The sequence below is a fragment of the Podarcis liolepis genome (genome assembly GCF_965112155.1).
Source record: "Podarcis liolepis genome assembly, chromosome: 7".
In the NCBI taxonomy this organism is placed as follows: domain Eukaryota; kingdom Metazoa; phylum Chordata; class Lepidosauria; order Squamata; family Lacertidae; genus Podarcis; species Podarcis liolepis.
The window spans coordinates 37,191,960-37,336,138 of NC_139561.1; the positions used below are offsets into that span (position 1 = coordinate 37,191,960).

The 144,179-nt window shown below is 42.2% G+C and overlaps 1 protein-coding gene and 1 long non-coding RNA gene across 2 annotated transcripts; both read left to right on the forward strand.

The window, feature by feature from the left end:
* The first annotated feature begins 19,135 nt into the window (after window positions 1-19,135).
* TOX3 (TOX high mobility group box family member 3) lies at window positions 19,136-119,074 on the forward strand. Its single transcript, XM_083513673.1, has 7 exons — window positions 19,136-20,423; window positions 89,329-89,394; window positions 96,067-96,324; window positions 110,957-111,226; window positions 113,625-113,852; window positions 115,110-115,190; window positions 117,115-119,074. The coding sequence occupies exons 1-7, from the start codon at window positions 20,322-20,324 to the stop codon at window positions 117,874-117,876; spliced, it is 1,767 nt and encodes a 588-aa protein (XP_083369799.1). The 5' UTR covers window positions 19,136-20,321; the 3' UTR covers window positions 117,877-119,074.
* Window positions 119,075-128,013: 8,939 nt separating this feature from the next.
* Window positions 128,014-129,294, forward strand: LOC310711807. Its single transcript, XR_014528638.1, has 2 exons — window positions 128,014-128,480; window positions 128,983-129,294. It is a non-coding gene; the product is annotated as an uncharacterized lncRNA (long non-coding RNA).
* The last annotated feature ends 14,885 nt before the right edge of the window (window positions 129,295-144,179 follow it).

The following is a 144,179-nucleotide window of genomic DNA, read 5'->3' on the forward strand; positions in this document are numbered from 1 at the left end:
TTATATGGTACTGTGTTAAATGTATAGTGCACATGATGCCAAAGTTATATTAGAATAGCACAACAATTTAGGTAAAGGTAAAGGTACCCCTGCCCATACGGGCCAGTCGTGACCGACTCTGGGGTTGCGTGCTCATCTTGCTTAACAGGCCGGGAGCCAGCGCTGTCCGAAGATACTTCCGGGTCACGTGGCCAGCGTAATGAAGCTGCTCTGGCGAGCCAGCACCAGCGCAGCGCATGGAAACGCCGTTTACCTTCCTGCTATAAAGTGGTCCCTATTTATCTACTTGCACTTAGGGGTGCTTTCAAACTGCTAGGTGGGCAGGAGCTGGGACCGAAGGACGGGAGGTCACCCCGCCATGGGGATTCGAACCGCCGACCATACGATTGGCAAGTCCTAGGCACTGAGGTTTTACCCACAGCGCCACCCGCGTCCCGTGCACAACAATTTACTTCAACGTAAATAAGTTTGTTGTTGTTGTTTAGTCGTGTCCGACTCTTCATGACCCCATGGACCAGAGCATGCCAGGCACTCCTGTCTTCCACTGCCTCCTGCAGTTTGGTCAAACTCATGCTGGTAGCTTCGAGAACACTGTCCAACCATCTTGTCCTCTGCTGTCCCCTTCTCTTTGTGCCCTCAATTTTCCCCAACATCAGGGTCTTTTCCAGGGAGTCTTTTCTTCTCATGAGGTGGCCAAAGTACTGGAGCCTCAGGGCTGATTTCCTTAAGAATGGATAGGTTTGATCTTCTTGCTGTCCATGGGACTCTCAAGAATCTCCTCCAGCACCATAATTCAAAAGCATCAATTCTTCGACGATCAGCCTTTTTTATGGTCCAGCTCTCACTTCCATACGTCACTCCTGGGAAAACCATGGCTTTAACTATACGGACCTTTGTTGGCAAGATGATGTCTCTGCTTTTTAAGATGCTGTCTAGGTTTGTCATTGCTTTTCTCCCAAGAAGCAGGCATCTTTTAATTTTAATTTTTATAACTTTAAACCCTTTCAAATAAAAATTAAAGAGTTTTCTGGATTTGCTGGACTCCCTAGAGCCTATGGGCCCTTATGGCTACCACTTATTAACCACAGAAATATAGGAATCTGCCTTATGCTATGAGTTCATCTTGCTCAGTTTGGTCAACACTGCCTGGCGGTGGCACCCAGGTTTTCAGACAGGAGACATTCCTAGCCCTACCAGGTCATGCCAAGGCTTCTTTATGCAAAGCAGCTGCCTTACCGCTGAGCTATGTCCCATCCCCTGTGAGCCATACAGACTCTCAGGTGTGTTATCTCCACCTCCAGACTCCCCGCATAAGGTGAACCTCACCATGCTCTGTGGATGGCTGCATGTGACAGATACATCACATATGTTACTGTACAATTGATCTGACCTTGTCCCTTTGCATTTGTGTTGTCACAGCTCCACGAGAAGGGATACAATGAAATGAATGACGACAGCAAAAGCATCTGGAAACGCTAAGTGCCACACAGCAATCAACGTATCACTTATGGCAATTATGCTGGGATGGTCTACGGCAAGGTCAGGTGGTATAATTCGCAGATGCTGATGTCTCAGAGTGGTGATGGGAACGGCCGCCTCATCCCCTTAGGCTGCCATGGAGATATCTGTGCAGATGTCTGCCCTAGAAATGGCACACACTCATGCGAGGGGAAGTTGTCAAAGCCCAGGGGGGTACCAGCCATTTACAGAACAGAGAGAGGGCATATGTCCTGTGGTGGTGCCATCTCTTTGAGCAATGTTGTAAGTGACACCACAGAGAGAGTGGAATGTGAAGGCAGTTTGCGAGGCAGACAACTGTTCGATCAGCTGTTCTTGACAGCCTAACCTAGCCCAGCCTTGCCATCTCAGCTGTGAAGACCGGGGCTGATTTAACCATTCTTTGTCTTGTTACGTGATTTTCAATTACAACAATGGGTATTATAAGCTTGTTCTCGCACTACTAAGCCAACCAACCCTGCTTCACACCCAACAGCAGTTCTCACACCCATCAGACATCTGCTCCCAACACCACTCTCCATTGAACTGAACTAGCTAGCCTCTGTCTTGCTCCCAACATTTTAACTCCCACAGCCAGTGTGGTGTAGTGGTTAATATCGGTAAATTTGTAATCTGGTGAACCGGGTTCGCATCCCCGCCCCTCCACATGCAGCTGCTGGGTGACCTTGGGCCTCAGTCTCACAGTCTCTCAGCCTCACTCACCTCACAGAGTGTTTTGTTGTGGGGGAGGAAGGGAAAGGAGATGTTAGCTGCTTTGAGACTCCTTAGGGTAGTGATAAAGCCAGATATCAAATCCAAACTCTTCTTCTTCTTTCAAATGCTCATCTAATCACCACTCACTGCCAACATTTCAGGCTCCCCACCTCTTCATGTTACCTGAATTATTCTAATATAAATACCTACACATTTACCTTTATTACACACACCCCCCCCCCCGAGCCTCACTGGGTGACTTTGGGCCAGGGACTCTCTCTTATCTTTCTCTTCCATACAGTGGGGTGGTTGTTGTGAAGATTTTTGTGAAGAAATGGCATCATTCAGTACTTTGCAACAGCCAAAGGGACACACACACACACACACACACACGACTGAAGAAATAAGTATAGCAAACAATTAGGTTTGAATGCCTTTTTAAATTTTAGACAATTTATTTGATTGCTATGTGCGTGTTTGTTAAAAGAACTTAATGGGGCAACACAACAACACCAGAAACAGCCCATTAGGGATTGATCCATCTTCACCACGTATTATTATTTTTAAAGATAAGTTTATCACAAGCAGCAATTGGACAGCTCCCTCTGAAGGCAGCAGTAGCAAATTCTGACTGCAGTTTAACTGTTGGGGGTAGCACTCCCCTCTGCATCACCACACAGAATCCTGGGGGTTGTAGTTCTCAGTATTTCCTGGTCTCATAGATAGATAGATAGATAGATAGATAGATAGACAGACAGACAAACAGACAGACAGACAGACAGACAGACAGACAGACAGTTTCTGCATCATGCTTGTATTGTTCCAGTTACACAGGACCTAATATCTGATCACTATTACCTCTACCTAGATATTGCTATTGCTAGATCTTGCTTGTGGGTTAATCAGGCAGTTAGTTAAGTGGAACATATTGCATTTGTATATCAGGTTCTCTCTCTCTCTCTTTCTCAAACACACACACACACACTTATGCACTTTTACAACACTTCCCCCTAATGTATATAAATTTATACATGCTACTTGTCTAGAGAACTGCAATGCAACATTAGGATAAGGGCAAATTTCAGAGGCTGGCTACATTTTGGTTTGTGTATTGTTTCAGAAAGTGTGAATTAGGGCAATTTAATCTATAATTGTGAACTGAATCAAATTTCTCCCCAATTCCTACTCTAGGCTCACTGTAAGGAGCTGTTTTAGATCCTGATCATTCTTCGTTCTCTAGCTGAACTGTTTAATATGAACCAGGAGTTGAGCTAACTCAGATCCAAAACCCGCTAGTAACCAAAAATATCATATTCCTTATGGCAGGAACATGATCTCTGAAAGCTCACTGAAATGCTAACAGAAGGAAGACCTCCTACCACAGAATGAATATTTACCAACAATAATAATCACCACCAACTTTATGTCTGGTGGCTTGCCTCACTTCTGATTAGCAGGTGGGCAGAGGGCACCATACTCCTGCCGTTTCTGGGGTCTGACCCAATTGGTCGGGCTTCGTTGGAATGATGTAGCGTTAGCCCTGCACACAGAGTGAAATGCTGCAATAGCAGTAATTGAGCAGTAAGTGTGAAGGAAGAGAGGGAGAATGCAAAAGGCATATAAAAGAGGTGATTGACTGGGGGCCACTAATACAAAGGGCTGCAGTTACATTCCCAGATAACGCTGCTCTCAGCAACAGATTGTTAAACCAGAAAGAAACTTGCTTGGGAGCAAGAGTTTACTGCTAGGTGTGAAGCAGTGGCACACTTCTCCCCACATATGAGCAACCAATCTGCACTTTTGGAGATATATATATATATATATATGGGATGGTAATAATAGTGATGGTGGTGGTCCTCTTTCAGAGAATCTGTTATTTCCTATTTTTCCTTTCTGTCTTTTAAACCATGAAATCATTTTTTCAAACACAGAATCACTTTGTTTCATATACATAGAATGTTATGTACTAAATATAAACTATTGGCTTTCTGGCATGCTCATAAATATTTTTTATTTTGTCAGGCATTTGGCGTTGACTGGCTCTTTCCTTGGCTCTGGTTCATGATGTATTTTTTAATAATTATTTGATTTTCATTGCAATTAATGGTAACTTAATCTCGAAGCTGCTTTGAAGGTTAGCAGGCAGAAAAGCGGCTTAGGAATTTTAAAATAAAAGGGGGTTGTGTCTGGCAAAGTCATATTAAGAGCAGACCCATTGAAAATAATGGGCTTCCATTAGTTGTTTCCACTGGTTTCAATGGATCTATTTTAGGTATGATTTAGTCAGCTATGAAAATCCATAGGCTACTTTTCTGTCCACTGGCCTTCAGAGCAATGTAGAGATTTAGAAACTGTTCAGTACTAATACAAGATACAAAGAAAAACTTGGAAGCAGAGAACAATGGAAAGGAAACAAAGGGCCAACTCTCACTTAGCCATAAGGAGAGCAAGCCCACTGGAATTAATGGCCACGACTAATGCAAAGACTAATGAGTATAATGTGTCTACTATTAGTATGACTTTAAGCACATTTAAAGCATGTGGCTCCCCCCAAAGAATCCTGGGAGCTGTAGTTCATTAAGGGCGCTGGAACTGTAGCTCTGTGAAGGGACAACTACAGGCCCCAGTATTCTTTGGGAGATCCCCTGTGTTTTAAATATATAGTGTGGATTTGACCTTATAGCACAATCCATGCTGAGAAGGAAGGATGAGGGGGAGATTTGATTCAGTACAGACTTAAAGGTGAACCTGCCAGATCCAACATTCTCCGAAACAATGCACAAACTGAAATGCAGCCATCCTTCAAAATCCACACACCTTTGAATTTTGCAATGCTGTTCTCCAGCCAAGTAACATGGACAGAAATGCATATACTAGGGGGAAAATGCATATACTAGGGGAAGCACACATAGAAGCATATAGAAGCATATATATGTGCATTATATTAGGGGGGAGTGCGTACAAAAATGTATTAGTCAAAATATGTTTATTTTGAGAAATTTGCACTAATATGCTGACAAGTTTTCATGAGGATTAAAAAGAATGGCAGTGGTTGCAGAAATGTGGAGAAATGAATTTAAGATTAGGACAGGCATAGGCAAACTCTGCTTTCCAAGTATTTTGGGACTACAACTCCCATCATCCCTAGCTAACAGGACCAGTGGTCAGGGATTATGGGAGTTGTAGTCCCAAAACATCTGGAGGGCTGAGTTTGCCTATGCCTGGATTAGGAGAATTAGAAATGAACAGATTTCTTTCATCCCTACTCCCTAAGTCTTATTGTTTTCAGTAGAGGCTTACTCTCAGGTAAGCATTGCCGGGTTAGTTGGATACCATACAAGGTATTTTAGGATAGAATTTTATGCACAAACACTTCCGCTTTTTTTATAAGTTAACTTCAGATCCATTTTACTGTTTTGCTGCCTTTGTTTTCATTTTAAATGAAAGGTAAGTACGGGGGGTGGGGGTGGGAAGAGATGAAGCTTGAGAGATGCTCCCATCATATGCTTGCTTCCTTACACAGAGGTCAATACCCAAGTTTAATTGCTGTAGTTGCCCAAATATGAGATGAGTTCCACTGTATATGCCAGTCTATTTAGATAGTACCTTAAACCATTTTCACATGTGTGGCTTAAATTGCCTTTGAGCCTCTCTGGTGCTATTTATGTTCATACCTGATGACTGCTAATGCAGAAAAGAAAAAATGGAGATGAGATATCCGTAATACGACTGGGGGATTTTGGGCAGTGCAGGTTTAGTACAGCAATTATATTGTGAGAAGTAATGGCACTACTCTGCTTTGGTCAGACCTGAAGCACTTTGTCTAGTTCTTGGCACTGTACCTGAAGCCCAGAATCTGTCCTTGTCCTTCTCACCTGGATGGACGGCAGAAAGGTCAAGGTCAGTGAGTTACTGTATGTGTATAAAGCCCTTAACGGCTTGAGACCACTTTACCTGCAGGATTGCCTTACCCTTAATATGCCCACTCAGCCACTTCACCATTACATGTGCCACGTGATGCTCATTTCATGCTTGTAAGAAACCAATCTTTTAGCAGCGCAGCATTCACACTTTGGAACTCCCTATGTCTTGACACCAGGTAGGGCCTTTCCCTGTACGTTTTTCAGAGCCTCCTAAAAATATCTTAGTTTAGGCAAGCCTGTTCTGAAATGAAGAATTCTGTATTTTAATCTCTTTTTGCTTCCTGTTGATTTTAATGATCTTTTGAATGCTTTTAAAATGCCTGTTGTTTTTACCTGTCTTTTATTTGTAATGTTAATGTTTTACTTTTTTCACAATCTGCTTAGAGGTTTTATTGCAATCAAGAAGCATGTAAATGTTGTGAAATAATGAATAAGGCCCTGAACTTATTCATTATTACATTTATATCTCACCATTTATCCAAAGAACTCAAGGTGGTGTTTTACCCTCGCAACAACCCTGTAAGGTAGGTTAGGCTAAGAGACAGTGACTGGTTTCATGGCTGAGCAGGGATTTGAACCCTGGTCTCCCAGGTCCTAATCCATCACTTGAACCACTATGCCACCCCAGCTCGACACTGCAACCCTCAAAACCTCTATATCTGACCCATAGGACTTTCCCCACCCCACACTCCTCCCCAGCCATGCCCATTCTCCCCAGGCCATGACCCTAAGTGGCCCTGATCTGCACTTACCTTGAGTGTTTTTGCCTAGCTGGAAGGTGCTGTCAAACTCTGATCATGCCTGGATGAAGGATAGAGAGGAGTTTGTGAGCATGTGCGGAAACTAGCGTACTGTAACGGTAAAGGGACCCCTGACCATAAGGTCCAGTCATGACTGATTCTGGGGTTGGGGCGCTCATCTCGCTTTATTGGCTGAGGGACCCAGCGTACAGCTTCGGGGTCATGTGGCCAGCATGACTAAGCCGCTTCTGGCGAACCAGATTAGCGCAAGGAAACACCATTTACCTTCCACTGGAGCGGTACCTATTTATCTACTTGCACTTTGACGTGCTTTCGAACTGCTAGGTTGGCAGGAGCAGGGACCGAGCAATGAGAGCTCACCCCATCCCGGGGGTTCGAACCACGACCTTCTGATCGGCAAGTCCTAGGCTCTGTGATTTAACCCCCAGCGCCACCCGCGTCCCCCAGCGTACTGTACAAAGGTAAACTTTACATGTGTTGTTCCACCCACTTCTGCCTCTGGCCTTGCCCATCACCTCACCCATGTGGCCCCTGGAAGGTTGCTGCCTTTGCAGCAGGGCTCATTTTACGTTCTTAAGTGCAAAACTTGGTACCATCTTTGGTCCATCTTTTTCTCTCTCGCTCTCCTGCAGCTGACTGCAGGGACTTTGGTTTAGTGAACAACTGCCCCCCTCCTCTGCACCCAACCTGGTCCACGCCTGTCTCCCAAGTATGACCACCCACAACCTGGTTCAAAAGTGAAACTGATTCGAGGACTTCCGGGTTGACGCGATCTGGAAATGGCGGATTCCCTCCGAGCTCCGGAGGGAATCGGCTCTACCGAGGACGGGTCTTTGCCGCGCCGGCGACGCGGGGACCCTTAAAAACCGCAGGCGCGGATGCCTGCGGACTGAAGACTCGGCGGGTGCCTTAAGCGCCCCCCCGATTCGCAAAGAGCCTTTTTAAAGGCTGCGGAGGGGATACGGGGGTGGCGTGGCACTGAGAGTCGATCGCTACCTCGGTGGAGCGAAGCCGCGAGCCATAACCAGAGAGCGCCGACTTCCTTCCTTGAAAATCTGGATTGAAAGAACTACCCGTGAGTAAGACGGATTGGGACTTTAAAAATTTTTACCTTGAATTAGAGACGACCGGGGGGTGTGCTAAAAGGAAGTCCGCACCCCCCCCCCCTTGCAGAAGAACTAAGCAACGACATAAGAGCTAAGCTGGAGAGCCTGCCCTCGGTGGGGTGAGTTAAAAAGGACATTAACTTTCAAGATTTTGCTAAGGGAAATTTTATGCTGGAGAGTGGAGTTTCAGAAGCCTTCTTTTTGTTTTAAACTACCCCCCCTCCCGGGCTCGGGAACGTCCTGCCTTTGTGCCTGTGTAAGAGCCACGGAGTTTGACAGCTGTCAAAGCTGTCAAACGGGCAATTTAAAGCGGAAAAATCGTTGTTTAAGATCCCTCTGGACTAAGACAAGCTACAATTGAATTAAAATTGGAAACAAAGTGATAATAAGAAGCTAAAGGGTTGTTGAGTAAAAGACTAATAAGTAACCAGATTCCCCCTAGGGGGAATTCTGTGAAATTACAATGGATACAATGGCTGTGGATGGAAAGTTACTAGCTGAAATCGAAAGGATGTTTCAGTTGGTGGGAACCTTACAAGAGCAGAGCTTGGCCATGAATAAACAACTTGTGACTATGACCTTGGGAACAGGCAACTCTGCTGTTTGTGTTGAGGACCTGAAGGAGAAAGAATCCACAGCTGAAGGGGAAACAATATTTTCAGAGGTGGAAGAGACTAAACAAGAAAAAGAGAAAGTAACTTTGGGAAGCAACATCCAAAAGTTGACATCTGTGGAATACAAGCAAGGAGACTTTGGGAACACATCTACCACAAGTCTGCGAAAGATGCCGAAGAAGATGGAAGAGGCCCTGGGACAATATGGATTACAGGAATTCAAAACAAAGAGATATGATTGGGGCCTCCGATTGGATTTTGGTTTCGAGGATACAGGCTTTGTGGAAATTTTCCAGCAATTGATTACAAATCTCCTTGTGGGAAGAGAATATACTTGGATGCCGAAAGAGCTTTTTCCAGACTCGACGACTGACATAAAGGGTCACCAACAAGACCGGCGGAGAGGGATTGAAAGAGATTTGAAAGCCTCGGACGTGAGGAACCCAGGCTGAAAATCTCGACTTTGGACTTTCATTGGGAAGGGACAAAAACCGGGGATGGGAGGGAGGGAAGAGGAGATTTTCAGAAACTCTCAAGACTTTTAGGTTTGGTTAATATGACTTCTAATTAAGATAAAATGAAAAATCGATGGAAGAGAACTTAAGTCCAACTTAGGAATATCAATTTTAATCACAAAAGAGGCAATAAGAAGAACAAGATGGTTAAGAGGAGAAATATTAACTTGCTGATATAATTTTGGGAATTGGGATGCACGAGGGGGGGTGGGGGGAAGTCAGGGAACAAGGCTATGAAACGAGGATTGGCTGAATTTATACATGTCTTGTTATGTGTTAATTTTTTGTGTGTGTTTTGTTTTTATAAAAGCGGAAAACCCAATAAAAATTATAAAAATAAAAAAAAACAAAAGTGAAACTGATTCACTAGATACCAACAGAAAACAGAAGCAAAACAAACAAAAAATTGTGCCTATTGACAAATGGAAGATGCTGTAGAAATGCCATTTGCTGTGCTTTGCCCTTCTCAAAAATTAAAACCTGCTTCTTTTATTTCCCACCCGCACCCTGGCTCTGAACAGAAATCAAGCAATTCCAAGGAACTTGCTCTGAGAATCTTAAACAGCCTACTTGAGAAAGATGGTGTTTTGTTGTCATCCCCCTTCAGTTTAGAAAGATTAGAAAGTGATAGCTGTGTCAAGTCCTCTTAAAAATAATATGCTTTCATCCTATGTCTTAATGTAACACTATCTTACATAGCAGATGTTTGGGGAATGCTTTCTCCACTTATGCAACGACCGAGGCATACCAATGCTGGGAATGCAGTTTACCTTTTGGAACTGACAAGTGTCAGGCAGAGAAGAAGAAGAAGAAAAAGAAAAAGAAAACAATGAAAAAGTGGGGGGAGGACTCAGCGAGCAGGTCTGTAATCGACATCACAGAGATATGTTGGAAACAGGTTGAAAATGCACCTCCTAAAGGGAGAAGGGTAAGGAAGAGAGGGGAGAATAAGACAAGACACGAAAAGCAAATGTATATAAATAGTAAGCATGGAGTTGAATGATGATCTTTAGCGCAGGCAGATCCCAGGAGCGGTGGGAAAGCCTGCAATTTCTTATGGGATGCAGTGATAAAGAAATTACATACTTATTTGAGAGGAACATAAATAAAGATTAATAGGTTAATGAGTTATTTTCCTTTCATTACTACACCATTGTACTTTATTATAATTGCTTTGCACTCATTTAATTAAATTTGAACTGAGGCCAACACAAGATAATTTGTTTTCCCTGTACTAAACAATGAGTATGCAGATTGAAAGTACCGGAGCCATAATCAGCCCTCTGTTTCGCAACACTTTTCTACTCGGAGTAGACATTATAATTGATAATTTGATTGTTGCGGCACTCTGCACAATATATTTTAAAGCAACATTAACATAATGGAAATTATGTCGTGTGCCTAATCTGTGCTGTTCATTGTGCAACTGTATGAATGAATCCCCTGTTGGAATGAATGAGGGCTGGAACCAACACAGGTGCACCTACCTGTATCAGGGTACAGGTACAGTTATTTAAAATGTTTCGACCCCACCGTTCCAATGCTTGACTGGCTTCCTGCAAAGATAATGTGGGGCAATAAATAAGTAACCTGTACGAAACAGGAAAAGGAACCTCACCACATTCAACACAGCAGGAGCAAGGTTTCATTAAAACTCAAACACCCATTTAACTAGGCTCTTTTTGCACTCTCTGTGGAAGGCTGGACGGAACAATCCATAGCCTAAGTGCTTGGAACTGCAGTAATATAAAACCCTTGCTGCTAGAAGTGGCTCGCCAGGTAAGGCAGAGCCACTACCCAACCTTCTCAGCAGGAGGGCCTCTGCTACCATGGAGGCTGGTCTTTAAGGGCAAATAGGGCACAGCCCCACCAGCCTCAGACCTCGCTACTATACAAAGCCTCGCTGAAAGAAAGCCGTCCATTGGCACATGAATGTGGAGCAGGCACCAATGGAAGCTTGTTGGCAAATAATGGGTTGCCATTGCCATTTTGTTTTCATAGCAGACTGTGTTTAAGGCTCGCCAACTAATAGACAGGGTCCCAGTCTAAGAAAAAATAAAATAATATGGGATCCTTGCAGCTTTAGCTAGATGCTTTTTAGTGGAATGGTATAAGCAGGTTCAAATCAATTAATGGCCTTGGCTGAGACACCACCTCTCACTCCTCTTTCTGTGAAATGCACAGTTAAGCTATGGAACTCGCTCCCACAGGAAGCAGTGATGGCCACCAACTTGGATGGCTGTAAAAGAGGATTGGACAAATTCATAGAGGAGAAAGTTGTCAGATGGCTGTTGTTCTGCCTCCACTGTCAGAGACAGTAATAATTTTGAATACTAGTTGCTGGAGGCCACTGGTAGGGAACAGAGAGTTCCCTTGTGTCCTGCTAGTGTTTCCCACAGGCATCAGGTTGGCTGTGAGATGAGGATGCTGGACTTGGTGGGCCTTTGAGCTGACCAGCAGGACTCTTCTTATGTTCTACCTCACAGAGTTGTTGTAAGGATAACATGGGAAGGGTAAGAGCTATGTATGCAAACCTTGAGATGTGATGAGATGAAGAAAAGATGAGATGTAACAACAACAACAACAACAACAACAGGACAAATAAGGTTTTGAAATAGGGGGTTCTATTAAATATAAATCCATATATTTCATGTGCTGTATGTGCTGGACAACTAATCTACTGACCAAGCATTCATGCATTCATTCATTCATTCATTCATTCATCAATCAACAAATTATAACCTGCTTTCCCCCTCCACAAAGGAGTTGACCAAAGCAGCTTGCAAGTATAAAAACAAGCAGTGATCCCCACATTAAAACACACACTTAAAATGCAAATTTTCTGATGCCCTAGAGAAATATCTAATTTAGCATGCTTATTTTGTTTTTGTTCAGTTAACAAACTTTGAAATAGCCAAGTTTGCCTAAATACTGTATTTGCAATTGACAACATTAATTGTTACTAATTCATTTATGAAACATGGGGGTGGGGGGAGGGGATTATGTGGAAAAATACAGCTCTGGAAAGTTGTCGAGCTGCTGAGTCCATCCTGGCTCCTCAGCCTGTGAACCTGCATTCCAGGTCTGGGTTAAGGTGTGGCGCCCATGAATCGAAATGGTCCTGATGCTAGCTGGGAAAATGGGGGTGTTTCCTACCAGCAAGCAAATCTGAGGCAGCTGTGAATACCATATTAGATTGTGTAGCTCAGTAGCAGAGCATGTCCCTTATAGCTCAGTGGCGAATCACTTGACTTTCATGCAGAAGGTCCCAGGTTTGATTCCTAGTATCTCCAAGCAGAACTTGGAAAGAATCGTATCTGAAGCCCTGAATAACTGCTGTCAATAATGAGCCAGGTGAACCAATGACTTGTCTCAGTGTAAGGCAACATACTATGTTCCTATGCTGGGGGAAATTCAGAGACCTCTGTTGGCTTCAGCACTCCCAATTGTATCTGCATCACACTGGTACTGACTTAGGTGCCTAAAAGACAATGTGTTCTGCACCAACCCTGCTGTTAGTATAAAATGGGGATGGCGGAATCCAGATATTCTTTTCTTTACCCAGGTGATGAATGTTTAGGGCATTTTTGGTAGACTGCAGATGTCCTACTTAATATCTAGTATTAATAGCTTTTTAGCATTCAATATGGATTCTGATATGATAGCTGTACTTAACCCCCTCTGCAAAGAACAATCATATGGCTGCATTGGCAATAGCCTCTATTTAAGAATAGACAGGAGGCATATTCGAAACACTGTAGGCCTGTAATCTCGACTTCAGCAATGGAGAAGCTACAGTAAACATTAATCACAGAGAAAATTGAGCAACAGCAGGAAAGTCCTGCTTAGAGCTAAATCAAAGAAAAATAAAACAGGTCCTTCAAAGCTAAACAACCAGTGGTGGTTAAAGCAAAGAGATGAGGGGAGGCTGGGGATGGCTGAGGATACAGGGTAAAACCATTAGTGTTGCTCTTAATGAGATAATAAACCAAACACTCCTGAGCACAGAAGCACCAAATAGGAAGGTTTCAGCACAACATGACTTTATTCTGTCAGTGCACACAAGACCGTCATGAGGTTTTGGTTACCTTATTATGGAGAAGATCTAGTACAAACAGGAAAGGTGCAATGAAAGGTCCAGCTAGCGGTGGCTGGGGCAAAAAGATCTTGCTTATTTATGAAGGTTACAGAAACCAGGTCTGTGTTCTTTAGAAAAGGGGAAATTAAGAGGGCGCGTCTCGGGGTTGGAGAGAACACGGAAGGGAATTGAGAAGATAAATGTTACAAGGCTGGTTGAGCTACTCTGCAATAAAGAACAAAGGATCATGACCTAAAGGGGACCTGGGAAATATATAGAAGAGGAGGAAATATGGAGCAATGCCATGGAAGGTAACGCAATGGAGTCCGGAAAACTTAAGCGCTTCACTTGAGAAATGGAACATTCACACATTCTGAAAATAATCGGAAACAAAACATTCACATGCGTAATTATAGATTAAACTGTTATGCTGCTTTTTAAAAAATAGATTAGATTGTTATCTTCCATATATTAAAATATACAGTATGACCCAATAAAATGCACATTCAGATACATACCAAGAAGTGTGACTGCAATAAATTAATAAAGAGAACTGCATGTATGTACAGGGGTTACCTTCGTTTCCTAGGTCTCAAAATCACCTCCATCACAGCTCACTTGACTTTGCTTAGACATGCCTTTTTCATGCAAATTCTCCAATCTTGCTCGTCAAACATTTAATATTTTGAATATACTCCTCCAATATCCATCATAAAGAGGCAGAGCTACTCAATAATGCTCTGCGGCTGGAGTATTGTGAGGTCGCCACAAAGGAATGGGTTGGTTTTCCCCCTCTTTCATTCAGGTCGTAAGGTCAAGCTTTGCTGGATTAATTTTGCAGAGCCCCTTTGTTATAAATAACAAACAAGGTCATTTATTTTCATTTCCTTGTTTCTAATTGCATAGATCTCCTTTGGAGTATGAACTCGCTAAACAGGTGGCTGAAATGCTGGGAAGCAGGAGAGGGAAGACTTGAAACGGTTCCAGAAAAGAAGCCCCGTCCCACTCTAGTCAAGCAGCAGTGATGAGTTTGAGGTTTAACTCCTAAGCAGGCTATGCACCTGCTTACAAAGCAAGGAGTATTCACACTCAAGGCAAACACAGATCCATGTAAATGGGCAGCAGAAAGGACGATGCTCCCCCCCCCCCCCCACTGTTGAATGCTTTGCTGGTGTTTTGTAAAATTTAGCATTGTTACATCTTAAAGGGAGGGTAAGGCATTAGTGAGGGCAACCAATATCTTCTTTGTTTGGAGTATTATTTTACAGCCAATTCCTAAATGAGCTTTCTCAGAAGTAGGACAATAACTTACCTCTGTAGCATTAAGTAAGAAAAAACTTCTTTCTTTTCTTTTCTTTTTTTAAAAGGGAGAAGTACATTGGAATTCTAAGGCTGGAGCAAGACACTGTGGCAGGGGTGTAGAATCTAAGGCTGGATGTACGTGTCAATTTCATTTTTATCCAATTCCTCATTTTCCCAATTTTAAATTCAATTTCTTCACATTTCTGCAGCAAATTTGAAAAGAAATCTTCATGAAATTTCACCCACAATTTAGTGCAAATTTCTTCCGATGTACACATTTTTATCCAATTTTTACTAATATGACATTTTTACAAGCAATTTTCCATGATAAAATGCATTTTTGCACACCATCTTCACTAATTTATGCATTTGTATGCAAACTATCCACTAATATATGCCTGTTGGTACATATTGATTGACGGGAGATCTTCACCACAAAATTCAGAGAAGTGCAGATTTAAAAGGATGTTGTGTTTCAGTTTGCATATTGGTTCAAGGAGTACAAATTATGCTGTTTCTCATTAAAACTGAATTGTCCCCCCTCTTCTCTGGAAATCGTAGCTATACAAAAGTGGCATCACCACATTTTGAATTTCCCCACTGCTGTGCCACTATACCGACTGTGGCGATGATGCCATGTCATGCTTTTTCTTTTTAACAAGATGTTACTTGGGCAAAAGAAGGATAAAATGCTGGGCTCCTGTTTTTGCATCAACTCTGCATCTGCCAAAACATTTAGTTCTAGCCACAGGATGCTAACTTCATTCCAGAACTAGGGGTGAATGGAACATTTGTTTGCTTTGATTTTGGGAGTGAAAGTAGTGCTTACCGGGGGTTGAAATGTTTACCAAACCCAGCTAGTCCTTAAGTCAGTTCCCACTCTGGTGCTTTTATTTTTTCATTTTTAGGATTATCAAAACAGATAGTCTTGGAATAATTATCCAGCCAATTGGGGAAATCATGCAGTCAGTGTGATAATGGCATTATGCAATGTAGCTGATCAGCTTAGGTCACAAAGTATTCCCATATCCCTACATAAGTTTTTATTGGGGTCGAGATTTAATTTTGGAGATGCTCAGTTTCTGCTGTTAATGGTATTGTATTCTTGCATCGCTATTGTTAGGCCTTATGAATTATGTGGGGATTGCTTAATTTTATTGTACAGTATACTTACTGAGATGTTTTCATTTACTGTTTATGATTACAGTACTCACATTTTGTTATACTTTTGTAATTATGTAAATATTTTCATGTTGTAAGCTGCCTTGAACATTGTTTTAACCATGGAAAGGCAGCATAATGGCAGCAATGTCACAAAGTGAATTTAGAGTGAGGACTTTTCAGTTCAGTGCTGCCCTCCTTTTGAATAAGTGAATAAATTTGTTCTCTTTTGCAGCTCTCCCTTCTTGAAAAAAAAGAGGGGATTTTTACCATCAAGTTTTACCATAAAAGTTTTCATAAAAACTGTTTGCATTTTCAGCTGAACCCTATCACACACTTTATTCTATACTTACACAAACGCATCAGAAGAGCCTGCAGGATCAGGCCAGTGGTCCATCTAGTCCAGCATCCTGTTCTCACAGTGACCAACCAGAGTTTCCAGATACTGGTACCTCTTCTTACAAGGTACAATCAAATGCACATGAAATTCATTGCCTGCATTCACACAAAGGTTACCAGATGTCCCCGTTTCCCGGAGACAGTCCCTGGATTTGCAAATCAGTCCCCATACAAAATCCATTGAAGTTAAAAAGTGTCCCTGGATTCATTGAAAAAAATCTGGTAACCTTAATTTACACATTACTAAATACATATTTATCCGAATGGCTAAGATAACAAGGGCAACATTTTATCAGATGTTTAGGCGAACAGGAGTGCTGTTGAGATCAGGTAATTTTTTGCAATAATTTCCCAGGCCATACTTATTTATTTACTAACTTGATCAAAATGTTAAAGTGTGAAAAGAAAACTTCTGTGTGAATAACTTTTATACTCCCTGCCAAAGAACAGAGAAACAAAAATCCACTGCAGAAATGACCCAGTATTGACTTTTATTGTCAGGAACACATATCTTCCTCATGTGCCATATTTCTAGCATTTTTACTCCGTATCAGTAATCTCATCGAAAGTCAAGCCTTCCTCATTTACGTCAGTCACTCTTTCCCAAGTCCCCAAACTCTCCTGTTGGGATTGGGAGCTACCATCCCCCCCTCCATGGGGGTAGGAGTGTTAAGCCAAAGGATGAATGGACACTGCAGCATCAATACCACTGACGTGTGTAATACTATGAAAAGTATCTAATGCTGCCTGGCCTCAGCACTGCTGACACTATGACAAATGTTTCTTCCCTTCAATTACAGGGCCAGTTTCGGGCTTCAGTTCTATGCACACTTAACCTGGAAGTTAACTACCACTGAACTCATATGATTATACTTTAGTTATGGATAGTTGTGATTTAGGACATGTAAATTCTGCTTCCTGGAAAGAACACACAACAGAGTCTAGCAGAAGTATGCTGTTAGGTTTTTACTAGTAAGAATGATATGTGTTCTACAAGGTTACTGAACATCATTTTTTTCAGTGGGCTTTATTTTTTTTAACTTCGTTTCCTCTCTGGAAATTCTGTTATCTTCTAGGAAAACCAGAGCACTTGAAATGTTTGAAATATCAAATATTTGTCTGGTCTATGAGGAAGTGCCCTCATTACCTCCATTGTTCTATAGTTGGCCACCAAAAAAGAAATGCTGTTATTAAGCTCCTGTGTGGTGTTAAATGTGTGTGGAAGGGTGGACCTGGATGTATGAAAATGGTCCATTTAAAATGGAAATACACTGATGTGCTTCCAGAAGCTGCACTAGATATGGCTCTGCCAAACTTTTCTTCTTGAAATGAATGTAAGGTTGAGGAGGGATCTGATCAACTTATGAACGATTACACAAGCAAATGTATGGTTTGGGACCATAGCGTGGCAGTCCCAGGTTCAATTCTTGGTGTCTCCAGGTAAGGCTGGGAAAGTTGGAAACCCCGAAGAGCTGCTGCCAGTCTGGGTAGTTACCAGTTTTCAGAAACCACAGGTGGGCAGAGTGCTGTGTGCTCATGTCTAGCTTTCCACAAGTATCTGTGATAGCAGGATACTGGATTAGGTGAGCCTCTGGGCTGTTCCAGCAAGCTCATCTTATGTTCTTATGTAGACAATGATGAGCAAGATGGACCAATGATCTGACTCTGTACAGTCTTATGTTCAGTCCCTGGCATCTCCAGGTTGGGCTTGGAATAGCATAAACCCTGCTGTTCCAGGGTTGAGCTAGATGACCCAAAGGCCTCTCTCAGTATAAAGCACCATCCTGCATGGAAGATTCATGTTATTTTCTACTCTCAGCTGTTTATAAGCCACAGATGGAAGAACCTCAGGCCTAGGGCCCAAATGTCCCCTGTTGCCTTCAGTACTCTCCCTGGGGCATCCCTCTCAATGACACTGGCTTTGAGAATTCATTGAGAATGCTTCTTGTTCTGTGCATGTTGATGCACACCCAGCACTTGTTGGCTGCAGCACCCATGGAGACTTCCATGTATGGAAGAACATCACAGAGAGAAGTTAAGAGTCAGATTAGGACCTGGGAGACCAGGGTTCAAACCCCCCACTGGGGCATGAAGCTCACTGAGTGGCCTTGGGTCAGTCACCATCTTCAAGCTTAACCCTACCTCACAGGGTTGTTGTGGCAATTAAATGAGGAGGGGGGGAGGACCTTGTGTACCACCTTGAACTCCTTGGAGAAAAAGGCAGGATATAAATGCAATAAATAAAGTTTTAAAATGCACATTACTTGTTTCAACACGCAGTGTATTCGTATACAACAGTGGGGAGCAGGATTGTGTGTATATCATCTGAATACAGTGGTGCCCCGCAAGACGAATGCCTCGCAAGACGGAAAACTCGCTAGACGAAGAGAATCACAGAACGGATTATTTTCGTCTTGCGAGGCACCACTGTACATTTGTTATGGTGTTTGAAAGAGCCCCATATATCCAGCTGTCTATCACATTTTCTCCATGCTGGGTTTCTGTGGGGTGGGGAAGCACTCCAGGTGCACAGAGTACATGTATAAAACGAACCTGCGGAGGTTAGATGCTCAGCAATCCTGCTCCCACCTACCACCTTCCTTTATCCTTAGAACGGACAAATTTGTTAAAACAACAGAAGACCGCGGGTGAAAATTCGAAGGAGGAGCGTTAGATTGGAGGCAACACTAAGTAAAACCCCGCTTTAGGGTGCTCTAGCCAGCTCAGACTGGTTCCCACGTTCAAGGGGTTACAAAGGCTTCCCTTCAGATGCCCGCCTGCGAGCCAGCCTACCCCCTTCCTCTCTATCAATAGAAAGTCTGCTGCATACATACACGTGTATTACACTCTCTTCATTTCCCCTCGCCTGGCGGCCCGGCAAGCTCAGAGGAGCGAACCCCAACCGCACTGCCGAAAGTTCTGGCTGCGGTGCGTAATAGACCCATGGTCCCCATTCACACGTGCACTTGTCTCTCACCCACCCCCCCCCCCGCGGCTCCCCTACTCTGCGCACGTGCGCTTCGGTTTCCTCTCTCCCCCTCAACCTTCGGCCAAGGAGCGCGCGCGGGAGGGCGGGGCGGGAGAGAAGCGAGCGGGCCCTGGCTCCTTTGGACGCGCGCGCGAGGTAACCCTCCTCGGCGGTGTGCAGCTGAAGGGAGCGAGAAAAAAAAAAGGGGGGGGCAGTACTGCCAGAGAGACCCCACCACCAAGTCCCCCCTTCGGCCTCATTCAAGTTGGGCGGTGCCAAGAGCAGCCGCCACCGTCGCCCCTCTTTTGGAGCACTTTTGGGGCGTGTGTGTGCTTGGAGACAGCGAAGCTGCCTGCCCCGCGACCCTCCCTCTCCGCAGCTATCCGGGGCTCCTTTTCTTTGGCGCCTTCTTTCTCCCCTCACGAGTTCCTCTGCCCTTTCTCTCTGTACACACACACACACACACACACACACACACACACACAGTCACTTCCAGAAGAGGGGAAGGGAAAAGAAAGAGACACATACAGAGAAAGAGAGAGAGAGAGACCCTTGCGCCGGCTGCCTCGGCGGCGGAGCGCGCGCCCGCCCGCGCGCCCGGTCGCCGTTCCCCCCTCTCCTGAGGCAGGCGGGAGGAGGGGGCCCGAGAGAGAAGCCGAGAGAGTGAGAGAGAGCCGCTGCTTCTGCTTCTTTCTCTCCTCAGAGCCGGGCGCGTGGCTTCTTTGTGTGGTGCAGCTGGTTCTGGAGACAGAGAGAGAGAGAGAGAGAGGCAAAACCCGGGGGCTTGCCATTGGAGGGGGTGGGGACAGAGAGAGAGAGGACTGAGAGAAAGCTTTCGCCCCACTTCTCCAGAGGCGCGAGAGGCTCCCCCTTCTTGCTCCCCCCTCACCTTCGCCTCACCTGTGCCTCTCCTTCCCCGCCTTCGGCTCACCTGCCGCTCTGCCCCCTCCCCTCCCCCGTCTCTATCATCCCATCCCTTGTTTGTTTTTGTCCCCCCCCTTCTCTTTCTCCCTCCTCTTCCCTCCCTCCTTGTCCTCCAGGAAGCTTCGCCTCTTTCCACTTCTCGCAGATTCCCAAACAACTTGAGCAACGTTCTTCCCTCCAAACCCGGGCACTTTTTAATTTTTATTTTATTTGGAAGGTGGATCTATTGAGAGCCTCTCAGAACTTCACCCCTTTTTGGACCACACGGACCTCCTCTCTTTAACTCTTCTTCCATCCAACACCCCCTTCCTTCCCCACCCCCCTGCCCCAAACAACCCCCCCCCCCCAATCCCTTCAACATGGATGTAAGATTTTATCCTGCTGCATCTGGAAGCTCCCTTCCTGGAGACCCTTCCAATCTGGACTTTGCCCAGTGTTTGGGTTACTACAACTACAACAAGGTGACTACTTCTTTAATTCCTCCCCATTTTTCTTGTTTTATACCTTTGTTTCTGGTGTGCCTCTCTAGTTTTCCTCATAATATTGTGCCTGGTGGTGCTCTGTTTTGCGGTAGTATATTTTTGTTTTTGTTCTGGGGGGTAGGTGGAACGAGGGGGAAAAGGCACTGCAACTGCTGAAACTTTCTTTCCCTGATGTTAAATAGGGCAGCAATTTTTTAATCAAAACTTTCTCAAGTGTTCTCTCCAACGCTACCGCCTCGCTGCTCCTTTCCATGGCCTGTACAAAAAGCCATCTCTGGCTCCTGTTGTTGTTGCTGTTGTTGTTGTTACTACTCCCCCTCCCCAACTTTGGAAGGATAATCCCTTATCATTTTCTCACAATTCTTTTGAAATAAAGCACAGTTTCCCTTGTAAACACACACATACAAATGTAGGGCTTGTGGAATAGCTACTATTTCATTGGCCGTGGGGAAATTGCTGATGAAGGGAAAGAGTGTGCATGGTGTATCCGGGCAAAAATGGGCTTGTGCAGTTTGCAAAGATGCTGCTTTCTGCTTTACTTGGAATCCCTGGAACAATGGGCAGTTTTTGCTGAGGCTCTAAGAAGTACTTTGGGAATTGCAGCCAGTGAGCAGCTGCCACTATTGTCTGTCTGTCTTTCTTTCTTTCTTTCTTTCTTTCTTTCTTTCTTTCTTTCTTTCTTTCTTTCTTTTAGTTTGTTGTATTGTATTTATTTTTAAACATATCTGTTTTTTTAAGGTCAGATCTGTTTCTTTTCTTACAGTCCTTGGTATTTAGAGTATGATAAAATGCTGATCAGAGACTGTGCATTGCTGCCCACTCCCCCCCCAACTCATTTGGGTCCCACTTTTTTCACATTCCGCCACAGTTAAGACATTAACTAAGGCATTAGTTCTGACAAAGCATGCTTGTGTGGAGTTTTATTGAAATCCGTGGGATCCACATCCCAGAAAAAAAATGTGTTTAGGATCTGGGTGACAAAGGTCATTCCAAGTGGGAATTAGTTCAGTGGATGCATGATTCCTTGCCTGCTAACATTACAAAGCAAGCGAATTGTTTCATTTGACTTGTTTGTCTGCCGGAGAAGCTGTTGGTACTACTTAGCTCCATGGCTTATTTACATCTTTCTTGTGGCAGTTTATAGATGAGAAGGCAGATGTAGCAGCAGCAGCAGTGAGCAGAAGAGAAGGGCACTCCCTACCCTAAATGCATTTTACAAATAATAATAAAAAATGTTTCAACCACAGCTAGTCTGTTTTTGCCAACAACCGGGAAGGAACAGGGAAATGCAAACTTAAAGAGAGACATGGTGACTCATGCTATTCTGAAAGGGACTTCACTGTTTGCATTAGGCTGTGTCAATAGCTCACGGAGTTATTAGCACGGGGCCTTCATACATGTATATAAAGATCCCTTTCACAGCTAGCTGTCTCTCTCCACCACCACCACGCTGCATTTGCCCAGACTCTGGGGCCCCTTGTGAGATACTGCCTGTTGAGATACTGTGCAAATGGTTAACTGAATGAAGAATGTAATGATGATTACCTAGGTAATGCATGAGAAAAAGGAATTGGTCGGGGGTGGGAAGCCAGAATTTTCAAAACAATATCTGCGGTTATCAAAAGTTTCTTACTAGGGGATTGCTTGAAAAAAGGATGTCACCAAAGCAAGCTCTTCTTTTAAGAAGGCTCTGTTTTCGAATGTGCTTGGTCAGGCATGATGGTCATGTTGGATGGAAGCTGAACTGGTGTTTGCCTTGTCCCATGTAGCCATAGCATACCAATTCCTTTTCACCAAGGTTATGTTAAGCTGCTCCTGGAGAATGCATGCCTGAGCGTGCTCTTGGGAGATACACCACTGGGAATATGAGCACGCTGCTGCCTTGATAGTATGAAAAAAGAAAAAGAGAGAGAGAGGAGGGACTCAACACAAATTAGGGACTAGAGCATCACCTTTGATTTTTAAGAGTTTTCAGTGCTCTGAATAACTCTGCACAGTTGCTTGTTAGGGCAGCCAAATGTATAAAGTCGCCATCATTTAGAGAATGGCTAAATGTTTGCTGCACTTTGTATTAATTCATGAACATTTTTGAGCTAAACTATATACCAGCCATATTTTTTTGTTTGTTTATCCTTGGTGATAATGAAAAGACACTGTGTACATTCTTCTTCGTTTGCTATGTGCCTCTACAGAGTGTGCCTCTACAACATGTAAATAGCTCCAAAATTAGAAATTTGCAGAAGCAGACCAATTGTAGGTACCTTTTGAATAATGTTCCATTGTATCTTCAGCATCACGAGGAAGGAAAGTGTGAAACTGCTGTTGGATACCATTTCTTAGAACACCAATCTCCTCAAAACAAAACAAAACCAAAAAAACACTAAACTGGTAGGAAGCTATTAACTCTGTTGCACTTTTCCTATTGCTTTAATTAAGGTGGAGGATGGATATGACTTGGGCTGTGATCCTGAACACACTTTGAAATAAAGATCATTGAAATCAATAAACTTTGTAACAAAATGTGTTTAGGATCAGGATGTTAAGACGAAAATTTTATTGCACCTTTAAAAAGTAAGTCTGCTAACCTAGGGGTTCACTCTAGGGTAAACAGTTTGAAACCAGTGGTTGCAAATCTCATTCTGATTCATATAGTTTTAAACCACAGATGGTTGGGTGGTTGATGACTTGTTCAGATGAACCTTGCTTCTTTCTTTTGCTGAGCTCATCCAAGCTGCTCCTGGTTGCTTTGTCATCGAAAATGCCTTTGCATTAGTGTATTTTTACATACCTAGCTATAAGCTGACATTCGTAAGATGTGTATCCACCATTTGTAACAATGTTGCAGCAATGTTAGTAGTTGCATTAAAAATAAAAATCAGTATCTAAGGCAATAATACTGTGGTCCATAAGAACCAACTCCTAGGGGCCAATGTCTCTTTGGCCCACCCAATAAAATATTTGAGGGGGATGCCCCCCAAACTTGATGGGCATTGCCATTCAAATGGTGTATGTGTGCCACATCATGTGATCAATTGTGCAGGACAGGGGTTACCTGCCCCCCTCAATATTTTGTTCAAGTTGGCACTCCTGCTGTAGTCATTGCAAAGCTTAAGAACAGGCCAGCAGTATTGACTGGCAACGTAGTAGGGAGGACATTCTTCTACATATGGTTGAATACAATGGGCAATAACACAAAATACATCATTTGTGTGTGTCTAGAATAGCTCATGGGTTAGAGCAGGCTTCCTCAACATCAGCCCTCGGGATATTTTGAGACTACAGTTCCCATCATCCCTGACCACTGGTCCTGCTAGCTAGGGATCATGGGAGTTGTAGACCAAAAACATTTGGAGGGTGAGGCTGAGGAAGCCTGGGTTAGAGTAACTTCAGGAAAATCTGAATTTAATAGGATTTATTTAGAGTGAATGGTCTGAGGCTAGGCAATTGTGCAAGGCTTCATTGTATGTGTCCATAGTTTAGAAGTTTATGCTATTTGGGTTGCATATGGACTATTAGGGATTGAATGGCTTTGTCCTTGCCTCATCCTTGCTACATTTCTAGTGTACCATATTAAGACATTATAACGTGTAAATTCAGTCCTGTTTGATGGTAGGGTGAAGTTGATGGGGTTGTTCCAGAGTTACTGGTTTGAGAAGTTTGCATTTGCAGGTCCATCTGCAAACCAGTCAAATCTCATTAGGATTGGTGCTTCACCTGGTTTATAGCCAAATAAATACTGTTGTACCAATCTAGTAGGACAGATTTTTCTCTTCTCTCTCCCATGGACATATATATAGCAGGGAGCAGGGGGGAGCACAGGAACCTGCCTTACACAAGCCCGGACCTTTGTTTGTTCAAACCAGTATATTACACTTCTAACTAGCAATGGCTCTTCTGGGTCTGAGGCAGATGTTTTTTTCCACATTACCTGCTACTTGATCCTTCTAACTCAGAAGTGTGAAACCTGTGGCCCTCTAGATATGGCTGGACTACAATTCCCATCACCCCTGAGCATGCTGGCTGTGGCTGATGGGAACTGGAGTCCAATAACATCTGGACATCTGGTTACAAGTTTCCCAACCACATTTCTAGCTAGAGATGCCAGGGGCTCAACTTCTGACTTTGGCTTGCAAAACATGTGCCCTACCACCGAGGTGCATGCATACTACCTCTGAAGTATGTCCTCTTCCCTGGCACACACACTCTGTTGAGCTTTTGAGAATGTTTCCACCTGCAATATATTATTGTGCCACATGTTGTTAAAACTTCTCTGTTAAAGCTTGCTTTGGAACAATCATATTGAAGGGTGGCATATGAATCTATAAAACACATGAATGATGGTGGGTAGGGGGAGAGAAGCAGGTGGCACTGGGTTCTAAGTGTATTTCTCCCACCCTACAACTGATGATCAGTTAAGGGATAGTAGCAGACAGGCTGACACCCTATTCACTTGATCAACAATGCCACCATGAGTATGTTGGTGTCCTTTTGGGGACATTATGTCTTTGCTACCCCCCTCTCATACACTCTCAAACAACTGGGTTGATCTGGAAAAAGACTGTATGTGGCATAAGCTAAATTGCTGCATGCTGTGGGTTGTGGCACACTGCTTTCATAAATAGACAATTTTGGGGGGGAGGGAGAGGGAGAGCGATAATACAGATGATGTTTCACAAGACAAGGCACAGCAAATGAGTTTCTGCAGCTGCAGTTATCTAAAACATTCAATGCAAACACCACAGTTGGGTAAATAGATGGTACAGATAAAAGAAGGAGCAGATGGCCAATGGATGCTTGTATAGCTTGCAGTGCGAGGCTTGGCTATATCGCTACACTGTGGTGACCCTTTACCTGCTTACGCTCTGTAACCAGGAAGAACCATTTAATTTCCCCCACTTTCCTATCTATGCAACCTGCCTAAACTTTCACCCTGTGTAAGATGGAGAGCAACAGTTGCTATCCGTGTGGCATTGTTTCCTGGGGGTTGGGCTGCAGTACGACCTGTAGCTTTGTATATTCTGTATGATTGTACTCTTCCTACAGTAACAACTAGGATAGAACTGAAAGTGGGGCGTGATTTCCATGAATCCTTTTGGCTGGTGGGCGGGGTGGGGTGGAGAGGGGAAACAATAAGACTAAAATGTAGCATTTTCGCATTTCATCTGAAAAACATCAACATCTTTGTAATGATAGACTCTTGAGACTATTAGGCTAATTTTTCCACAGAAGATCTATGCAGTGCATTTACCTTGAATAGTGTGCACTCAATTTTAATATAGACTAGACTAGTTTGTCATCTCTCAGAATTTTTAGTCCTGCCAAAAGTGAGGTAAAGGGAGATAATATGAGTGTTTTGAGGTCAAACGTTGAACGTTACTGCATCTTTATCTGGGGCAGCTTTGAATAGTGTGTGATGAATTTCACTGAACTTTCTTCACTGAACTTTCCAGGAGACTTTTGTTAAGTTCTTCCTTATTTTTCCAGTAAAACGAACTGTGTATCATTTTATACCGCTTTTGGAAAGATAGCTTTAAATTGGTGTTTTATCAAACTGTGTTCTGGAGAACTTGGTGGCTTCCCTGGATGCTCATCAGAGGTTCTTCAATGAAACAATCAGTAATGGTGGATAGGTTTTCCTAGAAGTTAAGCTGCCCATCACTACTTAGGCTCTCTCTGTGATACACATTTAAATCAGTATCATGCCACTTTAAACAGGCATGGCTTCCCACAAAGGATCCTGAGAACCGTAGTTTGTTAAGGGCACTGAAAGTTGTTAGGAGACCCCTATTCTGCTCCCAGAGCTACACAATATAGAGTGGTTAATAATCTATCCCTTTGCCCAGAGAACTCTAGGAGTTGTAGCTCTGGGCTGGTATTTTTGCTTTGTTCAGTACTTATGTGTGCGTTGTTTTTTGCTTTTCTTGATAAATAAGTCTGCTGTCAAAATAGCTAAGGAGGTAAGCACAAGCTCCCTGTATTCTAACATGAAGAGAGGTGGCAACAATTCTGGCTTAAGCTAATATACCCCAGGGAAAATGTCACAAATACTTAACGATGCAAACAAGCCATGCGGGACCATGACATACTGCTGCGCACTTGGTAACTAGGTGTTGGTTACCACGCAGGAGGAGCATCAGCTGCTGGTGGTTGATTTTGTGAAATCGACAGGAAGCTACCTAAACACACTGAGAGGAATGCCAGTGCCTGCGACTGTAACTGTATGGACCTCTAAAGGTTCGTCTTTAATAGAGGAATTAGCTATCAGATCACACACACTGCCCTGGGCAAACATCTTGTTTCAGATGTGTACAAATGGCAACTCGATAGGAGTCTAGTGGCTCCTGTGTAACAGAACATCATATTGCAGGGTCAAGCTTTGTGGCTTTCACACCCATATCCTCAGCTGGCCATGTTTAATGTGATAGTGTTTGGTTATGCTATATAGCCTAAGGCAGGCTTCCTCAAACTCGGCCTTCCATATGTTTTTTGAGACTACATTTCCCATCATCCCTGACCACTGGTTCTGCTAGCTAAGGATCATGGGAGTTGTAGGCCAAACACATCTGGAGGGCCGAGGTTGAGGAAGCCTGGACTATGGTAGTGAAACCACCAAGAGTTTGAGCCAACACTATTGCAAAGTATTAGACCGAGTGCACAGTATAGCCAGCAAGTCATTCATATTTCCAAATGGTTTGGGGCTGATTCTTCTTGACTTGTTCTGACATGGTGCTGACTTGGTGCAGGAGCATAGGAAGTATTGTGATTTTAGATTTTTTAGTGTACGCAGCTTCCTTTTTATTTTGACAATATGTTAGAGATTGGTTCATTCTGATGATGTTACAATTTCTATTTTCTGCGGTGTGCTTTTTACTGATTTAAGCTTGGACATTTTGTGAACTGCATCAAATATGTTTGCCCAGAGAAGTCTATATACCAACCAAATAACTGTCATTTCCTGTCTTCTTTTTAAAGACTAACTAGATGTTCTACATAAAAAGGGACATTTTTCAGATTGCTTGTTGGCAGCTGTACTTTCTTTGTGTGGTGTTCAACATTTTGATCTACTGGATAGTGTTTGCTCTTGTGAAGCTGATATGAATTGGCTTTCAGGTTTGTTACCTGGTCTTATGAGTGCTCTGATGAGTAGTCATTGCATCGTGTTATTTCCAGACTCAAATTACATTCATTAGTAGCTAGCACAATGTTTCTCCAACTTCCAGAAGTTGGGTCCTTTGATAAAAACCTATGCTTTGGTCTCCGTGAAGTTGAAACAAACTATCTGTCCCCAGGTGACATGCATTCATTTTGCTTCTGAATATGAGAATTTGTAAACTGAGACATTACTGAAAACACTGGCACCCAAAGTGGAATGAAGTAGGATGTCTCTAAGCCACTGCCCTCTTAAAAACCTTGCAAAGGGAAGCCTTAAAACAAAGCAGTGACTCTTTTTCCCATGTCAGATTGCCAGTCACCCCCACAAATCTCATACACATCAGTTAGAGTCCAGTGCCATGAGATGGTTATTTTAACTTGTGCTCATAACTGCTGGGGGAATTATAAAGCTGTATCTAATGTCTGCTGGCGCAAGGAGTTTTGCACTAGCAGATGTTCAAGTTTTCATGTTGTGCAACATAATCCAATACAACAGTTGCTCTAGCAGAAACTCATTATTCAACAGATTGCACAATCTATTGTACAGCAAAAGTTACTAGCAACGTTCAACTTGTGCAAAACATTTTGCCAGCCAAACAGGTAGGACACTATAGGACTTTAACTTAGTGCTACATTACACACAAGCCTAAGACTCTGTGTGCATGAAGATGATATTCCTCCCTAGATTTTTGCACTCCCTTTCCAAGTGCACCTCCAAAGGGAATGTTATCAAGACATTATGAAGCTGAGCTGTTATTAATCACCAGTGAACTCAGTTTGTTCTGCTAGACTGATGCAGCTAATTTATTGAGATAGTATACACTGATTTGTCCAGTGCAACTCAGAATTCTTTCTTCCTGGCCAAGTGTCAGTGAGAGAGCCTTCTGCAGCTATTCGTCTATTCTGTTCTTCTAGTAAATAATTGACAAGCATCATGTCAACCATTAATAAAAACACAAATTTCTACTAGTCTGAGACTCTATACTGATTATCACTTCCATGGAAGGGGTTACCACCATTTTGAATATGGCTTTATTGAATTGTATTATTTTGATGAATTTGTTGCTGCTGTTTGCTTTATTTATATGCTATTGCATTTGATAGTGTAATGATTGCAATAGTTGGTGGTTGTTTTTTATTTAAAAAATGCTATTGTGATTAGTGTGAGCTACTTTGTTGGGAAAACAGAATACAAATATCAAATTAAATCAAAATATTTCATTATCAGTAGCACTTAACCTGTCCGTCTGTGTTGGATTTTATAACTGCTGGATTGGTTACATTTATTCATGGTTTTATTGAGTTGTCGTTTGTATACTTTAATTGTATCTTTTTTACTGTGCAGAGCAGGGGTAGATGCCTCTGAAAGAACAAAAAGTAAAGGAGAGAGTAGGGCATAATGTAGATACTTGGGGACCTAGTACCTCTGCATGAAAATGATCAAGGGTATAGTGGCAAGAGGCAGTGGTGTCATTGGAAGTGCATCATCGTCCCTAAAAAGGAGCCTCTTAGCAGGACTACAAACTTAGATGAAATAACTGGTGACTAGCATACATTCCAAAAGAATAGAAGGAAGTGGATGGTGATGATGATTATTATTACTAATTTAATGTATTGTCTGCCTTTCATCCAAAGCCCCTAGGGTGGTTTAAAACAATTTAAAATACAACATTAAAAATGATTTAAAACAAATTGCAATCACAAGGATGAGGTAGGTCCTAAAAGTATATATCTTAAAAGGCTGGATTAAAGAGGTGTATCTTCAGAATTCAATGAAAACCATACATTGAAAGTAACCAATACACCTCTGTGGGGAGGGAATTTCTTAACTTTGGCACTGCCACAGAGAGTGCACCCTCCTGGGCCAGCCCCCAAGCTTCTGCAGGCAGTGAAACTACCAAGAGAGGCCTTTTTGTTGATCTCAGCCCCAAGAGGGTCTGAAGGAAAGAAGGTCTTTCATATATTTTGGGTGGTATTCAACACTAGTCCTACTCAGAGTAAACCCACTGAAATTAATGAACCTAAGTTAGTGAACTTTGTTAACTTCAGTGAATAGGACCAGTGTTGAATGTGACCTTTTGGGCTTGAATCATTTAGGGCCTCAAACTAACATGAGCACCTTGAATTGGGCCCATAAGTGAACAGGTAGCCAACAGTGTTCGAAACTCCCATTGTTCTAGGCACATTTTGTGACAGGGAATTTCATTAGTGCAAGCAGTTTTTGAGCAGTAATGTGCCTAGGATTTCAGATTAAAACTGCAGAGTAGAAGGAAAGGAGGACCTTTTTCTGCCTCCCCACTTCTGAAGGCTGGAGAAGAGACCCTCTTAAGAATATTAGGGGTGCGGGTGGGGGAAGGACTAGACCATGTGAAAAATAAACATAATATTTTAGTTGCAGGTCATTCATTTTCAGCTTTGTATTCTTGTTATTAAAAAACATGCCTAAACATTCTGTTGTTGCGTCTATAACCTAGGTTTAAGGTGCCATTTAGCTCCTAGCTTTCATATCTCAATTTCTAACACTGGTAGCCAATGCAGATGATGATTCCAAGTAAGGCATGGAAGAAGAACTGGAGGAAAACATCATGAACAAACTAAACATATGAGTGAATCATTGCCTAACAATGGTTCAGAGACAACAAAGATGCTACATTGCTTGCTACACATACGCAGAAGCCATGAAAGACTTTCTGAAGAGGGTTCAATATCTTGCTTAAAACATTTGTGTGCCACTTCAAGGTGGCTGTGATCAGCCTGACCAGGAGCCAGTGAGGTTGTACCTCAGCTGGTTTTGGTGGGAGCCGCATTGGGATGTCCGTAAGAGGCCCTACTGACAGGACAGGTATGGATGGTGGGATCTCTGCCATTTGCATCTTTCCTGGATCGAATACCAGCTGCAGTCACTTAGCCCTAATTGAGGATTGGGTCAAGAGGCTTTTTGTGCTTTCTGTGGAATGCTGAACACAAAAGTGGTCCATGGTTGTGTCATTGGACAACAAATGGTATTTCTTCTCTGATATCATAGTGGAGCTTGCCCAGGACAACTGTCATGGCCCCCTCTGGTTGCCATCTCTGGTCCTGTACAGAAAGGGGTAGCCTTGGGCTAGGAAGCTCATTATGGAGTAGGATTTGTTAGAACTTGGAAAAATTAAAACCTATGAGCAACATTGGTTAAAGTACTCAAGTATTACCTTCATGAGAATTGTGATGTTTAAATGTCACCATGTTGGCACAAATTGACTGAATAGTTTTAGACCATTTTTAGGACATGTGTTGGCAGGTGATGCCTGCTACTTATGGCATCTGATGTACTGGGATATTTCGCAATTCTGGTCACCAAGGCTAGAAAAGCAACTACGGATCTCTCTATCAAATTGCGACCTTGTCAAAACTGGTTGTCTGCATAACTGCAGGTTGCAAAGAAACACTTGCTGTTGAGCTGTAGGTAGTAGGCCACTATACCCTTTTCCCCTGCCATGGAAATGTTACAAAATATGGCTTTCCAGTGGCTAGTAATCCTCACCCCAGACATAATGTTGGAGTTTGTTTAGACCAGGGATGGGGAACCTGTGGCCTTCCAGATGTTGTTGGACTGCAAGCCTCATCATGTCTGGTCATTGGTCATGCTGCTTGGGCTGGTGTGAATTGGAGTCAAACAATACCTACAGAACCACATGATCCTCATTTCTGGATTAGATGTATGGTAGGGGTATGAAGTCATTCTGCATACTTTGCTAAGATGGTATTCCTGGCAGCAACTCTTTGGTGAGTGTACTGTATGGACTGGCTGATGGTGCAACTTGATTCTAATACTTGCATGCAGTTTAAGCTTACCTTTAATTTGCAGAATGATGTAGTGAGCTTGTGCAAGGAACATTTTCCCCTCTAACTGTTAAGTACCATTTTGGGGGGGTTGATGGGGAATTACCACACGAAAAAGTTGCAAAAATAAAAATAAATTGCACTACATTGAAATATACCAGCTGTTCGACATTCTGCCTCTATCTTGAGCCCTTTTATGGTTTTGCTGATGGGAAACTAATTTTGGGCATTGGCTTTAGTTCAGTAGCTTTTTAAATAAACAACCCTTCTCCCCCTCTTAGTTATTGAGTCAATTACATGCCTTTTGCTGAAAATATTTAGCAGCCACCAAAGTTCTGAACAGTCTGTTAAACATCCTCAGCTTGCATGCTGCTAGCATGTGCACTTTAAAAATATTAAGTAGTGTGTTTTTATCTTATTGCTGCACTAAACTCCCCCACCTTGTTGGGTGCCTGTATGCTATGCCTTGGAAAAGGAAGTTTTCTGGCTGAATACACACCAGACATTTTAAACATAGTCTCCTCCAAAGAATCCTGGGAGATGTAGTTTGCTAAGGGTGTTAGGAATTATAGCTACATCTCCCACAATTCTTTGGGGGAAGCCATGTGCTTTAACTAAGGGACGCGGGTGGCACTGTGGGTTAAACCACAGAGCCTAGGGCAGGGGTGGGCAACCTAAGGCCCGGGGGCCGGATGCGGCCCAATCACCTTCTCAATCTGGCCAGCAGACGGTCAGTGGTTTTTACATGAGTAGAATGTGTGCTTTTATTTAAAATGCATCTCTGGGTTATTTGTGGGGCATAGGAATCTGTTCACCCCCCCCCATATAGTCTGGCCCACCACATGGTCTGAGGGACAGTGGACCGGCCCATGGTTGAAAAAGGTTGCTGACCCCTGGCCTAGGGCTTGCCGATCAGAAGGTCGGCAGTTCGAATCCCCGTGACAGGGTGAGCTCCCATTGTTCGGTCCCTGCTCCTGCCAGCCTAGCAGTTTGAAAGCACGAAGTGCAAGTAGATAAATACAGTGGTACCTCTGGTTAAGAACTTAATTCATTCTGGAGGTCCGTTCTTAACCTGAAACTGTTCTGAACCTGAGGTACCAATTTAGCTAATGGTTCCTCCCGCTGCCGCCACACCATGCCGCCACCGTGTGATTTCTGTTCTCATCCTGAAGCAACGTTCTTAACCTGAGGTACTATTTCTGGGTTAGCGGAGTCTGAAACCTGAAGCGTCTGTAATCTGAAGCATCTGTACCTGAGGTACCACTGTGGCGGGAAGGTAAACGGCGTTTCCGTGTGCTGCTCTGGTTCGCAAGAAGCGGCTTAGTCATGCTGGCCATGTGATCTGGAAGCTGTACGCTGGCTCCCTCGGCCAGTAAAGCGAGATGAGCGCCGCAACTCTAGAGTTGTCCGTGACTGGACTTAATGGTCAGGGGTCCCTTTACCTTTACTATGTGCTTTAACTGTATGGTGTGTACACAGCCTGTTTGGAGACAATGTGTGTGTTTTTCCATTTTCTGTTGAAAACATTCATCTGTTTGAAGAAAAAATAGTGCCCACATTTGACAGAAGCAGAGATACCTCCCCTCAAGGTTTTTAGTTCTTCCAGGTTCTGCTCTTTCCACTCATTTACCAGCTCTTCCTTTTCTTTGTGTTGCTTTTGCTTTTTGTGGCCGGGGGGGGGGGCGCTTTCTAACGTTTGCTCCTTTTCTTCTTCTTACTTGAGAACTGCTCATCTTATTCTAGCACCTCCAGGCAGGCAGTTCTGCCTACAGCTTGTATGATTGTGTGTGTATCCTATGCATTTGGCCAGAGGGGCTTTTAATTCTGATTTGTTGCCAGCACTGTGGTTGCAGCAGGATAGCTGATTTCATGTATTTGGTTATTTTGACTGATCACCCACCAGAACTACCTGAAAGCAGCTTTGCATTATTATGGATGCCACATGCAAACCTATTTAAATTGCTCTGGGTGGCAAGCATCATGGCTACAATCCTAATTCCACCTACTTGCAAGTAAGCCCCATTGAATTAAATAGACATAGTTAGAATTGCAATGCTAGTTACTTGCATGCTGATGTGGATGGTGTGGCTGGAATGATCTTAACACCAGTTGGAAACTTTCGTTTTAGCTTTTTTAATATAAAAAAATTAAAATTATATGCTGCCTTTTGGAGCATAGCCCACCAGGGGTCGTTCATGGTGTCATAAAAACACAGTCTAAAAATAATCAGAACTGACAGAGGCAGCAATGTTAACAGTTATTAAAAAGGCCAGTTGAGACAGAGACTAATATAGCAGCTAACAGAGCTATATTCTGTAAAATAGCTCTCTGTAACGTAGGAGGCTGCCTTAAACAGAATCAGACTATTGGGCCATCTTTCTCATTATTGTCTACATTGCCTGGCAGCAGCTCTTCAGGATTTCAGATAGGGCACATTCTCAGCCCTACCTGGAAATGCCAGGTATCGAAACTGGAACCTTCTGCCTTCAAAGCAGATGCTCTTCTACTGAGCTATGGTCCTTCCTCAAAAGAACTTGTTTAATAAAAGGCAGTTAAAAAGAAGAGATTAAGAAAAACCAGTGAGGCTATGCATCCCCAAAGAGGATGAGGAGTTCCAGAAAAGGTCCTGCCTTTCATGTCCACCAGCCAAATTGACTTTACAGGTGGGGCTTACATGAGCAGGATTGACAGGTATATTTGACATTGCACTGAATCACCTCAGTTCTTTTGTGCATGGCTGGATGCAAACAGGATGTCATAGAGAAGAATTTAAAGTGGACTTCATATTGAAGTTGCATAAGGAAGAATGATAGTGAATTTTGGAATGGGGAGAGCTCCAGAAATTGCCCGGTTGGAAGCAATGAGCCATGGGGCAGGGTGTTAGCCCTCATTACTGAAGATTGTGGTTCACTGTCTCACTACTTAGTGAGTAGGACTTAAATGAATCTGTGACAATCTCATATAAAGGACTTGGTCAAGGTAACTGTAAATCAGGAACACTGATTACCCATAATAAAAGCAACCCTGACAAAGGAGAATGTCTCTTAAAGCTTGCATTGCTGCAGTTAATCCTACATAAATTTTGATAGGTCATACATTAAATTGATAATGAGCTGTCCCCCATGAGCTCACAGTTATATCATATATTGAAGACAGAAAAAAACAAAGGGCCATTGACTGTCCACTTGTGGTTGTCCACAGGATACTTGCCTACCTATATGAACTGCTTAGAGGTTATGGGTGATTAAACAGTATTTAAATGCTTGAATAAATACCTCTGAAATGAGATCATGAACATATAACATGTTTAGTTTGCCTGGAGCAATCGTGTAGGTTACCTCAGCAGCCAGGGAGAACTCTTCTATTTTATCAGATAGAAAGTGAACACTGAGGTTTTATGGATCACAACAAATTGTCCTAGTTTCTAGGATAAAAATGGCTGATAGCCTTGGAAAAACAAGTGATTGAGTGCCATATTAACATCATAAAAGCTATGCAAGTGCATTATTTGTTGTACTTGGCCTTTATGAACAGCAGTTTGGGGTGATGCAGCCCACAGAGATGTGGTTGAAATAGAGGCAATAATTCATCTGCTTTGATGTTCTTATAAGGTCCAACTGTGAGCCAGGATATTTTCATAACTGTCTGAATTCTTATCACTACCTGATCAATGACATCACCAGAGTCTTTGCTGGTGGTCCCCTATGGCTCCGATACATGGCTTGTAACTATGAGATGCTGCACATTCAGTGTTGTGGGCCCCAGGCTGTACAAGTCTCTCCCAACTGAGATTAGAAAAGCACATTTCTTGCTGAACTTCAGGTGCATGAGAAAGACTTCATTATTTCAGCAGGCATGCTAAGGTAGTGTTTGGTTTTAAGATGAATTTGTATTTTTTATGTTTTGTAATTTTATACATGCCACTTGGAAATGCCAATAATTAAGTGGTATATAAATACCTTAAATAAATTTAAAATGAAGAAAAGGGAAAGTTGACAAAAGTTATAGCTAGTGGGGAAGCTCCCAACGCTTGTCTGTTCCAGCAACATTGTGTTGGTACCAATGTTAGAAACTGGGATAGAAAAGCTAGGAGCCAAATGGCTTCTGGGACCTGGGTTGTGGGTACCAAAACAGAATGTTTAGTTGCCTCGGGGGGAGGGCAGGGTTGGCAACACTTTTTATTATTTTGATAAGAATGAATTAATATGCAATTTACATAAGTGACACATTTTTAGCAGAAATTGTTAATACATGTTTAATTGGGTGTTTACAATAAAAATATTGGTACCATACTTCAGTTTTCGAAACACTCTACTCTTTATTGTTAAACTCCTTAACATATTGTCTATCCTTAACGTATACTTTGAGGCTTCAAAGCACATACATTTGAGTAATCCTGGAGTGTCAGCCAGGCACAAAAAAATGGCACCCAGACTTTTTGAGGTGCTTGTAAATGGAGAATTTCTGGGCACAAAATGCAGCTGGCACCCTACTAATTTTAAACCCTGGTTGGGATGGAAGAAGGTGTCAGAAAAGGAGGGATAGTTTGTCCAGTTCTAACAAGCTTGGGAGGCATTGAAGTGTTAAGCAAGACTAGGGGCTTCTCCAGACATCCTTTCCATTGTGCATTTGTGATTATCGGAGCTCATGCCACTATAGGGGCAGTCACACACGATGGCTTTCATTACTGTTTTCACCTGCAAAAGTTTTGGTGTCCACACTGCTTCCTTTCCAACCAGTGCATAGCTCGTAACTTCCTGCTGAAATCCCATTAACTTTTATGGCACAGATATTCTGGTTCATTTTTGCTGTAGTCCCTCCAGATAGCAATAATGTAGTAGCATCAGGGCAGCATCACGGGACAACTAATAAAGCAGACTAAATTCACAACTAATGCATTATTATTGTGTCAAGAATGTGTGGCAGAACTGCCTCCCCCCCCCCATAAACAAAAATGTTCTGGAGTTGTCTTTCAGATGAGAGACTGTGGTTGGGTAAGAGTTGTCCAACACTGGACAATACAGTGACCTCTTCAGTATCTGGGAGAGCTCCCAGGAGAGACTGGCAGTTCACTCTGCCACAACACTGTGAAGATCAGTGAGTGGTCCACAACACAGTTGTGTCTGCTTGAGATCATATTTGGGTAGCAGCAAAGAATTATCTGCAGTAATGGAGATGGGCTTGGGTGCTGGAGATCCATGAGCATTGTGCATACATTCTAGTTTATGAGTCCTCAGGAATCTTAGATTGTAGTCACCTTGAGTCCTATTCAGAGTAAATCCACTGAAGTTCATTAACTTATTAGTCATCCCTGTTAACTTAAATGGGTCTAATTTAAGTAGGACTAGCATTGAATACTTCTACCACCCTTATTCAATGCCTTCCAATCTTTTCTGAAACAATGAAACGAAAAAGGAAACAATATGCCGATGGTAGCAACTAAGAGTTTGTTTTTGGCTTCCTGGTTGTGAAGGTTCTGTAAGAAAAAACAATGAAATGAAAAGGAATGAAAATATATGCCCATGGCAGCAACTCAAGGGTTTATAGTAACCCTTGTGCTGCATAATGGTGTGATGGTACTTAAATTGTGCTGTGTACCATGTTTTTCTCCTCCCTTTTATCAAGTTAAGCAACTTCCTTTGCATTGAATAAATGCAGAGAAGCTGTTTTTAAGAAAGCAATTAATGTAGCAGAAACCAATGCACCCTGCTGTTGAAAATGATTTCCCTGCAATTTTCTTTAAGAAAAAAAGCACCAACAACAATATGAATAAAAAGTAATAGAAAGAGTTCACCAGTACAAACTAGTGTTGCTTTGCCATCTCCCTTTAAAAACAAAAACAAAGGATTTCAATTCATAGGGGAATTAAAAACAAAACAATGACTTGGCCTTCATAGGGAAATTCACATATCTCTAGAAGTCCTGTAAAACATGATTGATTGCCTCTGGGTGGCTACTATGAGAACAAGATGCTAGATTAGATGGACCATTGGCCTGATCCAGCAGGCTCTTCTTACGTTCAGTGAAGTAAACTTCACCATCCACTAGCAGTTCTTTGTGCTACTGTTGAGAAAGCTCTGACCTTGAAAAGCCCTTCATGGCTTGGGACTTGGTAGACCACCATTTCCCATATCAACCTGCCCAGACCTATTATTAACCTATTATTCTGAGGGAGTTCCCCCCGCCCCGTATGTTTGGTTGTATGTCCCTGTTGTACACAAGGCCAGAACTGAGAAAGGAAAACACACCTCTCTGTTCCTTTCTTGCCATAATGTTTTTGTTAAGTTTGCTCAGTAAAGAGTTATTAGGACTTCTGGACCTTGTCAGCATTATTTAAGGTTCCCTATTCCTGGTGATGCTCATTAAATACACCCACCCACCCACATAGAAATGGTTTTGTGGAAGTTACCTCTTTCGCTCTTTCCTCTTTACCTGACGAATACCCTTAGCCCTTTTTTGAACAGAATTATTGTTGCTTGCCACACAGAAGCAAATTATTTAGTCAGCAGTAGGGAATTGGCAATTACTCATAAGGCTATGCTGCTTACTGCAGTTGTTAGGATTATGGCTAATTGTTATTAAAATCTAATGTTGCTGTCAGAATGATCTTGTGTGTATAATTGAGTCAGCTTCTGTTACTTTGATATCGTTGACAATCTGTTATGTGCTATTTGTATCTTTTGATGTTAAGGCCTACGGCTTAACCAATTAACAGAGTCATTCATTCAACATGGCAATTACGGGAAAGAATCACCTATTTGCAAAAAAGGATCAGGCTGCAGAGTAGGAAATATTGCCCGGGGCACACAGTTCAACCACGTTTTTCATGATCTTTTCAGTAACTGGAAGGATGCAAACTTCTAGGAAGGCTAAAAACTTTTTTAAAAATAAATGAACCTTCAGAGCCCCAACACTTGCATCGATGGAATTTACTTTTGAATAGGCGGTATAGGCTTACACTGTTTTTTAAAATGATATTTTATCCCATAATAAACTTGCTGGTATATTTGGAGAACCAGTGTGATGTAGTGGTTAGAGTGCTGGACTAGGACCTGGGAGACTAAGATTCAAATCCCTATTCAGACTTAAAGCTCACTGGCTAACCTTGGGCCCATCGCTTGCTCCCAGTCTCACCTACCTCACAGGGTTGTTGTGAGAACAAAATGGAGGGGATATGTATGCTACCTTGAGCTCCTTGGAGAAGAAGGTGAGATATAAATGACACACACACACACACACACACACAGAGAGAGAGAGAGAGAGAGAGAGAGACTTATAAGTAAAAACATTGGAAGTTGCTTTATACTGAGATGGCTGCAGCTCCATATAGGCCAGCCTTTTCTACTTTTGACAGTAATGGCGCTCTCTTTTTCAACACCTGGTGTCCGATTCTTTTAACTGCAAGAGCTAGGGTTTCAACCAACTGCCTTCAGTATCCCAAGCATTCACTCTCCTCCTGAGATCTGACTGTTATTGACCAAGCTCCTTTCATTTGTTTGTCATATGCCAGAGGTGGCCAATATGTTGCTGTCCAGATACTTTTGGACTCCCAAATCCCATCAGTCCCAGCCACTATGGCCAGTGGTGAAAGAGGATGAGACTTGTAGCCCAGGAACATCTGGATGGCACCATGTTCACCACAGAGGACACAAATTTGTGTAATATTTGCATAGACTTCAAACAATATGCAGAGTTGTATCTCCACTTGTGGGGTGAGTGTAGGGTCCTGAAAATAAACCAGAAGTGTCACGTAAGAAAGAGCTACTTATTTGTAAACCACTTAATATTTTAGATATATTACATGGTTTATAAATCCTTTTAAATAAAGTCATAAGATGTCTGACAGACACAATATCAACAGAAGCAACCTTTTCCATGATTTCCATACTAGGGAAGACTTAACCTCTTGCATTTCTTTCTGCCACACAAACTTTAAAGGCACAACCGCTCTGCTTTTCCTTACTGCAAGCCCTAAAGCATGCAAAGGGCTTGAGCTTTATGAGTTTCTAAACCAGTTACGCTACTATATGTCTTTCATCTGTTGTGTGGCAATACTACACTCCTTGCGACACCAGGCAAGATGGTAGGAGGGGTGTTGTGTCAAAATACAGTCAAGATTTACAGCAACTAAGGTTCATATGTCCACACTTAGATGAATTCAAGATTAAACTGAACCTCACAATAACTACAGCAGCTAGCCACTTTCCCACTTCCCCTCCCCCGTGGTTGGGAAAATCAGGTGACTGGGCCTTTTGGCTAGTGGTTCTTTGTTTTCTGGAATGCCATCCTCTTTTCACAGTGGCCGACCAGATGCCTATGGGAATCCCAGAAGCAGGACCTGAGCACAAGAGCATTCTCTCTCCCCCCCACTTCTGCAGTTTCAAGCGACTGGTGTTCAGAAGCATTGCTTCTGCCTCCAACCTTGCTGAACAGAGTACACTGCAAATAATAGATGTTCACATGAGAGGAATTCTACTCGATTGTGGACTTAGTTCAGTAAATGAAACAAAGCATACCAGCTGTGAGGTTTGGATGAATTAGGCATACTGTACAATGAAAACAAATCTTGTTTTATCTCTCTCCCCCCCCCCCACTTGTGTTCAGTATCAATAGCATACAGAAAAAGAACAACCCAAGTTCAAGGGACTTGCAATTCTGCTTATTTTGAAAACTAGATAGTTCATGACTAAGCTCTTTTTAAATTACTGTATTGTATAGTAATCACTATAAATAGCTTCATTTGAAATGGCTTAAAAATCCCCTTAATGGAGTTTATTCATGGGGCTATATATGTGCTAATAGTGTGTTTATTAATAAAGGTGGTCTCCAACTGACAAGATTTTTAAAGCTAATATTAATTTCATTAAGGTGTTAAGTATGCTGGACAATACAATACTCCTTTTCAGAAAGTTTTACATGGCTTAACAAAAAACTACAACCGTGCAACGTGAACAAGATTCTAGTTTCATAGATGGATTCTTCTGAGATCCTTTGTGGTTATGGTTTCTTACCACGACACGAGAATGACTATTTTTATTTCTCATTGTTGCATGTAATTAGAAGCTTTCTCTTGCCTTGCAGCTGGAACCTCAAATCATGTTTTTCTGGCAAAGATTTTGTTCATTTAAATGGGGCTGTGATAGCAGAATGCTTTGAGGATTGAGATCGTTTTGCTTTTAAGAATGGTTGGACAAGATGAGTAATTAACAACTATGCACCAGTTGCAACTATGCCTGTGTCTAAAGCAATCAGTGTTTGTGGTATAGTGTGTACCTTTGCAAATACTCCTTAAAATAGCAATTTTGCTTGCTTATCATGTACTGTGTGCATGCTAAATTTGGGAAATTAATGAATTCTCATGGCAACAAATGAAAAATGAAGTCATAGGCAGATTCATCCCTACCCGCTTCATCTCACCCTGCCCCCAAATGAAGTCAACTTCTTTCAGTTCGAATCCCTGCACCCAGGACATTTAAGGTTTACCAGACATTAAATGGCTGTCCAGCCTAGGTCTGGTTTAAAGATAAAGAACGACGAGAAAGGACACCTGCAGGGGCCTTGAATTTGCTCATTAAGAGCACCTGGAAAGCAGACTGAGTGTGCACCTGACCTTCCTCACTTTGGTGATATAGATTTCCATTTAAATTACAGTGACTTGGTTGTATCCAGTGCTGTATGAGTCTATCAAGGCTACTAGCTGTGATGGCTATGCTCTGCTTCCATGGTCCGAGACAGTAATGCTTCTGCAAACCAATTGCTGGAAACCACAGGAGGGGAAAATGCTCTAGTGCTTGGGTCCTGTTTGTAGTTTTCTGGTTGGCCACTGTGAGACCAGGGTAATGGACTAGATCCAGCACAGAGTCTTTTTATGTTTTTAACCGGGCATAGGCAAACTGCCCTCCAGATGTTTCAGGACTACAATTCCCATCATCCCTGAGCACTGGCCCTGTTAGCTAGGGATGATGGGAGTTGTAGTCCCAAAACATCTGGAGGGCCGAGTTTGCCTATGCCTGTTTTAAACCCTCAAATGTTGGGACTTTCCACTACTTTCCTCACCTGTGCACCTCCAAAATTTACCTCTGACCCTCTGGTGTGGACTTTTAAGAGTTCATGGATGGCCACAGGGGTAAGGAAAAAAAGAGGAAGTTCTGTTGTGTGAATGGAACAGCAATGTTGAATACAACCCGTTATTTATATATTTGTATATAAATTAGCATATGCAAATGTGCAGATCTGTGCACTTTGTCCTCTATTCTTTTTGGTAATGCATTTCCCTTTTTGGGGAGACATGTAGGTGGCCACCCAATTTCTATTTGTTACTTTTTAAAATTCAGAAACTGTAGTTTCTATTGTAACTCTGAATGTTAGCAGGGTATCATTATATCATGCCACCTTTATAGATTGAGAGTGGAGAACCCCTGGCCTTCCAGATGTTGGACTACAACTCCCATTATCATGCAGGCTGGGACTGATGGGCATTGGAGTTAAGCAACATCTGGAAGGAACCAGGTTTTCCATCCCTGGTGTAGATTGTATTTTAAAGAGTAACTTCAATAGAATATAGGTTTGTCCCTTGAAGTTTATTTGGAGCTGGCATTAAAAAGATAACGGTGAGGTGGTATCCTGGTGTTTTGAGAAGGAGCTCCAGGCATAAGGAATGTAGCAAGGATGAAAGTACAGAATTGTTTTAGAGGGGCAGATCTGGAGGCAAATAAACATAAGAGCCTGGCTAGACTGGGCTACGGATCTGTCTTGTTCTTATACTAAATCACACCACTGGTTCATCTATCTAACTTTACTATTGTCTGTAAAGACTCTCCAGTGTTTGAGAGAAGAGGTTTCCCCCAGACCTGTTTGGAGATGGCAGGGATTGAACATGGGACCTTCTGCATGCAAAGCAGATTCTTTTCCACTGCGCTATGTCCCACAGGGCTTCCATCAGTGGCCAGCCAGATGGATCAGCTGGGCATGAAGGAGCAGCACTCTACTACTTGTCCTCAGCAAACTGGCAGTCAGAGGTTCTCCGGATATTTTGCGTACCTTTGCGATGCTGTTTGGGGTCACTGGGCTAGGAATGGAGTCTTCAAATGCTCCCTCATGCCAGAATTTCAGGAAAGTGTCAATTCTGTGACTTCACCACATCAAAGACGGTTGTTTTGAATCAGATGTTGGTTTGGCATCTTCCCGAAACAGAAATACTTTAAAGAGAACTTGAAAAGTATAAATAAATAGTGTTCGCCTTTCTTAACTTTTGTGGTTTTCTTTGCACAATTTTCCCACACAAAGATAATCCTTATCCAGGGAAATATATAGCCAGAATATGTGAAATGCAGAACAATTCTTTTGTTGCTATTCTTATAACATTGTTCGGCTGCGCAGCCAGTACATTAAGGTTTTGGGTTTTTGGGTTAACAAATTGACTACTTGCATCATTTTTTTGTGTGGTAGTGAGGCATGCAAGTTTAGAACCAAGTCAAAGCATTCATTTATTTATTCAGAGAGCCAGAGTAAAACTTGCAAAAGTTCATATGCATCATATATAGTGTGCGTGAAACATAAACACACAAACACATGTACCTGCATTTGAAATGCTGTGTACAGTTCTGGTTGCCTCACCTTAAAAACAAAGTTGTAGAATTGAAACCAAAATGATCAAGGGAATGGAGTGAGATCTATGTGAGGAATGTTTGCAGCATATGGGACTTCCTAGTTAAGAGAAAAGGCAAGGAAGAGGTGATATTACATGCATGGTATAGTGAAGGTGGACAAAGTAAAGTTTTTCTCCCTCTCATCACACTAGAACTCATGCCCCGTCCAATGAAGCTGAATGTTGGAAGATTCAGGAGAGATAAAAGGAAGTAGGCTTCATGCAGTGAATAGTTAAACTATGGAACTTTATCCCACAGGAGGTAGTGAGGGCCAACAACTTGAATGGCTTTAAAAGAGGATTAAACCAATTCGTGTAGGATAAGAGGCAGTTATGCTTCTGAATGCATTTCTGGAAACTGCAGGAGGGGATAGGGAATTGCCAACTTCAGGCTTTTGAGTGCTGATGCTTCTGTAGCCAAAATGACACCGCCCTCATACAAGAAGAGGAGGTTTGGGAAAACTTGGGGGAACAAAACATTTTAAAAAGCCCTAAAGGGAGGACCCTCACCAATAGCCCCATGAGCACGCTCGGTGGCTGTGGAATGCAGACCAAATGGACAAGGAGAAACATTGAAACGTGAGGATTGGGGAAATAAAATTGAATGTCCTGAAAGATGGCACGGCTTCCTAGCTGGCTGGAATCCTAATCAGCAGCACTCCACACTGCAATATTGTACATTTCTATTATTAATTTTTAAAAACTGAATTCATATCCCACCCATCCTCCCAAAGGAGACCATTACTTAAATAACTTCACTGTCATTGATACCTTCCAATCGTGCACTGATAAAACATAGCTGATGTGTTATGAGTTTTGTTGGTGTTTAACTCATGTTGTTTCTTCCCCATTGTTGAAACCCAGTGCGTGTTTAAATGACTGGCTCTGGGTGCCTGATGAAGCACTGCAGGCCACAGTATCCATTGTCAGTATGACTTTGGATGGAATGCTGATGGGGATGCTCGAAGAAAGGTTGCTCTTCATTTACTTGTGGAAATAGTGTTTGAGTTGAGGGACACCAAGATTGGAATGTGGCCCTTGAGTGAAATTTTCTCCAGCATTCTCCAAGTAGTGGCCACAAATGGATTTCCTGAATCCATATATTACAACTCTAGTTTGGTCATGAAAACAGACCATTTGGGTCTCTCACTGCTGCATTCAGAGGTTGGTATCCACACTGCTGTTATTGGAAAGTGTCCTCTTTCCCCAGCATGTACTGCAGATGATTTCACAAGATTAATATCTTGAATTCAATTTACACCCACCCACTCACCAATGTCATTGTGAAGGATTCCTGGGATTGTACTTTCCAGACTGCATGTAGCAATTACCTGTTGCCAAGGACAATGTGTTTTCCTTAAAGTAAATTTTAATCGTGTATTGCTTTGAAGTTTACCTGGTTGGAGTATAGTGGGACAGATTGTTACTTTTATTTGACTCATGGCTTTGGCAATATTATTTCTATAGACTTTGGCACGGAAAAGTCTTGTTTCAGAATAATAGCTCGGCTGGTCCTGCTCACGGAAGATATTTACACAACAAATATCTGGAGTTGTTTGTATAGTCATAAATAATTGCCACACTACTGGTTTTTATTCTTCATTGTTCTGCAGTCTCAGTCTATCATTTCTGAAGCCCTGAATGCAGTGCACCAGTATTTGTAGAGGGAAATTTAGGGGGATAGGAGTAGCAAAGTAGCAGAGCACCTGCTTTGCATGCAAAAAGATCTTAGGTTGAGTACCCAGCACCTGCAGCCAGGGCTGCAAAAGATTCTAGTCTGAATCCCTGGCGTGCCACTGCCAGCCAGTGTAGACAGTACTATGCTAGATGGACTGAAGATCTCATTCAGTGTAAAGGCAGCTAGCTGTGTTCCTATGGCCACCACTAGGTCAAAAACAAGTTGGGGAGAATGGCTGGTTGGTGGGTACACCCATTCTGGAACAAGGGGCGGGACACATAGAGAAGAAAGTGTTCACTAAGGAGACAGAATGCCTTTATGCTGATAAAAATCCTTTATAGTTTAGCAAGTGGCATGGAACTTTCAGTTTAGGAATGTACACGTAAGTATCTTCCTAGGAAGATTCTTTTCATATATCTACCTAATATTGATGCCCAGTATTCCTGAATAAACTTGCCTAGTCAAAATATATGTATACAATCCTCATGATGTAACTTGCATCTCCAGCAGATGTTACCTTATTTTATTCTGTTTTATTAAATTCCAGGTGTTATTTATACACCCCTTAATATGGAATACAAAGAATAAGAACAATACAAAGAATAAGAACAAATAAAATTCACCATAGAAACAGAAGCTACCTTAAAATGACAGATGAAATAGGAATGTCTAAAGCATGTCACAACACACAGATTCACCAAAAGAATCATGGGAACTATAGTTTACCCATCACAGAGCTACAATTCCCAGATTCATTGTGGGAGGCCATGTGCTTTAAATGTGCAATAAATGTGCATTGCCAAGTACGTGGGGTTCAGCAGGCAGAGAGGACCTGCCTAATCACAGTCAGGATGGACGTCCACAGTGTTGGGTGCACCATACTGAATGCATTGCTTCTGGTAGTTACAAGCTGTGCTTGTAGTTACAGGCTGTCCATCATATCCTAGACTCAAGTTGTTATTACAAGAAAACTAAGCCTATCCCAGTAACATATACGCACCCAGTAGATGCTCTTAAGCACCAGTGTTAAGTGCTGAAGGTAATCTCTCCCCATCAACCGTCTAGCCATTGCATTTTGCACCAGCTGGAGCTTCCGGGTTAGAAGACTAACTTCCCAGCATGATACAATATTTCATCCCAATTAAGTGTGCCTGAGACTGATTCCTAAAGCCATCATTTGCAAATTATGCTAACCCATATATTTGCATTGAATTGCATGGTGTGCTGTTCATTCCCATGTATGCTTACTCAGAGGTCTCACCATACACTCCTATATTAGGAGTAGGACTGCAGTCTTAATAGAAGCTGGCATGAGTAACAACAGCTCTGTCCCAAGACTTGCTGCACTGACACATGATGTGCACATCGGTAGTTATACTGGAAGAAAACGTAAGGTTATATGAACATTGTAACTATTAGAGCAAATCTTAAGCATCAGCATCCCATAGTTGTTGCTTCTTGTAAGGTGATGGAACATTGCTGACTCTAAAGGTGCAATAAAGTTACTATAAGTAGTAATTATGTCTGTAAAAAAAAGCCTCTCCCTTTTTAATGTAGCGGTTAATGCATGTGTTCTTAATGTGAATTATTTTCAGTCTGAAACAAATTATTTAAATGGTATCAAGCCAGTGTGCTCTGAGAGTGTCTACAGAGAAGGGAGTCTTGCTAAATTCAGTGGGACTTGCTGTCTAGTAAATGTGCTTTGCTGTATATGTGCTGGGTGGGAGTTTCACCTTATTTTAGACAGAATTTATTCTGGATTTGCTGTGGTGATTTTCCAAGCCTGTCTACCTTACTAATTAATGTCATCAACCATTGTGTTTCATAACCCAGATAGGGATTGAAAACAGACACATCTTAAACAATTTATTCTACTCTAGATAATGGAGGAGATAATTCTGTTTTGTGGAGCAGACCTTTGTGGCTGGTGGATTAGGCTTTTTAGGGGGGAAAAAGGCAAATATGACATACTTATGATGGTGCTTGATGTAGCTGTTTCTCATTTTCTACTTGCTACATCTTCCACATCTCAGTCATGCAATGTGTTGGACTGGGCAAGCAAACTGGACTTAAGTTAGCCATCTTTATCAATTTTAATCTAGGCTAGGTATGATGTGGGCTGCATACACATTTTACCTTTAAAGGAAATTCAAAGCACATCCTTTTCCCTCAAAGAATTATAGGCAGTGTAGTTTGTTAAGGGTTAAGATATAGTGTGTATGCAGCCTTAAATGTGTTGAAATCTCATATATATATATATATGAATGAGAATGAATGAATATATGGTGTATGTCCAGCAGTATTTCACTGGTATTTCCCTTGGAATGCTTGAAAATCTGTACAGGCAATTGTGGGGTAGAGTGTAATTGCTTTTATCCTCTGTGCAGACCTGAATAGAGTTGCTTTTTCTAAGTCAGGATCTTCAGTACAAGAGGAAACATGATCAACAGCAAGTGCGCTAATCTCCACTAAAATGTCAGTGCAGAAAATACTTCACCGATGAAGTTAATATAGAGTCACTTATCCCTGTTTGAAAATCTAGTTGCGAACTTGGTGGTGGGGGGATAAAGTTCATCACACTGTAACTCAGAACTCTCTGCACTGTTTTTCAGATAAGGCCACCAGGTGCAAAAGAGGACAAGAAAATTATGCAGGTGTAACAGACCACTCTACTTTTAGGCATTCCAAAGAAAATATCAGTGAATTACTGCTAAGTGTTAACAACAAATAACTGCTAGTACGTTGTGAACTCTCCAGGAGGAAACCTGTGGCTAGGTGCCCTTGTGAACACACTTTAAGAATGCTTGGGGAATTCCAATTTTTGGCACAGAGGTGGGGAGAAAAATAGGCTTCTTATTTTTTTCTGCTGTGTTCATATCTGGTCATGAATTTTATGCATATTCAGATGCCTTGTAGCAATCATATTTTAATTTTTAAAGTTAGTATTGGCAGGTTTCCTGAATTTTGACCTAGTATGATGCAGTGTAGTTAGTGGAAGTTTGTTTAAGGTGTGTGTGTGTGTGTGTGTGTCTGAATGTCATTTTTCTGCCAATATAGTTTTTGCATATATATCTGAGTGAAAACTGCAAAGAGATGCAGTAAGTTGTGGCCCATCTAGTCTAGCATCCTGTTCTTACAGTGGCTGGCCAGATGCCTGTGGGAAGCACCACAGCAGGGCATGAGTGCAACACCAATTTCCCCACCTGTGATTCCCAGCAACTGGTATTCAGAGGCATATTGCCCCAGATAGTGGAGGTAAAAGATAGCCATCATGGTTAGTCGCCATTGATACGTAACATTGTTTTCCATGAACTTATCTAATCCTCTTTTAAAGCCGTCCAATCTGGGGTCCAATCTGGGGCTCTCCGTTCCTCCTGTGGGAGTTCCATAGTTTCACTACTATGGATAAAGTCTTTTCTTTTATGTGTCCTGAATCTTCCACCATTCAGCTTCACTGAATGTCCATGAGTTCTTGTGTTATGCGAGAGAGTGCTACATTCCAATGAGAGCAATGATAACACAGCCTAATACCAGTAGTAGTGACAGTGTGGCGGTGTGGCACCTTCTCCTTACCATGCCATCCACCACTGAGTAATATTAAGGCGTGTTGAATTTTTGTAGATCTTTATTCCCCTCCCCCTCTCCTAGTCCTGATGTAGATCTTCACTCACCCTTTTTCTTCCTTGGCAGGGTGTGTGGGGATCACCATTGTATGTATGTTTTTGCCTCAGGTGCCAAAATGTATTGGGCTGGCTCGGCCCCCAAGGCTTGCGAATGGAACAGATTGAGTGTTCCAGATTGAGGGTGTGTGTGGAGGAGAAGTCAATTTGATGTGTATTTTTGGTTTTGTTAAACAATTTTTGTTTTTTGTTTTAAAATGGGAAAACGATAAATAAGCTTGTAAAATAAAAAAGGAGTGTCATAACCCTGTGCTCTGAAGCTCCTCCTTTCTGCCAAAGAATTCTTAACTATTTCTTTTTTAAATGGGACAGAGGTATGCCACTCACAAAACCCCTGTTGGAATATGTGAGTTATTACATTTCAACTCTTATATAGTTTATTTCTCCAGATGCTGCAGTTCAGAATAATGCACTTTTAATACTACATGTGGAATTCCGCAGATTCATAATAGCATATGACATCTTAATATCCTTTGCGGCTTCCTACTGGTCACATCCAACTGTGATAAACAGTTGCATATGTTATATGACTGGCATATTCTAAGCTTAGGGATAATGGGGAGAAAACACAGGAGTTTAAATTTGCAAAACCCACAGCGAAATCTTGAATGTTAATTTTGAGGCTGAAGAAAAAAACCTACACACTAAATTTAAAATTTATGTCTCAGTTAATAGTCCTTTATTTCTCTAGGAGGAAGAGAAAAAAATCAGACATCTATGCTTTAAATGAATTTAATGAACTGCAAAGACTGACATTTTCACTATAAAAGTCACACTTCATTTCATGAAGTAGTTAAATATTGATGGTATATTAAAATACAGCCTTGAATATAAATGGCAGTCTGGTTTACAAAATAGGGATCTAAGGACTTCCCCCTCATTCCCCCCTATATTGAAAATTTCATGAAGTGAAAAAATAATAATATAGCTGAGTGTTCTCTTAATAAACACAAAGTAGTGTGTTGAAATAACATTAGAGTTGCCAAACAAACTCAGAAAAGCAAGCAAATTAAGTCTTGCAATGAATTTTAAAGTCAGGTTGTTAATACAATCGATCGATTGATCTATCGATAGCTAGATTCCATGATGATGACTAGTGGGCAATATTTACCTTTGGTTTTGGAACAGGTACTCTTAGATTATACAGGGCAAAAGTGTGTGGCTCAGTCAGTAGAGCATCAGATTCATAATCTTGGGGTCATGGGTTCAAGCCCCATGTTGGGCAAAACATTCCTGCATTGCAGGGGATTGGACTAGACGACATTTATAGTCCCTTCCAATTCTACCTTTCTATGATTCTATGACAATCTTTATGGCTAAAGTGATGGGAAAGACTGTTGTCATGACTGCTTGCATCTGTTATGATTCAGACAGTGGCTCACCTGTACATTACTTTCAATTTTAAGACTCTTATGATGCATTAAAAGAGTTATCTTTTCCTTGTAGCTTCTATGCTTATTGATAAGGCTTTCAATGCTCCTGGCCACAATGGCTGTGCTTTACTTCCCCTGTCACCTGTCACAGGCACTATACAGGGCCAGAAGACATTTTGGCACCCGAGGGACACCACAAAATGACACCCTCCTCTTCCCTGGCCAGGGAAAAGGGGATGAGTGAAGATCTACATCCGGAACAAGGAGAAAGTCAAAGTAGTTCCGTTGAAATGAATGTCCATGGCTAGCAGCAGCCAATTAGTTTCAGTGAGTCTGCTCTGAGTGCCAGAGTAACAGATACATTTCAAAGCTCTTTGTTTCTCGTTTCATTTGAATATGGCACGTGTATGTATTTGAGAAATAGAACTAGCCGTTGTGTGACCCAGAAGGCACTTGTACTACATGACTCTACCTTAGCATTGATTAGAGGGGTCATGAATCCTACTTTACAGAGAACAGTCTTCTATTAGAATGTGACTTACCGGACTCCCCAGTAAGTGTGTTTAGAAGTGCAGTTTGGGGCCTGGCAGAAGGTACTAGATGTTGTGTATTGATATTTATTGTTATGTGATGGGGATGCTGTGGTTCAGAGTTAGCGTTTTGGGTTCCTGTAGTTTGCATGTTACAGTGGCTCATAAATGAAGTTGTGTTCGGAAGTTGTGTTGCAGCAGTAAGTGATAGTTCTTTGCAAGGCATACTTTAGCATTGCCTGTTTTCTTGCTACCCAGATAAAAGACACCCCGAAAGAATCATTGCCATGTTTCTATTTTAATGCATCAGTATGGTTAATAATGTTTATCAAATGTTAATTCCAAAGTTCATGATTGCTGGAAGTGGGGGTACAACTCAGCTTACAGAAAAGGGGTTTGCATCAGTTAAGGGAGGGGCATCCACATTCCCAGACTATCCCTGTACCTTTAATCTATCAGCATACTTCTCTGTTTCCTTGTTGTTTAGACTGGTACTTTTTAGGTTGCATCCTGCTTATAATTTTCTCCTCCTCCCACTGATCTTTAACTATCCTCTGAGATAACAAAGTAGCAAGCATGGCAGCCTTGTTCTTCTCCAGATTAGTTAGTTAGACTAGAACTAGAAACTTTTCAACCCACATTATGTATTTCCTACAATACAACTACAATACATTTCCCTACAACTTTAGTATTTTCTTGCCTACAAGTATCTCTGTATTTGTGATTGCAACAGTTTACCCTCTAACCTAAATTCACTAGCCAAACACTGCTCACTCTGCCTACTAAAGGGTTTCAGTAGGTAATTAATTGGCCATTGATAACCCAATAATAACTAGTCTTTCTCCCTTTGTTTAATTCTGGCCTGGTGTTCTAGTTTTGCACATCCACAGTTCAGTGCTATACATGTCTACTCTGAAGTAAGCTCCATTGAATTCAGCGAGATTTATTTCCAAGTAAGTGTATATTCAGTTGCACTGCCTATCTCTGAATGGGCACTTAATAACTATGCAAAATAACTATTTCTCCCATGTGTATTTGTGCTTTGTGATATATTCTGATCCTTATTAAATTTAAAAAGAATCAAATTTATGCAGTTCTGGCAGAGATCTGTGAAAAATGCTCTGAGTGGGCAGCTTGTAAGAGTGCAGTACAGTGTAAAAAAAAAGAGAGAGAGAAAGCCTTTTTGCCCAAAGAGTAGTAATTATTAAGAATCAAGTAAATATGTGAGAGGTTAAGTATAAAAGGAGAAAAGATGCAGTTCACCTGCAGTTACTTAAGGCGGAACAAGAATACTGCATCACTTAATAAATGTCATCTTTTTACAACTGCAAAGGTGATAATGTACTGGAGTATACAATTTTAAACTAAGACTTTGGCTTTTTAAATTCTAAAATACACAGTGTAGTACAAATATAGTGTTTGTGAACATGAATCAAACCTAACTGCTTTTTCAGGGCACACTGCAGGCTGGCTTTGAATAGTAGGTAAATGGATTTCCTGGCTTGTGGCCTCAGTCTGGTACAACAGGTGGGTAATTTTAAGCATGCTTTCCCCACAGCACAGCTCAGACCTCATCCCTGCCCAGTAAATGGTTGCAGAACCCAGTTCCAGTCCTCTTCTGCTTGCCAATTAAAAGCACTGCAGTTACTTTCATCCCTTTACAATGTTTTGTCAGTGCAAAGCCGTAATGGCAGTTGCTACCCCAATGTAAGTAGAGAGAGCTGGCTCTAGCAATGAATATAATTTTCTGGACAATCATATACTGGCTTAATGAATGAATGTTGTGCATATGCACAGTGCTCCTTCTTGCCTCCTTTTTTGGCACCCCACCATTAACCATGGAAGCAGTGGTATTTTTCTAGAAAAAGAGGTGCTGGAAATCACCACAAACTCCTCCCTCGTTCTCTTATAATGGCAATGGCACCCACCTGAGAGGTGCCAGAACTGAGTTCCAGTGAGTTCCAGCTGGAAAAGCCCTTGAAAAAGCCCTGAAAAGTCTTCTGTTAACCATAGTTTCCTGTTACGTCTGAACTTGTGAACTATGGTAACCAAGTTTGGAATGAGACAGGATCTTAAACCTAACTCAAACTATGTTTTTTAGATCCCGACTTTTTCTAAACCTGGAAATAACATTTACATTTGTTCAGATTCAATTTATTTATCGTCATTTAATAAATTTCTATCCTGCTGTTGCCCCCTGGGCATCAAACGACAAAGCAGCAAAACAGTACAATGAAGAGTAACATCAAAACATTTTAAAACCATCACATATCCTCATAGCTAATAATCTCAAGGTTTCCAGGAACAGTATGTTTCAACCATCAAACAGTATGTTTCAACCATCAAACCTCTCTCCTTGCAAACCATGAGCTGTAGTCAAGGAGCAAGAATAAAAAATACCAAGGAGGAATAAAGTGCCTGTGACCTCCTCTCCCGGAATCCATGTGGTCCCAGAAAAACCAGAGTTTGGCTTCCTGTGTTATGGGCCCCTTTGCAAGAGGAAGAGGAGGAAGAGGAAGGAGAAGGAGCAGATGGCAGGGGGTTGCAAGGCTGGGAACCAGGGATGGAGGAGGTCTTTCCCTCCTCCATCCCACACACCCACTTTTAAATGCTAGTGGGACAACTTTGGATGCAAGGCATCCCAGAATCTTCTCCCTAAGTGCAGGCTAAGGGAGTAGAATCCCTTAGGATCCAGTAGGATCCAGTCTGTTTTCCCAAGCCACATCCCTTTGGGGAACTTAAAATGGCCTTGACTCAACCATCTTTGGTTGTCACACCTGATCCTCAAGCTATGCTGATGTGTCTGCAGCTGAGCCAGGGATGCTGGCTGACCAGGAAAACACCTGGCAGAGCCAGAGATCTGCTGCCTCCTAAATTGCTTATCCTGGCAGATTTTGCCATAGGATCTCTCCCCCCCTTTGGACAGCTGTCTCCATGCCTCTCCAATTTTCCATTGGAAATATTTGGTAGCGCATGGGGTGTGGTTGTTGAAAGCGACTTGTGGTGGTTTTAATAACTTTTTCTTTTCTTTTTTAGCACTTTATAGTGTTCAGTTGGTTCTGGTAGACTACCATGCAACAGTGGAGTCTGGTCTGCTATCATAACTGTCTGTCTGTCTTACTGTTTGCACAAAGCCCAGGGGGCAGCCCTGGCTGTCACCTTCCTCCTCCTTAGTCTCAGTGATGTCCTTGTGGAACTCACCAGGGATGAAGATGTGGGGGGACGGACTAAAATTAATTGTCTCTGCCTGGCATTTGCTCTCTGGCTCCATCTATTGTTGGTCTCCCTGCCTTCTGCCCTACTGTCTCAACAGAGACCAACTACCACTGCCAAACAAAAGTTTTCAGGGTTTTTATTTTATTTTTAGTGTTGTGTCCTCTGAGAAGTCTCAGAAACACCAAATCTAGCACATCCATACCTCATGTTGTGCCCGCTTCAGGTTACGTCTTTTCAAGTTGTGTCCCGTGGCAACCCGGAAGTACCGGAATGGTTGCTTCCAGGTTTTGCTGCTTGTGCATGCGCAGATGCGCTAATTCATGCCGCGTGCGTGAGCAGATGTGGCGCCTCTGGATGCGAATGCTTCTGGGCATGCCTCTGGGACGGATTACGTTCGCAACTCGAGGTTCCACTGTATAGGGCAAGGCAGGGAGAGTATGGCCCTCACTGCTTTTTGTTCCAAAAAGAAAAGCATGGTTTGCCAGCTGGCTTTTGCTATGTATTGCGGGAACCTTTTTTTTTAAAAAAAAGAAATGGTGCATCACAGAGTTCATATTTTCCCACTAAATTCCCAACAGCATTTATATGTAAGCATGGTGATAGGAATGTTCTTTGTTGGGGAAGTGGAATAAAACAAAGCCTTTTTTAAAAAATTCTGAAACTATGTGGCTGTCTGCTCATCATATTTCACCCCTCATCTTTATTTTTATTTTTTTGCCAGAGTTTCTTTTGCTCTAAGTAAACCAAGATAACGGGGGGGGGGGCTTATATGAGATCCCTTGTTGTATTTCTACCTGCCACGTCAAAATATTGAACCTTATCTTCTGGTTTGAAGTACATGCTTATTTTTTTGTAAAAAAAATATTGTATTTTGTTTTCTTCCACAACATGCAACTAGACCAAAACTGTGTCCCCTGACTAATAATGTGCCTTTAGGGTCTGAAGCAGACATATTTTTCCAATTTAGGCTTAGGGGAGAAATTTGGTTTGGGTTTCACATAATTGGGAGAACCTACATAATTCACAATAAAAAAATTCCTTCCAGTAGCACCTTAAAGACCAACTAAGTTAGTTCTTGGTATGAGCTTTCGTGTGCATGCACACAACTTCAGATACACTGAAATAGAAGTACCAACACGGCTACCTATCTGTACATAATTCACAGTTTCTGAAATAGCATAGGGTACAATACTTGTAACAAAAGACAAAGCAGATCGGACAAGCCCAAAGTCTCCCCACTCCATACAACAGCAACAATGATAATACCAGTAACTGTACTCTTCTTGATTTCTCTTGATGCTCTTTTAGAGCTGGTTGGTTAATTAGCTAGTAAAACTTTTTAATTTGAAGATAACATATGAGCGACAAGGTATTAATTGCACCAAAGATAACATGCTAATTAAAAGGTTTCTGCACAGTTGTCTAAGGTTAACTGTTTCTTGAAATTATTGAAATGGAGGGCTAATTATATTATGCTCTGCAAATGGGCTATTTTTAATTTATTTTTAATTTTTTGCAGTGAAATGCCAAGATGTGCCTTTTTCTTTTAAATAATTTATTGTATTTGTGTGTGGGGGGGGGGATGGGGAGTGGATTTCTTTATGCACATTGTTCCATTTTGTCATGAAGCTATGTAGATAAGGAATGAGCAGAAATTACAAACCAGTGATGACGTTAACACCCCTGTTCTACATTCACATACCACATGTACCTGCATATATTTTAGCAGGGTTCGGGGAGATAGAATGTTAGCCTCTTTCATTAATATTTATATAGTTCAAGCAGTGTACACGATGATTTAGAAAGCAACGTCAACAAAAGATAGGTCTCTGCCCTGAGGAGTTTATAGTACAAATTTAGATGGGTGCTGGAGGAAGGAGCATGGGAAACAATGGGAGAATATGAGCAACTGTTGTTACATCAATTTCAAGCTTGGTTTTTGCTGTGAATGCAGAATCAATAGCAAAGGAAAGGCAAAAAAATAAATAAATACACACAAGCTTTAAAATATTCTTTTTTTGAGACGCGCAACCATCAGTCTAGCATTAGAAAGAAAATACTAAAAGTTTTATTTTTTTGTTCCTCAATGTTATTCTGATTATGTATTTTGTAACATCTATTTTCATCTGAAAATGTAATAAAGTTGATAAAAAAGAGAGGAAATACTAAAAGTTTTAATGCTCAGATTTATGGAATATAGGAACACAGGGAGCTGCCTTACACTGAGTCAGGCCATTGGTCCATCTAGCTCCAAGGCTTCAAAGCCGGGTTCTCTCCCATCCTTACCTGGAGATGCTGGGGATTGATCCTGGGGCCTTCTGCATGCAAAGCAGATGTTGTACCACTGAGCTACAGCCCATCCTGATGCACTGTCAGGCTGGTCTTGTTACTGGGTGGATAGGGGCAACCACTCCAGCCACGTAAGAGAAACCAGAGGATATTGTGTGGGTATATTCCCCAGGTCCTTCTATATATTTCTCTCTACATTGGCTATTATTGGAACCCTGCTTGACCATCTTTTCTGTGTCCAAAGCATTAGGCCAAACACAACCCTACACCAGAAGATTATGACAGTGAATATTAATATCACCAACAGATGTTAGTACTGATATAGTAAAAAGAAGGTCTTTGGACAGGAAAAAAAAAAAAAAACATTTCCCATGCCTGCTGCAGAAGGTGATGATTCTGCTCCTTATGGATTAGAATATTAAAATAGAAATGCTAACTAGATGGTGCCGGGCTAAGACATTTTTTTCATTATTATTACCCAGACATTTCCTAGTTAAGCTGGCCTCTATTGTGGTGATCATTTTTTAGCAGGGTGAGCTAGGATTTGTCCCTACTGGCTGAGCATTAATGAAATTTGCATTGCACATTCTTTATTTTTATCTGGCATTTAATTGTTTTTATCTGGTTGCATTTTTATCCTGTTGTGTCACTATTTTATAATGCAGTGTAGGGAGCAATCTATACTTAAGATCTGCTATAATGAGGGGGTCTGGAGTAGGTGGATCTTGAACTGAGCTTGGGTCATGCTAGCTGAAGTCCCCCCTACTGGTTCAGCCAGAGATAAACTGATGTAAGCCCTCCATGCCAGCTCAGTCAAAGCTGGTTCAGTCAAGGCCAGGATAAGTCCCCCAAAGGGGTGTTGTGGGGACAGGGCAAGGAGATACTTACCCCTATTCCAAACTCCTTTCAGCTGGGACACATGACCTAGCAACTAAGCAGAAGTTACACTGGCAGAAAGAGTGGTCTTTTTAAAAGGTTTGTTTTCACTCAGCTGGGGAGCCCCACTCCTGAAAGGAGTTTGCAATTGGTACCGAATATGTTATGCCGGCATAGCTGACCCAGGAAATACAAAAGCATATGACGTATGAGATGAAAAATAGCAAAAATGCATGCAATGTTCTGAATACCCATGAGCCTCATATGAATGGCCTTCAGAAACAAGTATTTCTGGGACTTCTGCAACATCTATTAACTTTTCTGTTACTTCCAAAGAATAGGGACATTGTTTGTTTAGGGAGATGGGTACTAACAGTGAGCTTTTTATCCAGAGCTTTCACATGTGAAACACTACCGCAGTACTGTATACCAAACATGCCTGAATTGGGTGTGCTGAGTATATAAGACTCCTACTATCCATTCTGATAGCTGATAACAATCAGGCTGTTATGTTTTCCACTGCATAATGTGGACTGCAGGTCCTTGCAGGTAACCCTATTCTAATCGTGGCTTCTTCCAACATAAATCCATTAACCTGCTGTGATAACCTTGCCTCGGAGTTCTGAGATAAACAATACTACATTAAAAGTGATAGAGTCTCCGCGAAGAAGCTGTTTTTGGAAGGGCACTGTAAATAAACAAAGTTATGGAAGGGAAATGGGAGTCACAAGGGCTGCATGTGTAAACTTAGGAAGATAGACACTTCATACTAGTAAGACCACTGCTGCATCTGGCTTGGTATTGTCTATGATAATTGGCAGTGGCTTTGATTTGCAGTATTTCTGTAAAAGGAGGAGTGATGGAATCACTTGAATTTTGAAAGCAAATGTATTCCAGATATATTGTGTTGCCAATAAAGGTGAACATAGGCATGAGACAACAAATGGTCTGAGACCGAAGATAACTATCAGATGATTAGTTGCTCCCTTTGTACCATCACAACCATCATGATTAATTGAGGATGGTTTCTTCTTGGTACCCATTCTTATTCTAATTTGAGCAACAAGAGTAGATTGGGTGACATTGTGAGGAGATGCCGTTCCTCTGAGGTTCAAAGAGAGAGAGAGCCCTAGTACTTTCCAGAAGACCTGTTCAGCATTTCAACTGTACACACTACACAGACATGGAATCACTTAATCGATAGTATCTTCAAAATCCATGAATAGCAAAGTACTTCTGTCATTTTCTTCTATGGGTTCTTGTTCCCTATGGAAAAAAATGTTCATTCATAGAAAAGGTTTAACTCTGGAATAGGAAAATTTGTGGGGGTTACTCTATGGCAGGCATGGCCAAACTTGGCCCTCCAGCTGTTTTGGGACTACAGTTCCCATCATCCCTGACCGCTGGTCTTGTTAGCTAGGGATGATGGGAGTTGTAGTCCCAAAACAGCTGGAGGGCCAAGTTTGGCCATGCCTGCTCTAGGGGGTGGATGGGGAAGAAGCACAATGTGTATATGGTGCATAAATGCATGCAAATGGACTTGATGGACTGGATTGATCCTGAGGATATGTTTTAGGATGCAAAATTGGGAGAGGAAGTGAAAGCTCCCACTGGAGATCTGGGAGGGTCCGTCATTTTCTGTAGGTAGTCAGGATAAAGAGATACTTTTGAGTGAAGATTCTGTTTGTGTGCTTTGAATTTTAGATACCCTGTTGCTGTGTTTCTCTTCTTTTTATGATCTTGCTGTTAAGATAATCTTTATACAGTAGCACCTCGGCTTACGTTACCCTTGGGTAACGTAAAGTTTGGGCTGTGGAAGCGGCAAATTCGGAAGTTTTTTGCTGCGTGCACATGCACAGAAGCGTTCTACTGCATCGTGCGCATGTGCAGAAGCAGTCCCTCTGGTTGCGGAAACCTCAGGAACTGATCAGAGCTCCAGAACGGATCCTGTCCACAACTGGAGGTACCACTGTATTGTAGTGTTGTGGTTATATTTATATAATTGGTTTGATACTTCTGTTGTGCAGATGTTCAGTTGTGACATCTAGGTTGTATGTTGTAAACTGCCCTGTGGGCTTCTGGCAAAGGGTGGTATATAAATTTAGTAACTAACTAAACAAAATAAATACTTTTTATTATTAACTTAGTATGGCCAACTCTTGACTCTAGAACTGTGTACCTAAGAAGACTCACCTGGTTCCTTCTATGCTTACCTTCGACCACCAGGTGAAGAATTTGCTTTTTTCTGAAAGTATATGGTTGGTCCACCAGAGAGTGAAATTATATTTGATGCTTTTTTTTAGTTTTTAATAACTATGCTCTGAGTGGTGCACATAAACAATGATAAAACAAGTGAAGTGAATAAAATCAAGCAAAATTAATAATTGAAACAGAAATTTTTTCTTAAAACGCTGCTGAAAGAGAAAGTTCCTTGCCAAGTTTCAACAGGAAGGAAGCTTGTCTAATTTCAGCCAGGAGGGAGTTCCATAGGATTTGGGCCCAGAATACTTAAATGCACAGTTTCTAGTAGGTACGAGCCATGCATCTGAGCCTTCCTTATACCAAGTCAGACCATTGGTCTATCTAGCTCAGTATTGTCTACACTGACTGGCAGTGGCTGTCCTGGGCTTCAGGAAGAAAGAAGTCCCTCTCAGCCCTACCTGGAGATGTTAGGGATTGAACCTGGGACCTTCTGCAAGTGAAGCTGTGCTACTGAGCTGTGGCTCGTTCCCAGCTGAGATGAACAGATACTTCCCCCAAAACTCTTAAGTTATCAGGCAGGAATATAAGGGTCAGTCACATTTATTGATGACAGTGTGTGTGTGTGTGTGTGTGTGTGTGTGTTTATCAAAACTGTTGCAAGCCACCTTGAGCATTTTTCTTACAATGTTGGCTGGGGCTAATGGGAATCAGAGTCCAACAATATTTAGAATTAGTGGAGGTATAGCCATTGTGGACTCTGGTGGTATGCAACGTTGTACTTTGCTTTTTATGCAGCTAGTCCAAAAACAAAAAGGGGGAGAGCTTTAGCTGTTGACATGACTGGTAGTGATAATAGAAATTTATTCTTCTCTCTGTGTACTGCTCTCCCTGCTAGTAAGCAAAGTAATATATGAATCAACCCAAGATCAACTGTTTCTTATTCAAAGTGCTATGTTTCAATAATGGTGATAGAATTGGATTCTGGGAGAGGAACGTACCTACATTTTTACTCAATGCATTATCAAGGTTATATGTTTTGAAAGCTAAATGTGGCTTTAATGTTTGTATATATGTCCAGTGAGGTTAAATCTGATTAAAGACAGGATTTTTCTCTACTTGGCATACATACATGAATATCCAAAGTTCTTAGGCAGGAAGTGGCTTCAATTGATTTTTAAAGTTTTAATATTGTTATGCATTAATTGCATGTTGCTTGGACATTTTTGATCTGCCAGCCAACGTATGCTATAAGTAAACAATTATTTGTTATCAAGGTGTTCTTTTTCAGTGACCCCCCCTCCCCATGTTTCCCATGGGCAATCATTAAGTTGTGATAGTTGGGGTTTTTTGGTCCATCACTGGTAGAGTGGAAAGAGTGATTGAGGACCATAGTTTGCCAACTGAGGGAGAGATATTGGAGTGGTTGGGTGAATGGTGCCTTTGTGTTTACTGGTGGAGGTAACAGAATCATAGAATTGTAGGGTTGGAAGGGATTCTTGAGGGTCATCTAGTTCAACCCCCTGCAATGCAGGAATCTCAACTAAAGCACCCATGACAGATGGTCACAGATGGTCACCCAACCTCTGCTTTACAAACTCCAATGAAGGAGAGTATAGGAGTAGACTGGATTGCATGGTGCTAGAAGAGTACATGCTTTGTAAGATGGTTTCTACATGTGATATGTATTGTTTCTTTGTGAGCATTGTATATTTGTATATTGTGAGTCAGGATGTGCCTTCGCAAGAGAGAGAGAGAACAGGGAAGGGATCTCTGAATATTAAGTTGCTTTCAAAATGTGCTACTGCTCCCCCCCCCCCATTTCTTCAAGGGAAATTTTATTCTTTCCAATTCTATCATCTATCTATCTATCATTATTATCATCTTTCTATCTATCTGTAAACTGTTTAGGAAATAGTATTAAGTGGTATATAAATATATTAAATAAAATTCTTGGGGTTACATATGAATTCTCTTTTGTAGTGCTCAGGCTCCGCTCCCCCTTCTCCTCAAATGTAATAGCTATTTTATATAGTGAATTGGTATTCATTTTAGTTAATACAGAATAATCAAATTGCCCACCATTATTACTGGGGCATTGAAAAAGGGAAATAATGGGGATGTAACATAAATCTCCTAATGTAATGAAACTCTCATTGTATTCGATTAAGAATGCTAAACCTGCTGGTTCCAGCTCACTAGAAACAGTGATTGAATAAGGAAAATAGAAGGCATTTTCATTTTGCCATGTACATACTAATTTGAATGCGTAGTTGCCTTTTTCAGGGCCAAGAACGGGATGGGTGGCTCAGGAAGAGGACTGTAATCTGTCCTAGCCCTGAACATTTGTTTTGATCAGAGCAAAACCCACTAGTAAGGAGACTGTGAAAGGCCACTCACAGGTGGCAGATTTCAGGTACCCCTGAAGGGCAGCCATGGGCCACTTATTTATGGCATGATCAAAAGTAAGTCTCATTTAATTAAATGGAGATAAGATAGCCAAAGGCCATATCCACTCACTACTTTTAAGGCACTGCTATACAACTTTAAACAGTCACTTCTTCCTCCCAAGGAATCCAGGGAACTATAGTTCCTTCCTGAAGGGTGCTGACGGCCCTTATTCCCCTCAGGGAACTACAGTTCTCAAAGTGGTTTAAAAGACAATCTCTCTTCCCAGGGAACTCTGGGAATTGTAGGTCTGTGAGGAAAACAGGGACCTCCTAACAACTTTCAGCAGTCTTAACAAAGTACGGTTCCAGTATACTTTGTGTGGGGTGGGGTGGGAAGCCATCACTTTTTAAAGTGGAATAATAGTGCTTTAAATGCATGTTGCAGACCTGGCCTTGATTTAAAAAATAAAATAAAATACTGGGTTGTAGCCAGCGTAAGTCATAGGACTCATTGAAAATAATGCACATTACTAACTTAGGGCTATTCATTTCAGTGGTCTACTTAAAGCACAGGTTAGCTGCAGACAACACATATATAGAAAATAGGTTCAATAACCTGACGCTGCTGTAGCAAAGAAATGTACTTCTGGTTTCTTTTCTTTTTCTTTGCCTTCTTCTGTTCTCTCTTTTGTGTCAAATGTTAAATTCTAAGTGCCCTGGGGGCAGGGACCTGATCTATTGTACTGTCTAAAGCATTGTGCTACATAAATAATAATAAAAGCTAAAAAATTGCCACCACGTGTGTGTGTGTGTGTGTGTGTGTGTGTGTGTGTGTGTGTGTGTGTGTTGAGGCATTTGGGTTTTCTGCTACAGACCCCCAATGTCTCTGGTTTATACGCTTTATCTATCAATAGATGCTTTGTGTGTGTATGTTTGTAAATTATGAGGGAAAATGTGAGTGGATAATAATTCTTCTGCAGAATTACAGTCTTTATTTCATGATTTATATCCTTTTTGGCTTCATGAGCCCCCGAGCTAGCATACAATATAAATCTAAAACACATGCAATGAAGTCACAATAATGGGTGCTATCCAACTAAGCTATACTCTGCATAGATCCATTGAAACTAATTACCATGTTAGGCATGTCCATTGATTTCAGTGGATCTACTCTTAAATTGCAAAAGAACTAAAAGAGCACAGCAGAACAACATTAAGTTATCTGCAATAAGTAAACACCCCACCCCTCAGAAAAAAAGAAATCAAGGTTTTTAAAGTCCTTTAAAAAGATTCCTCAACTTTACAAAATAAATAAAGGAAAATGTTCATGTTTGACAGGGATGTTCAGAAGCGGGTGAAGTGACTGCCTAATGAAGATGAATGAAGAAAATTGCCCGTATAAGAGTCATATGTTGGGCGAACAGCCCAGGTTGGCGAAATTGTGTGATGGAACCCCCAGGCGCCATTTATCAGTGTCATATTTGGGCTAAAAGTGAACAGCATTGTTCTCTTTCTTCCTAGATGGATAGGTCAACTTTAATATATATGGCTCTTGTAGAACATTTGCTTGATGTATTTCCATTAGCTAGGCAATAATAGAAAAGCACTGGAGAGAAACTTGAAACAGCTTCCTCCTCCTCTTTTTTTTGGGGGGGGGGGGATTGAAATACGACATATACTAATGCCCAGTATTGCTAAGCTTGTCACCGACTCCCCTCCACCCCCATGTTTCATGACATGATCATATATATATTAGGTTCCTGTGAAAATAATGGACAGCATGAAGGAAATATAACATATATTACTGCTAGTGTGTAAATTTTTATCTCTGAATACTTTCAGTGAACCTCTCCCATATATCATGTTTCTGTGCAGAAAGGGCAGTGAGAGAACATTCATTTAATAATCTTCCAGGGAAGCAAGTCAAAACTCAGAGATTAGGAGGAGAATAAGAAAGAGCCTGCTCATTTAAAATGCACACAATTTGGGATTTGCCCATTCAAGCATAAATAATTTTTTCTTTTATCCCCCCCCCCCCAAGTATCCCAATTATGCAAATTAAGCATGTTCATCTTATTTGGTGGAAAGAAACCAAACTAATCATGAATGAGTTGATTTTCTTCATTCCCCCCCCTCAAAGATAAGGGCATTCCATTCTTGTATCTTTTCAAAATGGCGGTTTCTGGCTCAATGTATACAGGTTAGCAATTTGCTAGCCAATTCTCTCCCTCACCCCAGAGATTTTGGAGGAAAACTCGACAATGGATATAAATGTTATATTATACAGCTAAGGCAACCTTCTCCCTCTCTTTCCCTCTGTTTTAAGCAGGTGTTTTTAAAGTGCAATGCAAACATTGTAGCCATATGTTTCTATAATTTAAATTAATTCGGTACAGTCCTACTGTTAATCTTTTGTGACTTGTTGATTGGCATTTTGCAGACATATTTCTGGAAGGCAACCAATACCATTTTCTGCAGGCTTTCTGGCAGTAGCAGAGAGCAGCGTTTCCACAAATTGGAGTCTTGTACAGCACTGGGAAGCAAGCCAAGATTTAAATTAGACAATAACCTCTGCTCTGTGTATAGCTTGTATTCCTCAACAGTAGGGAGAGTGATTTGTTTAATACAGTCAGTCCTGTAGCATATAATAGACTGATAGATGAGTCATTCCTTGGCAATGCATGTTTCTTAAATTTGTATAGATTGAAGAACTGGATGGTAATGTACTTACTTACAGTTGTGCAAACAGTAACTATTAGCAGAGGCTGCAAAAGGTTTAAGGGGGAAAACTTGCATTGGATTTGGTATTAAAGGTTTTACTGAAAATGCCCCCCCCCAAACTTATTTGGGTGTAGGAAAAGGTCCACCTCGCCCCTGGCCATAAACATATTTTTGTTGTTGCAAGCAGGACTAAAGAGATAGCAATATCTGTGTTAGACATCATAGTTGGTTGTTTCTCATACTTTGTGTCTATAAATATTGAGTTTGGCACATCATGTTTCTCTATAATTAAATTTAGTATCCATCTGTGTTTGTGGCTACATAATTGGGACTCTGGTCTTTTTTTGGTTGTGCTGCCTTTGCCTTGTTCATTGTTTCCTTTTTTTCTCCTTTGCATGTTAAAAATGTGTCACTGACAATTGATATCCATGGAAGCAAGGAGATCTTTTATTTTCAAACAACGAGGGGCTTTTCTTGAAAGGAGAGGGAACCTCCTCATGCCACTGCAGTTCATGTTTATTTAAAAGCTTAAAATCATTAGACCAAATCTCACTTTTTGTCCCACAGAAAATTGATTTTGCTCACAAAAATGTCGGGGTCTGAAAGAGAATATTCAGAAATATGCAAATCTAGCTGAGATAGAAATCTGTTTGAGCAGCTGCACAAAAGCAATCCGTTTTTCTTTCATTCTTTCTTTTCTTTCCGTCTCTCTCTCTTAACCCCGAGAGCTTATTTAGCCATGGTGTGAACATTTCTGAACAAAATTGTCACCTGCCTCTATTAAAACATTTTTTCCCTTTTTTCTTTTTTTGGTCAGGGATAGTGGTGCAGATCTTTCAGAGTTGAACAGCTTACAATGCTTTCCATTTCTGACGGCTTTCACATTTACAAAATAAAGCACACACTGTGTAAATATTGAACGATACAAAGACATCTTTCATAACAGTTTATAGTGCACTGCACCCTCCTCTGGAATGATGCCAAACAGTAGTTAAGATAAACGATATGCCAATCAAAAATTATTATTGCAAGTATAACCTGTTATACTGCTGTATCTTATCTTAAAGTGTCAACTTGATATAAGCCAGATGCTGTTCTTAAAAACTTAGAACTCGTACATATATAATTCTGCTTGTTAGAAGCTAATCCTGCCACTGACAGGATCACTTGAAGTACTCCATTTTAAGATCTGTCTGGCAGGATACACACACACACACACACTATATATATATATATATATATATATATATATATATATATATATATATATAAATAAATACATACATGCTGGTTGGCAAAGATGTTACTGATTGTGTGATATACTGCCACAGGCTCTTGAAGCATTCTCAGTCTGGAAGCCATAAGGTTTATCACTGACACTATCAGCAGCATTCCTTGCTATGAACTTGTAGCAAAGATTTAGCTTACTGAATACTTCCTACACTGTGGGAAATTGTCTTGTCTTCAGGACCCATTTACCCCAGTAACAATGGGGTGTATCCAATGCCAGTCCTACTCAGAGTAGACTCATTGAAATTAAAGAACTTATGTTGGCAATGTCCATTAGCTTCAAGGGGTGTACTCTGAGCAGAATTAACATTGGATACGACCTAATGGGTGGAAGTCAACTAGGTTTTACTCAGTGTTGATCCTCTGAAATTAATGCACATTGACTGAGTTAGGTCTACTAATTTCAGTGGTTCTGCTCTGAGTAAAACTTTGTTGAATACCATTCAGTGTGCCAGGTGCCTCTCTGTTTCCCTTTCTTCAGCTCTCCATATCGCCTAATCCACCTTCTACTAGTTACTACTGTTTCACCAGCTCTGCTTTCATTTGGTCTGACCAGACTCTGAAGCCAAAATAGAAAATAGTTTGGACATCATTCTCCCTAAAGTCTTATCAGTCCAAAGACCCAATTTTAGCTCCAAATTGCAACAAGACACCAACCCTTTATATACGATATATAGCTGTACCTCGTCTTCTTTTCTAACCTGCTGTATTCTTCTACTAAAAACAAACTCTAAACAACAAAAGAAGAGTGTTGCTGCTGCTGGTGGTACAGCCTATGAGCCCTTCTAACCTAACTCCTTCTTGTAACTGGTAATCTGGACGCATTTCAATCTGGATTTAGGCCTGGTTTGGGAATGGAATGGCCTTGGCTGTCCTAGTAGATCTTCTCTGCGGCCTAGTCAGGAAAGGGTATCCCTTTTAGTTCTTCTAGAATTTTTTGCACATTTTGGACCCCCTGGCTGCTGCTGGTGGTCGGGAGCATTGCTTTGCATGGCTCTGATACTTCCTTGTGGGCAGGTCTCAGAAGGAGGTGCTGAGGAAATTGGATTGAACCTCTTGGCCTTTGAGGTTCTGCAGGGTTTGATTTTGACCCCTGTGCTATTTAACACATAGATGAAACTACTGAGGGAGATCATCAAAGGATGGGGAGTGACTTTCTATACTTGATTATTCTCATAAGGGAGCGGGAGGCGCTGTGGTCTAAACCAGTGTTTCCCAACCTTTTTTGGGCAAAGGCACACTTGTTTCATGAAAAAAATCTCGAGGCACACCACCATTACAGCCCCGTGACGTCAGCGCGCAGCGTCACGCCGGGAGGGACATGAATTGCTAGCAAATTACATAATCACCTCCTTGAGGGCTGGCTCATCTTCTCCGAAGGCAGAACCCCATTAATTAACAGCACAGACTCACACCATAGCCAAGACGAGGGGGGAAAACCTCAGTCATGCACAGTCATGCACATGTGGGGGCTAAATGAGGATGAAGACCGGGCAGAGAGCAGGGTTCAAATCACCCCACCTGGCCAGGACAATCCCTGGGTGCTCCCTTGGGCCACTCGCCTGACCCACCTCACAGGGCTGTTGTTGCGAGGATAACACGGGGAGAACCACGCGCGCCCCCGGGAGCTCCTTGGAGGAGAAAGCGGGCGATGAATGCAATGCACGAAATATATGAGAGGCGACCAGGTTTTGCAGGTGAGGGGCCCCCGCCAGCCTCCGCTTCCAACACGCGGCGCAACGACGCCAAAGTTTTCCCCCGGGCTCGGCTCGGGGAGCAGCGCTGCTCCCCCCCGGCTCCCCTTCGCCCTCCCGGCTCTCTCTGCCGCCCACTGGGGACCCCCCTCACCTGCCAAGTCCGGAGCGCCGGTGGAAGTTGCATGCATGCATGCAGGGCGCCGCGTTGCCATTGCATTGCACTGCACTCCATGCAACGCCTGCACGCATGCATTGCCTTGCACGCCCGCCAAGGGGTCTCCCCGCGGTCCGATGCGTCCCCTCCGGCGCGGATGCAGCATTGCAAAAATAACCCCCCCCCCGACGCAGCCCTACCTGGGGGGCAGCCTCCGCCTCTGCCGCTCCGCCTCCGCGGGGATCCCCGGGCTCCATCCTGCCGCCCAATCTCCGCGGGGGCGCAGGCAGGCTGCGCGGGGTCTGCGCGGAAGAGCCCCTGCCCGCCCGGCCGCCGCTGCGCTCATTCCATGGCTGGGAGAAGAGCGCTTCAAACAAAACGCCCGGCCCGCCAGGCCACGCTGGGAAACGTAGTTCGCGCACCCCGCGCGGGCGCGGAGCCCAAGCGCGAGGGGACTACGGATCCCGGCAGCCCCCGCGCCGGGGACGGAGGGGGAGAGGCCGGGTGCAGGGATGGACGGACGGGTGGGCGAGCGAGTGAGTGAGTGGCAGCCGCCAAGCCTTGGCCGAGAGCCAGGAAGGGCCTCCCCGGAGGAGGAGGAGGGAGGCGCAGAGCGGGAGGGAGGGAGGGAACCCCAGGGGTCATCTAGTGACGGCTCCCCAATCGAAAATTTGACTTAAAAAAAATAAAAATCTTTCGAATTTTTTAATTTTTCCCGCGGCACACCAGGCAACATCTCGCGGCACACTAGTGTGCCGCGGAACAGTGGTTGGGAAACACTGGTCTAAACCACTGAGCCTCTTGGGCTTGCTGATTGGAAGGTCGGCGGTTCGAATTCACATGACAGTGTGAGCTCCCATTGCTCTGTCCCAGCTTCTGCCAAGCTAGCTGTTCAAAAGCAAACCATTGCAAGTAGATAAATAGGTACCAGTGTGGTGCAAAGGTAAACAGTGTTTCCGTGTGCTCTGGCTTCCGTCCCAGTATTCTGTTGTGCCTGAAGCGGTTTATTCATTCTGGCCACATGACCCGGAAAGCTTTCTGTGGACAAACACCAACTCCCTTGGCCAAAAACGAGATGAATGTCACACCTCATAGTTGCCTTTGACTGGACTTAACCACCCAGGGGTCCTTTACCTTACCTTTACCTATCTTATTCCCATATTGGTACAGTTAGAGGCAAGGCACCACTCTGAAGATATGTATGAATGGGCTTTTGCTAGTTTCAAGATTCCTGAACTGCTACTGTTGATGCAACTGAAGGGAAGTTGGTTTGGATGCTGTATTGAAGAAGCACTAGATGCATAATAGACCCTTCCCCCACCACAGGTCACATAGAAACATAAGAGACTGCCTTATACGTAGTCTATTGGTCCACCTAGGTTCAGTATTGTTTACTCTGCCTGGTAATGGCTCCCTAGGATTTCAGGCAAGAGATTTTATAAGCCCTGCTTGGAGATTCCTGTGATTGAACCTGAGTCCTTCTGCATGCAAGGCAGATGTTCTACCACTGAGCTTTGGTTACTTCTCCTGAGCCTTGGTTATTTATATCTAGGATTTTAAGGAATATTAAATTAGCCTTCAGACAATACAGTACTGATTTACTAGTGGGTCAGCTCCTCTCAGAGCTTTGGAATTCTCCAGGCTCCCAAATGTTGCTGTAAAATACCAGTGCTGAGAACTTGACAGAAATAAGTCTGTTAACAGAATCTGAATTACTGTTTTTGTTGTTACAAGCTGGGCTTGGAAGGAAAATGCTCACAGTAGGACGCTAAGGATAAGGGGAACGGTGTAGAAAAATGGCTCTTAATGTTATTGATATGACTTGGATTTCCAAGGCACATGGCTATAGACAGCTCACCTTCACCCAAACCTGGCATTAGTAGGGAGGAGAGATGTATAGGGTAAAATGAGATTCTTGGTGAGACAGTAGTTAATAAACACTGAAAGTAATCTTCTAGAACAAACATAAAAGTTGGAATACAGGATCATGTAACTTGTCCGTCTAGTTTTCCTGCTGTGTTTCAGGCATCCTGTTAGTTGTCCATGATGGTCAATTCATGATGCCATTTTACAACCCAGCACCCCACATGCAATATTTAGTTTTGGGGAAATTAGTTTTTTTCTGATTTGGTGGGTGAAAATTACACAATGACTGAAATTATCTGGGTCGTCCCTCAATGTAATCCCTCTGGGCCATCCTTCCAGTGAATTTTCTGCTGCCACCACAGGTTTAGCAAATCTTGATACCTGCCCAAAGCTTCATATCCTAGGAGTTGTTGCATATTTCACCCCTGCAGAAAACCTTGTTATGTTGGTGGCCATCACCACATACTTTGGTAGCAAATTCCATAAGTTATATATGCACTATTTATTTCCTGTTTTTCCTCATTCCACCAAACCTTCCTTTAAAAACAATTGGTTTTATTTCGACTATTTGTATACTGCTTAATTACCAAAATCTCTAATACAAAGGAGACACCCATAGAAGAGACCTTTTCATCTAATTGGGAAAGCTTGTCAGAGCAAAAATGCCTTTGAATGTTTCCAGAAAGTGTGGATAGTGGGCACCTGTTGCATCTTGACAGGGATACTGTTCCACAGAACTGGGGCAGCCACACTAAAAGCCCTGCTGAGTTATGGTGGAGTTGGCTTCAGATATATTTGGGACTTGAAGGAGAAGCTCTCCTGCAGACTGCCGTGACCTACCTAGTTACCGTATTTTTCGCTCTATTTTTCGCAGTTTTCCCCCTCCAAAATTGAGGGGAAATGTGTGTGCGTCCTATGGAGTGAATGCAGGCTTGTGCCAGAGCTGTGCGCAACCCCTCCTCCAGGGAGAGGCTGCACGGGGCTATGGCTTCTTTAGCTCCATGCAGCCTCTCCCGGCAGGGAGAGATTGCGCAGGGCTAAAGAGGAAGCCAAAGCAGCGAGTGAGATCCATCCCGCTCGCTGACTTGGCTTATGCCATAGCCGCGCGCAACCCCTCCGGCAGGGAGAGGTGGTGCGCAGCCTGTACACTGCTCTTTGGGGCGGGGGGGGGGATTTTTTTTATTGATTTCCTCGTCTAAAAACTAGGTGTGCGCTATGGTCCGGTGCACCCTATGGAGCGAAAAATATGGTATATAATGGATAACCTGGTCCTGAGCTGTGCAGCACCTTCTATGTTAGTACTGATATTGTGACATTGGCCCAGTAGCAGATTGAAAGCCAGTGCAAGTCCCCCAAGCAAAGTGTTATATACTGGCAGCCATTTGCCCACACAAGCAGCATAGCCACCCTATTCTGCACCAGCTGCAGAATCTGGAACAGCCTCCAGCATAGCTCCACATAGAGTGCATTGCAACCCTGCACAGAGTGCAAATCCAATCTTGAATTTGCCAGTGCATGGACAAATGCCAAAACCATCATGGCACTTTTAATTTTTATATGTCATTGAGCAAGTTAAATCACTGGGAGTAACAGTCTTCCACCCCCTCCCTAGATGGCTGGAGATCCACTGAGTGCCACAGAAGCCATCTTATCTCTTGCCCTGAGTGTGGGGTATGCCAGGCATGGTGTGTTCTCACATCTTAAAGGCTCTGCCATCACCTCCTCCTGTTGTTTCTGTTTCTGTTTCTGCTTCTCCTTCTCATCTTCCTCCTTGAAGACCATCTACTCCCAAAGAGTATCCTCATTTTATCTTCCTGGTCACCTTCAGGGAAAGCAGTTCGCTGTGAAATGTTCATTATATGGCTAGCAGTTACAGTCTTAAAGGCCTCTGCAGATTTTATCCTCTCCTAGAAGAGAGGTATAGAAGAACTAAGACACTTGTAAGTACATTCATCTGCTGTGTTTAGCCTTAAAATGTCTTGACTAATCTTTCATTATGAATAAAATACCTACATCTGCTTCAAACTTCCTATATTAATTTTTTTACATTTATAACTCATTTATAACTCAGTATAATTTGAAACTGTGCAGTTGAGCAGTTGAGTTTCAGATTAGAATTCACATTTTTTGCTTAAGTGAGTGAAATTTGATATAAGAGTCTAAGAAAAGCTACTTATAGTCCAATTGCAGTATAATCATATATTCCTTGAAATTCAAGTGTGAAAATATTACAGTAATCTCAGATACTGTGGTAGAAAACCATTCCTTGGGATTCTTAGAATAAAATGCTGTCATTATGTTTAGAAACGAGATTCAGTCCCTTCGTATCCGTCTTGTCTATTTTATATGTGTGTGTGTGTGTGTGCGCATGCATGTAATATTTTAAAAGCTATTACGGACCTGAAGTTCATACATTTATTAGAGGAGCACTTTGAAGGTAATGGGAGAATGTGTAAATGTTCACATTAAAAGGACATACCCCTGATTTTTTTTAAAAAATACACTACATTCTTAAATTGAAAAGAAGCTTTAAAACATATTGTTCAGAGAGGATTGGCAATGCCAGAGTGAGCACCTGGTGTCCCCAGGCAGACTGGACCCACCACTAACCACTTCATACATATCTATACTGTTGAGGGTGCCACTTCCAGAAGGGTGGTTCTTATGCTGGCCTGGATAGCGTATGGTACCTTTTCTATACACAAATCAGTATGGGAACCAGTCCATGTGAATAAAAAGGGGTGGGGAGGTATAAGATTTGACATTACTTGTGCATCTCAGACAGCTATCTTCAAACACTGCAGCCCCCTTTTTTAAAAGCAAACAACTGACTGCCCCATTACACCTTTTCGAGAATCAATTAACTTCCCCCAGAGCACCCCATCTGTAAGGGTGCTCCAGGGTATTGTGGGAAATTCAAATGCCAGCGCTTATCAGAGCAACATGGCTGTTGCCCATCATCTGTACCACCAGGTAAACCCAACAGACTTCACAACAGGACCCCTATGTATGGTGAGATTCACCAGGGGTGTTGTGTCAAGAGCCCCCTCAGGTTTTAGGCATGTAAGCAATATTATGGCAGTACCTAATGCTGAAGAAATTAAAGCCTTCACACTACGATTAGAGTGAAACTTTGCTTAAGACTTTGTTTATTAAGACAAAGCAACTGTGTTGGAGAACATCCCCATCAACCAGAATATATTCTGAATTGATCAATAGGGTTCACATTCTGCTTGCATATGGCGCTAAAAGCTTTTTTATGGGGATCAGAAAGTTGTCGCAACCCAGTTTATAAGAAACTTGCTTAACAGGAAAATCAGCATTGCCGATCAAAACCTTCAACATTCCATGCGTCTTTCATTCTTTCACTTTCTCTCCCACCTTCATGCCAACTTTCTTTTTACACTCTGAGAGATGTAGCCTCATCAATATAAGATCCGAACAGGGTACAGCCTACTATAGGCCCAAGTCAGTGTATACACCAGACCCACATATTCTGCTTCCACACTAAGTACTATGGGTTGTGTCCAACTAAGTTTCATTCAGAGTAGACCTATTGAAATTAAGGGACCTAAGTTGGTTATTAATTTCAGTGGGCCTACTCTGAGTCGGGCTGGCATTGGATACAACCCTATATATTTCAACTTCTTTTATGATCACATCTGTGAGAAATACTGTGAAATTAAAGATTCCATTCATAAATACAATGGTACATACACTTATTTTATTTATTTCAGGGCTAGGGAACCTGGGCCCTCCAAACGTTGCTGGACTCCAGCTTGCATCATCCCTGAAGATTGACCAATGCTAACTGAGGATGGTGGGAATTGGAGTCCTACAAGATATGGAGGGTCACAGGTTTATTCCCCTGCTGAGGGGATTTGATCTTTAAAGGCTGCTCACCCCTGGTTTAGGCCTCTGGAGTTTAAGACTAGCTGCAAGCTTCTGTAAAATGCTGGAACTGACTATCCCCATTTCCTTAGAACGTAGGACACCACATTTGGTAAAGACAATGATTCATGGCCAAAAGTATTTGTAAATATACCCATTTCTCCCATATCTTGAAACTCTCAGCAAAGCTCATTAGCCATCCATATATGTGGCATATATTCATTGCTGATTGGTATTCATTGGGACTGGTTGGATGGAAAGGAAGGGATCCAGCGCTAATTACATGTGGAGCCAACAAATTCTGGTTATGCCTCCATCTTCCTGCTACCTTTTGCAATAGCGACAGTGAGACAAAGAAGGAAGCTGACAGCCAGTAGCACCGCATGGAAAGCAGATGCGGACTAGCTGAGAGTAGACGGGGGTTGGTGGGGCTGTGCCCCATTTGCTCTAATGAATGACTTTCCATTATATATGCAGGTAACACAACTTATACAGATGTAACTTGTGCACTTTCAACTCTATGCACTTGGCTACTTAAAGGGGAGCAAAACAGGAGCGGACATCTGGGAAATCTGTTTTTTTCAATCCCACCTACCATTGAACCCCATGAGTTTTGATATGTGATTTTGGTTTTACAAACTATTCCTGTAACATGACTAGCACCATTTTGTGGTTGACCTCATGTGCCAAAATGTCTAGGGCTGGCCCTGGCTCCAGGTAGCATGGCAGCAGCAGGACTATGTGAAAGAGTGAAGTGCCTGCAGTTTTTGCTGTGATTATCCACACGCTTGCTCATTCATGCTTAGCCATGGTTTGGCTTAGCATCACATGGGAACTGGGCCACTGTATTGTGAAGACTAGTGAAAGCTGTACAATGCACAAAATATATTTTCTCTAAACCTACTGCAATGACTAAGATGCTCAACTGAAGCAAACTTTCCATTTGATTTGCTTGCCTTTTTTGTTATTGTAGGCATGAAAATGTTAGTGTATGTTGTAGTTGTTTGGGATAATCTCATTGAAGCAGCATTCAGCTTCTCATCTTCTAATTACAGACAGTTTATTGTCTAGGCTGTCCCACTTTCCATGTGGCTTCCCACCAGCAAACTAGACTTAACCATCTCCATTAATTTAATTTGGCATTTCATTCAATCAGAATGAACATGGTGAGCTAACAAACAAAAATAAAAAACCCTAATACTCATCCTTAATTCATGCCCTTATCAGACATCCAGCAATGTAATGAAACCCACTCGAATGCTGGAAAAGATGTTATCTAGTGGAGTTATTAAGATACAGTAGTTAAACCTGTAAAGTAATTTAGTTCTGGTCTTTAATTACATCTTTTGGGATCATTATGTTTCCTTTACCCATAAGGATAGCTCAACCTCTTATGACTTGAGTTTAACAAAATGGAGACAGAAACATATTATGAGCATATTATAATGCTTTCGAAGAAGGTATTTTTTGGAGTAATATTAAATATACCATTTTTATTTTGTTTTTTAAAAAAGGACCGAATTCTAGTTTTCCCCACCTCAATAATTCTATGGATACAATTGATCCTGACTGCAATTTTACACAATTGATACATCAGGAAGATACATATTTATAGAAATAACCAGTCCGTATTCATAGCTCTACAATCTAAGAACTGTTAAGCGGGGGGGGGGGGGGACAAATAAATGGCTGAATACTGATTGCTTGCTGCTTAAAAGAAATTACATGAAATGTCTATATTAGGGCACAATTTTTGAAAAAATATTTTCAGTGTTTACATCCCACCCTTCACCCAAACATTGCTAGATGGGTCACAACGTAATAACAATATATGATCCTACATAAATAACTTAATAAGAAGATAAAGATAATAAAAACTTGCTACATTATTGGGATTGCATGTGGGTGTTGTTGTTTTTTAAAAAAGTTAACTTGCTATCATGTAACACTCCATTAGCATCTTTGTCAATTTAATCACCCTCAATCACTTGCAAAGTGCTTAATCATTCTTACAGCCTTGTTGAAACCAGTATGGCAGAGCCACCAGCCTTAATCCTCAAAATACCTATTTGGATATTTATAATCAGATGCAATGTAAATAGTTATGCCTGGTGCTTTCCCCCCTCAACCCCTTTTTGTTATGTTGCATCTCTCAGTTGTGATATTGCAGCTAATGCTGCCTGGGCCAGACAGATTAACAAAATTACCCCTTGCCGCCTAATGTCCTTTTCAAAGAAAGTTATACACTAATGAGCCAGTTGTGGGTTTGACACCTAACGGCACAAATAGTAGGAAATATTTGCATTATATACAGCACTGAACGGCATTCCCATACTCCAGTGCACAGCTCCATGTGACTTCTGACACACATCCAGAATTTTCTCACTTATTCACTTAAGTGGGAGCCAGCAGCTTTACATTTAGGAAAGCAGGTTTTGTGGAGCTTTCTCCTTTGTTGGAGTGGGTGAGTAAGGAAGGCTATGAATGTAGGGAATCCTTGTGTACATTAGGCTTCTTACAGCTGAAAGAAGCTGCAGGTTTGGAGCACTACTGTGCATCAGTCATTGAGAAATCAGTGGCTATTACCATTGAGAATGGCTTGCATTGCTGATAGAAGGCAGCTGTGCTTAGGTGAAAGCTATTATAATGTGATAATCAGTAGAAACAGGTCTTCATGGTGAAAGATGAGAGAAAAACCACACACACACACACACAAATGGATGATTGTAAATGTGGAGGCAAGAGCTCCCACTTATGTTAGCTCTCCAAATCACCCTTGAAAATGCCAACCAGGCTCCCTGAAAGTGTAAACCCCTGGCTCTGAGAAGGGAAGGGCAACAGGATATGTTGATTAAGCTTGTGAGTGCATTGCAAATATTAGGAACCTATTGAGGAATGTTGCAGATCAGGTGTGAGAAACTTCAGGCTCATGGGCCAAATGCAGCCCTTCAGGCCTCTCCATTTGGCCTTTGGAATTCTCCCTAGACCACGCTCCCTCTCTCCAGGCCACACCCCTGGTTGGCCTTGCTTCACATGAGACGTGTTTTTGTCTGGCTGCAATTCGTCCTTGAACTCCAGTACAGTAAATACATAACTGGTTTGCACGGTGGATAGAGAGGGGTGTTTTGAGTGAGTGTGGAAACTAGCCTATCATGCAAAGGTCATGGAACAAGTTTGCATTTTGTTGTTCCTCCCACTTTTACATCCGGCCCCACCCAGCACTGAAATTTGCCCAGAAGAAAATGTGGCTCTTTGGCTAAAAAGGTCCCCCACCCCAGTTGTAGATGTTGCTTACAAACCTAGCTGTGAAAATATGGAAGAGTTATTTGATGGTTAATGGCTGGGTTCATCTCCTCTGCTGAATAGAATAGGGTGGGGCAACCCAGTCAGATGTGTGGGGTACAAGAATTAAATTATTATCACCTGGTACTAAAGAACTTTACAGCTTTGTGATGGACTGAAATTAGCAATTTGCTTTGTGGATCATGGTCCCCATTGCTCATTGGGGTGGGGTGGGGTGGGGTGCCACCCCATTTCATTTCAGTCAGACCTATAACCATCCTATTTATTTTCAAGCAGAAAAAAAATCAGAGTCTGGCCTAATCATCACACTTTTGTTAATAAAATTTCTATACCGCCCTTCATCTGAGGATCACATATTTATATTTCACAAAATAAAACGCAAAAATACATAACATAGCAACAAACAAAAACAATACCCTCTCCACAGTTTAAAAGGCCATCAGTTGTTTAACTAGCAAAAGGCCTAATTCTTAACTTCCTTTTCCCCTGCTCCTTCTTCCTTCGAAGCCACTCCACTTCCATTTTTCTCACAGCAAAGGTGCTGACTGTGACACTTAAATCACCTTCCCTCCAGAACTGACCATAGCCTTTTAAATAATTTACTGATTTTGACTGCTTTTAATTCTTGCAGTAGATTACTGCTGAGTGATCATTAGCTTTCATCTGTTCAAAGCAATGCCCTGATGAACAATTGGGAATTTGTTTAGCCCATGTTTGCTTATTTATTTTATTCATTGCATTTATATTGCACCTTTATTCTCCAAGGAGCTCAAGGTGGTGTACATGGTTCTTCCTCTCCTTATTTAATCCTCACAACCACCTTCTGAGGTAGGTTAGGTTGAGAGTTACCTAGTGAGATGCATGGGCCAAGTGGTGATTTGAACTCTCCCAGGCCTAGCAATCAAACCACTATACTGCACTGGTTCTATGTTAAAGGCTGTGATTCTGGTCAGTGGCACGCAATTCTTGGTCTTCCGCCGCATCTGCTCCCAATTATTTGTTCAGTGATCTGGCTAAATGATGGTGAGAACTTGTGGGTGGGGTGTGGGGTAGGGAAATAGAATTGTAATCCATTGAGTTCTTCCCCTGTGTGCAATCCACTAAAATGAAAACAAAAGCAGCAAATAGTGGGTTGCAGTGTAAGAACCATTTTGTGCTAAGCTTTTTGATCTGTCTCTCGCAAATCAAATATTTTACTAGGAATAAAACATGGGAACCTTTTGTTCTACTTAGCATGATTTTTAGCTGTTCCCAGCTGATCACCAAGAGTTCTTTAAATTAAAAGCCATTAAATGTAAACCTTGTATAGATACAAAAGATGTGCAAGAAGCAGTTTGTAATTCCTGCTTCAGGTGAGGACCACTCGAGCTACCTGCTCGACTTCAGGTGCCAGGAGACCCACATTTCGGCAGGGCAGCAGAGCTTTTCAGTGTTAACATTGTTACTGATTCCCTCCCTTCATTTCTCCAGGGCCAATACTAATTAATGGATACAATTCACAGCTGATTAGCCGTAGACTCTACAGTAATTACATTCATGTGCTAACAGTTCAGAGAATGATTTCTTACCCAGTCCTTATTTCACTCTGGTTTTTATTATTATTATTTATTGTCTAGATCTGGGGTGGGAAACATGCAGTTTGAGAGCTGCATGTGGCCCTTGGTCTAATTCCATGTGGCCCTCTGCATCACCTACCTCTCTAGACGTTGGCGGCATGCTCTTTCTATTCAGACCTCAAGTTTCCTTTGGGACAATGTTATTCTCCACTAAGACAGGTGTGGAGAACCTGTTGCCCTCCACTACAGCTCCCATCATCCCTGACCATGATGGCTGAGGCTGATGGGAATTGGAGTCCAATGGCACCTGGCTCTCCAGTTGCCCTAAATCACATGGTTAGTCTCTCCTGTGTTATTTCATAGTTATGCAGTGCACTTGGATAGTTTTTTTTTAGTTAACATTTATTTATTTCATAAAATTTATACACTGCTTGATTGTACAAAACATAAATCACTAGGTGATTTTACAAAGAGAATAAAACAATACAATTATCAGTTAAAACAGTTAAAAACAATGATATGAAACCTTCAAAAAAAATCAGCAAAACTAAAACCAGATCAAAACACGCACCAACATTCTACATACCTGGGTAGGCCTATCTAAGGAAAAATGTTTTTACCAGGAACCAAAAAAAGTACAGTAAAGGGGCCTGCATGATATCCTTAGGCAGGGAGTTCCAAAGTGTAGAGGATGCAAAACTAATTTATTGGGTTCTTACCAATGTGGAATAAGTAATATGTGGCATCTGTTGTAAGAGTGCTAGTTCCCAAGGTTAAAGTGGTTGAGTGGGCATATATGGAATAGGGCAATCTTGCAGATAAAGTGGCCTTGTCAGTAAGAGCTTTATATACTAATAGTAACACTTTGAATTTGGTCTGGTAGCAAGTCAGCAACCAGTGCAATCTGTGAGTGAAGGTGTTATATGCTGACAATATCTCATTCCTGTCAGTAATTTGCTGCAGCATTCTGCCCTAACTGTGGCTTTCATGTCAAGCGCTAGGGAAGGTCCATACAGAGCGCATTGCAGTAATCCAGTCTCGAATGGATAATAGTTCTTGGGAAGCTGAACTCTGTTGCCAGTACTACATTCTGCACTTTACTGCATTTCTCTGGGATTTTAGCTTATATACAGGCTGTGCTGATGCTTTTTTCCGATTCATCTATCTTTTCTTTCATTTATTTTAGTGTGTGTGTGTGTGTGTGTGTGTGTGTGTGTGTTTATATAAAAAAGCAGTGTTTGAGAGAACAGCTCTTTTAAGAACCATTAGTGTTTTCCATGTAAATCCTACTTTGTTCTCGGTTCAGTGACACGCAAAAGTCTATCGTGTCACTTTTTGCAGCACCTGAATGAGTAATGAGTAATAAGACTGTGTGCAAAAAGTCACCATGAAATCTTGATTTGGGGGGATGGAATAAATTACTGTGAATGTGTGGAGTAGGTGCTTTGAAACACGAAAAGCATCAATGACATTTTTATACCGTATATATATATATATATATATATATGCTTTCGTAGATTTTCACGGGTACAGGAATGCAGGTTTTGGTGTCTTCGGGTGTCTTCCCGTGTAAGAGTTGGGGTGTCTAGGCGACGTTTCGACGAGGTCTCACTCGTCATCTTCAGGCTGGTGCTTACGGCTTCTTGTTACTGGAACAGAGCAGGATCTCAGTGTTTGAGTTCCTATAAATACTGTTGAGGGGGTGTGGTGTATTCTGGGCAGAGAGGAAGTTCCCAGGATAGTGTGACTTTTCTTCTTTTGTTCCTTAATTACTTGAGGGATATCTTGAGTGATTTCTTGAGTGATATTCTGAGTACCACTTAGGAGGGTCATTAAGAGTGGATTAGTTGCTAAAGCTTTCGTGTCTTGACCTCTTGAGCTTGTGAAGAGTTTTTCTGAGAAGATGGCTGTACTGCACTTAGTTGTGCTCTGGCTTGGCTTCGTGTATAGGGGCGAGCTGTGGTTTTGTGCCCTGTGCCAGTCAGATCTGTGTAGGGATTGCAGGGGGGTGTAGCATCCGGAGGTGCCACTATGGTTTGGCTACTGGATGGTGTCTGTAATTTATCTGTGGAGAGGGTCTGGGTTTGGGTCTGGTGTGGTTGATTGGTGATGGCGTTCTGTGTGCCTCTGGTTCTGGTGTCGGTTTTTGTGGGGAGGGCTAATTTCCAGATGTCTGGCAGGCGGGACGTGTCGTCACGCTTGTTCATGTTGTGAGGGTGTTTCTCTATCTCGATGGCTTCCATGATTATTCTCTTGTGGTGATGTTCCATGTTAAAGAGCAATTTGGAATCTGCAAAATTAATTTCGTGTCCTGTTTCTTTCATGTGTTGGAAAAGAGAGGAAGTTTTTTCTTCTTTTTTGACGGCATTCTTGTGTTCTGCGATACGTGCATTTATTCGTCTGTTTGTTTGTCCAATGTACGTGGCTGGGCAGACTTTGCAGGGTATTTCATAGACCCCTTGGTTTTCCAACTGGATTTTATCTTTGGGGTTTCTGAGGATATTGGCTATTTTTTGGTTGGTGCAAAACATGAACAAGCGTGACGACACGTCCCGCCTGCCAGACATCTGGAAATTAGCCCTCCCCACAAAAACCGACACCAGAACCAGAGGCACACAGAACGCCATCACCAATCAACCACACCAGACCCAAACCCAGACCCTCTCCACAGATAAATTACAGACACCATCCAGTAGCCAAACCATAGTGGCACCTCCGGATGCTACACCCCCCTGCAATCCCTACACAGATCTGACTGGCACAGGGCACAAAACCACAGCTCGCCCCTATACACGAAGCCAAGCCAGAGCACAACTAAGTGCAGTACAGCCATCTTCTCAGAAAAACTCTTCACAAGCTCAAGAGGTCAAGACACGAAAGCTTTAGCAACTAATCCACTCTTAATGACCCTCCTAAGTGGTACTCAGAATATCACTCAAGAAATCACTCAAGATATCCCTCAAGTAATTAAGGAACAAAAGAAGAAAAGTCACACTATCCTGGGAACTTCCTCTCTGCCCAGAATACACCACACCCCCTCAACAGTATTTATAGGAACTCAAACACTGAGATCCTGCTCTGTTCCAGTAACAAGAAGCCGTAAGCACCAGCCTGAAGATGACGAGTGAGACCTCGTCGAAACCAAGGGGTCTATGAAATACCCTGCAAAGTCTGCCCAGCCACGTACATTGGACAAACAAACAGACGAATAAATGCACGTATCACAGAACACAAGAATGCCGTCAAAAAAGAAGAAAAAACCTCCTCTCTTTTCCAACACATGAAAGAAACAGGACACGAAATTAATTTTGCAGATTCCAAATTGCTCTTTAACATGGAACATCACCACAAGAGAATAATCATGGAAGCCATCGAGATAGAGAAACACCCCCACAACATGAACAAGCGTGACGACACGTCCCGCCTGCCAGACATCTGGAAATTAGCCCTCCCCACAAAAACCGACACCAGAACCAGAGGCACACAGAACGCCATCACCAATCAACCACACCAGACCCAAACCCAGACCCTCTCCACAGATAAATTACAGACTCCATCCAGTAGCCAAACCATAGTGGCACCTCCGGATGCTGCACCCCTCTGCAATCCCTACACAGATCTGGCTGGCACAGGGCACAAAACCACAGCTCGCCCCTATACACGAAGCCAAGCCAGAGCACAACTAAGTGCAGTACAGCCATCTTCTCAGAAAAACTCTTCACAAGCTCAAGAGGTCAAGACACGAAAGCTTTAGCAACTAATCCACACTTAATGACCCACCTAAGTGGTACTCAGAATATCACTCAAGAAATCACTCAAGATATCCCTCAAGTAATTAAGAAACAAAAGAAGAAAAGACACACTAACCTGGGAACTTCCCCTCTGCCCAGAACGTTGGAGGCTATATACCACACCCCCTCAACAGTATTTATAGGAACTCAAACACTGAGATCCTGCTCTGTTCCAGTAACAAGAAGCCGAAAGCACCAGCCTGAAGATGACGAGTGAGACCTCGTCGAAACGTCGCCTAGACACCCCAACTCTTACACGGGAAGACACCCGAAGACACCAAAACCTGCATATATATATATATATATATATATGTTTGTTTGTTAAATATAAATCTTTGTAGTTGTAACCTGAGACACAATGGACCTTTGCAGCAAATGCTGGTTTTAGTCTTCCCTGGTTAGTTCATTTATTTAGTCAAACTTATAGACCACATTCAATATATATATATATATTTCACAATAAGGAGTTAGAGACTGTAAAACGAGGGTGATATTAACACTTTTCAAGGATACTTTATGGACAGGCAAAAACACAAGGAGGCATGGAGCAAGGCTGGGGAAAGGTGTGGCTTCAGGAGAGGGACTGTGGCCTAGAGAAAGGGAGTTTCCCGAGGCCTAGAGGGCCACATTTGACCCGTGGGTTTGAGATTCCCCACCCCTGCTCTAAACATACAAGAAAACAATGAAGATATACAGATATATCAGCAGATAAAACCATAGAGAGGAAGCCAAATAAAACATTACTACTAAAAATCATTAGCATGATGATGATCCATCAGGGAAGGTTATGATTTCTTTTGGATAGGCACTATTATTGTGGTAGAGAGGCAGTGCAATATCTTCCCTTAACCCAACAGTGTGAACTGGGTCTTCCATCAGATCCCAGAGGCACAGTCTGCATGATCCTGTGGGAAGCACCGAATCAGTGGAGCATAAATGGGAGGTAATGTATAAAAATTCCTTCCAGTAGCACCTTAGAGACCAACTAAGTTTGTTATTGGTACGAGCTTTTGTGTGCATGCACACTTCTTCAGATAAGTGTGCATGCACAAGAAAGCTCATCCAGATGCTACTGGAAGGAATTTTTTTATTTTGTTTTGACTACGGCAGACCAACACGGCCACCTACCTGTAACTGGGAGGTCATGTAACAGAGCATATGTGTGCCTTGCAGAAGGTCCCAAATCCAATCCCCAGCATCTCCAGAAAAGGTTAGAAAAGACTCCTCCTCTGAGACCCTGGAGAGCTGCTGCCAACCTGAGTTGACAATACTAGCTTAGATAGTCTATCTAGCCACTGCTAAAGGTTTGGCCCAGTTCTTCTTTTGTTTTTCTTTCTTTGTGCCTGTAGAATGAGAGTGCTTCTTACAAAAATAATTAAATGGGCTGTATCTCAGTAGTAAAGCACATACTTTGTGTACAGGGCGATCTCAGGTTTAATTTGCAACAACTCAGTTAAAAGGATATCATTTAGCAGTATTGGAAAAGGCCTCTGCCCAAGACCCTAGGAAGTTGATCAGAGCAGATTATTCTGTAGATTAGGTGTGGACACTCTTTGGCCCTCTAGATGTTGATGAACTACAGTATACAACTCATTGGCCATCTTTGCTGGGGAGTTGTAGTTCAGCAACATCTGTAGAGCCAAAAGTTCCCTACCCTGGTCTTACTATGGTAGGCTTAATTTCCTGTAGAAAGAGGCTGCATATAGCCAACAAAAATCCCACAGGGATAATTAATTAAAAATCACCAGTAGTAGTTATTTGTAGAACTGATAGGAGTCATCACTGTGTATCTAATAAGTGTAATTAAATACAGTGGTACCTCGGGTTAAGTACTTAATTCGTTCCGGAGGTCTGTTCTTAACCTGAATCTGTTCTTAACCTGAAGCACCACTTTAGCTAATGGGGCCTCCTGCTGCTGCCGTGCCGCTGGAGCATGATTTCTGTTCTTATCCTGAAGCAGAGTTCTTAACCTGAAGCACTATTTCTGGGTTAGGAGAGTCTGTAACCTGAAGTGTATGTAACCTGAAGTGTATGTAACCCAAGGTACCACTGTACACTGTTTGAATGCCATTGGTTAACTCTGAGATGGGGAACCTCAGGTACAGACCTCTCTGGCCTTCAGGAATTTTTGTAGGCTATGTTTCTTTATCAAATGGCCCCAGAACAGGTCCCCAAAAAACATACTTAAAGCAAGTGCAGTTTACATTAAAAACATAAATCCACAAAATATTATGTATTCCCAGTTCATAATCTTGTACAGTGGTACCTCGGGTTACAAACATTTCAGGTTACAGACCTCGGGTTAAGAACTTTACCTCAGGATGAGAACAGAAATCGCACAGCAGCGGGAGGCCCCATTAGCTAAGTGGTACCTCACATTAAGAACAGTTTCAGGTTAAGAACAGACCTCCAGAATGAATTAAGTTCTTAACCAGAGGTACCACTGTATTTTGGACTACTTGTGAATTATGCACTTGCAATAAACTTGAGTTGCTGCAAACATAGAATCACTGTAGCATTCATTTACTTCAGAGAGGTCTCTCTGTGTTAAAAAAAACTATTGCAATTTACTCCAACTGAGATTTCCAGAGTTTAGGAGAACTGATATTTTCAGTGTTTTGCTGCTTTGGCATCGTGGTGGAAGGCGTTTTGGACGAGTTCATACAATTATCACTCCCAGTATAAAGTGAGCAGGTACTAATGGTTATATTGGAGGGAAATCAGTTCTGGATGAGACCAGCAGGGAGAGGATGCCAAGATCTGACTAGTTGTGATTTTGTATATAGTTTGGTAACAGCATGCTGCTCAGTAAAGTTTGTTTCTTCTAATCCAGTCTCTGGATCATTTGTAATCTTGTGAATACTACACCTACTGCAAGACTGATGTCATTTTGCAGTGGATATACAAGGGAATTTGAGATCAGCCTATCCAGTTTTAAAGGCTTTGCAAGTGTTGGGTTTGGGCTTTCCCATGACAGAAAAGTCTTCATGGGGAAAGCACTTTGTGATGCCAAAAAGGATTATGATTCTGCCTTGTGTAACACAGAGAAGTATGTGCTGCCTTGCAGCTTACTCCTGACTGTACTTAACATGTATCTTAAAAAAACAACAACAACACAAAAAATACCTGAAACATATGTCAGGAGATTTCCAGTGCTCCTGGGTAGACACTATCTAAGATCTCAAGAGCAATTCACGTAACAATTGATCTTCTGGTGGCTGTTTGAAATTGCTGTATGTTGTCGTTTAGTTGTGTCCGACTCTTCGTGACCCCATGGACCAGAGCACGCCAGGCACTCCTGTCTTCCACTGCCTCCCGCAGTTTGGTCAGACTCATGCTAGTAGCTTCGAGAACACTGTCCAAATTGCTGTATACAGACATGCAAACTACAGGCACTCAAGAGGCCCCAAACCTAATGCCCTCCCTGTACAGAGGTCAAATTTGCATTTGTTTCTCCACCCATCACTTGGAAGGTGGCACAGAAGGAAATGTGGCCCTGGATCTGAAAAAGGTACCCTGCTGCAATGTGCACTATCCTCCAGTATATGGTGGTGGTTTTAGGGCAGTGATAATGAGCTAACATGCACAGCACTTTCCAATAACGTCGTAGTCCTGTGAATCATCTTCACTGTTCACAACTTAGAAGAGTCTGTGAAGGAGTAAGCAGCTGCTTGCAAATTCCTTTGGGAGATTCTGTTGTTGTTGCAGGGGGTGAAAAAGTGTTTGAAAAACATCTTAACATGGTTGCCCTCTGGGTAAATTTGTTAAACAAGATTAACCAAAGCAAAGCATATGTTTGAGTCACACAACCAAGAGAGGAAGGACTCCTGACGTAGTCTTTTGACTGCTTGATGATGAAATCTTGCCTGCGCAAGGCCCTGGATTCCATCCCCAGCATCTCCAGGCAGGGCCGTGGAAGACTGTCTGAACCTCTGAATTGCTGACACCCGTCTTTGTAAACGACACTTAGCAAGATGGACCACCAATCTCAGTTGGTATAAAAGAGCAGTTCTTCATCTAGTGATAACAATCAACAAGTTATTTTAATGATTCCTAAAATATTAATATTAAACATGTTTTTAAAGCCTCTGTCAACAATTGATAAAACTTATCCGTCTTCTTGTGAAATTGGAACGACACTTTATTTGGCTTTGCTTGAAACTTCCTGGCTTATTGTTCTAGCTGGCGAGAGAATCGCCTACTAGTGGGTTCTATTCCTGAAAATCAAAGCTTGTGAAATGCCAATATGGCTTTCGGAACAAATATAAAGATACATCCATATATATCCAAGATTTTTATACCTTGCAATTTGGCTCCTAACTGGTAACTTGAGCTTTCCTGCACAATGCGTTTCTCAAATGAGGCAGAGTGTGCTTCTCCTCTCCTATCATTCAGTCCTATGAGCTATGGAAGGAAGACTTTTCATGATTTGCAGTGATTACATTTGTCAGGATAGAGAGGGCAGGAGTAGAAGAAGAGGCACTTCTAGAGTACAGAGGCAACTGCCTGTAGCTACCTCTAAGAGAGATATGGCCCCTCCACAGAAAGGAAAGTGATAATCCAGGGCACTTGATCCCTAGTTTTCAAAGAATCAGTCTGCATTTTTGTCAATTTGTCACTGGTTACAGAATCAAGGAATGGCTTGCATGTCCAAATTATAATTATAATTAATTACCCACCCTTCACCCTAAAGTCCCTGGGCAGGTTAAAACAGTAAAGCACAATATTAAAAAACTTTAAAATAGCTGGCAAGCACAAAAATAATGTGGATCCTAAAAATAATTCACATCCAGTGTCAAAAGCAAGGGTAAAAATGTTCATCTTCAGCATTCGCAAGAAGCTGTGTAATGAAGGTGACATGCACACATCTGTGAGGAGGGAGTACCACAACTTAGGGACTGCCTCAGAGAATGCCTTCTCATAGGCCACCACTCCTCAAACCTCTGATGGTGGAGGAACTATCAAGGGGCTCCCTTCTGCTGATCTTAGCACCCAAGAGACTTGGAGGCAAGATTTGTGTAACATTCCAAATACCACCTTTCAGTGAATTCATATCTGTTGAATAATCACATGGTGAAGTACATGAATGTGTCATGTGGTTTCAAGTGATACAGAAGTTTTTCTAAGGAGTTTTGTCTGATAGTTTAGTCCATTTTTATCATTGAAGGAACTCAGGGTAGCATATATGGTTTTCTCTCCAACTATGTTATCCTCACACCCATATGAGGTAGGTCAGGTTGAGAGAGGGTGTGTGTGTCCAGGATTGCCCAGTGAGCTTCATGGCTTAGCAGTGATTTGAGCCTAAGTCTCCCAAACCCTGCTCTGATACTCTAACCACTTTACCACACTGTCTTCCAAAAGTAAGTGAGTGGCATGGCTGACTGGAGATTGCATGTTAGTATGTTGTTGTTTCTTAGCTAGTAAGTCTTCCAAAAGATGGAAGTGACTATGGTTGGGAGAGGCCTGTGCTTAGGCACTTTGACCACTATGCCAAACTGGCTCAGCCCAGCTAATGAATGACATAACAAACATCTCTTCTACCATCTCTATCAGCAGGCAAAAAGTGTCTTGAAAGAGTTAGCCAGAAAAGGTAGTATGTGGGTCTGTCAGTTGCAGTTACCACCTCACTCCTATAACTGCCTGCCCAAGCCCTAAAATCAGCTTCAGAGGCCCTTTCTGCCATTTTGTGGGATTTGGCATATTAGAACAAGAGACAAGGTCTTCTCAGTAGTGGCACTGTGGTTCTGGAATGCCTTTCCAAGTGAGTTTCATATAGCTTAAGACAGAAATTGAAACCCCATTTGTTTCAGAAAGGTTGATTGACTGATCATATTGCTGCCTCTTTTTCCATGCTGTTTTATTTACATGGAGTGGAATTGTTTCTTTTAACTGGCATTATTGTTGTATTGTATGTATGGACTTTTTGTATTATGGGATATAGGTATTTAGCTCTGTTTTTGTACCCCACTCAATGTGACTGCAGAAGTATGGAATGAAAATCTCTCAGCCACCATTATTATTATTGGGCTGCACAATGGACTAGATTAACTTTGGCAAGGAAGTTCTTATGTACTGCCAATGAAAGGTTGACAAAATTTCCAAATTTCATTTCAAAAGAAAGACAGGCCACAGTATTTGTGGCCTGGCCATAGGAATAGCTTTCACAATAATTTGCTTAGGCTCTGCCCAAGGACACGGGACTGTAGCTCAGAGGAAGAGTTATGCTGGAAGCCCCGAGTTTTCAGTCTGCCTCTTCTTCCAATAGGCTTGAGAATATCCACTCACTTGGGCTTGGTGGGGGGCAGGGTCAACTGAACGGCATGGCCACAACTGGATCCAGGAATGATTGCCTTTGTTCTTCATGGCCAGGCATGGGCATGAGGGCTGTGATCTGTCCATCCCTGGTGTATTTAGAAGGGCAACATGAAGCAGCCCACCCTCTTGGCTATTCAATTTGGGATTTACCTCCCACCCAACTGGGGCCCGCTCAGTGGGGGAGCGGGCAAGTTGGTGTAAGGACCTTTCTGTGATTAATTGGTCACCATATTTGGGGCCAGAGAGGAATTGGCTGGCTTGCAGGTTTTCACCTACCTCTTAGCAACTGTCACAACTTAAGTGGATAACGCATTGGGCTGGATGTTTAGTCATGTGGGTATCCCATTAAAGCGGTGTGGAAATGGGTGACTCTGTCCAGGAGTCCACATGGGGACCAATGGGCCAAAACACTTCTCCCAATGGCAGGCCTGTGGGGGGTTGTGGCACCTGATCCATGTGGGGTGCGATTCCCCACACAGGGTCGACCCACTGGGTTCCTATCAGCCAGCATGCAGGCTGCCTGATGCTGGATACATGTCCAATGCCTACTCTTACCTGTAATCAATAAAATTGTGGCCTGATTCAGCCCAATAACAATCTCCTGTGCAGATTTCCTCAGTCTTCCCTGCACTGGCCACAGACACCATGCATCTGTGGTGGCAAATATTCCTATCTGAAACTCTGTTGAGCCAGTGTCAACCAATTATGTATTGACCCAACGATCTGCTCTGGATTGATACAATTTCCTATGTCTCAGTGTTCCCTCTCTGTAGGGTAACCATAAGCCCTATTTCACAGAAGACAGCCCTCTATTTGGAGGTGTCCTCTATTTGAAGAGATGCCTATTCAAAGTCTAGTTTAAAGATAACCACCACGGACGGAGAGCAGGAGGGGCCCTGAAGTGGCCCATCAACAGTTAGCACCTGGGCAGATTGACATTATAGTGGGATGCACTGTATTTCTCTTTAAGTTGTAGGAATCATTTTTAAATTGGCATATAGAGTCATACTCATTATCAGCACGTGCAAAATTTATTGATATCTGCATGATTTCCTTTCCTCTTTTTTGGTGATGCATATGTAGCTACCATAACTCCCCAGCAACTCCTGTGGAGGTCCAATGAACACTATGTTTGTGTGCCAATAATTCTAAGAACCAGTTTTCTACACCCAGCTCCAGTGCACCTAAGTGGCACATGGTACTGCTTGGAAATATAAGAAGTGCCAAGAGTATGGCAATGTAATTTTATAAATCACCCAGCTTACAATTTCAGTTGTCCATGTAACATTTATGTTTTGGAGTGAATGGGAGTTGTCTGATATTGTTAGGGTATTGCAGATTAAGTCCTAATGTCCTTTGTGTTTAAAGTCTTCTATGCATTCAGAACTTGACTGTTTTCGTTGTAGCATATGTTGTTAAAATGTAGGCGTCTCTTTTTCTTTTTTCAGTTCGGCAACAACAATAACTACATGAACATGGCCGAAGCCAACAATGCATTTCTCACTGCAAACGAGGTAGGCGTTGAATTTCTCTCTCTCCCCCGTTTCCCACCTAATGCTCAAACCCTGACATTTGCTTTGATAATTTTTACAGACTTTTCAGTGGATGACGGGCAAAGTGCTGATTTTTGGGTATGTGTTTTATGGAGCACAAAATACAGACTTTAATGAGAGAGAAAATAACCTGACAGCTCTCCATTACCAGTCAATTTACTTGTCTGTTAGACTGTTACTTACATAGCATGTCAATAGAAGCAAATCTGCTACACACACACACACACACACACACACACACACACACACACCGGAAAACAACACCTCCCTCCCCCTAAAAATGTAACCAGAAGGAAACAAATGAAAGGCACAGTAGGTGTACATCTTTAAAGCAAACAGAGTAGCAGTCATTAGAAGCTAATGCGCTAATTATGGTCATGGATACAAACATTTTATTTTTAATTTGGGTTCTTAACACTATTACGAAAACAAAAGGAAAGCAGCACAGTTGGTGGCATCATTTGTTTCCTGGGGAAATGAGGAAGAGTCCTTCAGTGGAAAGTGTTCAACAGCAGGCTTAAGAAGAAACCATAGATCTGAATTGATGGGGCCTGACTAGGTCATAGAGGTGATGAATTTGGCCTCCAGCCTTGGAGGGCAAGAGGTGGGAGCGGGGTAGTAAGCAGAAAGGGATGCCAACCACTTTGTTCTTGTAGTACTTCTTACTGTCTCTCTCTCTCTCTCTTCCACCCACCTCCATGACAGCCAGTTAAAGGATTTCAGTGCAGTGGTAGTGACATCAGTTCCAGACTGTACTGTTTTTGGCCAAAGCAAATGCCTTTGCAATCAGGACAAAAGCATATGTAGCCATTACCCCATGGATGTGCCTGCCCCTCCTTCTCCTTTTCTTATTTACAGAAATATAGAGATTGCACATGGTAGAGAATGAAGGTGACAGCGAGTAGTTGGCAGCATCTGAATTCTGCTTGAGGTCAACACCATGGGCAAAAAAGTCTTGAGATTAATAAAATGTGGAGTGGGTTGACCATTTTGAGTTTAAAACAGCATTCTGCCCAGTGAATGTGCCCCCTCCCCATGGGGAGTGAGGGTATAAGGAGGAAAAAATATTGGTTGGGGCAATGCTACAGTAACTGTGGTTATATTCCAAATAGTATTTTTATGAGCAGCTTTTTAAAACAATGGCTGCCTTCTGCCTCTTTCTCTGTCTCTCTTTCTCCTTCCAACAAGACTGCTTAGATAAGGGAAGATTGCTTGGCACCAGCTCCAGTGTTAGTTGTGATAATGAACACAAACCCCCATCTGTAATGACAACATGATGTTTCATTCTGTAGAATTTCATTCCTCCATTTGAATCAAACATTGATGAAAGCTCTACTGCCAGCAGCTGTTCAAAGACAATTTAATTCCAGCTGTGATAATTCACCGTGTCAGACATTGGCTGTTATATGTTGATACAACAGCTCTCCAGATTTGCATTTTTATCAAAAGGAACAAATGTTTTGAACATTTCAGTGCAGATGGCATTTAACCACACACACAGTTTTTGTTGAGGGTTGGTGGAGTTATCCCCCCCACCCAAGCCCTAGCTCTCCTAAAGAAATCTAAGAGAGAAATGTATGAAAAGTTAATAGCTCTTAAAATTGTGATTGGTAACATGACCCCTTAAAAACATTATACTGTTCTGGACATAATGGTACCTTTCTCCACCATCAAATTACATGCCATTCAGGCACTTCTTACAATGTGAATAGTCCCTGTGATTTGGAATAAGACTACTTCACTATGAGGTTTCCCCCCATTTAGATTGCATTCATTTTACCCACTTATCCATACATTACTTTCAGCAATCATGGCATGAGATACAGTTTGATGTTTTGAATTCTTCTTTTTTTAAAAACCTAAATAAATCCTTACTAGCATACAAGATACTGCTCCCCACCCCACATGCTTGTAAGAAGATATTACTAACGTGATAAATATTTTTTTTGAGAAAACGCTGTAATATTGTATAGTTTGGTTGTACATGTCTGGAAGCATTATGGATTTATTTCTCTCTCTTTTTTAACATGGAATGTTCCCTTCTCAAAATTAATCCAGCTGCCTCCTCCATGTCATGCTTAAAGCTTATACTATTGGTTTAATTACACTGAAGGAGTGGAATAAGATTGAGTGTTAATATTTGCACTGCAGCATGAGGATAACTCTGCAATTACTGCCCTATAAGCAAATTCAATTACACAGCTTTTACTTTTAAGTGAACATCAGTATTTTGAGTGTGGACATCTCAAATCTGAAAATCCGTGCTGGTGCTGCTTCTTTTAATATAATGCCATGCATGCAGCAGTCATTGTGGAATTAGCATTACAAGACCATCTAAGATGAGAAATTGACATGTCACCTTTTTGTTGCAACTTGCTTCTGTGTCGTGATGGCAGTGACCCACGCTTCCCCCCACCATTAATTCCTGAAGCACCTTAAATATTTATTGAAATAATATTTCAAGTGTTAATTACTGCAGTAATGAAAACAGCCAAATGCCACATATCAGGAATGAGTGTTTATCCATATTGTTAATGTGATATGTTAGATTTCATTAAGCAGTAATGGGGTAGCAAATGACTCGCAAATTACCATTGCATCTGTTACTAGACCACATTAGTGCCAAACGTAACGGCAAATGTAGCCATAGGGTTATGTTCATTAGCCATCCGCCTTCCATGGCCAATCCATCCTTTTGTGTTGGTGAACTTCACACCTCCCCTCTACAAAGCATCCGTAAATGCATCCCTAATGTAAGAGAAAGCTTTCGCAACCAGAATTAAGTTGCAATCTCTGAACGTGTGTGTGCTCACTTTGCTCACTGTGCACTGAGGAAAGACTGCTTAAGTCTCTTAAGACTCTGTTAGTATTACTCCTGCAGACAGTAGCTGTGTGTTACCTCATCATTTCTGGTGTGAGACCAATAATGACAGCTGACAGGTTTTATATGCAAGCGAAGGTTCCACCCCCCTCTCTTTGTGTGTGTGTGTGTTTCAGTTTCCATTTTCTCTCAAGCGGTTATTAATTTATATCATCATTAACAGTTTGAAGGATGACAATTTCCAGCACTTAATGAGATCTTTCACTGAACATATCATTTTTAAATTAACAGGCATTAAGTCATTCTTTCAGACAATGTAAATAATGCATTAAAGGAAGGGTCCCCCCCTTCTCCTGCACCCCAAGCCTCCACTTTTGCAGTAAAAATTTAAGCCAGTGTAGGCAGACAAATCTCAAAGTAGTATTGCACGCTTGCAGGGTTGGGGGAGAAATCTGATTTGTTTCGCTTTTAAAGGCAGAACTACCTAATTCGGAAGTGATATGCAAACCAAAACACAGCCATCCTTCAAAATGTGGATTTCTCTGAATTTTGCAATGCCCAAGTAATGCACATATAGTAGTAGTAGTAGTAATAATAATAATAATAATAATAATAATAATATGCCACCCATCTGACTGGGTTGCCCCAGCCATTCTGGGTAGCTTCCAACAAAGTATTAAAACACAAAACCCCCCTCAAACATTAAAAACCTCACTGTACAGGGCTGAGAATATGAAAATAATACACAAAAATGCATTATATTAGGGGAAATTGCTTTGCAAAAAATCTGTATGTTGGAAGAAATGTGCACTTAAAATGCTGATGGATGTTCATGATAACTTTTTTTAAAATGCAAACTGGATATGGAAATGTGGAGAACCGGATGTAAGATTGGAAAAATGAGAAACGGAGAAAACCTTAAATTGACAGATCCACCCACCCCGGTGTGCTTGAAAGCAGCACACTGTCTGCCATACAAATTACTTTTCAGAAGTTTGGAGTCTTCTGCTTATTTCCCCAGTATCTTGTTAGTGTTTATGGGATGGGACAGTGGGCAGAAGCAGTGGAAGCTGGCAAGGCAGTTTGTAGGCATAGGAACACAGGATTATACCAACTACATGAGGGAATCAGACCATTAGCTCATATTATTAAGTACTGCTAGGGTTTCAGACAGGGAGGGGTCCTTCTAAGCCCTACCAGAAGATGCCAGGGATTGAACCTGGGACCTTCTATTTGCAAAGCTATTACTCTTCCCCTAAGCCACAAGTGGCCACTATGGCTGTGGGGACGGAATTCCCAGCTTTACCTTTCCGCAGTAGTGAAGTGGGCAGTAACACAGGCCACTCTGTGAAATCACATGGTTCCACTTGACAGTTGTATTGGTGTGATCACAGGCTGCTGATGCCAGTAGAGACAACCATCCACTCAGCTGTGGCATCCTCCTCCTCAGCTGCTGCCTCCCAGCACTGGAATAGTAGGAATTCCTCTTCCCTCTCTGTTGCCATACAGCAGCTGCACTCTACAGACTACCTCAGTAGCCATGGCATGTTCTGAAAACTCACAGAACATGTGGAGATGATCAAGCGGTCTTTATATTGAGGTTATTGTTCTATAGGTTAATTATGTCTTAAGAATATCATGAGAAGAACCCTTATAGATGAGAGCCATATACTCTAGTGTTCTGCATCCCCAGTGGCCAACCAGATATTTCTGGCAAATGTACAAGCATGAAGGCAATAACTTTCTCCTGCTGTTGATCCCAAGCACCTGTTAATTGCTTATGAAAATGTGACCAGGTTAGCAATTCCCAGACTATTGTGCCACCAAAGGGGCTAACAACAAGAGTGGGGAAACCATGGGTTGTTGTTGGACTCCATTTCCCATTAGACCCAGACAACATGGCCAATGGCTAGAGGTGCTGGGAGTTCTAGTCCAGCAACATTTGGAGGTGCACAGTTTTGCCACCTCTTAAAAAACTAAGCCACCATTTTGGATATTTCTATCACTGAGTGGTTCTTAGAGCAATAGAGGCACATGCACCTGGTTCCCTGGTCTCTCTGCAGTGACTTCACCCCAAGTGAGGAAGTAAGTGCTTCCCAGCATACATAAACTCACTACAGATTGTCCCCCACAGACATTGAGATGCTGGCAGTGAAATTCCAAGGTTATCTGGGTTCAAGTTACATATAAATACATGGTGGTTGATGGTCCCAGGAGCACCCAAGCCAGTGTCTGACATGGTGCCAAGGATTTTTTACATTTTATTTTGAGTAAAATGAGAAACCTTAAGCCAAAATGTATTTAAAAGTACCCCCCTCTACACACACACACACACACACACACACACACACTCTTAAAATTTCAGAGACACACACAAGTGAATTTAATCTTCAGCCTCTGAAACAAGCACACATCCAGAATCATTACAAATTCTCAGGTCTGTTCATGAACCCCAACTAACTGGGCAAAGGGAATGTAAGAAGCTGGAAGGTGGAGATAACAGTTGCAGGGAGGATGCATTAGGGAGAAAGTCAGGAATATGATGGAAATACAAAGGATGTTCAAAAGATCCACACATGCACAATGAATGTGTGATGGAGGAACAAAATGGCACCCACTAGCTACACCGCCTCTATGCTTACGCACCCCATGTGACTGCACATTTGGCCTTAGGGTGAATGGGTCTGCACGCATGCATAGGACTACTACGACTGCACACAGACAGCCTGATTGGCCAGGGGTCTCATTAAAGTGGAAGAGCCCTACACAGGTGCATGCCACCAGGGGCATAGCTGTATATTGGTGTAGAGGGAGGCATGCCTAGTGGGCATAATCCTGCTACCCTTCTCCATTAAAGGGGTGGAGGTGTTATAAACACCCATGAACAGACACACTTTTGAATGTAAACATGTCCCCACTTTTAATCCAGAAAGAGCTGTATTCCAGAATAATTTATTCATTGTTTCGCAGGGAATGATAGCAAAAAGTGTTCATTTCTGTGCCAGATATAAGCAGCATTTCAGCATCAAATGACCTTGAATTTTTTCTAAAGGTGTTAAAAGTATGTGTAGATACCTTGAAGAAAATTAGAAATAAAAGTTTCATAAAGTTTTTCAGAAGAAACCTACCTTCCCCCCCCCCCACAATCCTTGCTCTGAATCAAACCAAAATTCCTCCATTTATAAGCCATTTCCCCCCCAAAGTCCATGTCTCTCACAACCACCTTCATATCAAAGGCTCTATCATACTCCTATTCCTCTTATGGAGGGAGCTTAAAAGCAGGATTCTAATATTTCACATTTATGGGTTGTAAAAGAATTTTGAAGTATTCACTACCAGATTAATGTTGTGTGTGTACTACCAAAGTTGCCAGCATTTTATTTGACGCATCAGAATAATGGTTAGGCTGTTTGTGCTGTTTTACTAACATATCAATAAACTGGCAATTTGTTATACAGCCAAAAAAACAAGCAACCCAAAACCACAACCCAATGTAGCTGATGCTCACACCAACAACAAAGACAGATGTTGCTAATTAAGGGTGCATTAAAAAACAGTTAATACTGATACACCATTAAAGCCATATGATAATGAGACTTAAATCTTTAATCTGAAGGATCCATAAAAGCTGGGCATATGTGAATATTGCTACACTTGTGATTTACAAAATAAAGTAAAATAAAATGGTTTGCTCGTGAGCTAAATCTTACAGGGTGTAAACAACTCCCTTTTATTACACACGCTGCAGTCATTTATTTAGCAGTGTTTCGTTGCAGTGAAGTTGCTGTTCTTTCTTCTTTTTCTTCGTTTAGCAAACATTCCACACTCCAAGTCTTGGAGATGAAGAGTTTGAGATCCCACCAATTACTCCACCACCTGAACTGGATCCCACCAACTTAGGGATGGCAGATATACTGTTGCCATTTCAAGGTCTAAGTGATCAGTTGGCTGCACAAGGGAATGAGTTCACGCCACAGTTTCCACCGCAGAGCTTGGATCTTCCTTCCATTACAATATCTCGAAATCTTGTGGAACAAGATGGTATCATCCAAAGCAATGGGTTACATATGGTACGGATTTTTCCTTTCCTTTCCATTTGACTGCATAACTTCTCTTACTGCTGCATAGAATTGCAGTGTTGTGTACTGAGCCAAACATTTATGCTCCCCTGCCAACCCCTCCAATAACTTATCTGGCAAGCACATGAAAATAACATCCAGCTGCTAAAAGACGGTACTCCTTGCACTCAATACAGCATCCTTATTTGTTGTCTTTTGTTGTAGTGACGCACAGTCGATATCACTAGTGTCTTGTGGCAGGATATTTTCATAAATTTTCAATGGGTGCCATAATGTGCATTCACTTATTTCAGGGATGGTGAGATCCTTTGGCCCTTCAGATCTTGTTGGACTCCAGCCCTCACCTGTCCCAGCCAGCAGGGCCAATGGTCAGGGATAATGGGGGTGGAAGGTCAACAACATCTGGAGGGTCACAAGTTCCCCATCCCTGACTCATTTCATTGCTCGGAAGGCTTCCGGCGGTAGAGAGAAAGGAGAAAGTTTCAGACTGCAGATTCAGGGTCATGAGCTGGTGGCAGAGAATGAATCTGGAGCAAGGAAAACAGCAAGCCCAAATTCAGATGACACATGAAGCCAAACAATCGTTTAGTCCTGAGTAGCGCAGCAGCAGGAGGAATTGGGGAGGGGATTGATAGCCACAGTCTCCTCTCTGGGAACCTGCACATTCATAGTAAGCCACTGTTTAGCTTTACAGTGGTACCTCAGATTAAGAACTTAATTCGTTCCGGAGGTCTGTACTTAACCTGAAACTGTTCATAACCTGAAACACCACTTTAGCTAATGGGGTCTCCTGCTGCCGCCGCGCCGCTGGAGCACGATTTCTGTTCTCATCCAGAAGCAAAGTTCTTAACCCAAGGTACTATTTCTGGGTTAGCGGAGTCTGTAACCTGAAGTGTCTGTAACCTGAGGTACCACTGTACTTAGTGTAATGTGCAAACCAGGACAGTGTTTTAGCAATGCAGCTGAATTTGCCTTCAACCCATTTGCAAGGCACAGTAATGTGTATATTTGGTTGTATGATGTAATCTTCATTTGCAGAGATTACACCTGCTTCACAGTTTAATAGGTGTAATAGCATTACTGTAAGGTACACCATGATAGTTAATTTATTATCCTCATAGCTTTTTCTATGGAGCAGAAGGCTTTGTAGTGTAAACACTCAGTGCTAAATACTTACTGTTTCCCCGGTATCAGCTGTAAGCAAGTAGAATGAATGAATGAATAAATAAATAAATAAATTAAAGAGATGGGTGACGCTTAAGGGCTGTGTTAGTTTTACTTACTAATTAATGGGCTTGTTACTTATGACCATTAATTTCAATGGGTCTACTCTGAGTAGGACTAGCATTGAATGTAGTCGTGGATATTTCGAGGCAGCAAAAGCTTGAGGTGTTGTGGTGGGTGGGTGGTGACTTGAAAAGCTCTTCTAAATTCTTGCCCATTTCATTCTCTTCCCTCTTTCAATCTGAACATCTAATCTAAATTCCATAGATGTGGCGGTAAATGTCTCTCATCATTTATTGAAAATGTGCACTTTATTAAACTGATAAATATTTATTAATAATAGAATCCATCTTTAGATTGTATATTTCGTGAATTACCTTTCTTTAGAGCCATAACTTTTTTTTATTACCGCAATAAAAAAAACGTAAAAGAGGCATTTTAACTATGAAATTTCATTTCATGGTCAATTGGGCTTACTGTATCTAAAAGAACTAAATATGGAGCCATAAAATAATTATGATATTCATCTACACTCTTGAACAATGCCTGCATGAAGCAGCATTCAGCTTGTCAAATCTTACTGCATTGTTGAGAAGTTGCTAATTGGTAATGATAGACAAGACCTAGATGTCTATAGAGGCAAGTAATACTTTTCCCAAACTGAAACCATTAGAATAACATAGCCCTTTTTTTTCTTTTTTTAAGATACCAAATGAAATCCCAGCCACTTTTGGAAACATTACTGTGTTAGACAGCTTCACTGCAAATGATAGCTATTTTAATTGGATTTATAGATTGACCCTGTTGAAATGTCCAGTAGAATTTCACCTTGAAGAAAATGTCATGAAATTTTCAAGCACAAACAGAAGAAATGAAATGTACTTGGGCAGAGCTATGATTAATACAGTGTGTCTCTGGCTTTGTTCTGAGCAGTACCTGACATGTTCACCTATAAACTTGAATGCAAAATCGCCAGAGGCATGGGTAGAAATAGGTTATGTCAAGGTTCTCCGATGTTTCCCTCAGGGTGCGGAGTTGGCCAGCTACATAACAGCACTTTCGCAGGCTTCTCTTAGATTTGCTGCAGGAAGACTGCTGGAATAATAAATAATACTTTCCATTCCATTTCTGACTTAGGATTGCTATATCCAGCAATCCATTTTAAGTGCAAGCAAGCTGTTTTATTACCAAAGTATATGTAGCCCAGCGGTTATTAAAAATGAATGTATTGATGGATTAACAATTCTTCCTACCAGTAAGAAAAAAGAAAGACCTCCTGATGTATTGTCCTGCATTTCTTACCAGCCTGTTATTGCTTTTGTTTATAGAAAAAGTGACAATTCGTCATGTTGCTGATTAGCTTCATTATTATTGACAGGATACAAAGGGACATTTATCTTAGTTTAAATGTATGCTACTACGTTGGGATTTCCCCCACTCTCCCCCGCCCCAAAATGAGGAAGCACAACAGAAAACGAAAGATAAAAGAAATGCACTGTGATTAGCATTTGCATTTTAATAATATGCTAATACCAAAAAAAACACCAACCTTCATAAATGAATTACTGGCAGGGAATGAACGAGTTCTAGCTTGAGTTCAGAAAAACACCTGGGACTTAACAAGATATGGGAAAATATATAGACCTACACATAAATAGATGGAAATCAATTGCTATATGCTATCAAAAGTCATTACAGACTAAAGCACAGTTGACTGTTTAGATGATCACCTGAGAAATTATTTTAATCTACAAAGGGTGGCAATTCCATAGCGCTGTTGCCTGTGCTCTATAGGGTTCCTTTTTATTCTTTTCTCTCCCCCCCTCTCCCCTTTAAACATCTCTCTATAATCTACCCAGCCTGCTGAGTAGCACTGACATCAGTAGTACATCAATTTCAGAAAGTGGATTATTTTTACTAGACAGCTATTGTGACATATTGGGTCAGTCATAAATGAAAGATATTCATGCAAGCATGCAATACTTGTAATGAAGTCTCACTCTGACCTTCTGTATGATTGATTCTGTAATTTAGTTTTCTCAGGCACTGCCTGAAATGAAATGAAATCATGTTGAACAAGTTTTGAATACCCACAGTGCATCAGGAGAAGAAAAATCTGTAGCCCTAGAGGCTTGAGAGAGAGCAGCTGAACGATTTATCTCCATGCTATTATAGCCTTTGCCAGCATTCAACATTTTCTCCTTCTTTTTTTTCTTCCTTATTTGGCTTAAGTACTTAATTCTGCAGGTAGCTGTAAATGGGAAAATAAAATGCTGTTCAGATTTAAAATGACAGGACAGGAGTATGTGCAAGGGACTGATAAAATATCTTGAATAGAACTGACCTTTCATGTTGCTGAAAGTTACTGGGGGATTCATCCTAATAATTACCATATAGATTATTTTTTATTTCTTTCCTGCAATGAAACATTTCAGAGAGCAGTGGTGCTGATTGAATGAAAATTGAACTTGTTAACATTCTTTTCAGCTTAGCCTGTTGTACATAACAGAAGGTTAGCTTTGATGAATTTTGAAATTCCCTTTCTGATATCTAAGAAACAGACGGTAAAATAATTGTCTCTTTTCAGCCTGCATTTATTTTTCACTGCCTTAAAAAAATACCTCTGGTTAACTCTACAAAAATAGAGTTAACTGTAAGTGCATCATTTTTTGATATATCTCTGTGTAAAGAAGTTCCTATATGAAAATGTGATGATCATTATTCTGCCACAAAAATGTATAGCAGAACTTCGCTTTGTGTTCAAAATGTTTAGATTAGATTTGATTCCACCCACACCTTTTTTTTTTAATTCTTGAACACACGACTGTAATTGTGCACTGGAAATTTTTAGTTCCTGCTCCCACTACTTTGAACAACTCTCTCTTACATCCTATCACAAAGAACCTGCTAGGACACTGCTGTCATCTATTGATGTTCTCCTTGATCAGAGGTGAGATGGTTGGTGACCCAGTAGAGGACTTTTTCACCTGTGGCACAATGTTGGCCTCCTATCCCCACAAAAGCTTACCTGGTGCCTACATTGCTCTCTGTTGTAGTAGTAGTAGTTGTCTGCCCTTCAGTGAAAGTTCCCAGTAAATGTTTTGTTTTTGTTCTAAATTCTCTCAGACCCTGCAGGTATCTTAAACAAATTTGGGAACTCTGCAGCCTCCTTCCTTAATGGTACAGTTTACTAATTTTTATTGTTTTAACATGTAAACCTCCCTAGAGTCAATGCTGAATGCATAAAGATTCTTAAATAAAATTCTTAATGATGGGTTGCATCTAATGCATTTCCACTGAAATTAATGCACATGACTAATAAGACCATTCATTCCAATGGGTTTGTTCTGTTCTTGGCCATGTGCATTGAACAACTGAAGAAAACAAATCTGATGCTCCCTGGAGCTCATTGTTTTTTGATTTTGTGGATCCTGGTTGATATATTTATCACAATGCCATGGGACAAAAATTGCTAACATAAATAGTATATAAGATTAAAGGATTGCTAGCATCAGTCACTCACAATGCAGTCCATGCCTAGTCATCAGTCCCACTGAGTTCAACAAGGCTTATTCCCATGCAAATGTGGGTAGGATTTCAGCAACTGAAATTTTATATACATGCAATGATGTGGGTTTTTCAGGAAAGAATAATAACATTTGGAACATTTTCTGAAAAACGTTCTCATGCAAATTAGGCTAATTAGCAAATGGAAGTTTGCACTGGGAAATTTTCAGTTTGCATTGGGAAATTTTTGATGCTCTAGAGACCCATTTAATTTTGTATGCTTATTTTATTTGTATTCAGCCAACAAACCTAAAACTTTGAAACTGCAAAACTTATCAAATATTACATTTGCAATTGGCATCCATTCATTGTTAACTAATGAACTTATGAAATGGAATCTGTTACATGATGAAATAACGTATTGGAGCATTTACACCCCATATCACTGTACACATGGAACACACTGTTCACATGGGAGTAAGTCCTATTAAATCCAGTAGGAGTTACCGCTGAGTAGGAATGCATAGGATTACACTGCTGTAAACAACCTTTAGTATTTCACATAGATATAATCATATGAAGGAAAGATTTTTAATTTTATTTAAAAGGCAATTTAAATATAGACATTTATAATCCAGATTCTTGATTTAGCCTTTCAGTAAAGCAAGGAATTGAAAATTACCAATATGTTATGTCAAATCTGGCAGATAGGCACGGTTTCAGGTTATTTTCCTTCATAAAACGTGTGTTTTATTCATTCTAATTTTATTTACAAGGAAACTCCCACAATTTATTTTTAATATCCACATTACGATCTTGATATGAATAGGGGAAAAGAGAGGGACTGTGATTACAACAGAGTTACAGCAGTATTGTTTATTATATTACAAATAAAACAGTTATTTCATGGTTCATTAATGTGTTTAGTGTCTGGAACTCTTTATTAAAAGAAGCCTTTCTTGTTGTTAAGAACATGTTTATTGTCATCATTAAGAGGGGGAAACCCAACTAATTACTGAATTCAATCATTTGTTCATTTATAAGGATGGCGGTTTCTCACCTGAGGAGGCACTTAACAGCTCAGTGTGGCATTTTATCATCAGACACCAATCAGTTTAGTTTTGTTGTTTAGAGAAAGAAGTGACATGATAGATGTTTAAAAACTAATGCATGCCATGGAGAAAGTGAGTAGAGATAAGTTCTCTCTTTCTCATGAACATACAATGAAGCTGTATGATGGAAGGTTTAAGGGCAGATAAAATAAGAGTACTTTCTCACATGGCACATACTTAAAACTATGGAAATCACTTCCAAAGGAGCCAGTGGTGATGGCCTCCAACCTAGATGCCTTTAAAAGAGGATTAGACAAATCCATGGAGGAGAAGGCTATCAACATCTACTGGCCATGAAGGCTGAGTTCAACTTCCTTTGTTGGAGGTAGTACATCTCTGAATACCAGTTGCTGGGAATTACAGGTGAACAGAGAGATTCTGATTAAAAGCCTCACTTAGCTATGAAGTTCAATAGATTATGGAGAATGGTTATGAGAAGGAAATGGGGGTTCAATAGATTATGGAGAATGGTTATGAGAAGGAAATGTGTGAGAGCTGTGCACATCGCCCTGAGGTACTTCAGGGAAAGTCATAATAAAAATGTAATAACATAAATAATGCATTTTTTTTAAAAAAAGTCAGTATCATTGTTTTACAACAAGAGCTTTTTAAACATTGCACATATAAAATCTATTGGTGATTATTTTTGTTCTCATAACAAAATACTCAGTTCTCACCTGGTGCCACTGTCAACCGTGACACTTTTCTTTCCCACCCTTACCCACAGCCAACAAACAAAAATGAGATGTGGTTTTTAGTCACTGGATTAGAATGGTCTGAGGAAAAGCTTCAGAAAATGTCATGTGCACAGTTCTTCTGAGAACAGTGAGCCACATACTTTTGTGGAACTTATCCCTATCAAGCTGGTTGTCCAGGAAAACTTTTATTGGACATATAACATGCCACAAAAGGAATATACAGTGGTACCTCTGGTTGCGGATGGGATCCATTCCAGAAGTTCAGTTGGATCCTGAGGTTTCCACAACCTGAGGACCGCTTCTGCGCATGCGCGTGCAGTGGTAGACCACTTATGCGCATGCGCGCATGGCAAAACCCGGTAAAATACTTCTGCATCCCAAAGTTTATGTAACCAGGGGGTTACATAACCGGAGGTACTACTGTACATCTCTGACACATTTTTTGACAGATGAATTCAACAATACATCATAAAACCATATATCTATAGTAGGAACACCTACATATTTCCTCTCTCTTTTGCATACCATGTATTTGGTAACCATCAGTCTTTGGTAACCATCAGAGCAAAATGGATATTTGGCATATCTCTAGACTGAAGACAAGGGTGGTGTCCTACCAGAGTTAACTCCGGATGCCATCACACTGATAGGATAATGAGTCTCCTACTTACCTCCCTTGACTGCACCAGTGGAGCCAAAAGAAGCGTATCTGCCAAGATGCTTTCAGTTGGCCTTGCTGCGGGGATTTGCTGGACAGTGTGCATACTGTCCTTGCTAAATTGCTCTGGTTCTTAAAAAAAAAGGAAAAAGCAGCCTGTTATTTATTTGGTTTGATTTATGGCACTTCTGCGCTGCCCCATAATGTAAAAGTTCTCTGAGCAGTTTGCAATGAGTAAATAAACCCAACTGAAATAAAAACTGAAGCACAAACCTGTTTAAAAATGGGAGACCTATATAAAGGTGGCAAAACAGAACTTTCTGTACACCCCTCGCCCCCATTAAAAACAGATTTAAAGATTAGATGCCCTATGTTAAAAGGCGAGTGAGTAACAAAGTCTTCACCTGGCACCAAAAAGACCACAAAAATGGCAGCAGGCGAACCTTCCTGTGCTTCTAAGTTAGTTGTCACTGGCAGCAGGATGCTGCTCTTTTTGCAGAACAGCAAGTGGAAGTTTAACTGGGTAAAAGGGTAGCAAAAAATGAAAGCTGTGGAATAAGCATTGGGAAATCAGGAAGCCATTCCAACAGTTCCTGTTCCTTGAGGTTACTCTCATTTCTGTCACCTGTGTATTATGCAGTAATTCGAATCTTCAGTATTGTAGAACATGAAAAAATAGGGGGGGGGGAAGCATTGACCCATAGATTTGCGCACACAGTGAGCCCATTCCCAAAATATCATTCTGACATTTGGAGAGGTGAGAACCTTGTAGGCAATTTTATTCAGGGCCAAATATTGGTTTGCCCCACTCAGAGGTGCACTTGAAAGGGTCAAGGGAAAGCAATTGCTGGTTTCCTTCTGCAGAACCGCATGAGAGTTGAAACGTTCTCATAACACTGAGATGCATACATTGTGCCTGGAGAGGCATTTCTTTCTCGGCTTTCGATTCACGTGTGTCTTTATGGCAATGGTTTTTCCTTTTATTTGGGGATTGTTGTTGCTTTTGGTGATAGTCCAACTGAACAGAGCAGTGTTGTATAATTAGATTTTGCCAGAACATAGAATTCTTGCTTTTTAAAAAGTATGTGACAATACGGAGTAGCCATTTTTTTTTAATGGAAGCAGTCAAGGCACAAACCAAATTTTAGAAGGCAAATATAAAATATACTACTCGGGAAACTGGGGTTCTTGTATCTGTTTTACTTCTGCATGTTTCGTGGCCAAAATAAAATTAGAAAATGGTATGAAAGGAATTTAAATCTAGGTAAATAATGGGCTGAGCCGAACTTGGTGATTTACTCCATTTGAAAGATCAATTACCAAGTTTTAATTAAGGTGCTTTTTATTGATTTATGCTTAATTCTTAATGTTTCATTTCTTGGCACGTTTGTTGTATTATATAGGTCTCTCTTGTTTTATTATTCTATACTGTGATTTACCTATCATGTTAAGCAATACTTTTAAATTGATTGATTTGATTTTGCCAGCTATTTAGAGTAAAAAAAAACCACCACAGAAATCTGCTAATCCAGGCCCCCTAAACAGTTTGTTTAAAGACAACCCACACAGGTTCAAAAAGTCAGGATTCAAAGAAACTGCATTTTATTCTGGTCCCAAATAATTTCTGCAGCCATGGTTTTTTAGTCTAAACATAGGGGATTGTCCTGCCTTTAGACTTCCCATTAGGGCATATGATTGGGCACTGTAAAAACAGAATACCAGACTAGATGGACCATTGAGGATTTCCTTATGTTCTTAGGGTTCCATGTATATCAATGCTTGCAGGATTGTAAGGAGACAAAGTTTAAAGTGGGTTTCTAAAGCAAAATTGTAGATACATTTTAGCTAGCATCAAACTGTGCACTAGATTCTGGCACAAAGTGAACTGATGTTTTTTTTAAAAAAAATCTGGGTGCAGTGTCAGTATCTGTGGTTGTGTGGCAGAGACACACTCTGCATGCATACATCTCTACTTAAAAGGATATCAGGTGGTACACCTGGGGAAAAAAATATCTGCTCCTGGAGATCTGCTACTGGGGAAAGACATTGCTACACACAGTACTGTACAGATGAATTAATCATCATGATTCATTATAAGACAGTTTCATATATTCAGGATCCTGGGCAGTCTGCCACCCTGTCCTTTTCCACCTCTCCAGTTTCAAAATTGGTCAATGGCTTCAGGAGCCTTTTCAGTGTCAACATGGAGAATTGTTTCATGATAGCCCTGAATCATAATTCTCCAATTACTTATGGCAACAGGGTCCCAGAAGCCCCCATACTTCCAGAACTGCAAGTTTTAGGCAGTTAACAACCCATCTTCCAGTGGCTTCAGGCTTTTTCAGGAGCCTAAATCTCGGCACATTAAACAAGACAAATACATGATTTGTAAATATTTTATATTACTTTTCTTGGCATCGTGTTAGATATCTACCGTATTTTTCGCTCTATAAGACGCACCAGACCACAAGACGCACCTAGTTTTTGGAGGAGGAAAACAAGAAAAAAAAAATATTCTGAATCTCAGAAGCCAGAACAGCAAGAGGGATCGCTGTGCAGTGAAAGCAGCAATCCCTCTTGCTGTTCTGGCTTCTGGGATAGCTGCGCAGCCTGCATTTGCTCCATAAGACGCACACACACTTCCCTTTACTTTTTAGGAGGGAAAAAGCGAGTCTTATAGAGCAAAAAATACGGTACATCAGGTTGCTTGTATCCAAATGTGCAGGGCTAGATCTGCTGTAAAATCACAACTTGCTATGTTGCCACCTAAAGACTGGTGCAGTGTACTTGCCTAAGGCATGAGATCCAAGCCCAAGCCCATGAATAGGTAAAAAATAGGGGAGTTTGAGGAAAGACTTGGGCTTTTTAGTTTAGCAAAGGATAGTGACTTACTTGCCAAGTGCCCTGGAAAAAATGGGACATTCCATTTTTTTTCTCATGAGATTGTGGCAGCTATTTTGGCTGCTGTGATCTCTCTCCCCCCCCCCCCGCAAAATGCTTTTAGGGGGACCGTGATCTCATGTAGTGCCCAAAAACAGGCCCCGCAAACCCCCCCACTATTGGGGGAGCGAGAGCACAGTGCAGATCACATTGCATGGTAACATATTCCAGTTTTTGATTAGAAAAAGTTGGGTGATATGAAGTTCGTGAGGTGAGGAGACATGTTAGAGGTGTATGGAATTGTGCATGGTGAAGAGCTGTAGCTCAGTGGTAGCACATCTGCTGAATGTTTGAAGATTCAGCTCCTGAATTTGAAGGGACCCAAGCTGGTCTGGCTTTGGTATAAAGCTGTGTCCTGTAATCCTATACATTTTCTTCTCTTGGTTTGCAAGAGGATGAGAAGGCACCTTTACGGAAACTTCTAGTTCCTCCCTCAGTGTGGCCTCATGCCAATTTTACCTCACAGGATTTTTGAGAGGACTTTTTGTTTTTTTTTCTTAGGGTGGCAAACTCAAGTGTAAAATCACTCTGAACGCTTTGAGGAGCAAATGTAACAAATTTAATAAATACTTAAATACAACTTTAACATATGATAGGTTCAGATAAAATTAATGAAGTGCCATAATGCAATACCCCACTTGACCTAAATAAAATGACTTTTGAGTATCTGAAAAGAGAGGTAGAAACAGTGATCTAAAACTATCACTTAACTTATTTGTTGCTGTCAGGATGTGCACTGCAAATTGGCTAAAAAGAAAAAAGGGATATGGCACTGTAATTAAATTGATTTATTTTTCTAGACCTTATTCAAGAAAATGAATAGATTTATTGAAAAACAGTCTTTGTTCATTAATTTTTGGAATAACAATGTGTAAGTTAAAGCCTTATCTGTATATGTGTGAGTGGGCTAGCATTATGCTAATTATGTTAATTATGTTCAGCTTTTATATAAAATATTATATCAAAATACTGATTTACTATACTGTATTATGTGTCCTCATATTTCCAGCTCTGTAAAAATCTCCTTTTTGCAGCCCTCTGTAACTTTTCTCTCTTGTAATTATGTATTAGGCTACTGGGGTTTTGTCTGCATGTTGCCATGGGCAAATGCATTGCTGCAGATGTACAAGCATCTACATCTGCATCTGTGATGGGGAACCTACAACCCTCCAGTTCTTCTTGGATTCCAAGCCTCATTAGTCTCAGCCAGCAGAGCCAGTGGTTAAGGATGATGGGATTTAGAGTCTAACAACATCTGGAGGGCCACAAGTCCTCCACCTCTAATGTAATGAATTCAGGACGTTCTTAAGCTTCCCACTGCAAGAAAAAAGTAGAGAAGGGAAGTATGAACAGGAGGCAAAAGCAGTACCATGCATTTCATCTTAGATGAAATGGTTAAGAATTCATAGACTTGCCTATGAAATTGGTTTCTGGGCCTGTTTAAGTCAGCAGAACTTAGCTTCAGTAAAAGCCTCAAACTGAACCAAAATGACAAGATTTAGAGTAAAGCATTTGTTAAACCATGTCTTTATATTATGATTTATTTGAATAAGGACTAAGGGAAACCTCTTTTTGTGGCAGAGAAAAGAGCAGCTTTTTATAGGTGAGAATCCACCAGGAAATAGCTCTCTGTCTGCCTTGACATCCTATCTCTCTCCCCCCCCCCCCCAGCAAATTAGTATTCTCTTCAAGTCTTTTTATTTTCTAACATTAAAAAACTCTTCCTTAAGGCAGTAAGACACTGTCTGCAGAATTGGCAGTGGCATTGCAGGATTTGGGTGGGGTGATTTAATTTGTGGAAAGTGATATCCTTAAAAAGATTCTGAATGACTTCCAGATACCCCTGCCAATATAATCTGCCATTATAGCAGATGAATCTCAAGGGGTGTCCAGAGCATTGTCTGGTCCTGTTGTGTCGGATGAATTTCAGTTCTTTAGGCTCAAGGTTGTGGACAAGGTGCTTGGATCAGCCAGAGTGACTGGACCCTTGACCCTCTTGGCTGATAAAAACCAGCAGGGAGGGGACAGCTGGCTGGGCCAGGGAGGTGATTAATGCCTCCTTGTGAGAAGGGGTGGTCCCTGCCTGCTTGAAGGAGGCAGGGGTAAAACTACTCCTCAAGAAACCCTCCCTGGATTCAGAAAACCTGAGACCAGCCCGTCTCCCCTTTTTGGGAAATGTTCTTGAGTGGATGGTCGCAGGCCAGATCCAGATGCTCTTGGAGGAAACTGATTTCCTAGATCCAGATCAATCAGGGTTTAGGTCCAGTTTTGGCACTGGGGCAAGATGGTTTGAGCATATAACACCAATCCTGGCCCAACTGCACCGACTTCCAATTAGTTTCTGAGCCAAAGTCAGAGTGCTGGTTTTGACCTATTGAACCCTAAATAGCTGGGGACTGCAGTACCTCAAGGACCACCTCTCCCCATATGAACTAATCCAAACCCTACAATAATCATCGGAGGGTGGCAGCATGAGAATGGGCCTTTTCTGCAGTGGCTCCCTATTTGTGGCTCCCTATTTGCTTTCCCAGGGAGGCTCGCCTGGTGCCTTCATTATGCAGCTTTAGGTGCCAGGCAAAAACATTTATCTTTAACCAGGTGTTCAGCTGATTAACAGCCTGTGGCTTTTTAAATGTGTTTCTGGGAGTTATTGGCTTGCCTTTGTTTCATTATGTATTTTATATTTTTCTGTTGTGAATCATCCTGGGGTCTTTGGATGAAGGGCAGTATACACAAATTAACAATAACAACAACAATAATAATCCTAGGTGAGAGTTCCTTTATTATAAGCAGCAGTAAGAATTCACAGGAAAAGTTACCCAGAAGGAATTAGGCAACTTCAACTCCTGTCTGGTTCAGATACATTTGTATTGCAAGCTTTCTTTGTTTATTTAGTTTGTGAATTTAACACTGGGAAACCAGAAGCAAAACATTCTGGAAATATAAATAGAGCTCAAGGCAAGCAAGGATTACTGTAATCATGTATCAGAATTATTGCATTATAACATTGGGACACAGGAAGTTCAAGGGGCTAGTTTTGATGTACAAAGTCATATACAGCTTTGTAGGCTGAGACCCTACCTGCCTGAGGACTGTCTCACCAGAGTGGTGCATGCTCTAGTTATCTCCCGCTTGGACTACTCAATGCGCTCTACGTGGGGCTACATTTGAAGGTGACCCAGAAACTACAACTAATCCAGAATGCGGCAGCTAGACTGGTTACTGGGAGTGGCCACCAGACCATATAACACTGGTCCTGAAAGACCTACACTGGCTCCCAGTACATTTCCGAGCACAACTCAAAGTGTTGGTGCTGACCTTTAAATCCCTAAACAGCCTCGGCCCAGTATACCTGAAGGAGCATCTTCATCCCCATCATTCTGCCCAGACACTGAGGTCCAGCGCTGGGGGCCTTCTGGCAGTTTCTCACTGTGAGAAGCAAGGCTACAGGGAACCAGGCAGAGGGTCTTCCCAGTAGTGGCACCCACCTGATGGAACGCCCTCCCATCAGATGTCAAAGAGATAAACAACTACCTGACATTTAGAAGACATCTGAAGGCAGCCCTGTTTAGGGAAGTTTTTAATGTGTGACATTTTAATGTATTTTTAATCTTTGTTGGAAGCCGCCAGGAGTGGCTGGGGAAACCCAGCCAGATGGGCAGGGTACAAATAATAAATTATTATTATTATTATTATTATTATTATTATTATTAGTGATACCTGAAAGATTGCCTCAACTGTTATATACCTAACTGATCACCGTGCTCTGTAGGTGAGGGCCTCCTGAAAATACCACCTTATCAGGAAATCTGTCTGCATAATGTAGGAATCTGCTCTTTATCATTGTGGCATCTTCCTTTTGGAATTCCCTCCTCTTGAATATTAGACAGGCAGCATCTTTATGGCACCTATTAAATACCTTCCTCTTCAGCAAGGCTTTTGCGTTCTGATCTTCCCTGGTCTGCATCTGTATTGGAATTGTTTTAAAGAGCTTTTCATTATTTCCCCACTTATAGTTTGCTCCCCTGGGCTCGTTGGGGAGGAAGGATGGGATAGAAATTTTATAAATACATAAATTTGGGAGATGGTGGTGAAGAGCAGGAGCAGCTCCAGGGGGCTCATGCTGGTGGGCCCTCTCCTGGGCTGTGGGCTCCTGGCAGATGCCTTAGTATGCCAACGCTTGCTGCCAATCCTGATTATTATTTTGAATTTATATAGCACCATGAGCGTGAATGGTGTTTTACAAGAGTGCAGTAGAACAGATCCCTTCCCTGAGGGGAATGCAATCTAGAATTGGAGATTTGAGAAACAGTAAGTGATGGAGAGAGAAGTGGGTGGAACAGTAAACCGGAAAATAACACCTAGTGATTACATTGCACAACCTTAGGCTGAGTTATAAGTTGAGTTGGAGTAGGGCACAGGAATTGACTTGATAATTCTAGCAGCTTAATATCATATTTCCCCACCTTTTTCTTTCTTTCTAGGATCATAGTCATGCAGATGTGCCTCAGTATCGCCAGGACCACTCTTTGATTATGAGATCCATTGTCCATATGACAGATGCTGCTCGTTCGGGGATTATGTCACCTAACCAGCTGACCACTATTAACCAATCCCAGCTCAGTGCTCAACTGGGGCTGAACTTGGGTGGGACCAATGTGCCACACACTTCCCCATCCCCTCCTGCGAGCAAATCGGCAACCCCTTCTCCATCCAGTTCTATAAATGAGGAAGACGCGGAGGACTCAAACAGGGTAAGTTCTATCATGTGTTGTAAAAAGATGCTCTCTCTCCCACCACCAAACTTTGTTTTTGTTTTTAAGAGGAGTTCAGTAAGGGCAAAAAGGAGTGAGTGGAATTCAGCTAAGTTTTATTCAGAGTAGAATCATTTCATACGATACGATAATCTTTATTGTCATTGTCCCATACAGAACAACGAAATTGAAAAAATCTACATCAGACATTAAAAAACCAACAAGCCTGCTATCCCAGCTATCCCAGCCTAGTTAACCCCCTAAAAACTCTGATACCCCGTAATTAAATGCAATATTTCAGTGAGTCTGCTCTGAATAAAACTTAGTTGAGTACAGTGGTGACCCACAAGACGAATGCCTTGCAAGACGAAAAACTCGCTAGACGAAAGGGTTTTGCGGTTTTTGAGCTGCTTCGCAAGACGAATTTCCCTATGGGCTTGCTTTGCAAGACGAAAACGTCTTGCGTTTTTTGCAAGTTTGTTTCCTTTTTCTTAACACCGTTAATACAGTTGCGACTTGACTTCGAGGAGCAACTCATAGAACGCAGTGTGGTAGCCATTTTTGAGGTTTTGGGTGATTTTTGAAGCTTTTCCAAAACTTTTCCGACACCGTGCTTCGCAAGACGAAAAATTCGCTAGACAAAAAAACTTGCGGAACAAATTAATTTCGTCTTGCGAGGCACCACTGTATCACCCAGTAGCTTTATTTAGTTGCTTACCATAATGATGCTATGCTGCTATTCTGTGGCTTTTGGTGTGTGTTAATGTGGTGTAATGGTTCGAGTGTGGGACTTAACTGTAGGAACTGGGAGAGCAGGGTTCAAATCCCTTCTCAGCCATGAAGCTCAGTGGGTGAGCTTGGGCCAGCCACTGCCTCTCAGCCTCACCAGCCTCACAGGGTTCTTGTGCGGATTAAATGAGGAGGGGAGAAAACCATGTATATGGCACCTGGAGCCCCTTGAAGAAAAAAGCGAGAAAGAAATGAAAGAAAAAGTTGCTGGTATAGGGTTCTTTATAGCAACTTCCTCATTTTCTAGATGCAGCAATTCTGACTGACATACCTGCTTGCAAATTAATTTTCATTTTACAAAACCAAAAACCTAAGCATTCTTCAAAAAAAAAAATCAATAAAAAATACCTTCACCTCTCTGGGAAAGCCTTGAGTGTGCTCTCAAATTCCTTTTCATATCAGATTAAATAGGTTTGCAAAGGATAGACAGCCAACTGAGAAATATCTCTGAACAATGACAGCCTATTTTGGGATATAAACAAAGAGCAGATGCCTGATGGCTGGAATATCTATGTCTAACATAGCACAGTTTTGCATTTATTTGTTTTGTTACTTTGCAGTTATTAGCCTTGAGCCTGAGGGATAGAGAGCAGGTTATAGAAAGCTAAATAAAGAGATTGGTTGTGCAGGTTATGTATGCAGAATTTTTGATGAAGACCATGGGAGTTGAGCATGTGGAAGGCCTGAAATTAATCGCATGGATCCATCAAATGCCATTTCCACCAGAACTCTGCCTACAGGCTATGCAGGGCAGCTGCAGAGGGACTCATTGGAGCTCAGTCGTGATTGAATAATGACTCTATTAATTGTTCTGTGACCCGGAAAAAGGAACAAAAGCCATAGTAAGCAGCCTTAACAAAAAGGCTGAAAGAAGAATGACGAGTGGTTTCCTCCTCCTTTCATACTGAGTATCTTATTTCTGTAACTCATCTGATAGGCTGTTGGCTTCCATATGGAACTATGCAAACCTCTAATGCTGGCTACTCTTGCTTGTGGGACAACATAGGGTGAAGGAGCTAGTGGAGGAAATAGGCTCATTTGGCAGGGCCAGTAGGTGGGCTATGAACAAATGTGAAGCTCATTTGATAGGCTTCAACAAACAAACAAACACCTCTGTTAAAAATGGAAATCAGTGACCTATGCTTCTTTTCTGAGAGCATTCTAAGTGAGTGGCTGGAGGGCTACAAGCTTGGTATATGGTTTAAGTGGGAGCTGGTGTTGCACTGTGAAACGTTTGTCAGAAACAAGCTTTAGATAATGGCCTCAAATACTTTGTATAATGCTGCCCATAGACAAGACTGTTTCTGCATTTCCAGTTGTGCATGAGCACCTGATATGGTGAATGTGATACCTCTGATGGATACTTAAAAAATAAACTAGAAATGTAAGTTTCTCGCCCTCATGATCAGAAATATATTCTATGTCTTATGATTTTGAATTGTTTTTTAATGCCTGCTACAAAGGTCTTCTTTTTATTTCCCCTATGTTGTGGTCTTTTGGCATACTTCTTTTCAAGTAGAGCATAAATAGCTTTGTGCATGCATAGCTGATTTTTATAATTAATATCCCATGCTGGACACTGATTTTGGTTTCGTTGCTCTTTATCAAGGCTGCAGGAGAAAAGAGAGCTGCCCCAGATTCTGGCAAGAAGCCCAAGACTCCAAAGAAGAAGAAAAAGAAAGACCCCAATGAGCCACAGAAGCCGGTGTCAGCATATGCCCTGTTCTTCAGGGATACACAAGCAGCAATTAAAGGGCAGAACCCCAATGCTACCTTTGGAGAGGTTTCAAAAATTGTAGCGTCTATGTGGGATAGCCTAGGAGAAGAGCAGAAGCAGGTAACCAAGGGACCCTTTGGAGTTTTGGGGGAGAAAGGGGCGATACACTGAAAGATGCCAAAGTCCTAATTAAACTCTAGTGGGCTGATCCTTTTGACTTCATTAATTAGAAATGCAGCAGCACGGGTTGGAGCACAGTTATGCTTCCTATCATCCCAGCTAAGGATCTGGCTTCATATCAGCCCCTTGTCATTCTCTGATTGCAGTGGTAGTAGTAAGGTTGCAATATTTTAATTGACTTGATTCATCAATTAATCAATGAAAAACACTTTTGACCGGCTAAACAGTTCCCGATTTATTGGACGGTGGAGCATTGCACTGCAAAATATTGCTCTGAATGTAAATACTTACTAAAAATGCAAGGACCATCTTAAGAGGCACTCTCTGTTCCCTAATGCATGAAAGAGCATTTAGTAATGGGTTTACCCCTTTAATGACAAGGCTCAGAGGCAGAGCACTAACCTTGCATGTGGATGGTCCCAGGTTAAATCCTGGCTGTCTCCAGTTAGGACTTCTGTCTAAAACCCTGAAGACCTGCTGCAAGTCAGTGAAGACAGTACTGAACTTAGATGGACCAATGGTCTGGTTTAAGGCAACTTCATACGTCCATGTTCTTAAAATCTCAGTGAGGGCTGAATGGAACTCAAGAGAGAACATTTCACAAGCAAGTTCAGAACATCAATGAAAATGAGGTGAACTTGCTTGTGAAATGTTCTCCCTTGAGAGGCTACTGCTTTTATATAGCAAGTAAATTTTGTAATTGTGATGACATCACTGGGAGAAAACAAAACCCATTCAGCGCAAGGCCTGTTTCCTTACTCTGTGTTGGCTTAATTTATGCTCTGTGACATCATCACAGTCATTTCTAATTGGCTATGAAACTGCTTCCAGGAAGTGATATAATAAATGGAGTCAAAGAAGTAACCGATGGGTGATGTGAATGCAAACAGAAATGGAAGAGGTAACCTTTGGAGGGAGGAGGATGAATTCAGGAGATTTTTTTTAATCATCTCAGCTCCAACTCCTTCCCATTTTAATGCTGAAAATGTACACAGTAGCAGTTTTGGCTCGTTGTTTTAAAGGAGAGGAGGGATGAGAGTCACACACTTTTGTGAACCTTTTTGTTGCAGAGTTGGCATTGTCCCTTTTGACTTTCTTCGTTTTACAAGACCATAACATCCCTCTTCGGGCAAGAGCTACTTTATGGTGTGAAATTTAAACACTGAAGGTGGTGTTAATTGCAATGTCTTTTAACAGGTATATAAAAGGAAAACAGAAGCTGCCAAGAAAGAATACCTTAAGGCACTTGCTGCCTACAGAGCAAGTTTGGTTTCCAAGGTGAGCTCGAGTCTGACTTCAGTTACGCATCAAGTAGTGCAATGCCTTCAGTGTGGATTCTTTTCACCTTATAAATAAATAAGCAGAGAGTTTGTTTTTTAACCAGCCTTATCTTTGGGGAAGGACAATAATCTAGAGGCTCTTGCTTTGCATGCAGACGGACTGAGACTAAGTCCCTGGTATATCCATCTTTTATTCCTGTGTTGTAGAGGTTTGGATTAGATGACTCTTTAGGCCCTTCCAACTCTACAATTGCATTATTCCACTTACAAAAATCAGGTTGCTTTGCTCTCTGTGCAACCAGGACATCTTGCAGATTCATGCATTCATAATTTTATTTGTATGCCACTTTTCCACAAAGGAATCGTGTCCAAAGTGACTTACATCAAAGAAGACAGGAATAGGTCTCAAAATCAATCATTGCAAATCACAGCTTCATAACAGAACAACAAGAACATAATAACAAATATAACAACATACCAGAAAACAGCAAAATTTCAGTACTATAAATATAACTGGGCACTATCCATTTGGAAAAAGAGGAGAAATGGTCTTTGAGTAAAGCACTGCAAAACCATAGAGCATGTTACAAGGCAGTGTAATATCAAGTTACTGTATATGCTGCATTATTTATTGAATAAAGCTCTCGTGAAAGCTCTTATAATAAACAGCAGTATGAGACTGTTGGCAATTTATTCTTTTGCAGAAGCGATTTCGTATCTGCAGAAATCAGAACCCAATGCAGAGCGAGTCTGTGAGGTGTAGTAGGTTGTCTTGGGCTTCGCTTGTGGGTTTCATATCCTTGATCAGCTAAGCTATCTTCAGATATTTGAGGGCTCCTCCACTCTACCAATTAATACTTGCCAGGAAATTGAATCTTGGCAACAGGCTCCTCCTTGATGCCTTAAAAACATCTAGTCCTCCCCCTCCAAACGTCCCGAAAAGGCTCTAGCCTTTTCTCCTCCTTCCCTCATAAAAATGGAACCTGGAAGGGTTTCAGAATAGAGATTCAGAGATTCAGAATAGAAAAAAAAAATAATGTTCTTCTTCACACAGTCCATAATTAAATTATGCAGTTCCCTAGTATGTAATGATGACCACCAGCTTGGAGGGCTTTAAAAGGTGGATTATACAAATTTTGGGGTGATAAGGCTATATATGCCTACTAGTCATGATGGCTATGTAATACCTCCAGCATCAGCATGTGCCTCCAAATGCTATTTTCTGAAAAACATGAGGGGGAAACAGTGCTATCACACTCATGTCCTGCTTCCTGTTGGCTACTGGTTGGCCATTGTAAGAACAGAACCCAGCACTAGATGTACCTTTGGCCTAATGCTCTTCTGATGTTCCTAAAATGGGGAGTTGCCTGACCAGCTATTGATATGACTTAAAGGATGTTGCCTTATGAGTATAAGGTGGTTTGGTGAGTTGCCTTGATGGAAAAATGAACAAATAATCTGTGACTGGCTAAAGGAATGAAATACCTTTTTTTTTACAAACTGGAACTGTTTAGGAAAGCAAAGCTGAAGTAAAAAGATACCTTCCCACAGTATAGAAAACTTTCTGGCTGCTATGAACACAATGGACTTGAATCTTGTTACCTCCTGATGGGTTTTACTGATGGATTAATGCTTTTTTGTTTCTTGTTTTGCCTTTTGTTTTAATTTAGGCACCCCTTGTGTCCTCCCTGAGATGGGAAGGGGATTGTTCTGTGTTATTAAAGTTGTGTTAAAGGTTTTTTTTAATTATTATTAATAAAGAGAAAGGGGAAAAAGGGGGAAGATGCCAAGGATGCTGTTACAAGCTCCTGGGGTGTGAGAGAAATGCAAATGTGACAAATATAAATATAAACGTATAAATATAAAAACATAAGAGGCGGCCTCTGTATTAACTGTCATGAACTTCTCTTTCTTAAATGCAGGCTGCTGCTGAGTCAGCTGAAGCCCAAACAATCCGTTCTGTTCAGCAAACGCTGGCGTCTACAAACCTGTCCTCGTCCCTCCTTCTGAACGCCCCTCTCTCCCAGCACGCTGCCGTGGCCACTTCTCCACAGACTCTCCAGCAGTCGCTCCCCAGGGCAATCGCCCCCAAGCCTCTAGCAATGCGGCTGCCCATGAATCAGATAGTTGCCTCGGTCACCATTGCGCCCAACATGCCCACAAACATTTCCACCTCGCTGATAAGCTCCATGGGAAGCAGCATGGTGGGCACGTCGGCGTCGGCGCCCTCCCAGGTCAGCCCTTCCTTGCAGAGCCAGCAGCACCAGCTGCAGCAGCTGCAGCAGATGCAGCAGCAGCAGATGCAGCAGCAGCAGCTCCACCAGCAGCACATGCATCAGCAGATCCAGCAGCAGATGCAGCAGCAGCATTTCCAGCACCACATGCAGCAGCACCTGCAGCAGCAGCAGCACCTGCAGCAGCAGCTGAGCCAGCAGCAAATTCAGCATCAGTTGCAGCACCAGCTCCAGCAGATGCAGCAGCAGCAGATGCAGCACCTGCAGCAGCAACAGCAGCAGCAGCAGCACCAGTCACAGCCTTCACCTCAGCAACATTCCCCAGTGGCCTCACAGATCACCTCCCCGATCCCCAGCATCGGGAGCCCCCCGCCAGCCCCCCAACAACACCAGTCCCAAATACAAACCCAGACACAGACTCAGCTATTATCGCAGGCCAGTATTTTCTGAAGACACATGTTGCAAAGCTGCTTTGCATTGTGAGTTAAGCAAAGGGGGACTGTTTACGGCTGGAAACTGTACATTGCTGATGGTAGTTATGCAGGGATGCATAACAGATGAGTGAGCCTCTAAGCTGTCTATTAGATAGGCAATAAAGAACTACAATGTAGCTGTGTATATTCATTTAGCTGACTATAAATATTTGTTTCCCCCCTCTCTCTTTCCGATCTTTTTAAAGAAAATGCTGTGCTCTCTTGTTTTCTTTATTTATTTTGAGCTTTACCCATAACATGTGAACTACATAGTCTTGGATATGCCTGGGCAGTGAAACGAAAAAGTTTTGGCCTTTTTCACAGTTCCAGATTAAAACTGATTAGTGAACGCACTTCCAACCAGTTTGGGGCTTTTTGGGGTTTTTTGTTCATGAAGTCCTAAAAAGCACAGTTGTAACTACCTGTAAAATGTTGATTGGATTCCATGCAATCACACTCGTATGACATGAGTAGTTGACGGTGTTTTTCTCTGTCATATATATAAAAATATAAATATATATATAAAGATTAATGTAAAAATCATAGACTTTTGCCAAAGCTCCTTTTTCTCTTTTTAATATGTCTCCAGAAGGGGGAGGGGGGGAAACCTGCAAGTGAAAGTTCTTAAATATCAGAGCTCATCTTTACCATCAAAGCTATAATTTCTCTAAACACTTACAGTGCTTTGTTACAAAATATATTCTTACCCTGTTCTGTTCATTCCAAGTTGTTGTTGTTTTTTTAAAAAAGATGTGAATATTCTATCCTGTGTTTGGGTGACAACTTTCAGATTTAATACACTGTATTTTTTAAAAAAGGAAATGCACTTAAATGCACTGTTATTACAAAAAAGATAGGTAAGAAGGAAAAATGTGAGTTTTTAAAAAATATATGCTGTAATACCAGTAGACTATTTAAAAGAATTGCTACATCTGAATAATCAGTGTAAATATTTCCTTTAAAAAATTGTAAGTTTTTCATATCATGTGTTGTAAAGTTTTCATAAATGAGGCTTTAATGTAAACACTGGTAACATGAATGATTTAACTGCAATATTGCTTACTGTGTTTTTATGCTGTTTTTATACTTTTTTATGAGTTATAATAGCAGCAATTAAGTTGTTTGTATTTTGCTTATCTAAAACAAATGCTTTTATCTTGCTATAGAATAAACACATTTCAGTAAAAAAGAAGAAAAAAATCCAACCACATACCCCCAGTGTTTTGCAAAACTGAAATCAGCTAATCCTTAACCCTTTGAACAAAATACCAGTTTGCCTGTGCTACACCTCCTCCTCATACCATAACATTAAGCAGGGCTGTACATGGCCACCTCAAATCTGGTTTGTTGCCTGATTCAACCTAGAATGACCTGATCTAGCCCTAAGTTTAATCGGTATTTTAAATCCTAATGTTTGTGGTGGCAAAGCGGTTAAAAGTAGGCTGGGTGAGAATTTCTATCTACATCTCCCACCCACCCCCTTCACCTTGGCACTACCCCCATGTTTAATTAGGGTTTAAAACCCTAATTAAACATGGTTGCCAAACCACCACTACTCTCAAGATTGCTCAGGGTGCACCTCATCAAACCCAGAACAATTGGCCTGATTCAAGTTGGGATTTGTCCAGTCCTAGATCACAGCCCTAACATTTACACTGGCATCCAAGGCTGCTTTCACTAATACAGTGTCATCCAAACCCAAGATCCACTGGGATGAGTGGGTTTAGAATAGGTGGATAGCTGAGTGAGCCTGGGCCATGAAGTCCCTCATTGCAGCCCAGGTGGAGTTTCACCAGGGTAAGTCTCTTAGCCAGGGTTCTACCAAAGCCAGCAGAACCAAGAGTAGGGCAATCTTGCAAAGGGTCATTCTGGGGGGTGTAGTAGGGGCAGACTTGCATCTGTTCAAAATCCCTGTCGACTCAGCAGAACTTGACACTGGCAAAAAGGATGGTGAACGTTCAAACTTTACTTCAAAGGCTTGTTTTCCCTCAGCCAGCTTTGGGTTGTCTCAGCCAGCAGCTGTCCTGCTCTTGAATGGAGTTTGGCACATGCCAGTTTATGCTAAGTGGGTGTAAGTTCTGTCAGCGTCCTAGCTAGAACTGCTCTGTTAGTGTACCTCCACCATGGCAGGTTCAGCTTAAACCAGGCAAGTTGAAGATACAAACAAACCTGATATCATATGGAGGCCACAGTTTTTCTCTGAGCTCAAATGAACCACTCCTGCAGCAGTGCAGGCTTTACCTAGAATCTGGAAAGATCTGGATGAAGCCAGAAGCACTTGCATATGCCAAAAGTTGGATGTGCTATTGAAAGCTAGAGTCTATTTAACATGGTCTGCATCAGCCTTTCTCAAGTTGGTTGTCCTGTGGGTGTTATTGGGTTCTAATATTATTAGCATCAGCCAGCACATGACCAATGGTGAGGGTCAATGGAAGGTGTAATCCAAAAACACTGGGAAGCAATGGTCTGTATTAAGCTCTTTTGCCACCACCAGCAAAAGGGGAGTCCCAACTCCTGTCACTTCAGTGGAGGGTCCTTACAGCTAGGAAAGGAAAAGGGCAATAGACTGCATTTGGAGTGCAGGAGGATGACTGAGTGAGCAGCAACCACAAATCATGAACGGGGAATGCAGAGGTTTTCCAGAGGGGGAGAATATCAAGATGGGGACTACAGACTTTGCTGGGTGTCTATTCTGCTTGCCTCATCTCAAAACTGGTATTGTAGAGTTGGGAAAGGTTGAGAAGAGGGCAACCAAACTGATCTTGGGGATGGAGCAACTTGCCTTTGAAAGGTTGCAGGGTTTGGAACTTGCAAGTAAGAGGCAACAAGATAGAAGTTTCAATCATCAATGAAACTTCACATGGTGAAGGTTGTTCTCTCATAACACTAGAATTTGTGGACATCCAATGAACCTGCATGTTGGAAGATTTGGGACGGATACAAGAAAGCCCTTCATGCAGTGCATAGTAAAACTATGGAGCTCATTCCCACAGGAGGCAGAAATAGCCACCAACCTTGACGGCTTCCAAAGAGGACTGGATAAATGCATTGAAGAGAAGGCGAGCAACAACTATTATGGTTGCAGCCTTAATATTGGAGGTGGTAATTTTTCTGAATACCAGTTGCTGGAAACCACAGAAGGAGAGCATGCTCGTGTGCTTGAATCCTGCTTACTGGTTTTCCACAGGCATCTGGTTGGCCACTGTGAGCACAGGATAATGCCCTAGCTGGGCCATTGGCCTGACTCAGCAGGCTCTTCGTATGATCTTATACCTGCCTGTGTCAGAGCTTCTTTGGCACCTGATAAACTATCTATTCAGGATGCTGCTGTGTTTAGAATTTGTTTTGGAGGTGTGGGTAAGGAGATGTGGGTTTAATATTTTGTCATGGCCACTAGCATATTGGAACACTTGTCTTATATATCAGAAATTATTGTCAAGGCATATTACAGTCTGAAAAAAAGAGCTTAAAGAAAATATGTTGGTCTCTCTGGGAGGTTTTGCACTGGAGATGCTTCTCCAAGGAAGGAATCTCCAGCTGATCTGCCCTTTAGGGTTAACCTTGCAAGTGAAATGGAATTTTACTGAAGCACTCTTGACCCCTTGACAGCATCTGCTGAAAGATGCTAGAAATTTGTAGCAAATTCCCAATGCTTCCTGCCTGTCTCTTGATTTTGCATAGGGCTCAAGCTTGTGCCCTTCATCCCCATATCATCCTAAGATGAAGCAATAAGTGGAGGTCCAGGGTGGCAGCAACTTTGCCCTCTTTTTCTTGCTCCAGTGTAAAATCTCTCGCCTCCTTCTAACCCCTGTAGTTATATATATGTGGCTTCTGCCTATCTTTCCATTCAGCTGCACTTCACATTGCAAAATGGCTTCAAGCCTCTGAGAAAAGAGGTTTCCCATGAAGGAGGTGGGGGTAAGCCAGGATGGTATTGATCTTGGCTACCCTTAAATGTTAAGGCGGCAGTTCTCAACCTGTGGGTCCCCAGATGTTGTTGGACTACAACTCCCATCATCCCTGAGCTCTGGCCTTGCTAGCTAGGGGTGATGGTAGTTGTAGTTCAACAACATCTGGGGACCCACAGGTTGAGAAAGGCTGTGTTAAGGCAATCGGGGACATTTAAAGTGCTAGCCTCCAAAGCTGCACATGAATTGGCATATTTGCCTTAGGCATGGTGGCTAAAGCCAGGAAGAGATTTTTGAAATATTAAGCGCTTTATAAATGCTTTTGAATAGATAAATGCACAAATAAGCTGGGATGGTGCCTCATAGCAGCTCACACTAACAATATCCCCACTGGATTGCGTCATATACTTTCATACATGGGAAAATTGGTCTGGCCTAATTTTGACTGCTTTGCAGGGATGCAACATTCAGTTAGTTAATTAATTCCTTTAAAAACAAGAACAAAAAACCCTCCTATGCATGCCTACTTTGAAAGAAGTCCCATTATGTTATCTGGAGTTTTGGATTACCAGCTTGGGCTGCTCCTCCTCCTCCTCCTCCTCCTCCTCTTCTTCTTCTTCTTCACTAAAAGCATAAGCATGTAAGAAGACCTCCACTGGATGCATTCAAACATTCCCAGAGTCACAGAACTGCAGAGTTGGAAGGGGCCTAAATGGTGCTCAACCCTTCCCCCTGCATTTATCTAGTCAGAACTGTAGTGTCTAATCAAAAGCCTCAGTGATGTCCATAAACAGGCATGGAGCTAGTAACCATCTCCCATGGTTCCACAGCAGGCATGCTGGTACTCAGTGACATATATCCATCATGATTGCCACTTTAATTGCTTCAATAAACCATTTAATTAATTTCAGTAACAATTTTGAGTTTGTAGTCTTTCTTAATGTCTCAGCTGGGGGTACGGGATAATTTTGAGGCCAGATTTGCACCTGATGGGACTGAATAATATTTTGCTGTCAGTGGGAGAAATGCAGAGTGGCTGTGGATTTGGGGAGTGCTTGCAAACAAACAAGGGGAAAGGCCATAGTTCAGAGGCAGATCACATGCAAAAGGACCCAGGTGCAAGCCCCAGCTTCTAGTAGGTCTGAGAAAGATTCTCCATCTCAAACTTTTACTTTCTACTAGTCAATGTAGGCAATAATGAGCTAGATGGACTAATGTTTACAGAAGTGTGCACAAAAATGAAGGCATTAGTGAAAATAACATACAAAAATGCATAATAATAGAAAAGGTTGCTTGCAAAAATGTGTACGTTAGTCAAAACGGCATATAAAAATGTGTTCAGAGAAACTGGCACCAAAATGATGAACTTTCATGAGCATTTTTGCACTAAAATGGCGGACTTTCATAAGGATTTTAAAAGAAACCATCTGCAATTGTTGCAACATGTGGAGAACTGAATTGTAAGACTGGGAAAATGAGAAATGGAGAGAGCTGAAATGAGCAGATCCTTCCATCTCTACTCCCAGGTGAGTGTGCATAGGATTGCATCCTAACAGACTTTTCTTCCTTTTAAAAGCACCGAAACCATTAGCTATCTTGCAACAGCACATCCCATAAATTATGTGCTATGTGAAGAACTAATTCCATTGTCTGTGATGAATCAGGTTTCAATCCTAATATCATGGCAATTGGCAGTGGTGTGTCAGATAACTACTCCCCACCCCCCAGACCATGCTCATCCACCAGTATATTTGCAGTTTATCCACCTGACAACCTTGTGAGTTAGATTGGGCTGAGAGATGGTGACAAACCCAAGGTCAGTAAACAAGTTCCATGGCTGTGCGGGTATAAGAACCTGGATTGACCCTACGGTCAATATCACCCTGGCTCTCTATATATTCCATTGAGTTCAAGATAGCTTCCTCTCAAAATGTAGTGTTTGGTGTGGTGGGGCAAAGCCACATAGCTGCCCTCTCAATGCCACCATCACTACAGCTGGGGTGGGGCGGAAAGTTATGTGGAACCACCGGTAGGAGCACTAGATTACTGGAGAATCCATGCAGTCCTGATCTTGCTACCACATTGCCCCAACCCAGCTCCATCTAGGGAAGCTACAGCATTGGCGGCGTTGGAAAAGTGGTTCCAGAGCTCTACGCCACCAGTACGGCTGCTACCGATCCCAATTTATTTTGCATGAGGTTGCAGCCTTAATATGATTCTGATGCTGTTATTATTTAAACACAAGAAGAACCCTATTGTATGAGGTCAAAGCCCACCTAGTCCAGCCTCCTGTTCTCACAGTGGCCAACTGGGTGCCTGTGGGAAACACAACAGCACTCTCCCCGCCAGAGGTGCAGGCCCGGGGCTGGGGGCACAATATCACCTCTCATATCACATCATGGAGTGTATGACATATATCTGTGCGGCAACACAACGCCACTGTTGCAGCAAGATCAAATGCGGGAGAAGCTTCCTTCTCACACCACAGCACAAAGGCATGCCATGAAGTGATTTTGGGAGGAGTGGTGGCAATACAGTTCCTTGCCAAGGGCGCACGGGACCCTAGGTACACCTCTGGTGGAGGCAATGGATAGCCATGGCTGCTAGTTGCCATTAACAGTCTTATGCCCCGTGAATTTCTCTTGTAAAGGCATGATAATCACCAGAAACCCTCGGGCAGCATCTGAGTGAAGCACTGCTCTCCCCTCTTGCGATTCCCAACAACTGTTCTTCCGAGGTTTACTGCCTCCAACAATGAAGGTAGAACATAGTTATCCTGCCTCATAACCACTGGTGGTGTTGGTGTTGGTTGTTAGCACCAGCATGCTCGCTTATTTTCACTTGTTGTACTTATTTTAACAAATCATGGAGGGAGAACAGATATTTCCCACTCTACTGCTTCAGGGTCTGTGCCTTTGCTGCCAACGCGCCAACATGCATTATGCATTCATGTTCCAAAGGATCTCGAGGATTCTGTTGTATTCACATTTCTCCCTCCCTCCCTCCCCCCACTCCCTCCCCCTGCACTAGGAGAGCAGTTTGACCACTATCCCCAGTTGTCTTGCATGATTAATTACAGCATCTGTCCTGTCAGAAGCTATAATGAAGAGGTCTTGATAAAAATTGCAAATTACCACTGGCAACAATCTTAAAACTGCTTATGATAAAATGAAAATTAAAAACAGCAAGCGAGGAGCCTGAGTCGAATCCTAATCTGAAAAAGAATGAGGCTGAGCAGAGGTGGTGTCCATGGCTACTGTTCATGAGACACACAAACCGGGGGGTTGGGGGGGGAGAGAAATACAAATCCACCCAGTTTTCCATTCAAAGCTGCAATCCACGGAGAGAGAGAAAAGTCCATTCCCTTTTTGCTCCCATGGAACTTGAAGGAGTGTTTGGTAGATGGTAGGGACAGGTGGACGAGTCCATTTTGGCTCCTCTCGGTTTCTCATTTGCCACCAATTTGAAATTTAATTTCCCTTATTTCCACATCCATTTGTGATTTTTTTTTTAAAGTTCCCACACAAATTTATCAGCATTTTAGTGTGATTTTTTCCTAATATACACATTTTTGTATGAGATTTGGCATGACATAAACGTTTGCAGAACAACTTCTCCAAATATAACACATTTTGTATACTAGTTTCACTAATATATGCACACATTTCACCTAAGTTTATTTATTTCTTCTTACACAGTACTTGGCTGGAGAACTGTGTTACAAAATTCAGAGAACTGCAGATTTCAAAGAATGGCTGTGCTACAATTTACATATTGTTTTGGGAAAGTACGAATTAGGTAAGTTTGTGTTTCAATGCAGACTGAGTTGAATTTGTAAAGATAGGGCGTCACCACTGAATAGGTCCTAATTTCAGTCATCACCCACTTGACCTCTGATGGGGGTGTGAACCAAAGTTACTTTTCTGACTCAGTATTCTGGAAGGCCCCATATAGAAGGAAGTGGTCATTGAGGTATACTGGTCCTAAGTTATATAAGGATTCCAAGATCAAATAGACAGTATTTCACAAAAGCCAATGTTTGTAATAGCAGCCCTATTCAGGTGTTGGGTCTCCCTGTCTTCTCTACTCCCAAAGCACTAAGCTTTGAAGTGAGATTTCGTTAAAAAATGAGCATTCAGTAAAGGGTAAAAGGTAAAGGACCCCTGGATGGTTAAGTCCAGTCAAAGGCAACTATGGGGTTACGGCGCTCATCTTGCTTTCAGGTAGGACGCTCTTAGAATCCTCCCCACAAGCTAGAACCTGGAGCAATATATACCGTGTTTTTCCGTGTATAAGACTATATGTTTTCCTAAATTTCTGAAGTTCAAAATAAGAGGCCGTCTTATGCACGGATAGTGCATAGTGCATTTTCTTAATTTTGAGTCCCCCAAAATAGGGGGCGTCTTACACCTGGAAAAATACGGTAATTGCAAGGAAGATTCTAAGCACAGTCAGGTGAACATGCTTAGAATCCCTCTTCCAACCTTCACACGACAGATTTAAATGTCAGAAGAGGAATGATAGGAATGGAGATATTGGGATGTGGTCGGCAGGTGATGCCCTGAGCCGTTCCTCAGTGCACACGGCATGTAGCTAAACCCAACACCTGAAGAGTGCTCATTTTACCATGCTGTCTAATAAATTTGGAGGAGGATAATACTTAATTGCAACAAGAAAAACAATCAAGTGAAGCACGCCAAGAGCCATTGAAATGAATGAGGGTGGTGCAGAAGCACTTGCGTTCTGAAGCTCCCATTTATTTTAATGGAGCCTGCATGGGAGAATTCCCCATGGGATTGTGTCCAATTTAGTTTTTAACCCATGTGTCAGTTTCAACTAACTTAATGTAGCAATCAGTGCCCTTCTTGGAGCTTCTGAAATCTCTTAACCAACCTCTTCAACAAAGAAAAGCTAAACCGCAAGTGACAGGAATTGTGTATATGGCCTGTAATTGTGTTCTTGAAGAGCCAGGATGCATCTTTGGGAAAATGTCACAAGTGATAAGGGTTAATGCCAACAGAAGTCTGTTTTCTACAGTTTGGAGGAAGAAGCAGGTGCAAGTCTACTCATTAAAGGATTTAATAAATCCCGGGTTTTATCACACGTGATGAAGGGCTGAAGATCTGTTGATCAGTTCTGAGACAGGGGAAATAGTAATCACCAAAGCAGCTGAACATAGGCTGTGATCCTAAACACAGTTAAGCGCATTGAACATGGTGCGAGTCACATCTGAGTAAACATACATAGGATTGCCCTTTTAAAGTAGTAAACATTGAAGTGGATGTGTACATTTAAAATCAAGTCTTTTCCCTCTCTTGGAACAACTTGGCCTCTTTCACGGCAAACATTTAAAGCACATAGTACTTTAAACAGCCATGGCTTCCCTTGAGGAATTCTGGGAGCTGTGGTTTGTTATGGGTGCTGAGAGTTGTTAGTAAACCCCTATTCCCCTCATGGAGCTGCAATTGCCAATCTCAGAGAATCGGTCTCAGGGAAATTGGGGAATAGTAGCTCTGGGAGGGGAGGGACGCGGGTGGCGCTGTGGGTTAAACCACAGAGCCTAGACTTGCCAATCAAAAGGTTGGCAGTTCGAATCCCTGCGACGGGGTGAACTCCCGTTGCTTGGTCCCTGCTTCTGCCAACCTAGCAGTTTGAAAGCACATCAAAGTGCAAGTAGATAAATAGGTCCCGCTCCGGTGGGAAGGTAAACGGCATTTCCGTGCGCTACTCTGGTTCGCCAGAAGCGGCTTAGCCATGCTGGCCACATGGCCTGGAAGCTGTACGCCGGCTCCCTCGGCCAATAAAGTGAGATGAGTGCTGCAACCCCAGAGTCAGCCACGACTGGACCTAAATGGTCAGGGGTCCCTTTACCTTTAGCTCTGGGAGGGAAACAGGGGTCTCCAAACAACTCAGCACTTTTAACAAGCTACAGTTCCCATAATTCTTTGGGGGAAAGCCATTATTGTGCTTTCATAGTGCTTTAACTTTATGGTGCAAATGGAGCCAGTTTCTTAAGTTTACATGTACCTTATCCTGGCTTATATGTGTCATTATTGCACAGACACATGCTCACTTGCATCATAGGCACCCATGTTGCATCTTTTATGTTTCATTAACTCAGCAATCCAAATATGGTTTGTATCCAACTGTTCACCCAAATATGGTTTGTATATTGGGTAGACCTGAGTTCATTATGTGCATTGACTTAGAGCACAGTTAACATTGGGCACGGCCCTGTGTGTATAGGAGAGATTCCCAGGGCTGTATAGTATTACATCCTTTTTGGAAGGGAGGTGAGGGGCCTTCAGCTCCTGTGAATCCACAGACACACCAATTCCTCCCTCTCCAAGAGTGACCTGCTTTGGTCCCCACAGCTGAGTGAACACTGCTGGCAAGACATCCATGCTACTGGAACTTCCCATGAATGGACCTTCGATGATGTAGGTGTTCTTCTGGTGATGGGCCTTTGCTTGGCTGCAATATGGTACCCTTTGCCCTTTTCACCTGCTAGAGATCAGAAATATCCCAATGAACTGGGGGTGCAATCCTGCACACCATTCTCCCTCTGCCACTGTGGATTTCACCATAGTTCAGTGCTGCAACTCTATGGAGAGATCATAACATAGCCTTAAACTGTATTGATGCGTAATGTTGTGGTGGAACAGTGCAGTGCGTAAGTGATTTCTCTCTTTTTCTCTCTTTGCCCGACACCTGTGAAATCATGTTTTCTGTCCTATCATTTATAAGTACTCCCCCCCCTTTCCTAGGGTTTCTTCACTTTATCACCCCAGTTAACTACATTCTGCTTCCACATTAACCTAGGCTGACATATGATGAAAGAACATAAGGAGTTTTCATTTTTAGCTGAAACGGGGTCATTAGTCTCCAACCACAAACAAAAGCTTTAAATACCTTTATCGGGCAAAGTTTCCATGATATATTATCTGTCACCTGACCATTGTAGCTGGAAGGGGTCTCCTTACCTCCCCCCCCCCTTTTGGAGACAGATGGATTAAATATTTCAAGTTTAACCAGGGAGATGCCACACAATGGGGTTTTTTAGACTTATGAATAGCACCCTTCCCCATTTCTCACTTCATGGAGTATTTCTGCAGCCCTGGACTTCATTCTAACCCTTTCCCTCCCTGCTTTGTTTGTCTTTTGTTTCGCAACAGCTGTTATTATCGTTTTTTGGTCAGCTGTGATTGCTGGAGGCAAAAGAGGACCAGATGGTGTTTTGCGATGCATGAATGGCAAGTCAGAGGAGCCGGGATTGAATAGGCCAAGTCTGAATGGTGTCTATGCACCACCTGCCTCCTTCAACAGCAGCAGCGCAGATCACAGAAGTATGATCTGTCTCAGACCAACCCGCATCAGAGGGGGAATGAAGAGAGCCTTGTTGGGTTTTCTCCATATTTATTGATCTTCCATGCACTAACAACATAATGCGGTGCACAGTCAATTTGAATTAATTGGATATGACACAGCGTGCGCATGTAATCTATCACTGTAGTCGTCTGGTACGCTATGGGGATTTCCCCCCCCGTCACAGGAACATGTGAATCTGTAACAATGTGCATTAATTAACAGAGGAGACAGGAGCAACACGAGAGAATGTCGGCTTAAGCAAATGTCATTTTAGCTGGCCTCGTGACGCATTTTTATACACGTATTTATATCATTAATTTATATCTATGAACCGCACCTCCGACCCTCAATGCAGTGTACAGAAAAGCAAAAACAAAAATACATTTTAAAAAAATAATAATAATCAACATGTAACCATACTTTTAAAATAAGCACACACACACACACAAAGACACAGCCACAGATCGAACAGGAACAAAGGCTATGTTTGTGTAATACCACTGTACCACTTTAAAAACACTTGGGTTCCCCCAAAGAATTCTGAGAGTTGTTAGGAGACCCCTTTGTTCCCCCCGCACAGCCAAAACTGCCAGTGTGGACCTGAAGTAAGGGTTTCAAGTTATAAGAACTTTCTGACTGCAAGAGCTGTTCGACAGTGGAATGGAATCACATGGAAGGTGGAGAACTCTCCTTCCTTGGAGGTTTTTAAGCAGAGGTTAGATGGCTGACTGTCATGGATGTCTTGGTTGTGATTCCTGTACAGTGGTACCTTGGGTTACAGACTCTTCAGGTTACAGACTCCGCTAACCCAGAAATAGTACCTTGGGTTAAGAACTTTGCTTCAGGATGAGAACAGAAATCGTGCTGCGGTGGTACAGCGGCAGCGGGAGGCCCCATTAGCTAAAGTGGTACCTCAGGTTAAGAACAGTTTCAGGTTAAGAATGGGCCTCCGGAATGAATTAAGTTCTTAACCCAAGGTACCACTGTATTGCAGGGGTTTGGACTAGATGACCCTCTGTATCCCTCCCAACTCTACAATTCTATGATTCAGTTAGTTTCCTCATGCAATCCATTAACGTGGCAAATCAGCATGAGGTATGAAAGTTCCGGAATGTTCCAGAAACATAGGTAGAATTCTTATTTGGTTTTCCTTCCAGTTGCTAAGAAAAGCTTTCTTTTTATAACTTTTTTTAAAGGAGAAGCTTTCACTTTATAACATAGGTTTCATATGAAAAGTATTGTTACTGAACAAAAGTAGTGCCTAAATAAAGAAATGGAATCGAGGGGAAGGGAGTGACATCTGGGGAAATATTCATGACTGAAACACATTAAGTCAGATGATGATGTGATCTGGCATTTGCTAATCAATAACTGAGGAGTGACACCAGTGTTCCTATTTGATTAACCTTTTGCCTCAGGCTTAGATATGAAGTCAAATTCATGCAAAACCGGGGGTGGGGGTGGATGCATGCATGCACATGTTTTTTGTTTTTTGCAAAGTTTTCATGGAAGGTTCAGTGGATATTTTTGTGCCCATTATCTGAAGTTGTGTTTATGTTTGGTGTATGTGCTGGAACAATGTGCTTGTCTAACAGTAAAGCAAAATACACATACTGTTCTGTTCCTCCCTCGAGTTCCAACGTTCTTGAGGAGAACAAGCAGAAGTTGTATAGCCATCAAGTGAAGTTTTACTGCCTGACTCTAAAAAGCATTAGGGCTCCAAGTCTCTTCTCTCTTTCTTCTCCTGCCCTTCCATTTTTACCGCTTTTCTTTTTTGCCATTTTAGACTTTAGGGGGCCTTCCGTGGAATGAACGGCACTTTGACAGAATTCAAGAGTGGCAGCCGATTCTGAGAATGCCTCTGCGATATTTTTGGGGAGTAAATAAATGCAAGGGCCGCCTCTCTCCTTGTCAACTTCTCCTGGGCTAAAATAATCATTAACACAAAAGTGGATGGTGTGGAACAGAATACACAGGTGAAAATTAGAAGGTTTAATGCAGGGGAGAAACAAAGGCTGTGGCAAGTTCGTGGCGCTGTTTCCAAGATGCAGGCCTAGAGCTTTAAACATGGCACCAAGCAAAATCTGCATTTGGTCAAGTGATGAAGCAGGACTCTACATTGACCTGGGTAAATGATTCACATCATCATAATTATTAGCTTGCAGGATTTAAATAGGGCTAAATGTGTGTGTGTGTGTGTGTTCCAGGCCCAGTTTAGAGTGTTTGTCATCATACAGTAGCTGAATGTCTTCTGTTTTCTACAGATGGTGTTGTTTATATAGCATACATGAACAGAGACTTGCAGAGTGTCGTTAAATAGGCCTTTTTTATAATTACTTGCAATTCCCATTGTATAATTGGAGGACTTCAGCTGTTATATTAAACATTTTATGGAATTAGAGGTGCAGTTACACTTGAAGCTTGCATATTAACAATGAACGGGGGATGTTGTAAACAACCACATGGTCCATTTTATTATGTTTACTCTTGAATTTGGCTGTGATACAAAGCTCTGGGTTTTTTTCTTTAAGGTAGCCTGTTCCTTTTATTAAAATGTCCCTTAATTAAAATCAAACAGAATGGCCTCTGGGAATATAGACCTTGGTTATTTCTCCATTAATCCACTGAGAGCTGTGGAAGAGTATTCAATGTAGGCTATACCTTATAAAGCTTTGAGAGAATCTAGCAGTGGTGAAGAACTTCAGACCTGGAGCTAAATTCTGGCCCTCCGTCTATCTGGCCCTGGGGATTCTTCCCAGGCCACGCCCCTCACTGTATGCCATATGGCAAGATGGGACAACCTCTTCATCTTCCCTAATTTCCTTTGTAGTGTCCTTTAGATCAAGAAGTACCCGCATGACAGTTCCAAACCCACAGGGGATTGTAAGGAGTTTCTTTTAAGCTTAAGAATAAGCAATCAGTCCAGTGAAATATTGTTAGCCTGCCAAGCCAAATAATGATCAGAACAGAATTGCCTTGGGTAGGTTGTGGAAAGCTAGGAGATAAGGGGCAAAATGGACCCCTTGACCCAGGGAGCTCCATAATCCTAACACTGTACAGAGAATGCCCTCTTCCATGTCCCAGCCTCCCTAATGCATTCCCCTCCACTGTCCCAATTTGACAGAGACATCTCAGAATTACAGCAGCCACCCCACATCGCTGGTCAGCTCCATTCAGCTTGGTAGGTTGTAGGTTGGACAGGCCAGCTGTATAAAGTTTATGGGGTAATGGTGGAAATAACACAGTGATTACTATTCATTTGGTGGTTATTATAACAAAATGAACCATCAGTTTATTTGATATTCCTTTGCAAGCTAAGTGCTTCTGTAGAAGCATTCTCTTGAATGTTGCATTAATTAAAATTAACCTCATTATTTTAAAGTACAGTGGTAGCTCGGTTTTCAAATGGCTCCATTGATGAACATTTCGGTTTTTTAACACCCTAAATCCGGAAGTAAATGCTTCAGTTTTCGAACATGCCTAGAAAGTTGAACATGCCATGTGGCTTCCACTGAGTGCAAGATCTTGAGGCCTAGCTGTCAGTTACTGAGTTTTCAGTTTTCAAACGTTTCAGAACTTGAATGGTCTTCCAGAATGTATTACGTTCAAAAACCGAGGCACCACTATACTGTTTTAAAGTATGCTTAACTAGAGTGGGTTGAACATAATGATTCAACTTCCCCCCTTTTTTATTACCCCGCTGGCTTAGATCACCCTTCCCTAATTGCATTCTCCAGCAGCCATCATTCCCTGCATTGCAGGGGGTTGGACTAGATGACCGCTGTGTCCCTTCCAACTGTGCGATTCTATGATTCCAAGGAAACGAAAAGGGGAAAGTGTGCTGTCCCTCTGAAATCTCTCATCATTTGGAGATTTGAGGCCATGCAATAATATGATTGAAAAGGGGGCGGGGCAGGCCAGGAGAAGGTAGAAAGTATCTCCCCCACGCCTAATCGGATAGCACTTGATTCATTCAGAGAAGAAAATGTTTGAATGTTGTGACATGCAGCATTGTGTAATGCCATTCCATATCAAGTTACCTGGAATTACATTGTGTCAGGCCATGTTTGTTTCCCATGTGAAGTAATCTGAACCGACACGCTCTAAATTGAAGCAACGAGATATGAGGTCCTGTCACACACAAACGCCACTCCTTTGAAGGCTGGTGGTATCAGAGGCAGGTGTCAAGGGTGGGCAATGAACAGCAGTCTGGAGCAAATCAGGAACCAGGAGTCAGGACTGGAGAGTAATCAGGGTTGAAGGGGAAACGGGTTCGGTCAAGATCAAAGAACTATCAGCATCAAAGTGGACCCACCTGATCTGCCTATTCTGGATTTGTATACCGACTGGAATGTAGCCGTCAATCAGATGACCCATGTCTCCAAATTTTCTGAAGCAGTTTAACTGGCAAAAAAAAAAAAAGGACATGAAACTGCATATTTTATAATGGTGTGCATTTTAGAGAAAATGCTTTTAATAACTTCTAGGAATGCATATTTTGGGGAAAGGGTGTCTAAAAATGTGAAAAGGGAGTAAAATGAAATTTTGTATGTGTTCCAGAAAAACTGTCAACTGTTGAGGCAACTTATTGGCTGCTGACCCATTCCAGGTAAGAGCACCTGGCAATGGCTCAGAGAAGGCCTGATGAGGGTTGTGTGGCCTGTGGAGCCCCCCAAGAGCCTGACAGAGGCACAGTCAGCCCCCAGGGCTGATGGTTCTCCACCTCAGCACTGGATCACTCTGGGGATTTTGAGGAGTGAACAATTCCTGCTTTTGATGATAGCAGTGGCTACTGAGGACGGACCCATCTCTTAACCATGTCCCATATAACTAGAGGGTTGAAGGTTAGAGAAACAACACAGTTATCTCTCTCTCCACAAGCAAGCAGGTGGATGGTGTCCCAATCAACAGGAGGACACTGGTAGGCCTCATGTTTTCTGTGCCCTGGGGATGACCCTGGGTTCAAAAGTGGGTATTTGCTGAAAACCAGATGCTGCTTATTACAAATCAAGCATTTTGGGGGTAATTGAATTACATTCAAAGGCTTCATTCATTAACAAAGGCAATCAATCAAAAACTGGGAGTAAAATACAAGCTATTTTCAGCATAAAGGGAATGGAAGCTCCTCTAGTCTCAAAGGGCCAAAATGTGGTGTTCAAGATACTAATTTGACATGCAATATCTGCACATTACTTTCTCTCCCTTCTTATGACTGTAGAATTGCATTGCGTGGGGCATCTGACTTCTGCCACTATTTTATTTTCCTTTCTACGTTCTCTAGAGCCAGGAGGGGGCTCAGGGGAAAAGTTTATTACATTATTTCTTTATAGAAATCATTTTACAAAATGTCAAGATGGATAATGGCACACATATACCCTACAACCCTATGGGATCTTGGAAGATGTCCCAGGGTCATAAGGAAGTGCCAAATCTTCCTGTCTTAGGGTTAGGGTTATTCTTCCTCTCTTGTGAGACTAGAACTTAGGATCATCCCATGAATGATTCAGGACAGACAAAATAAAGTTCTTCTTTACACAGTGCATAGTTAAATGATGGGATTTGCTCCCACAAAAAGCAGCGAGAGCCACAAACTTGGATGGCTTTAAAAGAGGATTTGACAAATTCATGGAGGAGAGGGAGGGGAAAGGGAACCCAGGCACGATATTTGGCTCATTTTGCCCCAAATCTTTGTTTTTTTGAGGCCACAAAACCTCGGGGGACCTGTGAATAGCAGAAGGCTGGTAGAGAGAAAGTGGAGATAAAAATGCCCCTGTTCCAAAGATGCAGCCTGCATTTTCCCCATTAACTTCACAGTTTGTTATTTTGCTTTGATGACCTCTAAAGAAGAGACCTGCTGGCTAAGATTTGGGTGACATTTTCTTGTGGCATGGGGTACAAAGGAGGAAAGGGCCACTTAAGGCACATTTCCTCCCACTCTCCCCCAGTAATGGCTCCATTTTCCCAGCCTAGCTCATCCATTACAGTAAATACACAATGGTTTGTCAAAAGATCAATAGTAATTCTTAGTCTTTGAAAGCCTTATTTATCCACTAGTCAACTAGGTGGTTCAAACGTAGGAACACTTAAGGGCTTGGTTTTACTGTCTCCTATGTGGCGCAGGGAGTGATTACTCATACAAACAGCCTTAACTTAGTGTATGGGAGCAATCCCATGTCCTCCTGGAGCAAAAGAGAGACTTCGAGGATATGTTGGCTGTTGGTGTCGCTGAAACTTTTAACACAGATGTACAGATTAGAACATGTGTTAGCAAACCTTTCTAGCTGCTCAACCACTTACCCTTTCCAGCACCTGAAAACAGCAGCCTCTTGGGGGGAGGCATGAGGTTTTGTCTGAAAGTCTTACCTGGGAAGGAGAAAACTCTGCCCCAACTGTAGCTGTCTTCCAGAGAGGGAAGCCTGTTTATATAGAGCTCATTATGGCAGTGGATCACTGCGAAGGGGATGAAACAGAAAGAGAAGCTCCCCTTTGGGTTGGCTCCTGGAGGAAGTGATAATTCTGCTGCCTCCATACATTGGGAGTGCATGAAGGAGCCAATCACACCTTGTGCAAAGATAACACAAATTCACCTGAACTCCAGTGGAGGCTCCTTGGAAAGATTGAAGGCCAGGACAACAAATCATACAGAGATTCAACAGACAGATTCTTCTGTCTACGGGTACTTTGGGTGAGCAGGGATATTGAGTTCTTGATTTGCTTTATTTCTTGCTGACATGGGCTGGGAGGTTCTCAACAAACATCTTCCCAACTTAGTGGGGAGGTGGCTTTCACTTTTCTCCCCCCCCCCCACATTTCATTACTCTCTATTTTGTGGTGGAGGTAGCAGTGCTCTTCTCAGGGGCTTCTGGTGCCTTTCGGTCTTCTCACTGCCTTCAAATAATGCTACGTCTTGATTGTTCCAGGATGTTCGGGGGGGGGCAAATGATGATTACTATCAGGGTGAAGTACTGCTGAGTTTGCTTCCCATCCAAGAAATTGATCCAGATCCCTCCCTTTTGTGACCTGTTCATAGGGATGGAAGAATCCATCAATTTCAGTTTCTCTGTTTCTCCCCCCCCCCCCGGGGTGGGGTGAGGGAAATAAAATAAGAAGTCCTCATGAAAACCCACCAGTGCTTTAGTGCAAATGTATGCTAATATGCACATCTGCATCCAAATTTCCCTAATATACACAATGCTGTCTAATATAATGCAAGTTTGCATGTTAGCTCGGCAAATATATGCATTTTAATGCAACTTTACCCTAGTGTATGCATTTCTGTGCATATTACTTGGCTGGAGAAATGCATGGCAGAGTTTGGAGAAGTGCGAATTTCACAGACTAACTGTGATTCATATTGTTTCGGAGATTGCAAATTAGAGAGTTTTGCCTTTCAGTGCTAAGTGAATTGAATTTCTTCTCCACCTGTGAATTGGGCTGCAAAGTGGGGTGGTGGATTTCAACACACCATTTGCGCTCTCATTGCAAATGAATGCATTGCTCTATGCACTTTGAAATTACTGCTTATATATGCACCATAATCTTTCAACTCCCATTTTTTGCTTGAGGAGTCCCCCCTCCCCACCACTCTCTCAAACTCAAGATACATCTCCCCCCTCCTTTCTTTTTTGTTAACAGGCAAATATGAAATCAATTCCATTTATGTGAATGGATCTTTCAGCAATCTTGAAGTTTATGATGAGGACACTCGAGGCAGAATGTAACCAATACAGCTGCATTTAAAAAAAAATGAAATTAAAACATGACGAGCAGAATGACAGAGATAAAAAATGAGATGCAAAGAGTTTTGAAAAGTGAGAATGAGCAATCTTTCTCGACACTAAAAGGCTTGTCTATTTTTCATGTTTACGCCGATCGGCTGTTTCTGTGTTCATAATTTCCTGCTCCATCATCAATCATTGTCAATTTTGAAAAAGTACCATACTTAGGGTCATTTATCCAGGCCCAGCAGAGTCTAAAATTATGCAGCTTCAGTCAAATATACATGAATAAAGACTGTCATTTCTGATTAATGACATGTGACTTGAGTGTGTTACAGAATCATCTCCCTATCCAAGCTTTACAAAAAGGTTATTCTGTAAGGAACATTCTGTCTTATTCTGATTTCCCTTTTTCTTTTCCAGAACTGAACCCGGGTATTGGCATTTATTTTCCCACTGGAAATGGTTAGTGGACGTAGGAAATTGCCGTATACAGAGTCAGGGCATTGGTCTCCTTAAGCACAGAATTATGTACAGTAGGGCAGTAGAATCTAGCCTGTTATGGGCAAATGGGCTACCAATCTATATCTGCCTTCATCCAGTCTCCATCTCTCTGCCTTTCCTACTTACAGCCATTCCAGCAGGGGGGTGGCACCACCTCTCAGCTTCCTCCTCAGTCTCAGTGCTGCACTCTGCAGGGTAGAGGATGGGGAGCAAACTAAAATGAATTGCCATTGCCTGCCATTGGCCCAGCTGCCAGCCACTGACATAGGCTGAGGCCGCTGCATCAGGCGGTAGAAGCCCCCCAAGCAGCATGCCCCCCCTGCCCTGCCACCTCTGCCAGTGGTGAAGCACCACCACCATTGGCACTGGTTTCAGGCAAGATCATGTCCATTGGGGGCAAGATCTCATCTGAGTGTGCAAGACCTCACACAATGTTGGGGTGAGATCTCACCCCAAATCAGCACGATCTTGCGTGAAATCAGCATCAACGGTGGCATCACTTCTCTGCCAGATGTCTATGTGGTGGGGCAAGCGGTGGTAGAGAGAATGGTGACCGCAGGAGCAGGTGGGTGGGGGCAGGAGCAGTGCCAGCAGTGGGGCAAGGTGGCACTTTCCATTTCCCCTCATGGGGCGAAATGGGTTGTGGCACCCTTGGTTTTGGGTACCTGAATTCTGCCTTATGAGTCTCAGTGAGCTCCAGCCTCCACTGCAGCAGGAATATGACCCTCCAGATGTTGATGGACATCCACCTCATTCATTCCTGCCATGGGCCATGCTTTCAGGGGCTGATGTAAGTCGGAGCCCAACAACATCAGAATGCACACTGGTGGGCCACCATTCCTTGTCTACACCAATGCTTAGCATCTCTCTAAGAAGTCTCCCCCACCCCTACCTGGAGATGTAGGGGAGGATATGACTATCAATGGCTACTAGGCAGGATGGCTATGCTCTGCCTCCATAGCTGGAAACTAGTTGCTAGAAGGCTCAGGAGGGGAGAAGGCTCTTGTGCTCAGGTCCTGCTTGCAGGTTTCCCAGAAACACCCGGTTGGCCATTGTGAGAACAGGATTCTGGACTGGCCTGATTCAGCAAGCTCTTCTCACATTCTTATGTCCAGGATCTGAACCTGGGGTAACATGCAAAGCAAGCACTCTGCTGCCCCTGAGCTACAGCCCCTCCAAAGTATGGGAGTTTACATGCATCTATAACATGTGCGACAAATGTTTTTGCAGGGGGTGGTTTAGCCAGACTGAGGTTTGCTTTTTCTATTTTCCTTTACTTGCCCAAGATTGCTTTCTCTATTATGGAAAGAATAATCCACGTAAGATACTAATTTCATTGAACTGAGTGCACATTAAAAGAAAATCCTACCATTTTGACATCAATTGCTATTTTTACGGTTCATCAGTCCTGCTCTATTCCAGCTCATAATGGAACACAAAAGAGAATGAACATGAATTTGGAAATGGAAAAGATAAAAGGATCATACAAGGCTGCATTATTCTATGTCAGACAGTTGGTCCATCTAGTCTGGTATCATCTGCTCTGACTAGCAAAGGCTCTCCATTCCAGGGTCTTTTGTAGCCAGGCTATGTGAGATATTCTTAAAGGGTAGGCACTCTGGACTAAAATGGGAAGTTTCAATATTTCAAAGATGTGCTACACTGCAGTCATTGGTAGGGCCTTTGTCATTTTCTGGGCCTGAGGGTTCCTTGCTAGACTTCCTTGTTTAGGCCTTGTTTAGGGAAGTTTTTAATGTTTAATGTTGTGTTTTTAATATTTGGTTGGGAGCCAGAGTGGCTGGGGAAACCCAGCCAGATGGGCAGGGTATAAAAAATAAATTATTATTATAAATTATTATTGAATTTCTGGCATTGGGATTGTGGACAGACAGCAAAGAAGGCTCACTTGGGTCACAGCTACATACATTTAAGGCACCATGATACTACTTTCACAATCATGGCCTTTCTCTAAAGAATTATGTTCATTAAGGGTGCTGAGAATTGTTTGGCAGTCCCTATTCCTCCCACAGAGCTACATTTCACAGAGTGGTTAACAACCAATCCTTCTTCCCAGGGAACTCTGGGAATTGCAGCTCTTGGGGGAGGATAGGGGTCTCCTAACAACTCCCAGAAACCTTAACAAACTCCCAGAATTCCTTGGGGGAAGCCATGACATGTTTAAAATGGCATCACAATGCTTTACATGTATGGTGCAAATATAATCAGGATATTCCAAGAGAGAAGAGAGGGGAGAGAGTTGATTTTGAATGTCACATCAATCTTTACCTCTTCTCTAGCTCTGGAAGCGGAATTTAGGGTCTCCTATCACTGTGGTCTATACCACAGAGCCTAGGGCTTGCTGATCAGAAGTTTGGCATTTCGAATCCCCGAGACGGGGTGAGCTCCCGTTGCTCGGTTCCTGCTCCTGCCAACCTAGCAGTTCGAAATCATGAAGTGCAAGTAGATAAATAGGTACCGCTCTGGCGGGAAGGTAAACAACATTTCCATGTGCTGCTCTGGTTCGCCAGAAGTGGCTTAATCATGCTGGCCACACGACCCAGAAGCTGTATGCCGGCCCCCTCCACCAATAAAGCGAGATGAGCGCCGCAACCTCAGAGTCGTCCGTGACTGGACCTAACAGTCAGGGGTCCTTTTACCTTTACCTATCAACTCTCAGTACTCTTACAGTTCCTAGGATTATTTGGGCGACACCAAGACTGTTAAGGTGGTATTATAGCATAAGCTCCGATGAAAATAGGGATGTCTCATTCCATAATGACTATTTATACTCCACACATCTGACTGGGTTGCACCAGGCACTCAAGGCAGCTTCCAACATATAAAACCCCTTCCCTATACAGGATTGCCGTCAGACACCTTGGAGGGCAGATTACTCCATATCCTCCAACATTTCTCCATTGAAAATAGGGACATCCTAAGAAAAAGCTGGACACTCTGGGATCAGATCAGAAACCAGGACGGCTTCACTGAATCAGGGGTGTCCATGGAAAATAGGGACACTTGGACGGTTTGTTATAGTGCTTTAAAAGCATGGTACAGATGTATTCTTGGCTGCATGCATAAGAAACCTACTTTAGCACTCTATCACTAGGTCATGCCTGCAGCATTTTCCAGCACTTGCCCCATCATTTCCACTGGACACATGAATAATCCCAGTGATCATTTTCAAACGAGCTCTCCAAAGCATTCACAGCGCCACTCTGCTCCTGGCCTTCTGCTAGCTAGGGCTGACTCCATCTCTGAGATGTTATTCCCCACATCACTAATGTTCAAAATCTCTGTGTAAGAAAAGAAACAATGTTAGCAATAGAAACGGGCTGGTATCGGATTCACAGATGTCTTAACCTTTACACCGTCTCCGGTTACATTGGTTTGTACAAGATGAACTGCGTTATGAAGTAAATAGATTGGCTTTAAGGAAAAGGTCAGGACATATGTTCGGCTAAAAACTAATTTCACTCTATTGCCCTGTAACCTACTGCTCCCATCTTTACAAGGGGATAGAATGGTTGGAAGCTTGCATTAATTATCTCTGTGATATAAGGCTTGGCCATCCCTGGAGAATATGCATGGAAATGAGGTGGTATGTATTCAAGAATATTGCTTTTGGTTAAGGGAATGTTTGCCATATGCTCCAGCTCCACTCTGCTCTATTTGAAAGGCCATACAGAATTTAAAAGTAACACGATTCTGTGTAAGTTTGTTGAGATCATCATCATTATTGCCATTACCTGGTGTCTTTCCCACTGATATCTAACCCTTTATGATAAGTAATATGATAGAGATAGATAGATAGATAGATAGATAGATAGAAAGATAGAGGTGTAGGCTGTATATACACCACACATCTAAAGCATATTTAACCCCCTCCCCCAAAAAAGAATCCAGGGAACTGTAGTTTGCGTGGACAGGCGGAGTCCCCAGATCCCGAGTGGTCCCCCCCGTCATGCGGAATAACGACTCAAGACAACGTGCTATGGGATTAAATTGGCCACAACTTTATTAAATTTTAAATGTGGGTAGATCTTGGCTCAGGGGACCTAGGGAGCATCAGGGTTATCCAGTGTGTGGGTGTGTGGGGGGGTGGGCCGGCTGTGGAAAACATATGTTCAAGCAGAGATAGTCGCCCCCGTAACGCCGCCGCCGCAGGGGAGAGCAATGACGACCTTTCGGCGTACGGTCAAAGCCTCCCTTCAGAAACCCCTTTAATGGGGAACCCTGGTATCGCCGCCGCAAAGAGGAAGATGGACTAAAGGATTCCGCCCAAGGCCTGATACCACCAAAGTTGTGACGTTTTGCTACGGGAAAGGCAAAACCTGCCAATGCAGGGAAATTCCTTTCCGGCCCTTTAACAGCGACCTTAATGTAGCAGCGCCCGCATACCTGTGAAGAAAAGTTAACCTGCAACACCTGTGAAGAAAAGTTAACCTGCAAAAGAAGACATTAACTGAGGGTGGGTAGGGTGGGAGAAGCTCTGGAGCCAAGTGAGGATTCTCAGGTAAGATCCTCCCTCTATTGTGTGGGCAGGTAATCCCTCCCCTACCTGGCCTGGTCTCCTTGGCAACGCTTCCTCCAGGTGGGATTGGACAACTGACTGAGGTAGGCGGAGACCTCCAGGTATCCCACCTGAGGGAAGTCAAAGCCAAGTCTATGCTGATGGAGCCGCTCCAGATCCAGGGGCTGCGCGCGTCCACGCAAAGGACACCCCCCGTTTTAAGCGGGGAGTGGTCATTATCCTAACAGAGCTACAATTCCTAGAACCCTTAACTATAGTTCTGTGGATTCTTTGGAGGAGGGAAGCAATGGGCTTTAAGTGTATAGCATGTATGCAGATGTGGGTGTAGACACGTATTAAATGACATCAAATGTAAGAAAAAAAATAGAAGAAGACATAGGATTCTGAAAGGTATCTGCCACAATCTGTGTGTGAAAGATTTGCATAGGAACTGGTGGCAATGCATTGTCTTAAATAGAATGATAATTAAGAATTAGTCATGCTTTAACAGATGTGCCAGGCAGAATGCTGAATCGATATGTCACTCCAGTGGAAAAATATATATATATTCTATTCCCGTTGAACAGACACTGTAGCGGTTAGTGTGTCTGATTAGGACCAGGGAGACTCCGATCCATACTCAGCCATGAATCCGACTGGGCGGCCTTGTCCCAGTTACTCTCTTTTCAGCCTAATCTAATTTACAGGGTTGTTGTGAGGATCAATCGGAGAGGAGGAACCATGCTTGTTGCCTAGAGCTGCTTGGAGGGATGGGTGGGATGCAAATGTTCAGCAACCCACTGCTTTTCACAAGGCTGGGATGAAGGGAAGGGAGAATGAGATGTGCCGGAATAGAACTTTAACTGGGGCAAACAGTATGTAAGGTAATAGAACAGGGTGAAATCCAGCCAGTGGCGTAGCGTGGGGGGTGCAGGGGGGGCCGGCCGCACCGGGCGCAACATCTGGGGGTTAGGGTTAGGGGGCGCAAATCCACGGGTTAGGGGGCGCAAATTACTTGCCTTGCCCCGGGTGCTGACAACCCACGCTACGCCACTGAATCCAGCCATAGCCGTGCATGAGAACACTCCAGTGAGTGCTGGCTGGTGAATGGGAATTTAAAATTGAAGTGTAGAAGTGAAGGTGTTAATCCACTTTTTGTTTGTTTGTTTAAATGGTCTGGGGATAGATATGTTCTTTTTACTTAAGAGCAACAGAAGATCCTTTTGGATCAGGCCATGCAGCCCCCAAAATGTTAGCCAACCCTGGTTTAGAGTGTTGGGTTAGGACCATGGAAAACTGGGTTCAAATCTCTGCAAGACCACAAACAATCAATTGCTAATTCTCATTGTAGCCTACATTACAGGGTTGCTTCAAGGATAAAATAGGTTTTAAAAAATAGGTTGCATGCATGCCAATTATGAAAAAAAACACCCTCTTGCTTTCAATGGGTTGCAGGGTCTGAACTTTCAAAGGACTGCATGGTTTATGAATAGTTCAAATTTGGTTACACACACACACACAAAACAACAACAACAACAACAACAACAACAACAACAACAACAACAACAACTTATCTAACAGTGAAGTTAGCCTGTGCTGATGACTGTGGAGCTGAAATGAGGTTACTGAGGAACAAGAGGGAGAGATCATTAAGCTTGGGAAAAACACAACATTGTAGAGGAACAATAACTCTTTTAAGCCCCCTCCCCCTGCTCCGGGCCATGAAGAAAGCACACACTCATTCTGTGTACACATCATACATTAAAGCACACCTCAAAGAATCTTGGGAACTGTAGTTTGTTAAGGGTGCTGGGAATTATAGCTCTGTGAGGGGTAGGCTATAGTTCCCAGGATTCTTGGGTGGGTGGCTGCTTTAAATGTATGGTGTGTCCATCGTGTGAAGGAGAAAAAGTGATGTTGAGGCTCAGAATGTTCTGGAAAAGGCCATGGGCAGCCTGGTTGGAAGGAGCCCAGAAGAGGAGCACACCTGGAAGTGCAAAACTGAGTTACTGGTGCAGCCTCAATGCCCTGTTCAAGGCAGAAAGGAATAGGGAGAACCTGGCTTTTCCTGTGCACCTTAGGAGCCTGTGTTTCTGCCTTTGCCAGAGTTGCATTTTCTGCACATGTTAGATACCAGTAACTCTCCAAAATGTGCAAAGCCAACCCAGGGCTTTCAGAGTCAAGCCTTTCTGGATATGATGCTGAATTTGACCACCAACTAAGAAAATACTGCATAATGTGAAAATAAATCTTAATAAGCGTTCTG

What these genes read in the sequence shown, in the direction of transcription:
- TOX3 (XM_083513673.1), top strand. Translation starts at nt 20,322, where the DNA reads ATGGATGTAAGATTTTATCCTGCTGCATCTGGAAGCTCCCTTCCTGGA. An exon ending in GTTACTACAACTACAACAAG is followed by an intron (nt 20,424 to 89,328) that starts GTGACTACTTCT and finishes TTCTTTTTTCAG; the next exon opens with TTCGGCAACAACAATAACTA. An exon ending in TAGGAGAAGAGCAGAAGCAG is followed by an intron (nt 113,853 to 115,109) that starts GTAACCAAGGGA and finishes GTCTTTTAACAG; the next exon opens with GTATATAAAAGGAAAACAGA.